The sequence below is a fragment of the Mustela nivalis genome (assembly GCF_964662115.1).
Source record: "Mustela nivalis genome assembly, chromosome: 3".
NCBI lineage: Eukaryota > Metazoa > Chordata > Mammalia > Carnivora > Mustelidae > Mustela > Mustela nivalis.
Window position 1 is genome coordinate 58,150,759 of NC_139022.1, and position 144,179 is coordinate 58,294,937.

The 144,179-nt window shown below is 36.4% G+C and overlaps 1 protein-coding gene, 1 long non-coding RNA gene and 1 pseudogene across 4 annotated transcripts; 2 read left to right on the top strand and 1 right to left on the bottom strand.

Moving 5' to 3' along the window:
• The first annotated feature begins 5,371 nt into the window (after positions 1-5,371).
• ST8SIA4 (ST8 alpha-N-acetyl-neuraminide alpha-2,8-sialyltransferase 4) lies at positions 5,372-105,745 on the top strand. Of its 2 annotated transcripts, none has more exons than XM_082723837.1 (5): positions 5,372-6,327; positions 12,724-12,855; positions 22,984-23,241; positions 50,599-50,892; positions 101,290-105,745. In XM_082723837.1, exons 1-5 carry the CDS (start codon positions 6,215-6,217, stop codon positions 101,570-101,572), a joined length of 1,080 nt encoding a protein of 359 aa, XP_082579963.1. In that variant the 5' UTR covers positions 5,372-6,214; the 3' UTR covers positions 101,573-105,745. The 2 variants fall into 2 exon arrangements, with proteins under 2 accessions (XP_082579963.1, XP_082579964.1); XM_082723838.1 differs by lacking the exon at positions 101,290-105,745 and adding an exon at positions 66,480-69,829.
• LOC309861182 lies at positions 24,714-28,404 on the top strand. Its single transcript, XR_014309807.1, has 2 exons — positions 24,714-25,553; positions 26,603-28,404. It is a non-coding gene; the product is annotated as an uncharacterized lncRNA (long non-coding RNA).
• Positions 105,746-110,906: 5,161 nt separating the features above from the next.
• On the bottom strand, positions 110,907-111,772 carry LOC309860923 (glutathione S-transferase P pseudogene; annotated as a pseudogene). Its single transcript has one exon. The product of its transcript is annotated as a glutathione S-transferase P pseudogene (transcript).
• Positions 111,773-144,179: the final 32,407 nt, after the last annotated feature.

Consider the following 144,179-nt stretch of genomic DNA (forward strand, 5'->3'; position numbering starts at 1 on the left):
CCCCCATAGTATGGGTGATCCCCATTCAATGAACTGAAGGCCTTAAGAAAAAAAAAACAGACTGAATTTCCCCAAGCAAGAGGGATGACTGCCTCCAGATGTTCTCAGACTTAAGCTACAGCATCAATTCTTCCCTCTTCTCAGGTCTCAAGCCTACCAGCCTCCTTCACAGTTCTGGGAATTATCAACGCCTACAATCACATGATCAATTCCCTAAAATAATCTCTTTCTTTCTGGGAAGACAGACTTGGTTCTGTTTCTCTGGAGACTATTGATTAATGAGCCAACATTCCCATTATTAAAATGTCATAGGCACTACTAGCAAGGAACAATTGGAATTTGAAATGAAAAAAAAAAACACATTTATATTTGCATTCGGAAAAATGAAATAGATATAAATACAACTAGATATGTGCAGAAATATGCCAAATTCTGAATCAAAAGAAATGAACCAAATGAGAACTAAATAAGAGTTAATCCATGTTCACGTATAGAAGACTCAATACTGTCAACATGCCAATTCTTTCTAACTTGCTCTCTAGATGTAACGCAATTCCAATCAAAATCCGAGCAAGTTATTTTGAGGATATTGCCAAAATGATTCTAAAATTTATATTGGGAAACAAAAGACTCGCAATAGTCAACACAATTGCAGGACACCAACAGAGGATTGACATTATGAGCCTTCAAGACTTACTATAAAGGTACAATAATCAAGAAAATGTGATAAGAAAGAACAGAAAAATAAATCAATGGAATAGATAAGTGCTCAGAAATAGGCACAAGTATATTCAACTGATCTTTGACAAAGAAGCAAAGGAAACAACGATGCAGAAAAGATAGCCTTTCAGCAAATCGTGCTGAAACAGATAGACATTCACATGCCAAAAAAAAACAAACGAAAGAAAGAGGGAAAGAAAAGAAAAGAAATTGGAGCTATATCCTACACTCCTCACAAAAATTAACTCAAAAGATAATGACACAACTATAAAATGAGAAACTTTAAAAGTCCCAGAAGATAACACATGAAAAAAATCTAGATGACCTTGAATTTGACAATGACGTTGTAGATACATTAAAAGAATGATCAATGTAGGAACTAAATGATAAACCAATCAAACTTAAATAAACTTAGTCAAATATTAATTGATAAACCAATAAAACTTAAATGAACTTAATCAAAATTTAAAATTTCTGCTTTATGAAAGACACTGTCAATGAGAAGACAAGCCATGAAGTAGAAGAAAATATTTGCAAAAAGAAATATGTGATAAATTGTCTAAAATACACAAAGAACTCTTAAATTCAGCAGTAACAACAATCCAATTTTAAAAAGGACAAAAGATCTGAACAGACATCTCGCCAAAGAAGATATACAGATGGCAAATAAGCATATGAAAAGATGTCCCACATCCCATGTCATCAGGAAAACACAAATTAAAACTACAATGAGATACCACTACACACCTATTAGAATGCCCCAAATCCAAAACACTTAAAACACCAAATGCTGATGAAGATGTGGAGCAATACAAATTCTCGTTCATTGCTGGTAGTTTGGGAAACAGTACAGCCACTTGGAAGACAATTTAGCCATAAAAACAAGTTCCTTATAGAGCTAACAACTGTCTTACCATCTAGCTTACCAGCAACTATGCTCCTTGGTATATACACAAACTGCGCACGGATGTTTATAGCAGAGCTACACATAACTGCTCAAACTTGGAAGCAACCAAGATGTCCTTCAGCAGGTACTCAAAGTGTGATATAACCAGACAATGGAATTTTACTTGATGTTAAAAAAAAAAAAAAAAAAAAGCTTTTAAGCTGTGAAAAAATATAGAGGAAACTTTAAAGCATATTGCTAAGTAAAAGAAGCCAATATGAAAGAGCTACATCCTGTGTAATTCCAACTCTATGACTTCTGGAAAAGGCAAAGCTATGGAGACAATAAAGATCAGTGATTGCCTGGCGCTGGGGGCATTGGGGGAGGCAGTCATGAATAGCCAGAACACAGAGGATTTTTAGGGCAGGGAAACCGTATGACACCATAATGGTGGACATAGGTCATTATACATCTGTCAAAGCTCATAGAATATACAATACCAAGCTTGAAGCCTAATGTGGACTATGAACTGTAGATGACAATGATATGTCAATGTAGTTTCATTGATTTTAACAAATATACAACTCTAGTGTGGGATGTTGATAGTGGGGGAGGCTGTGCATGTTTGGAGGAGAGGGTATAAGGAAAGTCTTTATACTTCTTGCTCAATATTGTTATAAACCTAAACTATTTGAAGAAATGACTGATTAAAAAAATGTCATGGGCCATTATAACTATGACACTGCAAGTGTCTACCCATTTCTTTCCAGCTAAAGTAGACGGCACAGCCAGCAATCAAAACATGATTTACATGAAGTTAAAGGATACAGTAACATCTTAAAACCAGCTGCCATTACTTGCATTATTTATTCATCAGGTGCTGTGTAATTGCATAATTGTGCTGAATAAAGAAAAATGGGTTCTCTCTATTGAAGAACTTCTAGCCCAAAGATAGAATGGAAATTTAGAAATAACTTTAATTTCTTAGGATCAACAAAAGGGGGCATTTTAATGGAAGGAGTTCAGTCCAAAAGACTCTTACATTAATAAGACTTCTTACTCAATATTTAGGTTTATTTTTTTAAGATTTTTATTTATTTATTTGACAGAGAGAGACACAGAGGGAGGGGGAACACAAGCAGGGGGAGTGGGAGAGGGAGGAGCACACTTTCCATCTATCAGGGAGCTCTATGTGGGGCTGGATCTCAGGACCCTGGGATCATGACCTGAGCTGAAGGCAGACGCTTAGCAATTGAGCCACCCAGGTGCCCCTAGGTTTATGGTTCTTAAACCTAGTTGCATATTGAGAAGAATCAGACTATCCTTTGTTTGGTCTAAGTGTTGGCCTATACGTTTCTGTTTTTGTTTTTTCTTTTTTAACCTGGCAAATTGTTATGGATGCATATTTCATGAATCTAATCATATTAAACAAATGACACTATATTACTCTCTAAACTCAAAATTGCTGAACTATGGGAAAGGGGAATCTCTTGAGTCTCACTAAACCATTATCAGTCATTCAGAAGTGTTCACCTCAATATAGAAGGTGTTATGCTTAATGAATACAGAAGTAGCAGCATTCTACAGCTGGAGAGTTCATTTTTCTTCTCTTTTATCAGTGTTTAAATTTAACTAACTAGTTAACTAGTTCTAGTTAACTAGTTCTGGCGTGCTTTGGTTTTGCTATTGGTGGGTTTGTTTTGGTCTGCTTGGGCCAGAGAAACAGTTCCCCCTAATTTAACTTGAAGTTACTACATGAATTAAAGTAAATACATGAATTAAACACATGAAGTAAAAACATGAATTAAACCCACTTTCCTCTTGAAGATTTTCTTGTTGCAACTTCCCCATTAGAGAAGACAATTTGACATTACAAAGCTATAGAATATTATGATCCCACTAAAAACTTATGTCCTACTCTTCTCTTTTCCCACTTTGTGTCCTAACAGTACTGAACTACTTCAGTTTCCCAAAGCATCAGCATTCTCTTCCTCTCTGGAGTGCACATAATCTTTCCTCTGATTCCTTTGCCTGGTTTACTTCTTAGGTTTGCATACCCCAGTTGATGTGTGCCTTCTCCCAGAAAGATCACTTTCCTTGTTCCCAACAACTTAAACATTCCATCTGCTTCTACCCTGTAGTGTACCCAGACAGGAGACACATACTTAAAATGCCAGTGTTAGTTCATGGTGCCACATTGCAAATTAATACTTATACAATCTGTCTTCCCCACCACCATCCCACAGTGAGTGAGCTTCCTCCCTAGTTAGATGCTGTATTTTATTCATCTCTGTGTTCTTAAGCCCTCACATATTGCCTAGACCATATTAACTGCTCAAAATATGTTGTATGAATTTAATTAAGTGATACATATTACTCCATCCCCACCAGTAAGTATTTTTTTTTAGAATCCAAAGTATCTTGTTTACTGTTTAAAAATCAAATGTTAACCTAAAGAATTTAATTAATTAACCTAAAGAATCCTAACCATGCATTGCCCACCCTTTTCCTGCCCCAATTCCCTTTTCACTTAAATAAGAAGCTGTTTTATTCTTGCAGTTTCTGCTAGTTGAGAAGTCAGTATGATAGAGATGCTAGCAGGATTTGCCCAGACATCAATAAACTCCAAAGGCTCCCGGAGGGCCACTTGTAGTGTCAATAAAGGCTCATAATTACTTGCTCCTTTGAGCATTTTAGACCCAACCCCCCAATTCACTAGGCTGCTCAGATGAAGCTTGAGAACTGAGAGGTTCTTAACTTCTTAAACCCTAGGCAAGGAAAGGCAAACATTAGCAGGGACCTCAGGATTTTAAGCAAAGGTGCTGGCTGTTATGGTTGCTATCTTAAGCCCTCAGGGGGCTCATAAATCAGAACTCCCCTTCTTGCCCAAGGAGTGGTGGTGGGCCTCATCATTTCCCAACTTGGGGAAGTATAAACCCCCAGGGCCCAAGAGTAGATGGCAGCTGGAGCCTCTGCACAACCTGAAGGAACAAGGAGTTCAATTGAAAGAAGCTGCTGGAAATATGGGAAAGGGGTAGAGAGGCGAGAAGGGGAAGATCTTGGTAGATGGGGGAAATTCCTGGCTTCCAGACCAGCTTTCACACCAGGGGTGCCTCCCTACCGATTACCACCAGCCAAACCAAGGCATAGGTACAACCAGAGCAGCAAGCTTCCCTCTCAGTGAGGGCAAGACCACAGAACAGTAAAGAAGTACTCAGCTCAGGGTTAACCAGGACTTGAAAGTACTCCTGCCACACAACACAATAGGAGTAAGAAAATCACTAGGAGGTGAAAACCCGAAGTTAAATGCACATCACTGAGACTTTTGAGGAAGAACTTGCCCTTCCTTCTTTCCTTTCTTATCTTCCTACCTCTTTTTTCCCCCCTTTCTTTCTCCCGAGTCTGGATGTACTTGTATTTCAAAAGGATGTCCTTCGTGGCTGCTTTTTCTCAGAATTCTGTTTCTCCGCAGTGAAGTTTAAGGAGCATTGGAGTTTCCTTGACTCCTGCGTGAGGAGTTTCCAAATGGCAATGAAAAAGAGTCACACAAATATCCACAAAGCGCCTGAAACCTCTGTCATCACTTGTTTCCTACTAGGTCCTGAATCTGGGTGGTCATCCACCACCCGCTCCGAGTGGGCGATCGGCTAATTGGTTCATGTGTGCATTTGTACTTTCCAGACTGAGCTGTGCACTGAATACAAAACGTCCTCCTCCTCCTTCCCTCTCCCTACCCCGATTCACTCTACTTGGGAGGGCGTGTGTATGCGCGTTCACGTGTGTATGTCCGAGTGTGTACGTTCAGCAGAGGCGCCAGGAAGAAGCTACCCCATCTGCACACACCCCCCACCTCCACTGTATACGAAAACGAAAACGAAGCATCTCTCCAGCAAGCTGCGTCTCTAATCTGTCCCCAGCTGAGGTGTCCTCGCCACGCTAAGGACAGACCATCTCCGCACTCGTCCGGAGAGCTGATGCTTTGGTTTCCCGGGAAGGCGACCTCAATTCCTTCTGGCGCGCTGCGTTCTCTCCGGGGTGTGCGAGTGCTGGTGCGTGCCTGCGCGCGAGTACACACTCGTGTGTGTGTGTGTGTGTGTGTGTGTGTGTACACGACTGCGAGCTTGTAAGCTTCCTCTCCCGGCACTGTGCAGTCAGCGCCGGCGACGTTACTCTCCAAGCAGCCGACAGCAACGCGAGGCAACCGCAGCCTCCGCCCCCTCAGTCTGGTGATTGGCTGGTTTTGCTCATCATTTCCCTGCTAGGAAAAGGGAAGGGCCAGTGACGCCCCCGAACCCAGCTGCAGAAGCGGCCGCCACCTCCAATGTACAAGGTGTCTCATCTGAGAAGAAACCTGAGCCCCAGGGAGGCGGCGCGGAGCGACCGGGGCAGGGCTGGCGGGAACCCGGAGGGAGAGCGCTGGGCAGCGCTCAAGGACCAGCGGGAGCTCGGACGCAGAGGACCCTTGCGACCAGTTCCTGAGATCCCGGCTCCACGTTCTTCTCGAATTTTACAGATTTTCCCCCGCGACTGTATCTCCCCAAAACGGAGCCTTTCTATGAAGAGAAGGTGAGGGAGCTGGGGCAACCAGGACTTTCCCGGGCACCCAAGATGCGCTCCATTAGGAAGAGGTGGACGATCTGCACGATAAGTCTGCTCCTGATCTTTTATAAGACAAAAGAAATAGCAAGAACTGAGGAGCACCAGGAGACGCAACTCATCGGGTAAATGCAAAGCTTCATTTCAGGATATAACAAAACAAAACAAAACAAAAAAGTCAAGCCATAAATGAAATGGGAATAGAGTCGGTAGAGTGAGGGTTGGGATAGTATGTGTGTTGGGATGCGCTTTTGTGTGTTTAGTCTCATGAATTAAATAACAAAGGCTGTTGGTCGAGGTGTGTGTGCTTCTCCAGGGCATGTTCCCAGTGTGAGTTCAACTTGCCCGGTGTGGGGGTAGTGACAGTTTTGCTGGCGCTGGGCTTCGCACGCCCAAGGAGAAGTCACTGCAGAAGTGTCAACAAAGAACGTGTGCCCTTGTCCTTTTAAGCCCTGGGCAGAACTCAGGAGAGATGTCTTCATTGCCCATGTGGTTGTCCTTCCTTCTTTCTCTGCCCTATCACTCTAAGGAGAGAGTAGAGAGCCGGCTTCCTGAAAGGCTGAAGTTAAAGCCCAGAAAGCAGAAATGTGTCTCCTCTGTTTCTTTCCTCTTCTTTGGCGTTGGGTAGATCTGTGTATCATTTGAATTAGAAACTCCAATACAAGCAAGGATTCTTCCCTATTTGCTCTTCTGTGGGTAAAACGCATGGGCGTCATGGTTACAGTTTTAGAAACCGGGTACTGTAGCTTCACACAGACTATATTTCTGCTATTTCTACAGTTTGTCTAAATGAGTTCAGAAGCTTCCCCCACCCAGTAAGTTCTCTAAATAATCGCACTTCCTTCCTCCCTTCCCCTGGCCTCTGTTGCTTTGAAGTTTACCCAGGAGGTGGCTGCAACTTTGTGTTGCTTACATAGCTTGGAAGCGTTTTCTGAGGATGTGAACCTGGTTGTCAACTCTGTTCAAAGTCCTGTTTCGGAAATCCTCCCTTATCCGGAGGCGTCCGCTATCGGAAACTCCACGCTGGCAGATGCCAGCCTGGTTTTTATGTTCCCTGACATTTATCAAAATGAAGATAGAGCCCTTGCCAGTGTGTGTGTGTGTGTGCGCGCGCGTGTGCATGTGCATGTAAGGACTGCTAAAACGTGCACGCGTGCACACATACACACACAAACTTCATGCACTCTATTTAATATTCCTGCTGCTCCCTAAGTAATGAGTATTTCAGTGAGCAAGACGGTGGCTTATACTTAAAGGATTTGCTGTTTTATAGAAAACTAAGATAGCAGAAGTACAGTCGAAAGGGACTGGGAGGGAATGAAAAAGCTAATAAAGAATGAGCTGGATGGTCGTTATGCAGCGACAAATCTACAAATGGTCTATTCCGGAAAAGGGGGGGGGCTAACTGTAGGAGGTCGTTTACACAGGGAGTGGGTGGCTTGAAAACGCAGCCGAGCCCAATTGTCAGCAAAGCAGGACTTTGGGCGGGGGCGTGGGCATCCACGGCCGACCTGTGCTTCCCAGGCAGACAAAGGGGTCTCCGGGAAGGTGATAAAGCAGCGCGTGGGGGAGAGGCGGAGGTTGGGCGTGGGGGGTCGCGGCTCTTTGTTCCCTTCCGGGCCGGTGGGCTCCGAACCGAACGCGAGCGTGAGCCCAGACAAAGCCGCCAAGCCTGGCCAGAACTCCGAGGGTTCGGGCCCTCGGCTCGCTGAGGAGCAGGAGTGGGCGGACCCGTGAGCGACAGGAGGCGCCCCGTGCAGTCCAGGAGCCCTCTCCGGGCCTCCCTAAACCGCCGCCAGGAAGGGGGCGCGCACCCCGGGTCCCTCCCAGGGGAACTCGGAACCGACCTGGGACGCTCCGCGTTTCCCGGGCAACATTCGTCCTGCGGCCCTTCCCTGGACGCCGCGGGCCGGCGAGGTGCCGCCGAGGAGCCGGCGGCGCAGCCACGCGCGCCGCGGTCCGGCTAGCCCGGCTGGGTTCCGCTCGCCCCCTCTCGGGGCTGCGCTGCGGTTGCTCCCCGGCTCCTCGGAGAAAGAAGGAGGCGGGCGCGTGAGTTAATCAAACAGGAAGCGAGGTCCGCACGCACCGCTGTCTCCGCTCCTCCGCGAGGGTGGGAGATCCAGTGCGGGGACAGGTTAGAGTCTCTTTAGAAGTCAGGTCCCCGCTTTAAAAAAAAAAAAAAAAAATCACTTCTACGTCTCAGTCGGCAGCCGGGCTCCTCCTCCTTAATTAAAACCCGCACGCAATTACGGTGGTGCGGGGGAAGGGCCGAGAGCCGCCCACGGGCGCCGCGCTCCGGGCGCCCCGCAGCTCCCCCCGGCCGCCGCGGCCCCGCGCCCGCCTCTGCCCTCCCTCGGCGGACTTGGCGCTGCTCGGAGACTGCGGACCCAGCTAAGTCCCCCTGAGCGCGCTCTCCGTTTTCCCTCCAGAGGAAACGTTCGCTTCGTGATTTCGTTTCAACTTCCAAATAGTGCTTCTGGTGGAGGAGTTGACTCATCCAACGACCCAGTGATCTCTTTGACTCTACTCTTGTCTACCCCAGGCCGTTTAGAGGGGCTGGTCCTGAGATGAGTAAGTGGAGATTGGGCCCCAGAGTCCCGGTCTAATATTTCAGAAGTCAGGTAACAGGCAGCCTCTGACCTTTGGGAGGCACTGCGTGACTTGAGAGTGGGCGGTAGGTTCAGTCCTTGTACCTTAGAACCCTCTCCCCGACCCCCCGCAAAAAAAAAAAAAAAAAAAAATCCTCATATTTAGTTTTCCTGCTACCATTTCCAATAGGCAGTTTCTTTATTCCCCATCCCCCCCCCCCCCGCCCTTAACTGGAGGTCTCATCGAGAGTCAGTGCAGCGTTGTTCTTATATACGATATTGAACAGTCATTCCACGCAGAGGAAATAGAACACAGGCACAACTTTCCTGCGCATCATCTACATTCTCATACCTGCAGAGAATAAAAAAAAATTTTTTTAAAAGATTTTATTTATTTAACAGAGAGAGGGAGAACAAACAGGGGGAGTAGCAGAGTCAGAGGTAGAAGCAGACTCCCCGCTGAGCGGAGAGCCTGATGTGGGACTGGATACCAAAATTCTGGGATCATGACCTGAGCCAAAGGCAGACACTTAAGTGACTGAGCCACCCAGGTGCCCTAAAAGCATGGTTTTTCTAAGGAATTGAGAATGGGTCAAGTAATTATTGGAAATGTATCTTTTCATGCAACCCTATCAATTGCCTGGTATGATTACTAGTTAATAAAGTTTTGACTCAAAAGGCATGGGGCTATAAAGTGGTTTACTCTTGACATATATATATATATATATATATATATATATATATATATGAGTTCACTGACTTTGTGCACTCTTTGTATATAATGGTGTTAACTGAAGGGTCCTACAAATAAAAACATGTGGGTGTGCCCATTTAATGAGATAATGTATCTGAGAGTGTGGCATAAACTTTTAATATCACACAACTATTTGTTTTAATTGCAAGTCTTTAAATCTTGACACATACTGTGCTCCTCTTTGATCACAAATGAGACTAATTTTCTTATCATCTAGAGATTTCCTTTTTAACTTAACTGTTCTTTTTCGCACTGAATAATTGTCCATATTAATTCTGAAACTTATAATACTGACAGTAGATATAAGCATTCATAGTTAGAATACTGCCATTGTCAGCAAAGTTAATTCCAGTTGATGCTAGTGTAGAGCACACCCTTACAAATCAGGAAACCCAGGATTTTCACTTTGTATGCTTGCTTCATTTGGAATTCTACTAGAAACTGTAGGCAGGAGGTTAAGGTAGTACATCTCATCTTTATTTTTAGTTGTTTGACACTTAGGGAATGAAAACACCAAATTGCCTGCCGTTGGTACTCAGGCTTAGTCTTCTTTTGAATGACTTTCATAATTTTATAATATGGAGGAAATTTAATCTAGTTCATGGGGAACACATTCATTCCAAAGCCAAGTTATGAAGAGTTTTTAGTGGGGCTGAATGCAGGGCTTTTGGGACCTAATCTCAAGAAACAAAAGTAATTATATTTGTTACATACTCCAGAATTAATAGAATAAGTTGTAGTAATGCCTGGCAACTCATATTTCAAAGAGAAAAATATTTGTAAAAACTAGTAACATAACTAATGATTAATTTCTGTCACTACTATCATTGTAAGTAGGTTTTCTTAGCTCAACATAAGCAGGAATGCTTTATAAGATATATTGCTTTATGCTTCCTTATTTCCCTGATGTGCTTTGTGATTTTCTGCTTAGAAGTGTATGTTGGATCTTCCTGTGTATAGCCCTGCGCAAGAAATGTTTTCAGTGCAGCTGTTTAGTAATTGTGTTTGATCTGGAATGAAAAACTAGTAGTGGGTGGCAACATCCTTCATGCCTTGCATTGAAGGAAAACCCTTTCTAAGTCAGAATACTACCAAGGTCACAAATGGAAACATCCCGTGAGACCCACTTAACTTTATACAAAGAAATTTGCTCCAGAGACTCAGATTGCACTAAGCCTAGCCTTCTTACATAGGAATTCCATCTACTTCAAGAAGTGGCATTAGTAGTTGCTGTTTTTGTTCAAAGTTCTTTCCAGGAATGAAACTGAATTTTGGTTTGTCATCAGTTCAATGAAAATGGTTCAAAGAGCAGAGTAATATGGTAGTATTTCATTAATACAAAACTGATTTAAACTTTTAAAGCACTCTTTTTGTAACTCTTGGAGGTTCTGAAAAGCCTCCATATAACTGAGTATATCACAGCAATTATTTTGCCATGCAAAATGTACTCTTAGCTGTATGTCAGTGAAACAATCTTCCACAGATATTTAAAAATGCCAGCCCATGTATATTTTTACTTCTATGAGAAGTTTATTGGAGTAAAAAATAATTGTTATAATTGTGACACTCTGTGGTTAGAAAAAGATGGTATTAACAATCCAGCTAACAAGATAAAGGTAGGAAAAAAATCTCTGCCCTAGAAATAGTGAGAGTTTGTACCCATATTCTTGAAGGCATCTCCGAAAGTGTGAAGGTTAGCTTCTGTATATATTCATGTTCTCATTCATATCTAGTTATTATCATTAAACACATAATATAAAAATTGACTTCTGGGCCACTGAGTAGTAAATTGCACCCTATGCTTCCTAGCATCTTAAATAACCTCTATAAGATGATTATTATTGACCATGCATAGGCATGCAAATGTATCCTTTTCATCAGTAGTATAGTTTAAAATACTGATTTTTATAGAGTTCTAAATTTCACAAGCATGTGATGCTTTGAGTGCTTCACATTGGAACTACATGTTTAAAAAAGAATGCAAACCAAAATACCAAACTATAAGCCTCTAATTACAGAATTCATCTAACAGCTGTTACACAGGCAATGTTTCCATTGATAGTAAGAGAGGATTGCCTACATAATAAACACAGTTTTAGATTTTGTGTCTGAGCAAATAGTCATATTACTTTTTAACTCTATTTTTGAGATTTTAAAAAAGAGGTAACATGTAAAGAAATAAATACAGATACTGGAAGGGCTGTACCATAAACAGGTAGTATTTTGTTTCTGTGAGTCTGGGTTTATGGCTATAATTACTAAGAAAATAGTCTATTGAACAATAAACTGGTTTCTCTATAACGGTCCTGATGATACAAATGCTATCATAGGTTATCTGTCACTGTCATCAACATGACCAGCACCACCATGCCACCTATATGCTTGCCTGACAGCATTGATTGAAAAGGATGGCACAGTTGATTTTGTGTATGTGATGTAATAGAAAAGACCATTAAAAATGACTACTGAATGAGTTTTCTTTCTCCTCATTACAGTGTCTGTTTCCCCACCACCAACTATCAGGAAAGTGTCTTCAGTGTTGAGATGATTTCAGACTCAGTGTAATTTTGGGAATTAGCACTTCTATAGTGCTTTATAAATTACTTTCCCATACAGACTCCCGCTGAATTCTCACAAAGTCATTGCATGGTAGATAATGTTATTGCAATTTTCAAGATAAAGCAAGGCCACTGTGGCCTAGAAAGAGAATATTATCCAAGGACATATAGGTTAGCAAGTGAAAGAATCACCAGCTTGCCCAGATCAGCTGATACTCCAAAGTCGTCTTTCTCTAAAACAAAATCTTTTTGTTGTAAAAATAAAATTGCAATCTTGGGAGTCACAATTATACAGATGCAAGAGAAGTGGCCAAACTTCCTGTCTCTATTGTCTAAGCACAACAGGGAGGAAGATAAAGTTAGAAGACAATTTTTTTTTCTTTAAACACCACAAAGGCTTTTCTTTATGTGAAAAGTGTGTTTATTTCAAAGAGAGTAAGTCTAAAAATGTCCTGATAAAGTCATAGTCTCTTACTTCTCATAATACCTTTCTTCAATCTCATACCTCTTCTAACCATGTAGAAAAAGTTGTCACCAGTAATTCAAATCAAATGATGTGTTATGCTACTTAGATAAAATGCTTCTTACTTTCACAGAGCTGGCATTTTTGTTTTGTTTCAGAGACGGTGAACTGTGTTTGAGTCGATCCCTTGTCAATAGTTCTGATAAAATCATTCGAAAGGCTGGCTCGTCAATCTTCCAGCACTCTGTAGAAGGTTGGAAAATCAATTCCTCTTTGGTCCTGGAAATAAGGTGAGTTTCTTTAATAAGCCATAATAAATTTCACATCATGCTCTCAAATACACTGGGCTTGGCAAACTTATATTGAATACTTGATTTATAGTTTAGGTATGAATACTTTAATAAAAGAGTGAACCAGCTCTACTTAATGTTGATCAATGAAGGAGATGAAACCATAAAACTGAAATCATTATGCAGTCAGAAATTTAAGGAAGAATATGTGATTTTTGAATATACTGTCTTTATTCTAATAGAATAAAATATTCAACAGAATACTAATATTTAATAGACTTTTTTATTCTATTCCTCCAGATGGACATATATTCTGAGAATTATCTTTAACTTCTTTATTAAGTCTTCAAGCCTATCTGTGTCTTTTCGCACTGGATGAAAGTAGAACCTGTTCAACTCCTATTTTGCTGACTATTCTAAATAAATTTTATTTACTTTATAAATGTGTATTTCCATGTGCGTTCCTGTAATAAAAGTCTCAATAATTATATCCTAAATTGGCAAAAGTCAGAAAAAAAATTTTCTTGAGTACTGCTTTATTCATTGTAAGATTTTGGCATTTTGCCTGAAACAAGCTCTTGAACTCAAACTCCATGCCTGCATGTATCTATTATATCTTACTTTCTTCTAGTACAATTCTACAACTAATAAAATTTAGGGTCAGACCTTCCTGAGCATGGAGGATGCAAGCACATCATGTTTTCCTATACCTACATTGCTATATTGGTTGATATGTTTAAATCAGAGCATTTCAGTAAATTAAACTCAAAAGAACTATCCTTTATATAAAAAATCATTGCAATTTCATATTGGCAAAAGGCTACTTATTCAATGAACAACCATTACTGCCCAGATTTTGTAAGTGGTTGCGAGGATAAACCGTTGATCTCTGTCTGTGTTTCTGTCTACTCATTTCTTGGATCATACTACATGTAATGTAGATAATGAGCAACTTGAAGGAAGAGGCTGCTAATACTCCTCTTCAGAGTATGCATTGCAGTTCCTAAAATGCTTTGTGGCAAAGACACTCAGTCCATGTGGAAATACACTTGAAAGACTGGAAATTTTTTAAAAAGATGGGTGCCAGGGAAATGCAGGAATTCGTTTGTTTTGAAGTTTTGGAATTGGCTGGAATGGGAAACAGAAATCAGACCATGGCAATGTCAAATAGTGTGTACTTGATTGCTTTTAGTTATGGGAAGTTTTGTGTATTTGTAGGCAGAGTACAAGAATGAGGAGATGAGTAGGGTCTAAAGACAGAGTTTATAAATTGGTGCCTTTTGGGTAGAATATGGTCAGTAAACAAAATTCATTTCAACTGGATAAATAAAAACCCTTAAAACCAGGATTAAAATTAAAATTAGGAGATGCCTTATAAAAGAAAACTTTCTCTATACTCTTAAGAAAGTGAAAAATTTGACAACTCTGGACCTGTATGCCTTCTGAGAACTAGTTGGCTGAGGTCAGCTCTACCCATGATCCCTGCAGCTTAACATTTTTCCACTTGGGGTTCCCTTCTTTCTTGACACATATTATCTTCTTCACTATCTCACTTCCCTAAATACAAAATTGAATTTAGAAACCCTAAAAGAGATAATTATGAGAGAAAAGCTACAGAATATGGAGTACATGAGGTCATAAATACAAGCTTGATTTAGTTTAGAATGGAATAAGATTCACATTTCTTGGTAGATATTGGAAAGAGAAAAATATAGGTGATTTAAAAGGGAAATTTTTGATCTATAAGGCTGTCTTAAAAGGAACTTTCAAACTGAAAGATTTGGCAAGAAGTGAGTAAGGCAGTATAGATCAGGTAAAGGAAAGTAATGGAAGAAAGTAAATTAAGAAATGTTAATAGTTTAATTAATATATCTAAATATTAGATAAGGTAAAGTCTAATAAGTAAACTCAAAAAGTAATTAGCAATAATTTAATTAATATATAAGGCCATGCCTTCCTAGTATCTATACGAAAATGAGGCTACAGAGGTACATTCTGCTATTTTTAATGTATTCAAGCTAAGGGTATTAAACATAAATTGAGCCAAGCAAATCATTCTTGCAGTTTTACAAATTAATGAAGATTGCATTCATATCTGTGAAGGTGATCTGTTTTCAATTATAACAGATGATAATATGTATGAAATGTTACTACTCTCTTCACATGATTCTTCTTAAGTGAGAAAGAAGTAAACAATAAAACATTGAGCAAACATTGAATAATACATACAAAATTGTCACTTCCTTACAAGGAAATAATAAATTTGTAAAACTGTTATTCTACATGAAAACAGTTCATAAAAATTAAAATTGCCTATAGCATTAGTGAGTTGTATTTATCAGCTTGACATCTGTTATAAAAAATTTAATAATGTGAAAATGTCCGATTGTTAGCTTAGCTCTTGTTTTTCATGCCAGAAATTTAGCATAAACTAAGTTGGATTATTATCTTTCTTTATTTCTTCCCCACATCTATAACATTTATGAAGAACCACATTATTTGGTCTCTGTGAGTGGATGTCAGCATATTTTACAAGTTTTTTAAAAATTCTACTTTGAAGTTTTGATTAAGATACTACAACTAATAATTTTTGATCTTACATGATTAAACCATGCTTAAAGATCTTGCTCATTTTAAAAATCTCATTAAACTTATAATGCTCTTGTGACATTCTTAATAAATTATTTATCTATTTGCATTAACGTGTGAAACAGTCACTGATGATAAGTTGTTTTTCCCTACATTTGTAGAAATGATTTTTTTCTTATTACTAATTTTTTCAGCCCTATATATACTCTGGTACTTTCGTAAACTCATCAAGAATTAATTCATGTATGTTCATCAAGCAACTGTACCTCTGGGGAGTTTTTTGAGAGAGGTGGTTTCACCTTCATTGTGCTTTGGAAATTCATCAATGATTTAGAAGAATTTATCCATTCCACAGCTAACTTCACAATTAAAATAATTACCTTGGTTAAGGACTTGATTTTACTGCTAGTAGTTTGTTCTTTGTTACAGTAAGCTAAGAAATGACATACCTGTGGCTTCTGGGTGGATCAGTCAGTTGAATATTTGCCTTTGATTCAGGTCATGATCCCAGGGTCCTGAGATCTAGCCCCCAGATCGGGCTCCCTGCTCAGCGGGAAGCCTTCTTCTCCCTCTTCTGCTCCCCCTGCTTGTGCTCCCTCTCTCTTTTTCTCTCTGCCAGATAAATAAATAAAATTAAAAAAAAAAGAAATAACATATTTAAGATGCATCAGATGTTTGTGAATAAATCTATAAACATTGTTCAAAGAGAGTATGTGGTCTTGTCCGCACTTGTGACTTCACCCTTTCTTCCCCATCTTTAGGTTGTTTATCTTTTTTTCCCCTTAAGAAACCTAAGGAATTAAAATACCAAATATGTTCCAAAATTCATTGTTTATTTGGAACACTGAAAAAAGTTAAATTAAATTAAAAAAAAAAAAAAACCCCAAATGTGGATGCATAGAGTTGTATGCGCTTAGCTTAGCTACTCATCAGCACACATCATAATTAGAGTATTTTCGAGTCAATGTCATCACCTGTCAAGGTTTTTTTTATAATATATATTTTTAAAGATTTTATTTATTTATTTGACAGAGAGAGATCACAAGTAGGCAGAGAGGCAGGCAGAGAGAGAGAGAGGAGGAAGCAGGCTCCCCGCTGAGCAGAGAGCCCGATGCGGGACTCGATCCCAGGACCCCGAGATCACGACCTGAGCCGAAGGCAGCGGCCCAACCCACTGAGCCACCCAGGCCCAGGCGCCCCACCTGTCAAGGTTTTTAAACAGATCAAACTTGCAGGTTAACTAAACATAATCGCTAATTTATACATGCTTACCTACCAAAAAGAACTTGCTGTTGCAGGCATGGATTTACTTTAAGGAAAGGTCCACATGCACTTCTTCTACTTACTTTGTTCAGTAAGTAGCCAGAGGAGAACATCTTGGGTCACGTAACTTGTTAGTGGCAGAGTCAAGCTTCAGAGCTAGGCCTAACTAGAACCAAAGCTCTTATCATGAAATAAATTTCCTGGAGGACTCTATATTAATCCTAAAAATGTAGCCTTAAGAAGTACACAGAGTGGAGAGTTTTTCTGCTCCAAAATAATAAAATATATTATTCATCCAGTACTACTGAATTCTGGGTCAAATAACCAAATGGCCTTCTGCAGAGTAAATTAAATTAAAAGAAATGCTTTTCTTCAAGCATTTTGAGAGCATTTTGCCTTTTCATTTGGCTGCGTAGGATTTTTCTTTGATACTAGAATATCTTTCTGTAACAGCTGGGACCCTAAGCTCAGAAGCCCTAACAAGCTACAGGTTATGTTCTTCCAGTGCTTTGAAGGATGTTGCCTTGCGAAAATAATCTTTGAGACAAAAAATTGTGTGTTCTCTCTGCTTTTTTGTAGGCGTAATGAAACGCTTGGCGCTTCTTAAACCTTTTTCAATTTCTTTTTAGTAAACCACGTTAGTAACAATTGAATTGATTCGGCGATTTTTGTCTAAAGTCCAAAGTGTGCAAAACCTTATTCCTAATATACGTATCATAACCCAGTTTGCTTCTCAACTTGTGATGCATCCCAGCTGTAAGATTTGTCTTAACAATGCTCGCTGATGGAGTCAACAGTGTCATTTAGATTAAATTTTAGTTGCCGCAGCACGTATGCTTGTTGTTGACAAGAAACCTACAGAGAAGAAAGAGTGGCACCTGGTGATAGGTTAGCTATATTTAACATTTCACAAGTGAAAACAATGTTTAGTAAATTAATTCTCTGGAACTCTGCAGCTGCTATTTCAAGTGATGTGTGATGTTGAAAGGGAAGTTCTAGTTGAAAATTCAGTTGAAAAGTTTCTGTATAGAATCTGTTCCTGTCAGTTGAACAGTCTCAACCAGCCTTTCAGTTTAAACCATCATTGCCTAACAAAAAATAATCTTTATGACTAAGATTTTTAGTCTCACTGAAAGTGAAACATATTTTCAGATTCTTTCAGTTATCTTTAACCTTAAAACATTTGCTGAATTTAGATTTTTGCTTATTAATAGGGTTTCAAAAGTTACTTTTTGCCCACAGAATGACAGTTAAAGACCAATAACAGATCCTTCTTTTCAGTCACACACAGAAAACACAACCCCTTGCTTTAAATATCTGGTAATGACTTCTTCCCTTATCAGGAAAACTAGTATTGAGACAGCCTGAATATTAAACTTTAGCTTTGGTTGATTCATGTTTCTTTAGAACCCAGAAATTAAACTGAATTTCCTTTCTATCTCTCATTTTGAAATAATTTTGTTTACTCTCTTCACTTATGTCAGTTATCTGAGCAAAAACATATATGTTCTTCTTGGTGATTCTGAAAATATTATTCAGTTCACTGAAAGTTTTTCATGCTTCCAATGACATTTAGTTAATTTTATTTAAGCACTAGTTTTCTTTTTTTCATATGCCTACAGTATGAATAACAACTAAACAAATCTACAGAACTTTTTATAGTCCATTACATCTATAATCTAAAAAATGCCTAGTGGTCCCTCAGTGGCTCAGTTCGTTAGGTGTCTGCCTTAGGCTCAGGTCTTGATGCCAGGGTTCCTAAGATCTAGTCTGAGTTGGGCTCTGTGCTCAGCAAGAAGTCTGCTTGTCCCTCTCCCTCTTCCTTTCCTCTTCCCTACGCTTGTGCATGTTTTCTATCTATCTCTCAATTTAATAACTAAAATTCTTTTTTTTAAAGATTATTTATTTATTTATTTGACAGACATCACAAGTAGGCAGAGAGAGAGAGGGGGAAGCTAATAAGCTAATAAGCAGGGAGCCCGATGCAGGGCTAGATCCCAGGACCCTGTGATCATGACCCGAGCCGAAGGCAGAGGCTTTAACCCACTGAGCCACCCAGGTGCCCCAATAACTAAAATTCTTTAAAAAATAAAATAAAAAATCACTACAGCTTGCTAGGGAGGGGAAAAAAAAAAAAAGACCCTAACCTTTCTTTACTGTTTCCAAAAAAATATTAAGCATTGAAGCCACAATATTGCTCACTCATTGTAATTATTTTCAGTTTTTCTTGAATCTTATACCAGGAATCTTAGCTCAAATAATATTCCATGCATAGATGTAAACCCTAACATGGAAACTGAAATTTAGTTCAGTATAAGAAAAAGAACATACTGGAAACATTCAAGGTTTCCTTTTACCCTTCTTTCAGTTTAAAAATGCAAATACTGCTCTAACAGAATAAACAATCATTGAGCCTATAAAAACAATATTGGAAGAACACATAGTATTATCTGCATTTAATAATTATGTCATTTATCTCAAGAGTTAGGCAATGTGGTATCTTTAGAAATTTTGCTCAACTTTTTTTCTTTTTAAAGATTTTATTTATTTTTTTGAGAGAGAATGATCCCAGGGAGGAACAGAGGGAGAGGGAGAAGCAGGCTCCCCCATTGAGTAGGGAACCCTACACAGGGCTCAATCCCTGACCTTGGTATCTTGACATGAGCCCAAGGCAGACACTTAGCGAACTGAGCCCCCCAGGTGTCCCTGAAATTTCGCTGAACTCTTGTTGTCCACATTTTACATTTTAGTATCAATTTTCTCTAAGAGTGAACACATTAAAGATGTTCTCTTATACTCAGGAATGTCGAAGACCTGTGTTTAAAATATTTTGCTGCTAAATTTCTTTAAGACAGCAAAGATGCTATTATTGGAAAGTCCCTTGTACCATCAGTTGACAAGCATAGAAGTGTTAACTTGTTTTGTGAATAAAGGGATTTTCCCTTTTGGATTTCCAAGTTAAAGAGTCTTCTTCCAAATCTGAATCTCTGGTCTATTCGCTTCACACTTGTAAACATTTCACTGCTTACAAGTTACAACTTCAAGTATCTAAAACGCACACTTTAAACTATGTTCAAAGGAAAATGATAATACCAGCTAGTTTGGTGATTTGACCACATCCGTGCGATTTTTATTTCAGAGCCAGCCTTGTCATTTCCACAGGAAATGAGATTATTTTTTGAAATACAGGTGTCAGGCATTGCTAACTTTTTTCCCCCAAACAAATGGTAGTTAATAAGTAGATACAGAAGTTTCTATGGATTGCTGTTCCTGGTGCTGCTTAACTTTTGTGAAGAACTAAATGTGCTTACCATAAGGCAAGACTTGTCAGTTTTCTGCTGTTCATACACCTGAAAGTTGTTGATTTCCCTGGCAATTGTTTTCATATGTAATCTGTACTTTGTTAAGATGAACCGTTATGGTGCCTGATAGTATTACTATTAATTTTTAAATTTCATCTGTAGGCATTTACACAAGCTTTCCTGTATAAATTCTACTTAACGAACCTGATATTCTGATTGAAGAAAAAATTTCAAAAAAATATTTTCTTTTCCAAAGAGTTAATGGATATATCCCTTATGTATCCCTTATGAGAGTTAATGGATGTATCTCTTATGTATCAAACCTGGCCAAAGTTTTCAGCCAACTGGTTTTCTAATAAAACTACAAATTAAACCGGGACCTATTTAAAGCAAACCAAAATAAACAAAAAAGAAATATTTGACTTATTTTCCATCTCTTCTTGCTAGCCATGTTTCTGGCTTGTACCTGGGACTGGGAGAATTGCCCTTTTGGTGGAATAATGTGAGTAGGTCATGTTGTCTCAGTACTAAAATTTATGAATGGATAGAGCTTAAATAGTAACAGCACTAAAGGAAACGATGTCTGTCGTATCTTAAATGTTTTATTAATGGTATTGTTTTTAGCACTCTGGAAATACAAGCTTACAATAAGAGCACTTCTGTAAATAATATCCAATCTCCAGTCTGGAGAGGGTTTTCCCAGATTGCTTCTAACTGGTATGTGTTTGGTCACTGGAGAATGAGGTGGTCTCGGACTTTTGTAGGCAGGCTCATAGCTTCTTTGGCTATATAATTCCCTCAAAAACTTAGTAGGCTCCTGGGCCATTTCTTTATACTTCATTCCTGGGATAAGTAACTGCACCCAAAGATTTCACCTAAATAGTTCTTCAGTCTCTGACTCTCCCTGTTCTAGCCTAACCCTTTTCTCCCTTCATTTTCCGCCCAACTTACTTGAATCTATAAACTTCGGTGGGAAGGCAATGACTCTTGCTCCTGGAATGACTCTGATCTATAGTTTTATTTCTTGCTAACTGGGATATTAAAAACATTTTGGAGGTCTCAGTTTCCACACTTTCACACAGTCTACACACAGTTTACATACAGGCCATTTATTGCCAGAGACATTCCTACCTTCTGAGCCTGCAACTTGGCTGTTTCATTCCTGACTTTGCTTTTTTAGTGCCTTGCTAGAAGGGGCAACTAACATGAAACAGCATACAAACACTTTTTAACCATGTCTCCAAGAGCAACAGGCTTATTAGATACAGGATTTGACTTCCAAATTACTTCAGACAACCATTTTATCAAGTGCTTTGCTATATAATGCCAAGGTCGCTAGCTTTCTAACTAGCTATATCTTTATTTTCATTTTCCACCATCTAACTTAGCATTTACCTACTTGTTTATTCAACATCTCACATCTGTTACTGGTTTCTTTTTATCATGTGTGGGATAGGCTAAGCTTCCGTAACAAAAGAGAGTGATATTTTAAAATACTATAGTTCAAACAAGTTGGAAGTTTATTTCTCTCTTGTATAGCCATGCACATGATCTACTCATATCCCATGTAAGAAAACTCACATGACCAAACCCAGATGCACTTGGGTATGTAAATGGAAATTTTCTAGTTGAAGATTCATGTGCCTCAGTAAAACTTAGAAGATACAAATACTAAAAGGAAGACTGGAAGGAAGAACACTAAGGAACAATTAGCTATCTCTGCCAGGCATAGTGTGGTGTTCTGTCTATCCATTTTTTTTCCTCTGGATTCTTGAGCTTCAAAGGAAACTTTCAGATCATATAGTTTTAACTCTTCTTCAAATAATTGTAATATACACATGATTTGGATTAATGTGTATAAACGTATTAGGAAATTTAATCCTTTTAATAGAATTAAGTGAGATATGATTCCAAACCACTTTGAGTTATTTCTGTTTACCTTAACTAGACAATATTAAACAAAACAAAATTATTATAGAGAATTAATTAAAGCTAGCAGAATATCTAGTTATGCAAAGCCAAATCATGGTATTTTCATTTTATTTAATAAACTAATTTTTCTTATTTTTTTTCTTCAAGTTTTTATTTAAATTTTTGTTAGTTAATTTATAGTATAATCCTGGTTTCAGGAGTATAATTTAGTGATTCATCACTTAGATAATACCCAGTGCTCATCACAATCAGTGCCGTCCTTAATACCCATCACCCATTTAGCCCATCTCCTGCCCACCTTCCTTCCAGAAACCCTCAGTTTGTTCTTTATAGTTAAGAGTCTCTCTCTTTTTCTTTTTTTCTCTTCCCATATGTTCATCTGTTTTGTTTCTTAAATTCCACATAGGAGTGAAATCGTATGCTATTTGTCTTTCTCTGATGGATTTTGCTTAGCATAATATACTCTAGCTCCACCCACGTTGCTGCAAATAGCAAGATTTCATTCTTTTTGATGGTTGAGTGTATATATCACATCTCTTTATCCATTCTTTATCCATTCATCAGCTGATGGACATTTGGGCTCTTTCCATAATTTCACTATTTCTAACAATGCTGCTATAAACTTTGGGGTGTATGCGACCCTATGAATCAGTATTTTTGTATCCTTTGGGTAAATACTTGGTCATGTGATTGTTGGGTTGTAAGATAGTTCTTTTTTTAATTTTTTGAGGAATTTCCATACTGTTTTCCACAGTGGCTATACCCAAATATATTTTCTGTATCTTTTTTCACTCTATAAATAGATGTATATACTATATACTATATTTATTTACCAATCGTTGAGAAACTCTATGCAAGTGATTTTTTAAGAACAAATTCAGTATCAGTAGAATCTATTTAATTGGTTGGTTTAGGTACCACCTTACAATTTAAGATTAGTAATGTTCAGTTTACATTTTCTCATATCTTATTTTGTACATGATAGTACCATCTCGTGGATATGTTGTCATTAATGGAAAACTTTGCTTGTATTTCAATATAGGAAGAACATTCTTCGTTTCCTAGATGCGGAAAGAGATGTCTCAGTGGTCAAGAGCAGTTTTAAACCTGGTGATGTCATACACTATGTGCTAGACAGGCGCAGGACATTAAATATTTCTCAGGATCTTCACAGCCTCCTACCTGAAGTCTCACCAATGAAAAATCGCAGATTTAAGACCTGTGCAGTTGTTGGAAATTCTGGCATTCTGCTAGATAGTGAATGTGGAAAGGAGATTGACAGTCACAACTTTGTAATAAGGTGAGCATTTTTCTGTTCCTAAGATTGTAGTTTCTTCCAAGATGTTTTACTGAGGTATAGAAAACTGACAGAAACATATAATTCTAGTATAATTCTAATATTAATGTTAAGGATTATTGAAAGTTCAAATACTTATTTATGATAAGTTTTTCTGTGTAGTATCCAAATTTACGTTTACCCTGGGATATAAAATTAAAATTACTGTATCACTGAAAAGAAATGAAATTATTGCATCTTATTATAGCAGTAAGATTCATAATAGCTTTTTTTTTTGCCAAATGATAATTATATTAGACTTAATACACAGGAAAATGACTTTTATTAATAGCTTTTCTTTATGTAATTAATTTAATATTAATTCATTCACTAATATAGTTAATGGTTATTTATTAGTTAATTAATAGTTAATTTTTATATTGGTGAATGGATTAATTCATTCAATCCACTTAATTGATATTTTTAATCCTTTTTACATACAATAAATTATATTTGAACATTTCTGTGTAATGATGTAATAGATATAAGTAATTTAACCCTTTTAATGACATTTATTAGATTCTAAGAATATGACAAGTTTATAAAGTTTTTAAAAAGTATATAAACAAGTTTACATTTGGTATCTTGCACCAAATTGCCTGCATTATTCTTTATATGTGGTATTTGTGTATGATAGTATATTTTGGTTTTTGCTTTTTCTCACATAACTAAATATACCTGTTTTTCATTGATGGTCAGCAGATGTTTGATGAGTCATGTGTTTGGTTAACTTTAGATGAACTGAAAGAAACAAAGCAATAGAAATGGGATTGTGATGACAACATAGATATTAGCTTTCCATTGCCAGTTCATGCAATCGAGACATATGTTTTGACTTGTTTTAGTTCTTCGGGAAAATTTGCTGAATGAATGAAGTATGTATGTTGAATATGAAATGTTTCAATCTGAAGATAGACAGGAAGGTATACCAATTTGCTCTGTTAATGGTCTGGAGTCTTGAGGTTATGCTGGAAGTCAGCCTATGAAAGTACAAATCTTGAATGAACTATTTTGAAATATAGTCTTTAAAATAAATGTAATTAATTATATAAGTATTAACCATAAATAGGCAATTTTTTCCATAAAACTATAATAGCCATGAAAAATTATTATAATAGAACACTACCAGGTGAATAACAATGAATATAGCTATGAACATTTTACTTTATTGTTTTACCTTTTCTCAGTTGGAAGCAGAATCAAAGATTGATTGTAGATCCAGCTGAGCCTTTATAAACCTGAACTCTTTTTTTTTTTAAAGATTTTATTTATTTATTTGACAGAGAGAAATCACAAGTAGATGGAGAGGCAGGCAGAGAGAGAGGAAGGGAAGCAGACTCCCTGCTGAGCAGAGAGCCCGATGCGGGACTCGATCCCAAGACCCTGAGATCATGACCTGAGCCGAAGGCAGTGGCTTAACCCACTGAGCCACCCAGGTGCCCCTATAAACCTGAACTCTTAAATTGATTGGACTGAGTTGTGGTTGGGGGAGAGGGTCTCTGTCAACATGTAGATGTACAAACAAAATTGTCTCTAAAAAGGAGGGAAATATTTAATTAGGGAATGACACTGGAAATGGAGGTAATGAGCTCCAAACATTGAAGACTGTGTGAAGATCGTTGTGAAGAAAAACTAAGGAAGGCTAGGATGCTTGGGTGGTTCAATGGGTTAAATGGCTGCTTTCAACTCAGGTCATGATCCCAGGGTCATAGGATGGAGTCCCACAGGCTCTCTGCTCAGCGGGGAATCTGCTTCTCCCTCTACCTGCTATTCGCCCCTGCTTGTGCTCTCTGTCTCTCTGACAAATTAAAAAATATAAAATTTTTTTAAAAAAAGGCTTCTAAAATTTCTGAAGAGACAAAATCAGAGGTCAGGAAAAATGAAGTAAAGATTTTACAGAAATAGAAATTAATTCCAATGTAAAGGAAAGAATTTTGAAGTTTAATACTGGATCTGCATGTGACTGACTCCTTGTTCTTATATCCCTCTAAGCTTTAACCCTGGGCTCTATATAGCTTAAACCTTGGTATCTATATATAACTTACTGGGTTTAGCCCCATTTCTGATTCTGAAATTAAGATTGTAGTCTTAATACTTCTGTCAGTTCACATAATTACCACTTCTTTCTTATAATAAGAACAATTAAGACCTAATATTTTAGCATCTTTGAAATACATATTACAGTATTATTCACTATAATCACTATGTTATACATTATATCTCCAGAACTTTGTTATCTATCTGTTACAAGTCACTTACTGGTATTTGAGCAAATGGTATTTGAACAAATTGGTATTGAGCAAATGGTGGACTGTTTTTAGGAATAGAACTTCAAGAAGTTATTTATACTTTTCTAAGCTATAATTATTTTTAAAATTTATTTAACAAGAACAAAATAATGACCAATCCCTTCAAAAATGAGGAGAACCGGGGGCGCCTGGGTGGCTCAGTGGGTTGGGCCGCTGCCTTCGGCTCAGGTCATGATCTCAGAGTCCTGGGATCGAGTCCCGCATCGGGCTCTCTGCTCAGCGGAGAGCCTGCTTCCCTCTCTCTCTCTGCCTGCCTCTCCATCTACTTGTGATTTCTCTCTGTCAAATAAATAAATAAAAAAAATAAAATCTTAAAAAAAAAATGAGGAGAACCATCTTAATGAAAAACATGAAAATTATCACGATAATTATTTTTATTTTCTTTTCCTCCTGCATCTTACTAGCTTCCAAAAATAGAAGTTGGAATATTTTAGATTAAAGTATGTATTAGGGAAATGTTTCTGATTTTAGGTTAGGATAAGGTTTCTGATTTTATGAGGAAAACATAGCAAGAGTCCGCTCATGATTAGAAATAAAATCTCTGCCGGAAAACAATCTTGGTTGTATCATAACTATTTAGGGAGTTCATTCATTTGAGTCTCCTAGACACAATAGTCCTCAATGACATATCATTATACCAACTTCAGTCCTTTCTGAAGCTCTTGTCTTTCTCACGAAGTTTTGTCTCATCATCTATGTGCTAAATACCTTTTCCTTCCCCACATATGTTTGACCATTCATTATTATACACATCTCTTTTACCCTAGAACACCGTGAAGGATTTTTCCTGTAAAACTCCATCAGAGCCTCAATCCTTGCAATAGTCTCCCACCCATATCAACCTGGTTGAAGTTGTTACAAATTTTAGTAACAATCTTTAGAATCTTTCAAGTTTCTCACCTTCTTAGAAATGTACTGTGTCTGTATCTGCATATCTATAGATACTTTTGGTAATTTGATTGCATGTATAGCTTGTGTTCTCAGGTTGTTTATTTGTTTTCCACTTCTCCTATTAGTAAGTTTGTTAAGAGAGGTACATCATGCCTGGACTGCACTGATTAGTCTAGTGACCCCTCAAGGATCAGGTTCATCTAGGTATTACATTCAACCTGACCTCTAACTTAATAAACCAAAGCATTACTTGTAGAGAAAATCTTCATTTCACATTAAACTTTAAGCCTCATCTTTAGTTTTTTCAAAAGGACTTTATATAAATAAAATATAATATAAATAGACTTTATAGAACTAAAATGCTGGGTTTTTTTGTATAATGATGTACAGTGCATTATTATATGTCAACAGTTACCTATTCTTCCAAGCAGTTGTAGTACTGTGGGAAGAGGGCATGGCATATATACATGGCATATTGTCCTGTGAATATGATTTTGGTGAATGCTATTTTTAATACCCCACATAAGTATTTTAAAATTATTCCATGAAAAGTGCCTATTTGTGTGTTTGCACATATAATGGTAGCTATTCATAAATACAAACACATACACACACACACACACACACACACACACACACACCATGCATTTTTCTCTCCTAAAAAATAGACTCCTTTAGTGGCAGTTTGTATCATGATTTAATCAATTAAATTAAATGTTGGCTTCAGTGGGACATTACACAAAATAAAAGCTCTGGTCAATATGATATTTTAAGTAAGAGAAAGATAGAAAATTAAGTTAAAGCCTAGTTTAGATTCTCTAATAACTGATAAAATACTGAATTTATTTGTAAAATCTATGTGTGTGTTTGCATTTTAAATATATATGTGTGTGTGTGTGCATTATATATGTGTGTGTATGCATTATATATATATATATTATTTTTTTTAATAACATTGAAATGTTCTTAAGTAACAGAGTCCACATTAAGCCATATACAATGTGTTTCTCTGACTTCACTCAGCAGAGTATCCTCAATCTCAATCCATGTTGTCACAAATGGCAGGAAGGGAAATATTATTTTAATATTATTCATTAGACCTACTTCTCTGGATATAGGCATTTTGAATTCTCTGAATCTGCCACCTGAAACTAGAGGAGACTATGACTTTCTTTTATGTGCTTCTGTATCCGTGGAGTTGGCACAGGCTGGGATCTATACAGAAAGAATGTTCTGTGGGATGTATAATTTTATCTCCAATATTCTCTTTTCCTGTCTGGGATAAGCTCTTCTTCTCTTCAAATAAAATCTGTATCTAGGGCATTTTTAAGAAAAGAGAAGTACAATTTTAGGCCTAATGATAGCTTTATTTTATTAATTAATAAAAAGAAGACATTCCAAATACTCAGTTGGCTACTGTTACACTTCTAACATTATTTTAATTTTGTGTATAGACCAAAGAAGGAAAAATATATGTGATTTTAAAATTGTGAAACATTCCTTTGTACTGGTATTTCTAGAACCAGGACATTGAGAGGCCTTCACAAATGATTCTCTCAAATTTTTCTCCCATCCAAGTGCCACATTAACTACAGTTCTACCCATTGAAATACATCTGTTTGGTATTATTCTTACTGTCATTACATTAAATTATTTTCTCAAAAGGACTAGTAACTTACTACATTAGTTCATTCATGCAACAAAACTTGATGGGTGCCAGGGGCGCCTGGGTAGCTCAGTCATTAGGCATCTGCCTTTGGCTCAGGTACTGATCACGGAGTGCTGTGATTGAGCCCTGCCATCGGGCTCCCTGCTCGGCGGGAAGCCTGCTTCTCCCTCTCCCACTGCCCCTGCTTGTGTTCCCTCTCTTGCTGTGTCTCCCTCTGTCAGATAAATAAATAAAATCTTAAAAGAAAAAAAAAAAAAACCCACAACTTTATGAGTGCCAACCATGGGCCAGTCATGAGTGGAATTCAATTACAGAATGATTATCTTCACTTTACATTCCTTCTTGCAGGAGGCCTGTCTCTGAATAATCACTGAAATGAGAAGTCTCTAAAGACACATGGTAAAATCTAAAATATTTCATTGGCCAGCATTGGTACTTCAAATTATGCAGAATGATAGAAAATATTTGAAAGAGAGTATGAGGTATGCTTCCTGTACTGAATGAGACTGTTCAAACTCAGAATTTTACATGAAGTCTTTGAAATATTCCAGAAGAACTCTAGATAGGTAACAAATCTTCGGATGTCACACACAGTACATTCTAAGAAGATACTGCAGGGCATTACAAGATATTAGTATAGTGCCATGAACTGTCTTGACAGCCTGACATACGCTAACCAGAACATACTGAACAGCTACATTACATACCTTACAGAATTAGCTAAGCCATATATAGACTCAATCACCTTACAAGATACAGAACAATATTCCAGTCACTCTAAAGAGCCTGTGACTTCTTCTATAGTTGCACTGTAGGATATCTGGGCCTACTTTTACACTTGACACACAATCTGTGGAATAGTTTGAATAGCACTTTCTCTGAGCCAGATTTCATTCCAGTCGCTCTTTTTAATATCCCATGAACAAGAAGAATATCACTAGACTCTTCATCACTACATTAAAAATTGGTAAGCATTAGAGAAATTATCCTATTGATATGAATGTATATATTTTGTATTTGGGAGGCTTGACATATGCTCACTGTTGGAGAGAGAAAATCAGTGCTACATAGGAAAAGCCTTACCCAGTATAGAGTTCAAGTCCAAGCAGAGTTCACAGTAATGTTATTCATTGAAGTTGGACTTCTTTCTGTGCTTTACTTCACTAATTTAGAAACTGAGATTATTGTATAAACTACATCTCTTCATCTAAACTTCATCCACAATTCTCCTACTCACAGAGTCCACAAGTGATAGAATTGCTCTACAAAATATCTGTCCTGTTTATTCCACATGGACATACCTAAAAGTATGCTGTAGAATTTCAAGAATTTAGAGTTTAGAAGACAATATATATCATTTCCATATCATCATAGACAAAGGAAAATAGGTTTAGAAAGCTACTTTTAAACAAAAACAATTTGTTTAAAAGTATCCTTTAAATCTTTTTTTAAACTTTGTATAGTTGTAAAATTATTATAACAGTGTATATCTTAACACCAAGCCGTGAAAATTGTTTTGGACTTTGGAAAACAATATTTAAAGTGCTTTTAAATTCTCCTGAAGTTATTTTTCAATTTTTTTCAGATAATTTACTCCCATGTGAATTTATGTTATAATACATTCTAATATTTGTGCGGTCTATGCTCAAGAATTTTATAAGTTTAGCAATAGTGATTTTTTTAATGACAAAAATATTCAGGTATTTCTTAATATTGATAATGAGAGATGATGGAGAACAAACCCTCATTCTATCTTCCGCAATCTTCTCAACTCCACTTTGGTGTGGGGAAATGATTGTGCGTACTTTCCTTTTTCCTTTTTCTGGGTTATCTGGTGATTGTAGGAAATGTCAGGCAACCCATCTTTACTTGTTTTTCATAGAAGAGAGGCTATGTCCACTCTGATAAAAGTAAACTTGGTCCGCCTCTGTACTACCTTTGACATTATGTGGAATCTTCTGAGGAAGAATTCATTAACAGTTGCAACTGGTAACTGTTATTTTTTAACCATCATCTGGGGCTCCTCACTGTGCTTAAAGAGAGGTACTAGGAATCACAAGTATGACTTAAGTGATAAAGAAATGGTTAACTAAGAACTATAAAACACATTTTCTGTTTGGGCTAGTTGGAATTCCAAATTTAATTTTGTTCATTAATTCTTTTCTTTGTACCTCCTTTTTCTCTGTGCTATCCTGTCCCCATCTTCCCTCTAGCCTACATCACCATCTTCTGTTTGCTTGGTTTCTCCTTTCTTGGTCATCATCCTTAGTTCCTGCCATGGTTGACCAGCTCCCTCCTAATTTCCTTTTTGGTTCATATATTTTTTTCTAAAAATACAAAACTAGCAATGAGAGATCAATTAAAATTATCTACCTACCTATGTTTGTATATATGTTTATATAAGTAAATCTGGCTACTCAAATTGTAATTCTGAACTGCCAGTGTTGGTATCACCTGGAAGCTTGTTAAAAATACAGAATCTTAGAACTTGTACCAGACCTGTTGAGTCAGAATGTGCATTTGATCACAGTGCTCAGGTGCTCGCTTCGGCAGCACATATACTAAAATTGGAATGATCACAGTGCTCATGTGATTTTTACATGTATTAAGTTTGGAGATGTATTGGACATCTCTGTATATGTGGACACTAAGCTCTAGGCAAGCTGGAAGTCCCAGTATGTTTATTTAACCTGTGTCTTCAGGATCTAGCACCAAAATTGATATGTTGAGGTCTATGCTATTTATTTACAGAGTGAACAAATTAATGTAGGGCTTAAGAAAAATGTGATTTGTGTGCATGTATTATTATATACTGAATTTCAAAAGTAATATGTAAGAGGAGTCATATATAAGTAAAGGTCATTTAAACCCTTACAACTAAAAAGAAAATACAAAAATATGAAGAGCAGTATGGTGAAATGCCCTAGATACTGAGAGTCAAAGAGCTGGGTTCCTGGTAGTTAATAGAAGCATAATATTGGATAAATACCTAAACATCATTTTTCCACTGTCCAGTGATGATGATAATATAGGCCTATTATTTAAAAATGTTTTTCTAAGTGTTAGTTGGAAAATATAGTAAAGAAATGCATAAACTATAAAGCTTAATATGTTACTAACGCACATATTGTTTAAGTGTCATAGTTGAAAATTAAATTTGTCACTACATTTCCTACACTTGATCTTAGCCAAAAGGCCGAGAAGCGATTGTCACTACATTTCCTAATAGCCATGGCCATTGACTAGAAAAATAAATTCTCACTGTCTGATATGAACAAGAAGTATACTTTCTCCAAATTTATCAAATATGTATAGAGTTGACACTGAATAGCATAAAGAAAATATGGAATGCAAAGAGACAGGAATTCTTCTCAGATAGGAGTATCTGTAAAATCTGAGTTTGTATTATTAGGAACAACTGTAGTAAAGACATACATTTCTTCAGGAAACTAAAGCAATAAGATAAAAATGTTTATTATTTTATGATCATCTAGCTTTCTAAAAGAAGGGATAATATGTTTTAAAAAAGAAAAAGATGGAGGAATTGACTTGACTGATACAGTGCATTTTATGACTCAATCAATTCTTGATTCTCCACCAATGGGTAATTTAGGGCAAACTTTAAATCATCCTCTTGACCTATGAATGCTAATTCGTATAGCAAAATAGACTCTTTCTGGGAAAGAAAAAAATATTTCTGCTTTTCAGTGTGTTCATAAAAATGGCCTTGATTGTTTCCTCTTCACTATCCCAGAGAATGTTTGTCCTTAACTTAAATGTTAACTATAAACAGTGAAGTTTCTAGTAGTGAGCCAGATCCAAGGCATTAGAAAGATTTTTAAAAGTTTGTTTTGATTAAAATACCCATTTACTACTTTAGGGATAGTTCCATTGCATATGCGATATTCACTCCATTTAATTTCTTCCATGTTTTTACTTAATATTTATTCATATTTTGAATTTATGAAATTTTATAGCTTATATAAAACTACCTTTGTGATTTCCATTGATATTAATCATAAAATCTTTTTTCTAAGGAAAAATCAGAATTCCCATTTTATTATAATTATTTATAATTTCTTATTATTTTTAAAATTTAACTTAAAGCCAAATATGGACTTCATTATGGATTGTGATCTGAAGTAAAGCTCTAACTTTTTTCCCCCAGTCATATAATTCCTTGGATGAGAAGTTTTTTTTTAAAAGTTTTATTTATTTATATGACAGAGAGAGAGATCACAAGTAGGCAGAGAGGCAGGCAAAGGAGGAGGGGGAAGCAGGCTCCCCTCTGAGCAGAGAGCCTGATGAGGGCTCAATCCCAGGACCCTGAGATCATGACCTGAGATAAAGACAGAGGCTTAATCCACTGAGCCACCCAGGTGCCACCAGATGAGAAGATTTTATCTAGAAGAGATATTTTTTTTTAATGGAAATAAGTGTTAACTATTTTAAATTTTAGAACATTGTCTTAAAATGCTTATCTCATTCTCTAAAAATTCATTATTTTAAAAAATTACAATTTCTCATCTAGCAAATCTAGCAAGGATTTTAAATTAAAACTCTTAATATTAAGTGCAAACTTGTGTTGATATTGGCTTTCCCGTGAAATGCTTTCAGTTGTGTAAATCGATGTAACTATCCCAAAAATCAGGTTGATAATGTCTACCAACCTTACAAGTAGTGTATTTCTTTATTCACTAACTCCAGTTCTAGGAATCTATCCAAATATGAACAGTTGCTTATGTTTCAAAGCATTTTATAAGCATGACAAATAAAAATAAGTAAATAATTGTACATCTGGATGATTTGTCATTCAACAAGTGGAAAAGAGGGATCTAAGGCAAAGAGACCAGTAAGCATAAAGGTAAATAATTTCCCTGGTCTTGGGATAGATAGAGTTTGGGATCAGTCTACTGTTAGGTTCATAATGAGAAACAGTATGGAAGGGGAAATGTCAAGGTATGTTGAAAATTACATGATGAAGAATCATTACGCCCTGTTAAGGATTTACAATGTATCCTATAGTCCAAGAAAGGCCCTTTGAGTTTGTTGGCTTGTTTATTCTTGTTGGGGTTTTAAAGGACCATGATAATATATAAATAAAAGGAAAAAAACAGGAAGAGCACTCAATAAGGAAGATACTAGATGAGGCAAAATGTGATGAAATCCATCTCATAGGACAGAGTAAGATGATAAACTAAGCTTAGATGCTATAACTCATATTAATGTATAATGTTGTGGGAATTATCATTTCCTGACATCAGTTGAGCATTACCAAATGGTCAAGTGATCAGTCCTTCCACAGATCTTTTTCTAAATAAGGCTTCAGTTTTGGGTTTAAAGTATTTGCTATTTTTCAACAAAGTCATCTGTAAATAGATATACGGGCAAAATATCTACCCCAAAATTAAATAGAAAGTTTTCAGTACCTATTATTTCAGTGATAAATAGCATAACTTTGATCTTTCTTATAATTTATTAACTAACTCCTTCGGTCTTTTATCCATCTACTTATGAGGAATTGGAGCTGCAAAAATGAAAAGCAAGTCTCTAAGTTTGAAATGATCGTGGTCTAGTGAAGGAGATAAAGTAATGACTAATAATAACATTGAAAATTGCTTTATTAGAGTTGTACAGAGAAGTAAGACTAGTAATGAGGTGGAGAGGAGACATAAACTGGATTCAAGATGATTTCCTGAGAGAAGCAGCACTTCAGTTGACTGAGAAAGTAAATATAGAATGGAGGGAAAAGTTAGTGAGACCAAATCCAAACTGTATCCATTATACACAAAGGGGCCAGAGCATAGAAGAAAGTAGCTTTTCCAGTCTGCAGGTGGTTTCAGCATTCTGGAATAGAAGGTTGTGTGGGCCAATGGAACCAGGTGAGGCTGGAGTACGAGACTGGGAGACAGGTAACACAGGGTGCATGGTGCCTTGCTAAGGAAATTGGGCTCATTTTGCTCACAGTCTGGTCTGTAAAGCAACTCTGTAGAGGAATGACATGACCCAACTTAAATTTCAGGAAGATTTCTAGGTGAAAGGTAAATTAAGAAGGGAATAAAGATGGTACGACTGGAAGCCCTCTTTAAAGGTGGAGATAATGAGGGGGCAGAGTAAGATAGAGACAGTGTAGGGATAGAGTAGAAGGCAAACTGAGAAAATAAAGAAATAATATGAATTGCGTAATAGCTGGAAAAGGCAAATGGTAGTAAACACGAATGTGCTCCATTTTAAAACCTGACATTTTTTGGATACCAGAAAAATAAATCTTAAAGAAACCTAACTGGTTCTCATTGGTCCTTTGAATTAGTTAAGCTTAGGTTAACAAACTCTATTTGTTCAAAGAACAGAGAGCTTGAATGACTTTCCTGAGTATACATACTAAGTTGGGAAAGGAAGCAACAGTAGAGCTTTTTCCACTCCTTCTCAAAGTTTAATATTTTATTTTTAAATAAAGATTGGAAACACATATTTTTCAATTAGAAATAATAGTTTGTGCTGTACTAGATCAAGAGGTTTTTAGGTGTATATTTACTCTGAAATAAGACCAGTGAGAGATTGTCTTTATTAGGGTACATTTCAAATTTTGATGACTTAGCATGTAAAGCAGAATAGGAATGCCATTATAGGGGTGCTGGGATGGCTCAGTTTATAAGGCAGCTGCCTTCAGCTCAGTTCATGATCCCAGGGTCCTGGGATCGAACCCTGCATTGGGCTCCCTCCTGGGCGGAGAGTCTGCTTTTCCCTCTTCCTCTACCTGCCTCTCTGCCTATTTGTGCTCTCTCTCTATCTCCCTGTCAAATAAATAATCTTGAAAAAAGAAAAGAATAGGAATGCCATTATAATGTCTGATATCCCACAATGGCATTAGCCATTCTTCAAAGTAGGTTAAAAAACAGATCAAACATATAAAACCACACACACACTTAATAGTAACTGTATGAGGTGATGCATATGTTAATAATCCTTGTTCTGGCAGGTATTTTGCAATATATACATACACCAAATCATCATGTTGTATACATTCAACCTACACAATATTATGTGTCAACTATATCTTAATAAAAGTGGACAAAAAAAAAGAAATAAAAAATAAACACTGACTTTATAGTGTTTAACAGTTTCTCCAGTTGTGACCTACGGACCATCTTGTGGAAAATTCTTTTCTTTTAATATTTGCTTGTTGGGGGACCCAGGTGGCTCAGTCAGTTAAGCATTCAACTCTTTTTTTTTTTTTTAAGATTTTATTTATTTATTTGACAGACAGAGATCACAGTAGGCAGAGAGGCAGGCAGAGAGAGAGGAGGAAGCAGGCTCCCTGCTGAGCAGACAGCCGGATGCAGGGCTCTATCCCAGGACCCTGAGATCATGACCTGAACCGAAGGCGGAGGCTTTAACCCACTGAGCCACCCAGGCATCCCTAAGCGTTCAACCCTTCACTTTGGCTCAAGTCATGATCTTGGGTCCTGGAATTGAGCCCTGCGTTGCTCAGCACACAGTCTGCTTGAGTTCTCTCTCCCTCTCCTGCTGCCCCTGCCCCGACTCTCTCCCTCTCTCTCAAATAAATAAAATCTTAAAAATAAAGTCTATTCACTGTGTGCCAAAAGTATGCCAGAATATTCTAAGTCCAGATAAGTGAGGGGGGGACTGAGATCTTTTGTTTCAAGGGAATTAACACTTTAATCAAGTGAGATAAATCTTTAAATCAGGTGGATCTGATTTCAAGTTCCAGCTTTTCCATTTAATATATATATATATATATATTCAACTTTAACTGATTTATTTACTTCTCCAAGACATGGTTTCTTCACATTTAATATGAAGAAAATAGTCCTCACCTTCTATTTTTTGTGGATATAGAAATAAAATGAGATGTGTGAAACCGACTAATATAAACCCAAGTACAAATTATTTATTCAATAAATGTAAACTTCTATTCCTTCTGATGGTTTAAGATTAATGTATTTGTAGTATATTCATGGTATGAAATTATATCTGTGACCTAGGTCACAGAAGATGTAAATATTTGCCGTTAAATGGTCATTGTTGCTAAGCAGTTACGTTTTCTCCCATGAAGTATAATTAAAATAATACTCATTTGAGAGTTCAGAAACCTGGATCCTCCTGCGGACATTGGCTCTAAATATAGCTGTGTGACTTTGAACAAGTAATATAAATCACTTTGGGTTTCAGGTTCTCAATATGCCAAATGAGGCAGTTGAACTATATGGTCTCATAAATTTCTTTCAGGCTCTGAAACTCTATGACTCTATTTTCTTATGATTCAGTAGACACCTTTGGAATAGGTCCTGTCAACTTGCAGAGTTGTTTCAATTTTTTTTCCTTCTGTTGCCATATTTTGTGAATAAATTTCCTTCTCATCAGTTCATTTTGTAGAAATAACATTTTCTACTTAATACTGCATCCTGTAGTCTGGCTTTTGTTTCCTTTGGTCCAGGAGTGTTGCTTTTCCTCCTGATGATTGCAAGCAAATGTTAAGCCTCAAAATCAGGAGAAGAGTATCACTTCTTAGCAAAAGAAAAACAAAACCAAGTTTTAATGATTCATATGGATTTTTGTAAATGTAATGATGTCAGGGCCTTGGGAAGTCATGGTACATAAAGAATAAATAAAGAAGAACCAGTAAATATGAGTATTATCAAAAGGGAGAGAGAAGCTGTTTTACATCGACATCATTTAGTATAGTTTTGGGGAAAGGACCCTGACGTTTTTCTAAGAGATTAAGACCTTCCACTTCCCAAATCTACTTTACTGGCATCCACCAGAGTTCTTGGAACCACAAAATCTTTTCGGTATATTGACTTATGCCATTACTGGAAATATTTTTTTATATATATATTTTTTAGAATATTAGCAGTCAGTATAGTACTAAATGTTAACAGTGATTACCTTTTAGAGGGAGACTTAAAAGTGTTTCATGTTTGTATTAGCTTAATTTCTGTTTTTGGTAGTGATTGTGTGTGTGTGTGTGTGTGTGTGTGTGTGTGTGTGTGTGTATCCATTTCCCCAAGCAATGGACATAAGAACTGTTTTTAAATTGGGAACAAAACCAGTTTTACTTTCAAAAAATTTTTAAAAATTTAAAGAAATGTTAAAAATCTGGAGTATAGATGGGAAAGTTAATATACTGGGAGTTTGAAGAGTTGAACTCATGTTCCAGCTGTAAGACTACCCGAGTGATTTTGGGCATGAAATGTGTGTGTGTGTGTGTATTTTTTAAACAATACATAAAACCTCAACTTACAGAGTTTTGTAGTCTGTAGTTTTGAGTGTTTTCTCATTAATGACAAGCATAGTATGTGTGTGTACATGTGTGTGTAAAAGAGAGAATATATGTTTTGGATAATCAGAATCATTTGAAACTTTGAGATTGTGCTATAAATTTTGGATTCATGTTGTTTTGTTTCATTTACCTCAGTTTTATTTGTACCTTCCTGTTTGTTTATTTATTTATTGAAGTACAGTTGACACATAACATTACATTAATTTCAAGTGTTCAGCATAGTGATTCAACAAGTTTATACATTATGCTATGCTCACCACGAGTGTGACGTTCTTTTGTATTTGCAGTATGTTAGATTCAAGGTTGGGTTTAAATCCCAGCTTGAAGATGTGTAAACTGAAGGTTTTTCCTCCTCATTTGTAAAACATGATTACATATAGCATTATTATATGAATGTTCTGTAAAATTTGAATAACTTATATATAAATGATATATGACAAAAGGCAATAACTGATAGCTCTTATATTTAATGAATTAAATAGATTATCAGATTGAACATGTCAAAAGCACGGTCATCTAATAAAAACTTGAGAATGATTTTTTTTTTAAAGATTTTATTTATTTATTTGACAGAGAGAGATCACAAGTAGGCAGAGAGGCAGGCAGAGAGAGAGGAGGAAGCAGGCTCCCTGCCGAGCAGAGAGCCCGATGCGGGACTCGATCCCAGGACCCTGAGATCATGACCTGAGCCAAAGGCAGTGGCCCAACCCACTGAGCCACCCAGGCGCCCCGAGAATGATTTTTTTTACTGTGACTCATCACTTGTTCAGGAACGAAGTTCAAACTTAGAGTCCCATAATTATTTTTTGAGTTCTAGTGTCATCTTTGGCATAAATGGGTGGCTCTTAAATATGATGATTTAAAAAAATCAAAACAGTTATTTGAAGTTTAAAAATATAAACAGTAGTTCCATTAATTTGTCACATTATTTCAACAAATATTATTTTATTCGACAAACAGTTGTCAAGCAGTCAGTAGACGCCAAATCCTGAGGGACTGCCGTAGATATTAGGGGAAATAAAGATACATTACATAGTCTGTTCTATTAGGAGTTTGCAGTCTGGTGGAGGAGATAGAGGGGTAAGAAAGTAGCACTGTTTCTGTAAACATAGAGCTAAGAACAAAGTGTTGCTGCCAGTGAGACAGAAGGAATTAATTATAAAAATGAATGGAACTGAGTTTTAAGATAGTTCTATGTGGAACAGGAACAATAATTCCCTTTCCAAGAATGTTGTATATTTATGGATATTCTTGTCATTATTCTTTTTGCACATCGTCTTATCAAAGTATTGTGTCAATGTGCTTTTTGTGCTTTTTAGTTTCAATGATCAGGATCATTAATAATAATCCTTAGCTTTTTAACATGAATATATGCATATCTTGGCCCTCACTTCAATTTTTCAAATTCCCCAGGTGTGACTTTCTATATGTAACTTGGAAGAGAACTATTAATATTGGTATGCTTAATTTGGAACCTTTTCTGTTTATGATATTTCTGATCTATTCTTTAGTTATCTGATGAAGATATTTCTAAGTCTTGGGCAATTTTAATGCATAATAGACTTTTAAGCTTGCCTCAGTATTTTACGTTAAAAAGCAGAACACTATTTGGTTAAGGGAGAACTGGGAGTTTCATTTTTACAAACCACAAACTGAAAGTTGTTATGTATTAATAAAGGAGGAGGAATCCTAACAATTGGAAGAACAATAAACACTGTAGTTTCTTGTTTCCACTAATCCCCATGTGCTAACTCTTCTGAGTAAATTCTGACTTAGAGGTGTTTTAAAAAATCAGAATGAAAAAAACACTATGACTTTAGAACTTCTCCAGTCTTCCTAACTTGTTTTGAACGACAATGGCTTTGCTTACAGGAAACATCAGTTACCTAAAATAGGTACATCAGTGGAACAGATCACCTTTCTTGTTTCAGGTTAAATAATTCCAACTTAAAATGCTGATTTTTATTTCAATATTGGTCTGTTTTAACTAGCATGATTTCTAACAGTTAATATTTTAACAGTTACAGTTGAAACCCAGTTTTCATCTTAACACATACTTATTAGTACCGCACCTTTTGTTTTCCTTAGCTCAGCTGTAAAACATACACTATATCATATTTCTACTGAGACATCTTTAACATGTGTAACACAACTAACATGTTAAAAATAAAGATTGAAGTGATTGTACGATATCAGGAGATTTGGTGCGGAGTTCACAAACTGACAGCCTGAGGGCCCAGTCTAGATTCTTTGGTGTGTATCATCACACCAAAAGAAGAGTCATTAAATGGTGAAATAGTCAAGCAAAATTGCCCATTTTTCAGAGTTGGGTTAACCTCTGACTTAGCACTGTGTGTGTTCAGGTTCTAGTTTAGAGCATCAGCAGTGTTCTTAAAAGACTGAGAGATCAAATACCCCATACACAGGTAACCAGTTCACATACACAGAATACAAAGAGTAACTCTCATTATTATTATGGTGGCTCTACTAATTTCATTAAAGGTGTGAACCCAATCAAGCACCTAAATATGATGATAGCTTTTCATGTCTGGTAGAAAAAAGATACGAGTAAATACTTTAGAACAATGCAGTGGTCTTGGAGAGGGAGGTCATTTCAGGCAGAGACATGATCATAAATAAAAGACATAGACAAGATATAGACTACATGGAGTGGTCTGTAGCCACTCAGATCTAATATAGGCAGTGGGCTTGCGGAAAGAAAATTATGAAAAGTAAGGGTAGGGACAAGTTATGAAAGCCCTGGACTGATATCACTAAATATTTTTTGATTAGTATGACAGTGTGATCAAATGTGCATTTTATATTGCATGGAGCACTGGGTGTGGTGCATAAACAATGAATTCTGTTACGCTGAAAAGAAATTAAAAAAAAAACTAATGATGTACTACGTGTTAGCTAATTGAATTTACATTAAACAATTTAACAATTTTTTTTAAAATTTTAAAAATGTGCATTTTAACAAGATGATAACATCTTTGAAGCAGAATAATATGGAGTCTGTGTTAAAGAACTGGTTAAAGCAGTGTTTTTCAATTCTATTTAATAAAGCTGCGTAGTAAGAAATAGAGCTTATATCATGTTACACTCCTACTACGGCTTCCATTGCTATTGCTGTTATACCACACACACACACACACACACACACACACACTTCAACAAATCTTCATAAAATTATGTGTCGGAAACACTGTTGTTTTCAATTATAATCCATTCTGTTCTTTCGCATTCTTTAAAAATTGCTGATCAGTGACCCTAAATACAATTCATGATCCACCTGTGGGTCTTTCTAGTAGTTTGAAAATAATTAACAAATTGTTGCAACAATAGTTGAAAGAGACATAGTTGTACATAAGCTAAGTTGAGAAAATATCAGTGGGAATAGAAAAAAATATATTCAGGAGAGATCTTCTGAAAGGAACTTTTTGAATCAGATGTGGAGGATAAAACAATTATGGAGATGAAGGTCTTTCAGCCAAGTCAGAATGTGACTTTCTACTAAAATAGAGTGTGAGGGGTGCGTGGGTGGCTCCGTCAGTAAGTGTCTGCCTTTGGCTCAGGTCATGATCCCAGGGTCTTGGGATGGAGCCCCGCATCAGGCTCCCTTCTCCGAGGGAAGCCTGCTGCTTCTCACATTCCCTGCCTGTGTTCCCTCTCTCTCTGTGTCTCTCTCTGTCAAACAAATAAATAGAATCTTTTAAAAAATAATTAAAATAAAATTAAAATAAATAAAGTATGAGAAAGTTCTACTTAGAATAAATATGATTTAATGAATGTGAAGGTGCCTTGTCCTATTCTGTTATATCAGGAAATAAAACATTCATTTTTATTCACTCATAATTTGACAATACTTCTGTATACTTGATTGGTACCAGAATGCCTAAATCCTCTGAGCATTATACCAACTGTCTTTCCAGGACCAAGTGTTGAATAAATCATATGTACTAATTAGAAATCATTTTCAATCTTTGGTTATACTTTCAAAAAAATGAAAGGAAAAAATACATTCATAATTTATAATGACAAATCAAAATATTTTTTTTATTTTCTTAAATGAGAAAATTAAATGTCAAAGCTCTGTTGCTGTGACAAATTTGATAGTGTAATCACTAAAAGTTCAAAAACTCAGATGTATTTACCAAGCTACTGAAATGACCATAATGTATATTGTTTATTAACACCATGAAGTGCAAAGAGAAAAAGTTAATGGTTTTTCTGCCATGGTTTTCAGGTGTGAATGGTGAAAATATCAGCCATAATATTTCATGAATCCTGTTTGTTTCTTTTTAATGCACAACATGTTTTTAAGGACATAATTTCATGCTGAATCAGTTCTTTCCTCTGTAAAACAATAGTAGAGTGGCCCAGTTCCCCTGATTATGACAAGAGTTCTCTTTATTTTTCTTTTTAAAGATTTTATTTATTTATTTGACAGAGATCACAAGTAGGCAGAGAGGCAAGCAGAGAGAGGAAGGGAAGCAGGCTCCCTGTTGAGCAGAGAGCCTGATGCAGGGCTTGATCCCAGGACTCTGGGATCATGACCTGAGCCAAAGGCAGAGGCTCTAACCCATTGAGCCACCCAGGCGCTCTATGAGCATATATACTCTTAAGAATTCTTACTTGGTTTGCAAACCCCTAGTCTTAGATATACCAGTCATGGTGTGTTTTGTTCTGTTTTGTTTTTTGTTGTTTTGTTTTTCACTCAAGACAATGAATAAGGAATTTCTCAACAACCGCCATAATTTTCTCTGTACACCCTCTTCAGAGAATTAAAAATGATTATTTTAAAATAATAATTTATATTAAATATATTTAAAAATAATTAAAATATTTAAAAATATTTTAAAATATTAAATATTTTTAAATATTTTAAATATTTTAATTATTTTTAAATATTTAAAAATGTTATTTTTAGATGGGTTGCTTAGTATTCATTCTATGTGCAATTTCAAGAAACATTTACAATAATTGAAGTAAATATTAGTCTCGCTACCCTATCTATATTCCATATTTATTTTTATGAAAAAGCAATCATATGCAAATTCTTCATTATGATAAAGGCTGACATTAGTAAATTATATTTAAATTCCTTTAAAATCTGTGTAGTATAATGACAGGTTTTTTAACAATGCTCAGTAAGTTTATGAACTTTTATAAGTGTATTATCAAGCCCCAGATAGAGAACAGCAGTCAAAACCCCTTCCAATGTATTGTTTAGTACAGACAACCATCATTGACCACCAGAGGCTGGGAGAGTTTTTCTTACTTGAGAAAAATATAGTTTTTAGTCATTGTCCTTCCAATATCTGTCCTTTCTCTTTACTTCTCCTATTGTTCCCTTTATTCCTTTTATTTTTTTATTCTTTCCTGAAGAAAGGTAATGACTTCTAAATATTCGTACTACTCAAAATGAGGTAGGCTCCAAGAGGAAGAATGACAGATGTCAAGGTTGAGAATTGATTAAAAATGGCAAAGTGAAAAGCTGCCTCTCCACCCTTCCTGATCTCCCAGACTCTTGTCTCTTCCTGTGCTAAAGTTAACTGTGGGAGTCTAGGCAGAGGCGTGTTGAGTCAAAATATTGTCCAGAACTAAAGTCTTGGAATAAGTTTGCATATTTGAGCCTTTTTAAAAGTGCTTTATATAAGAGGAGATATTTGTTTGTTGTTGTTGGTTTTTTTAAGATTTTTTATTATTATTATTATTTTTTGCTTATTTGAGACAGAGAGAGCATAAGTAGGGGGAGCAGTGGGAGAGGGAGAAGCAGACTCCCCGCTGAGCAGGGAACCAAAAGAGAGGCTCATCCCAGGACCCTGAAATCATGACCTGAGGTGAAGGCAGATGCTTAACCCAAGAAGCCACCCACGTGCCCCGAGATATTTGTATTTTATATGACATTTGAATTTGTTAAAATTACTGATAGCCTTCTAGTACTTTCTATATTACTTTGAGATCATTTCAGTATCCTCTCATTATTTTTAGGAACATTGAGGATATTTGTCCTTGCAGCCATAACACTTGTCCATAAGTAGTTTTTCATAATGAGAACACTTTCTATGAAATAAAGCTTCAGTAGAAAAAGAAAATGAATACCTGAATAGTTCGGTGTATTTATTTCAAAATTAAACTCAAAATTAAACTTTTCTTCTCATTCTCACCTAGGACAATTTCCCTATTTTAGGGAAAAAAATGTAGTCCGAGAATTTTACCATAGGGTCTCATTTTGAATTTTTGTCCTGTGCTTTTAAATGATACCATTTCTCTGCTGTCTTCTTTCCTTCCATTTCCCCCTCCTTCCTTCATTTCTTCCTCCCTCCCTCCCTTTCCTTCCTTAGCTTATGTACATCACATTTGAATTACCTCACCTTCCTTCAATAATCTTCTGGTAGGAAATCTCAGAACTAACCTCCCCCCCCTTCTCATTCCTTTTCATGTTTACTTGCTTAGGTGGTTTTTCAGAGGAGCACAGCTATTTATATATCCTTGCTGCCAAGGAGTCACCTCGGAATGCTGGGTCTGTCGTGTTCTCCCATCCAACCTCCACCTTTGGTGAAGAGTGTTTATGGTAGGGTGAGGAAGGATGTGACTTCCTCACTTCCCTTAGCCAGCCAGACCTTCTGACCAGACACGTCAATCAGTGAAATCACTGAGATGATAGACATAGCTGTATCACATTTAAATGCAACTGAACTTGAGACCAAGGTATCTGGCTCAATTTGTCTAGTTCTTCCTTTACATTCACATGAATTATTAGATGCACAATATGAAGAGCTTAAAACCTTTCTTTACTCCTTACAAGTTTTGTAAATGCATACAGCTTACCACAACTCAGTTTATTCATCAATGGAGAAGCATAATGATAGTGCCTGTCTCATAGGATTAGTTTGAGACCTGCATTTGATATTACATGCCAAGCAAATAGAACAATTTCTGGCACATAATGAGTACTCGGTAAAACTTAGCTATTATTTTTCTTACTGTCATAATGAAAGATCTTCACTACCTTATATAAGAATTGTGTCAAAGTCCTAATTGCAAAATTTTATTCTAGTTTTTCCTGAATATATGTGTCATATTCTCTTTCTTAAGTACACTTGGCCATGTCTATGAGTTATTCTGTTTTCATATTGCCTATGAAAATAGACTTGTATTGTCTAATGTTCAAAAGATTCTTCATCAGTCATTAAATCAACCATTCAAATCCCAATTAGTTTTGGTGGTGGTGGGGGAGGAAGATGGCTGAATTCCAGACAAAATGGTTTAAGTGTGCTATAAATAAACCTTTTTTTTTTAAAAAGATTTTATTTATTTATTTGACAGAGAGAGATCACAAGTAGGCAGAGAGGCAGGCAGAAAGAGAGAGGAGGAAACAGTCTCCCCGCTGAGCAGAGAGCCCGATGCGGGACTCCATCCCAGGACCCTGAGATCATGATCTGAGCCGAAGGCAGCGGCTCAACCCACTGAGCCACCCAGGAACCCAAATAAACCTTTTTTTAAACACCCCCCCACATACACTCTTGCTCTGTAAGTTTTTCCTTTCTGACACACTCTTTAATTTCCCTGCATCCATTCCTTTGTCTCTCACAATAGGTTGCAAAAGGAAAGGGCATTTAAAAAAAAATGATTACCATTAGCTAATAATTATTACCAACTCTAACCAAGCAATGCTGAGAGGAAACTCAGATATTGTTTTTTTTTTTTTTAATTTTCTCAGTTGCATTTCAGTCAGTGTTAATAGCCTGATTTATAGAAAAAGTTGCAACTCAAGAGAGTTTAACTTGTCTGAGGTGACACTGATTGGGATGTGAACAGCAGTGCCCACATAGCTACCATTTAAATGATGGCTGAGGGCAGAAACTAAATACCTTTTATTCTTAAAGTTTAAACTATAATTGAATACATAGTAGGTACATATGTAATATTTGATTTGATTTCAGCACAACATATCCATTCATTAGCATAGCTTCCCCATCCCTCACCCCAAAAAACTAAGTCATTAAATAATATCTGTGTAGTTATAGCAGCTTTGCTCGATAACTCCACTTTGGTTTTGGCAGAAATGTGGGAATGACATAGCCTAACACAATTCTCAGTATTCATCTTTGTCTTTTAGAATGAGTTTGAAATTTTTTTTTTATTCTGTGATTTCCCTAGAAATAATAGAGCACTGTTCTTCCCACCTTTGCCAGTTATGTAAACAAATCTGCGTTTGTGAAAAAATTTCTTGTTTTGTCACTTAGTTATTTTCATGACATAAGTGTCATTTGTATTTATTTCTGTCAAGCTGAGCGTTTCATTAATTGTTACTGATCAGCAAGCACAAAATGTGATATGTGTATGTGTGTTTCTGTATTTCTGTAGCCATTCACCACACTGCAGTGCAGATCTTCAACATATTTTATCTCTTATTCCTTGCACTTTGTTTACTACATAAAGGTATGCCATGTATGAATTAACTAATAATCCTATGCTTCATATTTCAAAACAGCACATCAATTTGGTATTTAATCCTTTTGTCAGCATTTTAAAAATCCTCTCCTTCAAGATATCTGAGGTGTAAGTATTATTTTTATGGTTTAGATACTTAAAACCCTTTGCTTAATAACTGCTCAGAGGATTTGGGGAACATCGTGGCCAAGTGGACTTGTGTCATGTGCTTAAATCCTGGGAATCTGCACTCTTTCTCCTACAGGAAGGTTGGGGTGAAGCATGAGCATACTGACATTTCCTCTGGTTCTGAACCAAATCACACGTGTAAGCAGTGTCAATGAAAACTCCTGTCCTAAAGTCATTCTTAAAGAGTTGTGCTTTTCTTTTATATGCACTGTGTCCTTGGACATGTTTCTTAACCACTCTGACCTTCGTTTCTCATGTCTGAAGTGGAGATAATACAACTCCTTACCTCAAAGCATTGCAAAAAATAATTGGTTTCAGGTCTATTTAGGGCCTACTACGCTCACTTGAGAAAGTCAGAAAAACTAATAGGCTGCATATTTTAGTTAGCTTCCCTTAGCCACCGGGAGAGGTTAACCACAAAACCTGGGGTGTGTGGGCAGAGGGCAGGTATCAGAGTCTTTGTTCTCTTGGCTCTTCAAGCTCAAAAGCAGGAAGAGAGCAGTTAAGAACCAAAAGCTTCTCCTGAGGGGAGAAAAGAGAAGAGGCTATCTCCCATTTCATGGTCTGTTGTTAAATGTGGTTCTCTTGGTAATGATGGTTTAGGCTTAAAGATTTCAGTGTTAATATAGAGAAATACACATACAGTGAGACCCGGCCAAAAGAGTAAAAAGGTGTTAATGAGGTGTTTGGAACTTGTTTAAACATTAAGTGGTGAAAAACAATAGAGAATGGTCTGTAATTTACTCATTATTGTTTTCTTCTCATTTAATCTGTGTTATATGTGTAAAGAAGTAATTAACAACCTCCTGTATCACAGTGCACACTGTGATATACTAAGGTCTTAGCTTAGTATCTCGGATGACTTAGTATGCTATAGCTAGCATAAGTGTATAACACACATCATGGGATGAATAAATGTATGGCTAAATGAATGAACATTATCTTACTGATATGACTAAATAATGGTCAAGATTATTTTTTGGCCAGATTCTATCATTGTAAAATAGCACAAATAGTAAAATAGTTGGAAAAAGAATTCTGAACATTTAGTATATAGTATTTGCACAATGAACTCTCAAGACCTATCTGCTGAGCTATTGGAAGGGGGACCTCCTAGTTGCTTGACTGTTGGGCTGATACTTAAGGGAAATGCAGAGAATGTTGACACACCTAAGAGACACACCTTCCTAGGGAATTCCTTAGGTGTTATACGCGAAATAAGCAGTTCTTTCCTTAAACCTAAATGAATTAAAATGAAAATTACTTTAAAACATTTTATATAGCCTTGAAAGAAATGAACGTTTCTATCTTCAATTCTGCGTAAAAGAAATGTTGAGAGGCGATCCCATCTGGTGTGTGATCACAGAAGAAATTTCAGAGGTCTAGAGTACATTCCTGCAGGTTTTTAATGATGGAAAATAAACACAAATAAATTTAAAATTGGACAGCTTAGAGTAAACAGGGGTTTGGCCTACATTCCTAATTCTGAATATATGTTTTCATATATGTCAAAAATAGTTGGACAGTACAAAAATTTAATGTGGCCAAATAAATAGAGGGTGAGTGTCTTAAATACTCTTATGTACTCTGTAGTTTTGACTTACAAAAATCCATCATTTAAAAATTGGCCACTTGTCAGTTTTATGGGATTAAGAATAACATGTGAAATAATATGTTAATTCATAAATGCTTACTACACATTCTGGATACTTTTGAGTATTATAATCCCTAAGAAGATTTTTAAAGAGAAAGAGGAAGAATGTTTGATTGCACATCTATTCATAATCTTGCTCAATCAGCAGTTTACTACTAGTAACGCTATGAAGTTCACAATAAGTCTACTGAATTGCTGGAGTGTGACACAGCTGGTTGGTTATTTTGGGTTTCTTAATGCTTGCCCTGATTATGTGGCATTCAGCTAATTATATGACTAAATATCTGACTCAACTACAGAGTAGTTAATTCACTGACCACATGTGGACACAATGTTAATCTTTCCTTCCACTGAAAAATTAGACATAATAATCCCAAGGAAAATGACTCCTAGAGCTAGCATACATTGTATTTTAGGATGTGTCCCTCTGTCATGCTATTTTCAGTACCTCTGTTTCCATTCCTCACAAAGCTTGATTGGGCTATGCTTAGGTCATAAAAACTCTTCAGTCAAGTTCATGTGAATCAATTACTCTTTGATCTCCTGGTGCTCTTTTAGTTAGCAATACAATCACTTAGCATTCTTTGCATCGTATATATTGGTTTGTCTCCCAGATCAATACTGTTCTCCAGAAATATTCTTATTCTCCTAGTTTACTTTTGCTTCCTAGTGGAAAGTACCTGTCTTTCAATATCCAATTTCACTGATGAGTCTCTTGTTAGTTCTTAAAAGACACGTGGCCAGACAGTTATGTTTTAGGAGCATGCTGAGTCAATCCTAAAAGTCAATCCTAAAATCCTGAAGTGTTAACCAACATGGGAGTAAAGGCATTTTTCAATAAGTGATAAGAAAAAGTAATGAAAATCGTAATCAAGTGACTTTTTTCCCCCCTGAAAAGATAATGCAGCAGAATGTTATTTTTGTTCTGCTCAACTAGGTTGGCTCTGATTATTCTTATAGTTCTAGAGAAAATGAAATATAGATGTAATTTTCTATCATAGAAATCCTCTGAAAAGAATTGCTGAGGAATTGTTTTAGTGGAAAGATAATATCATGTTAACTCTAACATTAACAAGTGTTGTCTATTTTTACCTGAGAAGTGTCTGTAATAGTGTCTGTAATAGTGATGTTCAAAATGCATTTTCCCCACAGTATCCAAATCCATCTCATATTTAACTTAGTTAGAATTTTAGATTATTTTTAAAGTTGGTATGGAATACCGTTTTGGACTTGAAAAATTAGCATGTCCTCGATCTTCCGTGAATTCCACAGTAAGATGTTCATTTTGGCTTCTGTTCACATGTAGCTATTTTCCAAGGCAGTCCCATTCATAATATTCTTACTCTGATGGGAATGAATAATACCTAGTCTCATATAATGTACAGATCATGGCTAGAACAAAAACTGTATCATATGATATGGGGGTATAATTAAATATATATAACTTAAAAATTGTTTCTAAATAATGTGATGTTATTTTTCTGTTGTTGTGTTTTTTCTCTGAGGACCTCGTCCTAAATAATGTAGACTTTGCTTAATTGTGTGAGGTGTTTGTTGTGGTGGCTAAATGCTGTCAGAGATCTAGAAAGTAATAAGATATATTAATTAAAAGAAATAAGGAAAGATACACAAGCCAGTATTTTTAATAGCAGAGCACGCACTTTACTCTTTAATTAAATCTAACTTGTTTGAGAGCTTAATTAAAGTGGCAAAGAGCACAAGGAAGAATATTGTGAGAAACTTTCATAATGCAGTCAGACCTGCAAAAATACAGAAAGGATAAATCAGTTTATTTCTCTTTTTCATTAAAGGCTGATACAAGGAGAGAAAAAGAAATCGTGTGCATGTATGCGTGTGTGTTTTCTTGAAGGGGTAGACTGAATAGATGTAAATGATTTTTTTCCAAATTAGCAAACTCTTGTTTGTTACAAATCTGACTTTTCACTTATTAACTAACTAAAACTTGCCTTGTTTTTAGCAAATTAAAAATATTTTAAGCTATCTTTTATGTTGAGAATCCAAAGATCTGTGTGGTAGAATCAAAGAAGCATCACAAATTGTTTGAAGACAAAATTCAAGGTGCTTGTCAGAGCTCCCTTTCAGTATAAGAATGAAATCAGGTCACAAGAATAAAATCGGGTGCAAGCACATTGTAAGGCCCTGGAGCTTCAGTGGAAAGAACAGGACATCAGATTCTGTCCCTCCTCCACAAAGCACAAGGCATATGTGGCATGTTAGCAAAGGAAAATAGGCATCAGAAGGATGTGCTCAAAAAGAACAGAAAGAGATACTTGGTCTTAAAGGCTTTTCTGAATTACTTAACATCTCCAAAAGCCATATTAAATGTGATAATTCCACTTTTCTAACTTTTCCTTTCCCATTGAGGGCAGTAGAGGGCAATTGCAAATATGTGGAAAATACTATAAGGAATTATACTTTCAGTTGACCTCAGGGTACAGAAAAGCCACCTTCAGTTGATTTGTTTATAAAGTTGTTAAGACTACTTAAGCTTGACAAGTCACGCAGATTGGAACGTCAAGTTCCAATTCTTAGGAATGGAATTCATATCATGTGGTTTTATGAAGATAACAGACAGCAAAGAGTATTCTCAGACAATAGGTTGAATTAATCTGACAATTTGAGCCTCATACTAGGGAAGCACATCATTGTTGAAGACCGTATTCCTGAATGTGTGGTAACTTTCTGAAATATAATTTTACCAGGCAGATTATCTTTTTTTTTTCCCCCCAACCTGGAGAAAAGAAAATGCTTGTTCCCCATTCTTCTTTTGATGCGCACCCCATTTTAGGAGTGACTGTTTCGTATTTATTTTTCATTTGTTCGTTAATTTTTTCCTCTTCAGGTGTAATCTAGCCCCCGTGGTGGAGTTTGCTGCAGATGTGGGAACTAAATCAGATTTTATTACCATGAACCCATCAGTTGTACAAAGAGCATTTGGAGGCTTTCGGAATGAGAGTGACAGAGAAAAATTTGTGCATAGACTTTCCATGCTGAATGACAGTGTCCTTTGGATCCCTGCTTTCATGGTCAAAGGAGGAGAGAAGCACGTGGAGTGGGTTAATGCATTAATCCTTAAGAATAAACTGAAAGTGCGAACTGCCTATCCATCCTTGAGACTTATTCATGCTGTCAGAGGGTAAGTGTCTGGAAAGAACCAGTCTGTCCTTGGCACAATGGAACACATAACTAAACCTTTTCCCTAGACAGGACGGAGCCTCGGTAAAATCTCCCAATGGATATATGCTTCCACTTTTTAAATAATGGCTACTTGATTCACCAACTTGAGTTTTATGTACCATATTATTTTACCACACTCTCTTTCTTAAAAAAGCAAATATTTGAACTCGGCACTTACTTATGTGTGGTCGTGAACAAACTACTGGTTTTTATGTTCTGCTGTGCTGAAGAAACCAGTAAGGATTCCTAGTACAGTTGATGAATTTCAGGTAAGAAAGCTACCAACAGAAATGCTAAATGGCGGCTGGGCACTACTGTGGAAGAATCAATGTTGGATGTATTTAAGGAGCCATTAAGTCCCATCTGTAGTTGAGACCTACCAGAGAAAGAGAAGGCTGGCTGAGATGACATGCCTTAATGCCCCTCCCACCACAAATCACAGATGCCATTTTTGTGAATTCAGTCAACATTTCCCTTTTATTAATACAATCTCAGATGTAAAATCTAAAAAATAGAATTTATTTGAAAGTACAAGTGATCAAAAGGCCAAATTCAGGCATGCATATGTATAAATGTGTAAAAATATGTAATACAAAAATAAGCAATAACCTGTCTTACTGAATATCTACTGTTAGATATTGGAGACAGAAAAATGAAGAAGGCCGGTCACTGCTTTATTACAGGAATGCATATAGGTTCTACAGTAGAAACAGTAGATCCATAAACAACTAGCTAGGACATAGACACATGGTAAGGGGGTATATTGTCAGGAGTGTAGAATTTGTTTTCATGTTAGAAAAGAACACTTCAAAGTCCAACATTTGAACTAGACTTGAAGAACAGAATAGCTATTCTTCAGGAATAAAAAGAGAAGGAGATGGAGATAGGAGCAGAGAGATGGACATGGCAACAGAGAAAACCAAACAGAAGGAAATATTGTTGCATTATTAGAGTGAACGGAGACAAGGAAATAATTAAGTACACAATAAACTTGTGAAATAATGGAGTCCATTGTGAAGCATTGGAATATAAAGTTGGAAAAATAACTTGTGATCTGGTTAGGAAAATAATCAGTTTTACTTTGCATAAGGCACAGTATTTTTGGTGAATTTGGGAGTCTAAATCTTGTAACAGCCAACTCGGCATTAGCGAGAAGAGGTGCTAGATGTATGAAGACCAATTAGACTTTTCTTGATTAATTTACTCATAAGGTGATAAAGATGTAGGACAGAATCAGTGGCCATGCGAAGGAAGGGCAAGTTCAAGGGACCAATTAAGTAGAATGACTGGAAGTTCTAAAAGAAAAAAGATTTCCAAATAGAGAGTTAAAAATAGTCTGCTTCATGTACTGTAACTGGGTCTGGGCTAAGGTGTTTTCAGTTTGTTTGGTTATTATGATACTTTCCTTCCAGAATTTACCATTTCCTTGGTTAAGAGTCAAGACAGCTTTTTGGATCGTGTTATTCTGCACACAATTAAATTGCATTCTTATAATTAGATCTTGGTTATTCAACGTGCATTCTTTTGATGTTTGACATGAAGCTTCAACAAAGTAAGATAAAATACATTCATTTGGAGGATAAGTAATTTTTTTTTAATTACAAAGTTTCCTGGTAATCTTACTCTGAAGGGAAAAAAAATGTGTTTTTAACAGGGTAACTTTATAAAAGCATCGTGCTAGGAACACATCTTATTTTTTGACATGTTAATGTAGAGTATCATTTGAGTGTGAGAAAATTTTAAAGATAACGCTCTTATTGTCTTATCTTATACACAGACACACTCTAACACACACATACACATACACCTGCACACTCCAGTGATGGGTTAGTAAGATTTAAAAAAAAATATTTTGAAGTAAGTACTCCTTGATTACTGGAAACTAATAAAATTTAAGATGGCTCTGATTTAGTACTATTTTTAATAAAGTATTTTTGAAAGCAGTTTTAGGTTCACAGCAAAATTGAAAGGGAGGGAGGAGGGAGGGAGACCTCCCATATCCCTGCCCCACACATGCAGAGCCCCGTCATCAGCATCTTGCGCCAGAGCTCTACACTGGTTACAGCCGATGAGCCTACGCTGACACAACATTATCATCTCAAGTCCACGGTTTATACTACAGTTCGCTCTTAGTTTGTACATTCTGTGGATTTTGACAGATGTATAATAACATATATCCACTGTTACAGCATCATACAGAGTCGTTTTGCTTTCCCGAAAATCCTCTGTGTTCAGCCTAATCGGCCATCCCTCCCCACTGCTCATGGCAAGAACTGTTCGTTTGTTTTTGCCTTCAAAGTACACATTTATTGCTGAGCAATTTTCCACTGAGCTGATATATCATAATAATGATACGTTTACTCATCTCATATATTTAGATTTTATGTAGTTTTCTGTTATAATGTCCACTGACTCTGTTCTTTTTTTAAAAAATTATGTTCAATTTGTTTGTTTTTTTATGGTCTCTCTTGTTTTTGCCTTTTCTCAACAGTCTTGTAGTAGGAATCATACAGTATGTAGCCTTTTCAGATTGGCTTCTTGCACTTAGCAGTAAGCACTTAAAATTCCTCCATGTCTTTCCATGGCCTGTTACTCATTCTTTTTTGTACTGAGTAATAGTCCATTGTCTGGATGTACCAGTCTGTGTATTCATTCACTTGTTGCTTCCGAATTTTGGCAAAGCTGTTATACACATCTGTGTGCAGCTTTTGGGGTGGACATGGTTTTTAATTCATCTTGGTAAATACCAAAGAGTATATTTGCTGGATTTATGATAGGAGTATGTTCAGTTTTATAAGAAATTGCCAAACTGCTTTCCAGAGTGGTTATGCCATTTTATATTCTCGGAAGTAAGGAATGAGAGCTCCCGTTCCTCCACACCCTCCCCAGGTGGTGCTTTTAGTGTTTTGGATTTTGGCCTTCCACTAGTTATGTAGTGCCATTTCATTGATGTTTTAGTTTGTACTTCTCTGGTGACGTATGATGCAGAGTATCTTTTAGTATGTGTATTTGCCATCTTTATCTCTTCTTCAGTGAGATGTGTGTTGAGGTGTTCAGCCCAGTTTTTAATCAGGTTGTTGGTTTTCTTGCTGCTGAGCTTTAAGAGAGTTTTTTAATACATATATGTTTTGGATAACACTCCTTTATTAGATATGTTTTTTGCAAATATTGTCTCCCAGTCTGTGGCTTGTCTTCTCATTCTCTTGACAGTGTCTTTGACAGAGTGTAAGATTTTATTTTTAATCAAGTCCAGCCTATCAATTATTTCTTTCATGGATTGTGTCTTTGGTGATATATCTAAAAAGTCCTCACCATACGCAAAGTTATCTAGATGATCTTCTATGTTCTTTTCTTTTCTTTTTTTTTTTTTAAGAATTTATTTATTTGAAAAGATAGAGATAGTGACAGAGAGCATGAGCAGGGGGGAGAGAGAGAAGCAGGCTCCCTACTGAGCAAGGAGCCCAATGCGGGACTCAGTCCCAGGACCTTGGGATCATGACCTGAGCTGAAGACAGACATTTAATGGACTGAGCCACCCAGGCGCCCTATCTACTAAGAGTTTAATAGATTTGCATTTCACATTTAGATCTATCATCTATTTTGAGTTAATCTCTATGACAGATATAAGATCTCTGTCTAGTTTCTTTTCTTTATATGTGGTTGTCTAGTTGTTCTAGCACCATCTGTTGAAAAGATTAGCTCTGGGGCACCTGTGAGGCGCACATCAGAGGACAGGAGCAAGGTTTCGGCACATGTGCAGGCTGGGTTCTCCTGGCAACCTCCAGCACAAGACAGCACCAGGAGAATCTTAAAAAAAAAAAAAAAAAAAAAGACTATTTTGCTCCATTGTATGCATTTGCTCCTTTCTCACACATTGGTTGACCATATGTGTGTCTATCTGTTTATCTATTTCTGGGCTCTTTAGCTGTTCTGTTGATCTGTTTGTCTATTCTCCACCAACACCATGCTGCCTTGATTATGCTAGCTTTAGAGTAAGTCTTAAAGTCAGGTAGTATCAATACTCTGCCTTTCTTTTTCTCCATCAGTATTTTGTTGACTATTCTGGTCTTTTGTTGTTAGGGTACAGAGTCGACCACCCCTCAATTAGACAGAGAACACCCTCGATAATGCAAGTCACAGAGTGAGGTTTATTTCCAGCTAGCTGGGGTCCAAGTATCTGCCAAGCGCAGCGGGTTTCAACAAGGACCCCAGCACTCAAAGCCAAGGGTTTATACAGCATTTTCAAGGCACTTCTTCATGGCTACATACATATCTTGCGCCCCACTTTGACAGTTTAAATTTGTTTAAACTTTTTGCCACCCCGGCATCACCCTGGAGCCATCCTGGGTTAAGTGAGAATTGGGTTTTGAAGAAATTTAACTTTATTTACATTTCCTTCTGCCTCAGCCTCCTTCAGTTTTATGGTGGGGAGGGCGACCTTAGGCCTTGAGGAACTGAGCCACTTGTCTCTGGAAATTGGGCAGTTGAAGAGATAGCCTTTTTGTTGTACATCACCAGGACATTTGCAAACCAAGGGAGACTCCTGTCTTGCAGGATTGTGATCTCTGCAAGTTAACTATTTGTTTTTCTTTAACATCTGGTCCCTGTGGCACCATCGCCTAACTGCCCTGGTGGTATATGATTAAGTTGTTTCCTAGGTTTTAGCTACTTTCTCTTATCTCAAGTTTACCCCGTGGGCTGGTTAGGGACGCTCAGTAAAATGGCTTCCCAGCCTTCAGGATGGCCATTCTTATGCTAACCCACTCTTATAGTGCAAGGTGCCAGCTTTTGCTTTGCCAAGATGGCTGTACTGATGTCAGGGCTAAACTCGAGGTGGATACAGCTTTGTTTTTCTTGGCTTCCACACCTGGAGCTGGTTTCCAGGACTTGTTCTAAGTCCCCTGGGGGAAGGGGAGCAGGGACAGTAAAATAGGTCCTTACATTGCCTCTCCATGTAAGCGTTGGAACTAGTAATTTTGTTCCCTAAATTGTATTTTCATGGACTATCAATGTCAAAACACAAAATAAGAGGTACATTCAATAAATTAGAATCCAGACAGAGTTTTACATGATCAAGAACTGTGAATTCATATACACTTTTTATAGACTTTCCTAAATATAGAAAGTGCAGAGCCTTTTAATAACTAGTTCATCTATACTCTCCTTTTGTTTTGCTTTATCCACTTTCCTTCCATACCCATTATAAACCACTTCACTAATTCCTAAGCATTTTATCCCAGAGTAACAAGGCCAAACAAACTTCTGGCCGCTGATGAAGTAAATGGTATAGATTCATTTGATTACTGTGCTTTAGGTTGTTTTTAACAAGACTTATTTTGGATCTCTAGGAGGAACTTAACCTTGCTACTCTAATGGTTATAGATCTACATTCTCCCCCTCAAGTGACAAGCGATTAAATTCTAAAAACTGTGACCCAGGATATACAGAGTAGCTCTAGAGTTGCCTTTCACATTAAAAATACATTGGAAATTTGTACACGTGGTATACGTGAAAATTCATTTCATTTATGGAATTAATAATGCGTGCAATGTAGCATTTCAACATAATGTTTGTGCTCTACAAGGCTACTGAAACTACTGAAATAAGGAAGTATGAATGCTGATGAACAAAGATCCACATGATATGAAAGCAAGAGCAAACTCCCCAAAGAGCTGTTGGTTAAGTATCTGTTTTACATCTCTCTGAAACATTGTGGTTAATACAATTCAGGAAAATAATTTAGAGAATTTCATAGCTTCTGTTGATTATTGGAGTTTGTTGTCTCTAATAAAAGGTTTGAACACCTAGTGCATGCAGTATAGTATGCATATCATCACCGTGTTAAAATGTGAAGGGCCCTCCAAGTACTGCAGTTACAGGTAGAAAGTTTAAGTGATTTGCAAGGCAAAAGGTTAACACAATGAGAATCATTGTGATAGTTTTCATATGGCCAAGCTTCATTATTTAAGTATTTTTCCTCTCTGAAAATTCTGACAGCTTAACTAACTTTAAACATCTATTTAATTGTGGGGTTTTTTTTTCAATGCCCTAAAAATACAACCATCAGTCGAAAAATTAAAAGAGATTTTTAGATTATGTTTTAATGAATGGCCATTCTTCCCAAGCCATATTAAATAAAATAAAAGGAAAAACTATAGCTAGATTCTAATTTTAAAACAATGTTGCAAAGTAATGAAAGGGTAATCTAATGGGGACAGACAAAAGATATATTTACAATTTTAAGAGACTACATGAATGTATTACAGTCGTTGGGGTTGCAAATTTTTCAGTGGTATTTCTTCAAAAGCTACACATGATTACATATTTTAATTATCATTTTGTAATTTTCCTTGTGAAAAAGGGAGCAATTTTCATGAAACTTTAAGAATGAAGACAGGAGTTTGAAACTTTAAAATGACTTGTTGAAACTTTAAAAATGTGACTACAAGATATTAAAAAATCAAAGTTCTTTTACATTTATAATAAAATTATCAACAGACAGCCTACAGTATCCTGAAACAAGCATTTTGCCCAATGACATCGTTTAAGATACAATTTTAAATGATAAGACCTATCAACAAATGCTTTTTAAGATTTTATTTATTTACTTACTTTAGAGAGAGAGAAGGTGAATGCATGTGGTGGGGAGAGAGAGCAGAGGCAGGAGAGAGAGAATCTCAGGCAGACTCCCTCCCTGTGAGCACAGAGCCAGATATGGTGCTCAGTCTCACAACGCATGACCTGAGCCAAAACTGAGTTTGATGCTTAACCAACTGAACCATCCAGGCCGTGAAGATAGATAGATAGATAGATTTTTGAAGATTTTATTTATTTATTTGATAGATAGCACAAGTAGGCAGAGCGGCCCACAGAGGGATAGGGAGAAGCAGGCTATCCACTGAGTCACCCAGACACCCCTCAAAATACATATTTTATAAAATATTTAGTCTCAGCAAAAAAATCCTATTTTTATGATTACTATAATTTGATTCATAATAGCCAAGTGTTGTTTTATTGACTGGGATGGTTATACTTTAGTTTCTTATTTTTTAACATGGTGAAAAAAAAAATCATCATGCAAAAAGTAGGTCCTTAGTTCCACTACCAAGTGTGATAGATAATTTCTTAAGAATTATCAAAGGAAAGAGATTAGATAGATAAATAAATATATTTTAAAATGATATGTTATCTGCCTTATATGCATAAACATGTTATATATAAATTGCCAATTCTTCATTAGAATTATATGTAGTGTTCTGCCTTTATTATTATTATTTTTTTATGTTGGTACTTCAGGAAGTTTGCTCTTTTAGTTCTTGTCTCTATTATCTTACATCTTAATTGTAATTCTTTTACCTTTATTCAGATACTTATTTAAGAGCATAATTAATTTAAACTTTAGTTTGCAGTCATTCTGGAAAATATATTCAAACATTTATAGTTGAATCCTCTACCCCCTGATGATGATTATGAAGCATTAAAATATTTAAGCCAAGGGGCGCCTGGGTGGCTCAGATAGTTAAGTGTGTGCCTTCAGCTCTGGTCATGGTGTCCTGGGATGGAGCCCTGCATCAGGCTCCCAGATCAGCTGGAAGCCTGCTTCTCCCTCTCCTACTCCTCATGCTTGTGTTCCTTCTCTTGCTGTGTCTCTCTCTGTCAAATAAATAAATAAAATCTTTAAAAAATATTCAAGCCAAAAATTAAATATTCAAGTCTTAATTATTTTATAAATGTATACCATCCATTAGTTTTATTACTTTTAATTCTACTGTAATAAAGATTATTTATCCTATTTTTTCATCACACTGTAGTTATTTGTTTTAATATCAATATTCATACAATAGGAACTGTACTCTCATTAAGTTGATAAACATTTTGTATGAATTGAGATAAACACAGATTAAGGGCTTGCTTTTTATTATTAAGATTAACAAGAGTACATAATGTTCTATATGTTGGGTATTCTAAAGTTATCCAACAATTCTGTAAACAACGTCTTCACCAGAATGATTTTCAAGAGAAAGATACATTTAGTTCATGTAGATTTTTAAAATTTTTTATGACTTTTACTTAGGAGTTTTGTTCTTATCTTTTAGTGAGGAATACATGTGCTACCCTTGTATTTTACAGATCTTCCAAATGTTTCTTATTTAAAGGATAATTTAACAACTACAAAAGAAATGTACAAGTGTGAGATAAAATGACTACATGACTGCCTTAAATTTACTTGGAATTAAGAATTTTCATTTTAAATGGTGTACCCTATGACCTATAGCAGTGTTTGTCAGATTGGAGTATTTTGCAAGTTCTGAGAAAATGCTCTTAATCTCTTTAAAACTTGGTCTACATTGATCCAAACTCAGAACACTGGCTTAGAGAATTTTTAAGAATTATTTAGGAGTTTGATATAAAAGGAAGGTCAAATAAAACTTCAGCTCTGTCCAGGGATAGACTGTTTATATCCTCAAATCTATATCCTTTAAAAAGTGGGTGTTGAATCATTTAATATTCTTTTCAGTGCTGAGTTTCACTGGTTTTATAATTTTAATTGTTCTTACTCAAGTGAATATTCAAAGCAACATGATACACATTTGTACTTAATTTTTACAGACCTTCTCAGAAATGTCTTCTCTTAACCTAAGTAAAAGGCTTCATTTAACTTTTGGTCATTTTGATAATTGAGGTAGCTTACGAAAATATTCCTGCTTCAAAGTCATTTCTCTTGGAATTTAAATATTCTTTATATTTTTTAAAACCATATTTAAGCTAATACTCCCTCATCTAAAAATTTCCTTTTGCTGGTAAAAGATACACGCACACACACAGACACACACACACACACACACACACACACACACATATGCAGACATAAATACGTACACCCACATAGATAGATAGATAAGATAAAGATATATATTTAACATATATAAATATATATATATATATATATATATTTTTTTTTTTTTTTTTTTGTTAGGGAGCCATTTAGCCTATTGAGTTTATTCTTTCTTTAAATTTCTAAAATTATTAAACTTTTAAAAAAGCAGAGATAGCTCTTTCTATAAATGCAAATTATTTAAAATCATTTCTGGAGTGGTATTTATATGTTGTATACGGAGAAAATGAACGTAATACATATATGCTATATATACACACAACATATAACATTAAATATTGTATCAATATTTTATATATACTTACAAAGTATGCAATACACAATATAATACACTATTTTAAATAAAAATATAACCTATGATTACTAATAGTATTTCATGCAAGTTGCTTTGCTAGACGTTTTGCCTCTTAAGCACAGTACCAGTAATACAGTGGCTTTGCTTATAATGACAATTCATGTTTATTCATGTTCCACTTGTCACTTGGGATTTCCAGAAATTGGTTTGGTTTTGCCATGCTTAATATACAGCAAGAGTTTCCCACTTTATATTTATTTGTTGGTACTTGTGCTATCTTGAATTTATGCTTAGTAATTTTATCTTGTGTTGGGAGGATAGGTATTCTTTTCCACTATTTCTGTGACTAAAAAACTTTTGAATTATTTCCTCTTATTCAGAATGTAAGGTGATATTCTAATTAATTTGCATTTTTCATGAACAGTATACGTCTTCATTTTGTCATAAATAAAAAACAAAATGGAAAAAAAAATGGAATATCTCTTAATATACCCTCCTAAGTTTCCCAGGGTTTTGCTGGATCAGTGAGGTTTTCTTTTGGCATGCTAAACTAGCATGGCTGTGAGTACTGCATTCACAATTTAATGATCAAGGTCATGATTTAAGGCTTGTGGATTTAAATGTTGGAAGGAATAATAAGCCTTGCAGAAATCAAATCAAGTGACATCTCTAGTTCACCTCTTATCGGTCTGATTGTCATTCTGTTCTAAATTTTTCATTAGGCAACTATTGCTTTCCATTTATTTATTTATTTATTTATTTATTTAAATTTTTATTTTAGAGAGATGACAGAGTGCTAGTGTAGGAAGGGCTAGAGGAGGAGGGGCAGAAGGGGACCGAGGGGGACCGGCAGACTCTGTGCTCACAGTGTGGATCCCAACTTGGGGGCTCATTCTCTGGACCCTGGGATCTTGACCTGCGCTGCAATCAAGAGTCAGATGCTAACCAACTGAGGAGGCCATGCACCCCAATGTATATGTTTCTATTTAAAGAGCACACATTAGTTGCTTTGTTAAATGTATGATTTGTTTGCATTAATTTTTATTCAGATATAGTTGATACTCAGTTACATCAGTTTCCACGTACAACGTTGTGATCCTATTTCTCTGTACATTATGTGATGCTCACCGCAAGTGTAGTTCCCACCTTTCACCGTATGACACTGTTACAGTATCACTGATTATATTCCCTATGCTGTGCCTTTTGTTCCCATGACTTACTCATTCCATAATGGGATGCCTGTATTTTCCACTTCCCTTCACCCATTTTGTCCATCTACCCATTCCCTTTCTGGCAGCCATTAGTTTGTTCTTTCTATTTATAGGTCTGATTCTACTTTTTGTTTGTTTGTTCATTTGTTTTTCATAGATGTTGCATATGAGTGAAATCATATGATATTTGTCTTTCCTAGTCTGACTTACTTCATAGCATAATACGCTCTAGGACCATCCATGTTGTTGGAAAGGGCACAATCCCATCCTTTTCATCTCTGCATAATATTCCATTGTATATATAACAATGTATGATTTTTAATATGGTTCTTAACAAATAAATAGATTGTTCTATCTTCACCCATCTTTCAGCATTAACTTGTTTTCTACACCGTTAATGCAATTTTTCGGATATTAGTTACTGCACTCATCTTTCAGATGTGAAAAGCTTTCAATTTTAAGTAAGTGTAAAGATAAAATGCTATATAAAATTAGGGTAATCCTCTGCAGGCTAAATTCATGTGAATGGCATGAGCTTGCAGAATTTGAATCAGACCAGGCTCCCAAAAGAGTCTCCAGTAAAAGTAGAGATTGAAATAGACCTTTGGTAGGAAATAGTTCATCACTATTATTCAAAGGGATTATTTTGTAATATTGGACCAAGTCAAAGTCACACAAGGAGAAGTAATTAAAAAAAAAAAAAACTTTGAATATCATGACATTCACTCCAAATGCTTTCTGAAAATGGCTTACTTGTTTTAAATTTAGTCTTATGCCAAAAACATTTCCAGATTGTTTCTATTTTGACCAATGAGAAACACAGCTGTAATACTCCTTTTAAAAAACATGCATCTTTCTTTCATGTTTTTGGGTAGCTAGACAACTGCATAATACGTATTTTAAACCTCATGATAGTTTCATGATGTAGTATTTCTTCCCTTGCTGGGGATGGTGATATTTACCCTTCTGGCACAGCAGTGTTTCCTGAAATCATAATCCAGTTACCCTTGTGTCACAGTATTATTTTCTAGCAGCTCCTATCATTTATATTTCATTGTGGATGTGAACATATGAATGGCTTATATCTGAGAACTCATTCGCAGGTATATGGCTGAAAAAGGAAGCTATTGGAAAAACAGCCGATAGGCTGCCCTTGGCCAACATACTTCCCAATACTTGGTTCTTTCTTATTGAGACTAAAAAGTTCTGCAAAGTATCTAAAATGGCCTTTGAGCAGTGGAGAAGCCTTCATGGCAATCAGTGAGAGTGACATACTCTAATTTTTTTTTCCCTTGGTATGCATTTTGTTCTTTTCTTCTTCTGGATCATTTCTATTCTTTCTTCAAGTCTCAGTTAAAGGTAAGTTCCAGTAGGCACAATTCCTCACTCTTGTCCCTTTCTCAGAGATTGACATGGGTGTCTTTTCTCTATTCTCTTTATAAAGGATCTTATGTCTCTAATAGAACAGTCATCAGAATGTATTATTACTGTTTATTTTGTTCTCTATGTTGTAAATCTTTTTTTTTAAAGATTTTATTTATTTATTTGACAGACAGAGATCACAAGTAGGCAGAGAGGCAGGCAGAGAGAGAGGAGGAAGCAGGCTCCCTGCTGAGCAGAGAGCCCGATGTGGGGCTCCATCCCAGGACCCTGAGATCATGACCTGAGCCGAAGGCAGCGGCTCAACCCACTGAGCCATCCAGGCGCCCCTATGTTGTAAATCTTGTAGGTGCAGAGACTGCTTTATCTATGTCTTCATGTAACTAGGAGAAAGGGTGAAAGACCTGTATTCCTAACGGTGAGGGTTGGGACACAGGTGCAGAGATGGGGAGAGAATGGAGTCATGAAAAAGGGCAAAATTGTACTGAAGAAAGACTTTGAAGTCTGATTCATGTTTGTTCTTTAGAGCAATCAGCAGGTCAGCAAGCTTGATGGAGGAAACTTTTTTTTTTTTTAAATCAGTCTGGATACCATTGGAATTCATATTTACCATTTAGCTTATGTGGGAACAGAGGAGAACCATACCAATAAGGAAGGCTTGAATCTCAATAGATACCTTATCTTCCCAGCATTTTATTAATTAATCAGCTGGTATATATCAAGAACCAACTTGTGCCTCATACCCCCATAATTGTAAATCAGTGCTTTTACTGAATTAATACCTGCCTAAGGTATGGTTAGAATGAAAATGTAAGACTAAATTCTGATTAAAAAGTAAATGAACCATAACAATGGAGTGAGACCCTTAGGAAAATCCAGAATGAACATCTATAAATTCATCCTGGCCACCTGAGAAAGTGCCTTAGTTTCATAATTTAGTAACTTAAAAACTTAGAGTTATTTCTTGATTATTATCTTGAGCATTATCTTCCTAAACTGTATATGTATATGATTTCTTAAAGTATTAATTTATTATACTGTTTCCTAGAAGAAAAATGTCCATTTTAAATACTTTAGCAAGGGAAATAAATTGATTGTCATCATTTTTTAAATTTCAAGACTGAAATTTAGTATTTGGAACACATGTTTATACTGCTATATTTAAGAGCTACAGTAAAAATTCATAAATTTATTTCATAGGTTTACTGCCTTTCTACTTTCAAGACCCAACCCTGTAATGAGTGTTAGAAAGTATATAAATAACCTTAGAAATTCCCTTGTTTCTCTGACCTTTCAGGAAAAAAAAAAAAAAAAAAAAAGAGGAACACTGATTAATATGCAAACTGTATATTAAATTAATTTGCATAAAGCTATTCTAATTTAAGTTCAGGTGACTGGGAATTTATTACATTCAGGGATTTTTATATACACTAAAACAATTGTGAATTTAAAATAAAAAGCAAATACATTGTAATAAAATTTTAAACAGTGAGCATGACTAGATCCTGAGTTCTCCAAGGAAGGTTATTGAATCAACTACTCCATAAAGCTTTTTAAAAAAAATTGTAGTTTCTTATTTCCATAGAATAACTTAGATGTGGTTTAGCTTGAATCTATATAATTGATCACAGTCAACTGAAACTAATTCCTAATATGGTTGATCAGATGATCCCAGTCTCAGGCTATAATTTTCAAATTATGGCTTAGATATTTGAAATGCCAAGATACTAGTAATATATGAGAAGAGAATAAGGCAAAAGACTTGGGACTTGGGTACTAGAATTTTCATGTAGGAACAAGTTATTGACAGAGTTTAACACATATTTCAAAGGCCCGTGTGACAGCATACCATGATCCCTTTCGGCAGGAGATCAAGGTGGGAGGGTCATCTCTCCTTTTTCTTTCTTCTCAACACTCTTACCACCACCAAAGGATTTAAAAATCTGGGTGAGTGAGTAAACATACTCAGAATATCAGAATAAGGGCTTTGACTATAAAATATTTTTAAAGACCTTTTAACAATTCCTTTTAGTTATGGGTTATATAAAAACCAAGAATTGGAAAGCATGTTGGAGCAGGCTAGAAACTCTTTTCTACAGGTTTCAGTTGGAGCCATAGGCCTAGGAATGACTTCTCACAAGTAAGACATTTACATTTTCACAATCCATAGAAGAAATAAGTCAAGGAAAACATTCAGGGAGACAAGAGAAAGAACAAAATGATCAAACCCTAGTAAATACCAGTATTTGGTGGGTGGGGGGAAGCCACACTGCACAGGTCATTCAAATAATTCTACCAGTTTGCCCTCACCAGTATGCACCCCAAAGAGCCAAGGGCTGTTCTCTGTGCCCGACTAATATGCTGAATGATGTTCTTGTTATGCATTAATAAATGAATGTGCTCTCCCTCAATACAGGGCTTGTGGTTCAATATGGTTTTCTGAAGGCTATATTTAAGCACAATGGATCTGTTGACATATGTGGGAAATAGTGTTCAGTGGTTTATTTTAAGAACCAATCAAATCACATCATGTAAGTTCTAAACCCTTACACTTCTTTTCAGTGTTCATGGTTACAGTCACTTCCGCCAAGTGGGGGGTGCTGGTGCTGGCACTCCAGGGGCCTAAATGAAAGTAAAATCCCGAAGTATTTTCTCAGTTCTTAAAAAAATAAAATAATAATAATTTCTATTGTATCTTAAGAACTTTGGCCTTCTGGTTGTTGTATACCTGAAACAAATAAAGTACTGTATATTAACTATACTGAAACTAAAATTAAAAATTTATTTAAAAAACAAAAGTCAGGGCACCTGGGTGGCTGGCGCAGTCATTAAGCGTCTGCCTTCAGCTCAGGTCATGATCCCAGGGCCCTAGGAGCAAGCCCCGCATGGGGCTCCCTGCTTAGCAGGAAACTTTTAATGGGCTCCCTGCTTCTCCTTCCCCCATTACCTCTATCACTGTCTCTCTGTCTCTCTCTGTCAAATAAATAAATAAAATCTTTTTTAAAAAGTAAGCAACAACAACAACAACAAACTTTAGCCTACCGATACACCATTGCTACTCCTTGCCAATAACTTAGGGCTCCACCAAGATCGTAGAATTTTTATATGTGCTGTGAAGGCTTTCTCATTCCTTAAACGACCTCACTTCTATATAGTTAGAACAGATTTTAGTTTCAATAAGAAATAACCCCTTAAACATCAACTACTCAGGAAAGAGAGGATAAAGTAACTTAGACAAACTGTAAGGTATATGTAACTGAAGCTAATTTTTACCTAATGCCAAATAATTCTTACCTAATGCCAAATCCCTAATGCCAAATCTTACCTAATGCCAAATTTCCCACATAAGTCAATGGGAATGTCAATGGGAATAAAGGGAGTCATCATAAAGACCCAATGAACCAACCTGGGAAATTTGGGGAGTACGAAGTGGAAACAATCTGGGTGCAGAAGTAAGTCCTGCTGATTTCTGTCCTCCCGTTGCTCCTTGCTCTGCATCTTTATCCTGCTGCATCATGAAGTTAGGCATTGACGTTAAGGTCAGCACCAAAAAACTGCACAGTCACTGCTCTGTTAGAGGGTGAATGCCTGCTGCCTTCTCGTTTTCACGTGAGTTTCTACCAAACCTCATTACCTCAGCAGTCAGATTACTTAGCTGCATTTCCCGATTAAGTTTTTCTGGGCAGAATATCAGTCACATGCTTTGTATGAAGAACTCAGTTACAGTCACCTGATTCTGTCCTGCCTCCCCTTTTGTCCTCCAGACCATCATCCACTGTGAGCACGTTGGTTGTCAAACGGAAGCTGTTGCAGAGAGAGAATGGACTGGCAGATGCTATTTTATCATTAGTTTCTTACCAAAGAATAAACTGGTTTTGTTTCAGGCAGTATACATTTTCATTGTCAACACCAAATTGTTGTCATAATAAAAGTATGGTTCATGTTATTTGTCCCATTCTGTCGTCCCTCCTTTTGAAGCCCACTCTTGAAGGGAATATTGCCCTTTGATGTCACCCTAGGGATAGTAGAGAATCCATTTGTCCTTCTGCAAAAAATAAAGTCATAAAGTGATTATATGATAAAGGAATTAGGAATTCTTTGGTACTTGGAGTATATGGAACCCATTAAATAAGTTACATAGATTGCGTTTCCTTGGCCTTTATTACATTTCAGAGAAATTTGCCAAAATTAATTAAGCTGTAGTACCAAATAACTGAGTTCAGATTTAGAGCTTCCTTGTTTCAGATATCCAGTAATATTTGTACAAGTTAAAAACTTGGACAAAATTAAATAGCTAGAACAATTATGTGACATGTGCATATTCTTCACATAATCTAAAATGCAAGGGATTCTATATTACACTGTTAGTATTTTGATATTTTGGTTTAATAGCAACTCCTTTATATCTTTTCATCTCCTCTAGTGGATCTGACTTAAAATTATTACCTGTAGCCGAAGTTATGATTTTGCATTTTATTCCATTGATCTTTTCCTCTCAATAGATCTGTGAACTTTCTGCAGAAATTATTTTATAGCCACATATAAAATTTTCACAGTGTGACAAGCTGATCTTATATTAAAATATATATTTTTTCAGCAGTGCTTGAGAAAATTGAACAGCTGTATAAATGTTAGACAGTATCATTTTAAAACAACAAAAGCTAAAGAAACAATGTTGTGGTGGGTTGTGGCCATCTTCCTAAAACTCTTGTGCTTCTTAATAGTCATCATTAAAAAAAAAAAAAAAAAACTAGAAGGACTAGATACTTTGTAGAATCCGTATGTGTTGTAGTCAGGTTGCCATTAATAAAAGTCAGTACTAGGAAGAATCAGTGTGCTAAACACATTTTGTAGATTCTTCAGCTGGCAAATATTTTCTGTTTCTTTTCTCTCTAGACCAGATGCCTACAACAAAATTGCTGTCAGTTTCAAAACTAGTAAGCTGATTATTTTACAGAAAATAATTAACACAGAATATGTTTCCTACAAATATTGTAGTAATACACATGGCGCTCCTATTATAATAAAAAATGAAATACAAATTTTTTATTAAAAAAAGTTTTTATTGGAGCAGCCAAGTACTTTAAATCACATAATTCCACATTTGGCAAAAATGAATTAATGTGTTTCTGCACATTCACTCCTTCAGCAACATTGACAGAGTGCATCCTGTCCCAGAGGCTGGGCTAGGTCTGGGGTTGTGAAGAAGACTGTGATGGGGGCGTCCTTAAGTGATGGGCTTATGAAATCCAGAGGTTTGTGTATGGAAGGACAAAGTGATTGGGGAATGTTAGCCCAAGGAATTGGCAAATGCTTAAAATACATGTGGTGGGGTATGTGAGTGAGGTCAGTCTACACTTGTGTATCTCATGTGTAGAGATACACAAAAGAGTTTCCAAGAAGGATTAAAAGTCAGCTGAGAGTATAAACCCAGAATTCACAGCACTGCCTATTTATAAGTTTTCTCGGAGTTACCTACCGCTAAATAGTCCTTTTTTGAAGGACCTAATCGTAATGACTCCAATACCTGTGGCTTGATCTAAAAAAAAAAAAAAAAGAAAGAAAAGAAAAGAAAAAAAAAGTTAATTGGAGTCCCAGTTTACAAAAAGCTTCAGGGTCCAACCAGTGTTCCTACATACTAAAATTTATTCTAGAAAAGGATGGAAGGTGATAAAAGGAACACTTATACAGCTACTGAAATGAGTAACCTGTTTAGAAATAATTCAAAGTGACAGAACAAAATGACGTTCAAATAGATGTATAAATCTCTCTTCTTTCTCCACCATGATATATGGCGGATTTGGCGTTTCCCTTCTTCCATTTTTCTCATTTAACTTGGTGTTCACAGGAATTAAGTCCTTGAATTTCTCACTGTGTCTGAGACACTGAATATGACGATGAGGAGGCACACTGTGACAGCAACTAGATCAGGTGAAGGGCAGAGACTTACTGGAGAACTGAACAAAAAGAAGCAATTAGGAAAGAAAAAGGTGACAGGAAGGAAAATCTATCTCCATTTTGTTTTATTTTTTTTGATCTGGGTAATAGACAAACTTTGGAGATTGGTTTTCTTCTGTCCTTAAGTAACCAAGCACAAGAATGTTACAGGAGCAAATGAGGCTGATCCATCGCCAAGAGACCTAAAGACAGATAAGCCTGTTCAGTAGGATAGTGCTCTGACTGGTCAGGGGCTGATGGAAGTATGAGGTTTCCTCTGTAGCAGTCGGAGTGTTAGGAAATAACTTTGCATTGCCCAAGCATTATGACTCATGATGAAATGAACTGCTTGGGGAATTTGACGTCTCTCCTCAATGTTCTGGACCTTTTAACACCTAGGTTTGATTGGGGACTTTCTAACCAAGCTGATTTGATGATGATATTACAGAACATTTTCATAACTTGTGCTTTATTCCATTACGGTAACACATTGAAACATGTTTTGTAGTTTCTTTGAAAATCCCCTACCTTTTACCCTAGAGGAAACTCTATATTGGCCATGTATTTATATGTGTTCATCAGTTATAGCTTCTGCTTTGAATTTCTTTATAAATAGCACTACAATCCTCCCTAAAATAAGTTGAAAATACTTGAAAATGTTGCAAAAAAGGTATGAGGACATTCATAACTGCTTAGAAAAACTAAAACCCATTTGAAAATCATTGAAAATTCTCATTTCGTGCGTCAGACAATTTTTCTGTGTCTCACTAATAAAACCATAATAACATAAAAGTAAAGGATCAGGAATATTTAAAGGCAGATTTTAGGTATAGATAAAATATGTAAATGATGTTATCATAAAAATATGTAAATGTATTCCATTGTGTGTGTGTGTGTGGTATATACACCCATTCCTAGTCCATGGACAGGGAGGCAGGTGGGGGATGGGCTAAATAGGCAATGGAGATTAAGGAAGAGTGCTTGTGATGAGCACCAGGTATTGCATGGAAGTGTGGAATCATTCAATTGTATGCCTGAAGCTAATATAACACTGCATGTTAACTAGCTGGAATTTAAATAAAAGCTTGGAGGGAAAAAAAGTATATAAATATATTATCCTTAGCTAATTAATATGTATTGATTGCAGTGATCCTTTGGTATAAGCTCGTTAAACTTCTCCTTTTACAGAACAAGTATTAAGGCCCCGAGTCCCATCTAAGGAGATACCCAGTGGCAGAGCCAAATTCACTGATTCTAGAACAGCTCACTTTCCACCAATATCTCCATAGAAAAGTATCACTTTATATTATTATGACAGATTTTGTCATTTTATAATTCCTTTTTGATGTATTATTTTCAATTTAATAATACATATTAATTTATATAGCCTTGTATGCTTTGCCAAAGTTACATTCAGAAATTGAATGCATTCCTATTTATATAACTTATCAAAGATCTTGAGTTGTTTCTGGTTTGTGCTTCCTGACCAGAGATAAAAAAGATTATTTTTCACAAACAAGAAGAGGAAACACCTAAATAAACTACCTATCTAGCTAAGGATTTATATCCCAACTTCAGACACAAGTTTTAAGTAATTCTAAAATAGAATTCCATTTTTTTTTCCAACTCAGATAAAGATAACATGAATTCTATAGCTGAGCTCCGAGCGTTTCATTATATTTAAGTTCACTTATCTACTCAGGCTTTCAGCTGACATCTGCAGAGCAAAATCAAGATCTCTTCTAGAAAATTGATTGATGGTGTGCCATATTATTTGTGAAGCTCATGCCATCTAAATTTGAATTATTTTAATTTAAATAAAATTTGAAACACATTAGAACTTTAAAATATGTATTTGGCTAGAGAACAAGTAAAATTTGTACCAAAACTAAGTATCAATTCTTGCACATTTTAAGTAGCTGAAAGTTTAGAGGAATAAATAGCCATCTGTTTTTAGAGAAAGCTTTGTCAAAATGGATTAAATAAATTTTCTGGGAAGTTTAGTGTGGACAACACAGTGTTAGGATCCAAATGTTGCTGTTTCACAATTTGCTGAAATTACCTAGTGATAATCTTTTCTATTGTGCATATTTATTATCCTATACAAAGCAAATATGTGTAAGGATATACCTGAGAAAAGTGCCAGAAAATATTTTCTTTTTTTTTTTTTAAGATTTTATTTATTTATTTGACAGAGAGAGAGATCACAAGTAGGCAGAGAGGCAGGCAGAGAGGGGAAGCAGGCTCCCTGCTGAGCAGAGAGCCCAATGCGGGGCTCAATCCCAGGACCCTGAGATCATGACCTGAGCCAAAGGCAAAGGCTTAACCCACTGAGCCACCCAGGCGCCCCCAGAAAATATTTTCTAAGTAACTACAATGCTGATGATTTATATTTGAGTCTCTGGACTCAGATCTTTATGGTAAGTCTTTATTTTTAATTTGGATTAAACAAACCTCCTTTTTCTAAATACATAATCAGTGACTTGTAGTACTTTGACTTTTAATTCAGTGTTTAATTTACCATTCTTTTTCTCTGGTGCTCTCTGTTACTGACTCCCTCAGTTACTTATGTTTGGACTGGAATGAGTAAAGTATAACTTAGATTTACTTCTGGCCAAAACAGACTTTTATAAAATGTGTTTTTTATTGTATTTATTTGGCCCTTATTTATTTGTTGGCAGTATGTGTAATATAGCATTGGTTTTTTAAAATCCCTAATTTCTTTCACTTCTCTTGTAGAAACACCCTATTGCTATTTCTGTTCCTCTTCCTGATTGTAGAATAGGGGAGCAAACAGATGACTAACAATTTGATGACTAACACAATAAATTCTGACTTCCAGCCTACTGACCTGTGTTTAACAACACATATTTAAAAATAAAATTTGTTGCCAACATTTAATAGCAATCAGCTTTCAAATAAAAATTTCATTCTTTTGTTGTTGTTGATTCTTTAAAAAATAGGAAGACCTGACATCTTTATTCGTGGTAACTCCGAGCCACAGCTCAGTTGTTCTGTATTCAGTAGTCTAGGCATGTTATCCAGTTCTTCAGAAACAACATAACCCGGGGTCCCGTCCGTTCTTACAGCCTGATTCACTCATCCTCGTTCTGCTTTTTCTAGCTCTTAACCATTAGTTTCATTATTCTACCTTTTGGGAGGAGAATAAGGTAGAAACATAGATGGTAATTGATTCAGACCGTCTTATAAGTGGAGAAGACTTTGCATGTCTTCTAATAAGAAATCTCATTAAAAATAATGACATTAAGCATATTTGGTCAGGTTAAGTGAACTCCTAAGACTCTAAGCCGTTTGGCCTCAAGCATACATCCTTCAACACCAAAAAGGTCTGTGCTTTTCACTAGTTTAAGAAATTGATTGTGGAGTAGTTGTAGAAAATTACACAGTGTTCTGCCAGTAGAGATTCTTTTCAAGCTGTGTGGCTAGTAACTGTTTAAGAATCAGCTCTCTGGGAAAACAAACAAACCTGGATTATACCATTTGCTGATTTCCATAATCTAAATACTGCCACCAGGTCCACTTTCAAGCTATGATGAGATGTCAACCACCTTATAAAATCCAAGGTTGAACACAGGCGAATAAGTAAAAGCCAGTTCTAGCCCACCAGACTAAATGTGTGACTCAGGAATTCTTATGTATCTTACAGAGAAATTCAAGCCATTACCATATATGCTTATTCAATAAGATCTTTTCTATCACCCTGGCAACTCTATCAGAAATATCTCGTTTGTTAGAATATTTTCTTTTGATTGTATCTGTTATCACAGTTTAGATTGGCTAATGAAAATGCACTGACATCAGTGACCTATAAAAGCAAAATCAATAACTTTTATATAATTCATATTTTTCATTTACTATACTAATCAAAATAAGCATATATTATGGATGTTTTATATAATAATCCCTAAAGTGGAGTCTCTGAATGTTATTGACTACAGAAAAATTACTCAAATTCTTTGCTCTGTTATTGAGTTTGGCCTGGCTAAAAGCTTTTGAATAGCTTTTGGATTATATGATGTCTGTCAGAAATGAGTATTTACTTTAAATCTATTATTATTGACCTACACATTCATCATTTATTCTAAAATATAAGAGCTCCTAATCTCAATAATAGTTATGATATGGCAAAATTCTTATATTCTGATTTCTCTATTCTGAATGCTTAAAACTTTTTTCTTCAAGAGAAATAAATTTTTCCATTTTATTCCAGAAAGTTGTAGTTTGCTATTGATTCTTAGTAGGTAAGAAATGTGCTTATTTACATAATTGGAAAATATTGATTTCCTAACTATTTAACAAAAAAGTCAAATGATGTTAGGAAAAATGATAGTAACTTATCTGAGAAAATAAAATTATATTAAGTTTCCTTTAGTAATAACTAAAGATATAGGAAGAAAAATAATTTTTGTAAAAGTTTTATAAAGAAAACAAATAAATTTCAATACTTGATAATGCATGATTAAAATATTATATATAGACATGTTTGTATATATATGCATATGTGTGTGTGTGTTCCACTAATGCACATCCAATTCAGTATATAATGCCAGTATTCTAATGCAGGATTTGAGCGAATTACCATTATAGAGTAAGATTCATTTCTAAATAGAAAAAAAGATACATGTGTGCAAAGTAGCAGTTCAGATTTTTAGAAAAAATATTCATCTCACTTGTCATATGTTCCTGTAACTCTCAGGGATCTATTTCAAACATGTTTTAAGTTAAAAAATGGAAATATTATTATTTCTTCCTCATTCCATTAAAAAAAGTATCTCAGCACCACAGAGAGTTAGAACCTTTACAATGCTTGAGATCATATATTGTTTATATTACTCCATTTTCTATCAGTTTAAATCTTATAATTGAAGAGAATGATTTTGTCAAGAAAACAGATTTTATAGAGCTGTTTTGGCAAACAAAATAAAATAGTAGATGTTTCCTCTTAAATCTCTTAAATACTTTCCCATAGTTGAATATGGTTCTGCTGCAACCGTGACATCTGAAATATTTCACCCCTCTTGCAAGATGATTTGCCCAGAGCCACAGAATTATTAAATGTTACAGATGGTGAATCTGTGCCATTTGTTTCCATTAATTTTCTTCTGCAGTTGAAAGAAGCAATAAGGAAACAGGCAAATGTAACGTTTAATTTGGGGGAAGTGAGGAGAGATAAGATTTGGGAATAAACATTAAAATACTTGTGAGAGATTGCTGTTATTCACAGGACCCGGGACCCCTACTTACTTTATCTATTGACTGAGAAAAGTCTTGCAAAATGGAAGAACGTGTGTGTGTGTGTGTGTGTGTGTGTGTATGTTGCACTGGGAGAATCACTTGGAACAGTTGTTGAATTCTGTCCTCTATTATTTACAGTTTTTCACCCATAACATACAGTAAATTATCTGTTTTACTCAATGGTTTGGAGAAGGTTAGGACTTTGAGTTTGGGTTGAGTGTATGAAAAATAACATAAGAGAAAAGTAAAATTATCTGTGTCCTAGTACTCTAAAACTATCCTCAAGTCAGAATGTAGGAGTAGAAACGGATGCATAAGACTAAGATAGATATATTGGCTAATTATTTCATGTGTTTTCCCCTAATTTAAAGAGAAAGCGTGGTAGGGAAAATAAAGCTGCAGGAATCTGTCTAGCCAGCTCACTAGGGACTATCTATCTACCTAGCTAGCTATCATCTGTCATTTGTCTTTTTCTTTCTTTCTTTGTAAACCAATTCAACACTGACTCTCCAAGGCACCTCTTAAGATGACTCAGATTTTACAAGTGGAAAGTAGAGCTAATAATCGGAACAGTTTCATATTTCCCTCAGCTATATGATGTGTGTGTGTGTGTGTGTGTGTGTGTGTGTGTGTGTGTGTGTGTGTTTGGCCCTAATGAGAAAATTCCCTAGACTTCTTTAGAGCACCTGTGAGTAAAGTCAATAGTGATAATAACTGGCATGGGAGTATTTTTACCTGGAATTGGAGAGTAAGTCTCCAAAGTATTTCATTTAAATGTTAGCACAGAGTGGTTTTCTCTGATGGTTTTGTTTTTTCTTTTCTAAGCATCAGCATTATGTCTGCCCAATCCAGGTAAAAATAGAATCTGGAGATGATAAAACACTTTTCTAGAGTTTTTTCCTTCTAAATATGAGTAGTTCAAATTGATCAGCTACATTAGTTTTTATTTCTAAACATTATCCATCCCCTTCAAATATATGGAATGATAACTTTGATCTGACAAGTGGAAGCCGACATGGGGTTGAACATTTGCCATGAAAAACTAGAAGTTGTTTAATCCCAGGTGACATTCAATAAGGAGTACCATATATTTAACTGAAAAAAGCATGTTAACCTTCTTTATTACATTTTATAACGTTTCTACTTCTCAGTGTTTTTTTTTTTAATTAGTTAATGTAACATAACTAATAACTAACCTCAGAATAATACTCATTGAAGTTATAAAAAGGAGTACTGGACCTTCAGTGACATTTTTCCTTTTATTAATTTAAAGATTCGAAATTGATGTAATGCCAACTTAAAACAGCATGACCAAATTAGTAGCAGTACTGAGATTCACTGCAACATAATTTTTAGGGCACATTCTCCGGTGGGAGATAATTTCCCAGCTCCACAGCTTACCAACACTGTGACTTTGGGCCAATTCTTTGTTTTCATGGTGCTTTAGGTTTCTAAAGGTTTCTACATTTTCTGTAAAATGGGGCTATTAAGAGTAAAGCATATAGAACAGTGCCTGGCACATTTGCAAATGCTTAACAAGGCTTAGCACTTAATAATTAATTAATGTGTCACTGAAAAATAGGTTCAATAAATTGCCCTTTGGGTAATTACGAAAAGCTCATTTCTTTCTCCAGGTATTCCCCTCTGTAGGGATTCCCTCACCTCTACCTTTCTGCTGGTTTATTTAAATTAATAGTAATTGTGCCTAATAAAATATATTGAAATAAATTAAAACTTTGGCCAGAAAAACCAATAGCAGACCCAGTAATTACATCTTCTGCCTTACCCCAGTATCACAAATTACTCTACCCGAGATGTTCGGTTTATCTTCCTCCTTACTGCTTTCTCGCAGTTCGGTTTGGAGTCAACTGATGTTTATCCTTCCATTCTGGTGAATATTAATAATGGATGAGTATGTCTAATGAATCCCCAAAAGAGTAAATACCTCCATTCCAAACCTAGCAGATTTATCAGCTCTCCATCAGCTGTTGGTAAATCTCTGTTGTCTTTTACTATGTTATTTCTTAAAGACTAATTGGCAGACATAGTATCCGTAACTACTTTTTCCATCTTAAACCTCATTTTAAACTTTTCACAAGGGGCAAGTATAATTCTGATGACAAATTTAGTATGAATGAATATGAAACTTATTTCAACTACCAGTAATGTCAATACTACAGAAAGCAAATTATCCAGTGTTTCCTTTCTATAACTCAGTATCTGTTCCAATTTCAAGTGGCTACATTTGTTGGGATGGAAAAAAAAAAAGGGATTTAAGAAAACTAATGTTTTCTTCATGTATTTTCCTATACATTTTCCCACATAATTTGGTTATGTTTGAAAAAATATAGTAATTATCTTTCAACATAGCACACCATGCTTGGCTATCAGGGTATTTAACATTTCCAGGAACAACTAACTCCCCACATGGTCATCTGTTGTTTTCTGATACCAACAACCAGTTCTCCAATTCCCCGGACATCAACTGGTTGTTCAACAGCTATGTTCCATTTTGACTCATTCTGCCTGGAGTTAGCTTTAGATCCCACAAATTAAGGGGCTCAGGCCCATATGCCTGCCCCCACTTCAGACACAATTCCAGGGCCCCAGCCGTCTCCATTTTTCACCGCTGGCTGTTAATTGAGGATTCCTACCACCTCTTCCTCAGCTTTGATAATAGAACGCACACGACTCAGGAAGGTGCTTTACTTACTATCACTGGTTTATCCTAAGGGATATAACTGAGGATATGCCAAATAAATAAAGGGATACGTATGGCAAGATAACGATTGAGGTAGGAGAGAGGGGAAAGGGGCATGGCTAGGGGTTTTCCAGCTTCATGGTGTGTACATCAACCAGGAAGCTCTCTGACTTTCCTTGTTCAAGAGTTTCTATAACCCAATCTTCAGTCCTCCCCGCCTCTCAGAGGTGCCCACCCTGTAATAATTGGCTTTTTATCCACCAGCCTCAGTGGCCCCACAGAAACTCACTACATGAGTATGAACTCAGGTGTAAGGGAAAGGGATCCTTTATGAAAGACACTCCCATCACTCAGGAGACTCCAAGGGTTTTAGGAGCTCTGTGCAAGGGACTGGAGACAAAGACTAAATATATTTCTTATTATACCACATAACTAAGAGAGAAATGTCACTTTGTTGAGTTAACGAAATGACCGGTTGCAAAAAAAAAGCTGAACCTTCGGGTCTTTTTAGAATTTGGATTGAGAACATTGTGTACAAATTGAAAAGACCAAATTAGTGTCATGTCTGGTATGTAGAAGTGCTACAGTTATAAATTCAAGAATATAAATTGGAAGACTTCTTCCTATTTCTCTGTTTTATGGCTTTGAAAAAAAAATTGATCCAAAGAGGATGAGTCAGTTTCATTAAGAGTGACAAATGGAGATGAGAACAAAATAAAAAAGACCCCAAAATATTTTTTGAGCATTCAGAAATTCAAAACCATCAAACTAAAATAAGTGACACAATAATGTCTTGCAGCGACTGTGTCCCCATTAGATACCATTACAGGCATTGTCACAAATAAGGACTTTTTTTTAAATGTGAGACAGAGAACCATGAATTTACTGTATTTAATACCCAAGTGAAATTTTAAGAAGTGCTAAGTCCTAAGCTGCTCGACTCTGTTGCCATTCTGCACAAACTAACAATTGCTCCTTCGTCACTATAGGATTTCATGCTTTGTTTTGTTTTGTTCTAAGATTTTATTTATTTATTTGACAGAGACACAGCAAGGGAGAGAACACAGCAGAGGGAGTGGGAGAGGGAGAAGCAGGCTCCCTGCGGAACAGGAAGCCCGATGTGAGGAAGGGGCTCGATCCCAGGACCCTAGGGTCATGACCTGAGCTGAAGGCAGACGCTTAACAACTGAGCCACCCAGGCATCCCAGGATTTCATATTTTATTTCCCTTTATTATTCTTTGATTTTTTATTTTTCTAATCCTATTAAAAATAGACCTCAGTAGTATATACTCAGATACATTAAATATGTATATATATATTTAGCTGGTGTTTTATAGGCATCTCCTTTATTATTATTAGTGCTCACATGGTTAATATGATTTCCTAAACTCCGGTTTTCTCTATTTCTTTCATTTATTCATTCAATTTAAAGAATGAATTGAATTCATTCATTCACTGAATGAATTGAATTGAACATATGAATTGAATTGAACATATGCTATATGCCAAGTACTTTGCTAGGTCCGGGGTGCAAATTTGGATTAAATAGACACAATTCTCTCCTTCACTTGATGTTTTTGTCGGTACCAGAAAATTGCAGTATGGTGTAACAATTGTACTGATGGAGGGAAAGCAACATTGTGTTGGGGGGGTGGGAGAGGGTAACTTCTAGAAGTGACAATGGAAATTGATTAAAGGAAAAAGACCTGCTGGAGAAATTGATGTTTTAGTTCATGCCAGGAATAGGGAGGAAATGTCTCAGGTAGAGAAAATGGCATATGCCTTTTTGCAGTCTTTTCATTGGATAATATTGGGTGACATGTAACACTCACTCTGTGCCAATCATTGTTACAAGTGATTTTCACTAGGTAAACAGCGCTATGGGTTAGTTCCATTATTACTTCCATTTTCCATATGAAGAAACCAGGGAAGTAACGAGTTAAGTAATGTGCTCAAGTCTACACAATTGGTAAAAAGCGAAGCCAGATTCAAAGTCAAGGAACTTGATTCCATACTGTGTACTCGCCCTTTCAATTCCATATTGCACTTGACAATGGACATATTTTAAAGTAAAAATTTAATTTATTATATTAGACATTCTTTTTGGAGTCCAGTAAAACTAGACTTACAGTAGTTGAAATAGTATAAATCACCATAAAGCCTGTGTCATTTATCATGAATCAAAATTCCATGACAGATTAGGAATTCACTTCATTCTGACAAAGATTTATTGTCTTCCTCTACATGCAAATCTGCTAGGACCCAGGGACATAAAGATCAGTTAGTTTAATCTCTGCCCTCCAGGGGCTCTCAAATTTGCCTACAAGATGATATGTTAGCCAATAAAGAGTATATAAAACCTAAGACAAACACAACTGAGCAGACATCTGAATGATAGGAGAGCACAGAGTTTACCTTATTCACCTTTAGATTCATGGGTTAGATTTCCCTGATGGAAGGTGGTTGAGTAGTAGGGTCAGTGAAACTTGTTGGACCCATGGAGGGGAGGATGAACAAAATCATTAGAGTCGAAAAATAGAGAACTAAGTAAATACAGTGAGAGGATTATCTGCAGAGCTGACTGTGTTAAGATTCTAGAAAGTCTTGAATGACACAGAAAGGATCTTGATTCTTTTGACAGTGGATAATCAGAGGCTTGTGAGCAAGAAGTGACAAGATCAGAGCTGTACTTACTTAAAAATTAAGTGTTGTATTGGGTAACTAGAAACTGTAAGAATATTTTAGACGCTAATTAGTTCAGCTGTGTACAAATTAATGATGATGTAAAGCCAGCTGAGAAAAGCAAGAAGAGAAGGAAACAAAGATGTGAGAGTCAGCCGGGGTATATTGAATTTTTCGGGTGCCGCAGTGCATGTTAGCGCACTAACCTACATTAACTGAGAGTCACACTTGGAAAATAAGAACAATTTCTTTCACTTTATTGATGAGAATAGCAAATCTTTCTTCTTATTATTACAGTTGCTATGGTCCAAAGCTTGTTTGGAAATGAGACATCCGTGGTACTGAAATATCTTCAATAAGGAAACATCTGTGGCACTGAAATATCCTCAATATTTTTTAAGAATTGGGAAGGCTTCCCTCAGGCATCTGTCCCAGATATACAGTACCACACTTTAGGCATAACTGCAAAACCTCTGGTCCCCAACAGAGCCCCAAAAGTAAAAACTAGTCGCCCTAGAGTTAAGGGGGAAAGGAAAAAAAAGATAAAATCTGCAGCATGGACTGATTCATATCAAAGCTCTCTTTAAGTATAAATGAACACAACACATTTAATTTACCCAATATGAAAGCTTTGTTACTGATATTCAGTATCTGCTTAGAAAAAGATAGTGTTTAAATGAAAACAGACTCTGTTCAGAACTCATAGATAAATTCTAAGTCTTTGCCAGAATCAGTATTTTAAACAAAGTTATGGTTGCAGATTCTGAGACACAAATATTTTTCCCTTGCACCCATAGATTCCTATCATGTCTCAGGTTCTTTGTTACTTATGCATCCCTCACTGCAAGGGAAAAAAAAAATGTATAAAAGTTAAATCAAGAGTCAGAGGAGAATTTTAAAAAGTAAAATGATTTGTTTGGGGCACCCTCAGAGATGACCGGAACTCAGTCATCGTGGAGCGCTTGATCTAGTTAAGAACTGGATCCCCACTGCAGTGGAAGCTTAAGTGGTAAAGCAGAAACCCTGGAGGACGGAGGACACGTAAATGTGGTGCAGCAGGATGGAGATGAGCAGAGAGGCTGGAGATCTGTGTGTGTCTGCGTGGGGGAAGTGAAATAACTCCACTCACCGAACATTTATCTTCTCATTTAATCCTCAGAAAGAGTCCATTTGATAAACCTCTTCAGAGATGAGAATGGTAGAGTCTCAGGAACTTGATTCGAAATCCAGATAGGAAGTTGTAGAATTGTGAAGTACTTCATCTCCTAAGATACAACCCTCGTTATCTTTATAGCCCCATTTTGAAATTTTTCCACATCTGGCCCTGCCAGGGCATAATCCACATCCCCTTACTTGGCTTATGAACAGCTCACTGAGTGTTCAGTTGTAGGGTGGAGATTGTCACCTTCTCCAGGGTGGTGAGCGGTGTCTGTCCTGTTCTGTACTTGTTCCTCAGCAATCTACCTGGTGAAGAGTAGACCTCAAAACCCAGTGGTTGCTGGAGGACTGGACCATTAAGTGAACAAAAGAGAGAAATCTTTCCAAAATTAATTTATATAGACAAATATAATTTCATACTGTAAATAATGATCCAGTGGTAAAACACACCTCCTTCAGTTTCTTTTTCTTTTTTTTTTTTTTTTTTGTTTAAGATTTTATTTATTTGTCAGAGATAAAAAGGGAGAGAGAGAGCAAGAACAAACAGGAATAGTCGCAGGCAGAGGGAGAAGCAAGCTCCCTACTGAGCAAGGAGCCAGATAATGAGGGATTCGATCCCTGCACCTTGGGATCATGACCTGAGCCAAAGGCAGACTCTTAACCGATTGAGCCACCCAGGTGCCCCCAAACTTCAGTTTCAACTCATGTTATGGTCAATGGACACTTAAAGCAAGCCCTATATATTATTCACTGCAGGATTTATTTTGAGAGTAAATGGATCTAAATTTTAGATCCTGTGAAAACTAGAAACTATGGAGCTAAATTTTAAGGACTAATGTGTTAGCAATTTGTTATTAAAACACTGTACTTAAAGTTAACCTAAGTAACATAATAAAGTAACAATTTAAGGAAACATAATAAAAAATACTTAGATTTGAAGTCCTATTTAATTATGGCCATATAAATAGATGTGACTATCTCTTAATTCTCTGTAGAACTCATTTGTCTAAAAAAAATATCATCTACCTTTTTTGATATTAATTTTGCTTGCATTTGCATGCATACACTTTTTGCATGTCTGTACAAACACATGCACACATACACAGACAGATATAATGCAGCCATCAAAAAAGATATTTTTGTTTAAGTAACAAAATTATTATATCATTATTGAATACAATACAATATATACATTATTGATAACAATAATGATATGGCATGTTATTCTGGACAAAATATCTTTAACTCTTTGCCTAAACTCATGAGCAGTATTGCAATATTTTATCATCCAGAGATATTACAAGACATAAAATAGGTTTCCTGAGTTTGAAAAGGTACCTGAATTCAGAAAAATAAAACCTTTGTTTTACATAGATATTTGCTGCATATGCACAGTTTTCAACTTAGAAATGTAAAAGTTTAGGTCCTTACTGGCTGTTGTTTTTGTAGATTTTATCAGTTATTTGAGGATTTTTGCAATAAATACATGTTGATCCATTCCTCTGTGTCAGATTGAGTGTTAGTTGGTAGAGGTACATTGGTGAATACCACCCTGATGGACAGTTTGCAGTATAGGAGGAGAAACACTAAATAATTGGACAAATTATTTGTATTAGAATTGGGTAATTAGTACAGAGGAAAACGGGTAAAGAATAGGGACGACCTCCCTGAGCAAATGATAATAAGCTAATACTCTCTTATTGTTTATATTCAATAATAAATAGGGCAGTGATATGTGCCAGGCATTCATTGCAGCACTCTGTAAATGTTAACTTATGTAATCTCCGTAACAGTCCTATAAGGTAAATATTATCGCATTTAACTGATGATGAAGTGAGACACAACCCATTTAAATAACTTGTATGAGCTCACCCAGGAAGTGGTAACCCTGGGCTTGACCCCCACCTGACTCCAGTGTGCCTGTAACTACTGCATCGTGATGCATCTTGTTAAACTCTAATGCCTTTCACTTGCTTGTCCCTTGGAAAGGTCTTCTTATACAACATTTTAATAATTTCTTTTAAAGAGCTAAACTCCTGACTAAACTGCACAAGATAAGGGGCTTTATCTTTAACAAAGATAAAGATAAAGCCTTATCTTTATTGTTCCACATTCCTGGTCAAAGATTCCAAAAATGTCACTATTGCACTTTTAATAGTACAGCATACATAATAAATAGATGACTTTTATCTCTTTATTTTGTTTAATTTGCATTTTAGAAAAATCAGTTTTACTTGGAGGAGAACATGTTGCCAGATAGACTCTGGTACCTCTGAAGGATAGTTCAAGCCTTTTAAAGGTGAAGGACACAAGTAATTTATTATGTCCCCCCCTTTTTTTTTTTTTTTTAAGATTTTATTTATTTCACAGAGAGAAATTACAAGTACACTGAGAGGCAGGCAGAGAGAGAGAGAGAAGGAAGCAGGCTCCCTGCTGAGCAGAGAGCCCGATGAGGGACTCGATCCCAGGACCCTGAGATCATGACCTGAGCCGAAGGCAGCGGCTTAACCACTGAGCCACCCAGGCGCCCTATGTCCCCTTTTTGTAAACAACTTTTGACTTTCCTTTCCCTGTTCTAGATCTATCACTGTCAGTATCCTTTGTTTTCCAGCCTTTCCTTTATTACTCTAAAGTCGAATTAAGGCAAAGAAAAAAACTGCAAGGAAATGAAAAGAGTAAAACATTTTGGGTAATAGTTGGAAAGAGTCAGGGAAAATGGATATAAGAGATACATATGTTTGAAAAAGGATTAAGGCTAAATTTTGAATCCATGAGAGGAAAATAGAACAAGAAGGAGAAGGCATAATTGCTTTGAAGAGAGAAAGACAGTGCTGGGAAAGAGTTCTTGGTCACAAAGCTCTGAGGGCCTCCCCCGGTTTTCTGCTCACTGGGATCCCGTTGGTAATTATCCCACAAAGATGGAGCACGGCAGGGCTGTGGCGCACATCCGCTGATATTTCTATGTACAGGATAGTCATAGTTCATGAAGAAACTCTGTGACATGGGAATAGTCCTGCACCTACAAATCCTTATTTTCACATCAGCCGTTGGAGGATCACTGTCTGAGCTCAAATAGTGTCTGCATCAGAATTCATTGGCGTTTCATGGTAGGCGGCTTGACAGGGCTTTGTCCTTTTTCTGAATGTAGTAATTAAGCAAATGAAAATTCTTCTCAGTCTCAGACTTGCTAAGACATTTCACACGAATCTGGGTCTTTGAAAAAGCTGAACTCCTCCTTTGTTCAATTAGGGAGGATTGTTAACTGAAAGGCCTTTCCCTTTTTTGACTTGGATCAACACCTGTGGAATAAGGACTTCCCACGCCCCATGCAAACTGCTGATCTCCTGTATTAGAAGTTGAGAGCTTTCTCTCTAGGTTTTTGATGGGCACACTGCAGATTTAATACTGAAACATGGCCTTAGATGTCTCCAGAGTCTTGCAAGTCAGAAAATCTACAGCACAGTCTAGGTTTTGGACTTGAGAGGAATCTATTTGCAAAGATGTGCTTAGACATCTTAAGCTCAACCTATATTCCCATCTAACACATTTTTTTTTTTTTTATTCTGTTACAAGCTGCTTTCAGAGAGGTTTTCAAAGAGGTCCTACTTTTTGAGATCTCAGGGAGTGAAAAGTAAAGCCTCAAGTTTACAGAAGGAGTAACAGAGGGTTGCTTTCTTGGGGAGCACTGGGTGAATGCCCCAAACTCTGGTTGCGTAGCACAGACAAGAGACTCTGAGGGCGCCTGGGTGGCTCCATTGATTAAGCCTCTGCCCTTGGCTCAGGTCATGATCCCAGGGTCCTGGATTCGAGTCCTGCTTCCTCATCTCTCCTCCAGCCTGTCTCTCTGCCTACTTGTGATCTCTCTTTGTCAAAAAAATAAATAAATTCTTAAAAAAAAAAAAAAAGAGACTCTGAATAGCTGAGGGGACTAGTCCTCAAGTCAGGACATATTAATTTATCACCCATCAGTTCATTAGGGTTGCGCAGTGGTTGGTTGATGCAGGCCCCAGTCAGTAGTGAACTCACAAAGGGTTAACTCACTACCGGAAGGAAGCAAGGGCTCATACCAGACAGGTAATTCACATTCCCAGGAATGGGAGTGGGCTCATGTTCCCTTGTTACAGTCACAGCTTTGCTCTGATTGGTGAGATGTCCCAGAACTATAAGTTAAGGTGTTTGATTTTTATGTCAGTTTCTAGATCTGTAAATCCATAGATAAATGGATGTAAATAGAGATTCAGTTTGAGACTCGAACCACTTACCTGGTGTTTATAATCGTGATGCCTGGCGCTGATCCTGCCCGTGGCATCAGGGGAAAGTGCTACGACGGGACACAGGAAATCTGGGATCTTAAAAGGCGCTTCACACTGTTCTCCTAGAGTCACGGAGACTGTCACCGCGAATGTCACTGCTATTTAGGGAGCAACCAGAGTGACAAAGGTACATCCTGGACTTGTTAGAGTGGCTTGTAGCCACACGTGTGTGCAGCTTGTCTTTGAAGCCAGGGAGGGTCTGATGAAATACAGGGCCCACCCGCTGTGAGGAAACTCTCTGGCATCCCAGCTGCCATTCAGAATGTGAAATTCAGAATATGACCTGTCAAGAGGAGCCACTGCAGCACATTGTGGCAATGCAGCTGTCCCTGAAATACATAAATCTCCAGAGAAAAACATTCAAACTGGTTCCCAGGGGGAGCACATACAAATGCACAGCTCCAGTCGCATTGAATGTGACTTTTTCAACAGGATCATCGCTGCTGAATAAGCAGATGAGTGGAAATGACCCCAGTACCTCTTCTTCTCTTTGATTGCTAAGTATTTTCTGGAGGCAGACTGGTTCAGTGTTTCTCTTGGTCTGTGTTTGAGAGGGGCAGGGAGTATTTGCAAGTCATACACATTTGAATTATGCACTGTTGACCTCCTCTTTTGTCAACGAGGATAAAAATTGTTACAGATCCCCCAAGATATTTCAATGAAATGTTTGCAAAAGACACAGTTCCATAGCCCAGATTTTAAAGAATTATTTTGTATTTATTCCTTGATACTGAACTTATCCTATTCAACATTTTTATAAATTTATACCATTAACACCAAAATTTATAATAAAATTGAAAAACTTCCAGCTTGTTCCATTAATGTCCAGAGAAGCTCAGTGAGTGATCTTAGTGATTATATCAGCGTTTTCCTAATAAGGGATTCATATACATGGTTCCCCAGGTGTGTCCAAATAGATGGAAGTAAATCAATTTCAAAGCAGATTTCTTTTCTTGTAATTTTGTATTAAAAGTGTCTGAAAAGTAGGAAACAGGGTCAAGTAACAAATTCATGATTGATTGAATTTGGTACATTCTTGATAAAACTGGCTGAAATAAATGTAAAATTGCCTCATCTTAGGCCAAGTTTTATTAGGAATTGTACAGTTCTGCATTTTCAACCAACAGACTTCTAAAAGCAAATGAAAATGTGAGAAATATTCGATTCAACTAAATATACAGTCATAAAAGTCTTGCTATCTCAAACTATTTTTTGTTTTAAAGCAATATTGTCAACTCCATATTCCGATATTTAGGTAATTATAACATACCTATGGTATGTTTATGTAAATATATCTCTAATTTGCTATGAAAATGTATATATATTTAAGCTATATATACTTAGCTATATATACTTATCATATATCATTATTTACAGGTGTATTTCTACATAGTTTATCATATATAATTATACATGTATATATAATATGTAACATATAACCATATGTATTATATGGCCATACTTAGTATATTATGTATACAGATTCACTTTTTCAAAGTATATTTATTTTAAGTAATCTCTACACCCAGTGTGGGACTCAAACTCATTATCCCAAGATCAAAGGTCACATGGTTTTCCACCTGAGCCAGTCAGGTATCCAAAGATTCACTTTTTTAATTGGAATGAAATATCCTATTTCCTAATCATAACCTATAATAATTCATTTCACGTGTTTATTTCAGAAACTCTTGATTCCAGTAATTCCATCAGTTTATTTAATAAGTATGTTCATGCTTACTATGTAAAATTGTTGAGTAGCTTAATGTTTCTAGTTTGTATGTATAGAAATTCAGAACTTGTCTGCTGCAGAGTACCTAAAAGTCATCACTGAACCATGTGGTAACCTTGAGACTTTCTCACATGTCATTTCTCCATTGCACTGTGACAGATATTTTTTCCCCCAAACACCTATCATATTCCCCAGATGGCTTAGACATCATCCCTGGCAGATTACGAATAATGTTTTAGGTTGAACAGATGTAAGCAATTTGTGATTTTTCCCCTTTCTGAACCAGCTTTGTTTTGATGAATCAACTGGAAATTGAAACTTATGTAGAACTTCTGTTTGAAAAAGAGCAATGTTTTCCCACAGTGGAATATGCAGTTAGCTCTTAAGTATGGACAAGAGACAGGGAACAGGGAAACTGGCCAAAATGTGTGACGATAAAAACTGGAAGATCATCACGTAGCCTTGCCGTGCACTTCGCATTTCTTTCATCTAGTGAACCACATACAGAAAATAGTTTCAGGTCATTCCAGATCAACCCATTTTTCCACCAACTTTTGAAATGACAGTAAAAGTATCAGGTTGCCTGTGATTCTCTCTGGTCAGAAAACTCTTCTGAGAACTAGTTTGAGAAATGTAGAAGTGCTGATTAAATGTTAAGAGAGAGGAAATAAAGTACTCTTCTGGCAAGGATTTGTTTACTCTGCCAAATTATATTTTACATCAATTATACAGATTACAATTATATTTTGACCTCCGAATAGTCTTCTTAAAATGAAACTTACTGGCAATTCAGTTTTAGGGAAAACAATCTACAAGATATAAATTAAATAATGCTTTTTGTTTAAATAAAAAAGATGATAAACTATCTACCTCAGACAGGTCCACATTTAGAGCTAGAGGATGCACCTCTATTTATATACAGATATTTCATTTGTAAACAATATGAATTATTTTCCTTACCTTAACCAGCTGCCAGACCTAAAAGACCACCTAACCTCTAGTGTTCAGTCACTATGCTGCACATTCAGAGCCTATCTCTGACCCAGTAACTCTTGCTGTGGGAAAAACAGTCACAGTATTTTGGGTTTTCTTTAAATTAAAGTCTATGAGACCAAACTAATTGGCAATTGGTTTGGATGAGCTAACTCTGAATTCTTAAATGCTTAAGAATTTGGACACTTAAAAAATATATATATATATTGGAAACTCCATATGCTTCAGACAGAATATGATAACCAAAATGTGCACTATTAAAGACATCCATCAGTGTACTACTTATTTCTGTGCTTATTACTGCATTTCAACATCATTGACTTGGAAAGTTTAATGTTAATATAGAATATTTTTAGGTAGAATTCATAGACCATTCTCAAAGCTTTTCAGACCTTTCCCCCTTTTGAAAACCGGAAATCTTATGCCCTTTAATTATATTTGGAATTTCAAAATCAGTAGTGTGACTTAAACCCAATCAAAACAATTATAATATTTATTATGCTGCTTCTGCTTCCACCCCACTCCAGAAATCCACCTGTTTCCCCTTCTTTAGTGAATAATCTCTGACTTTAATAAGCTGGTTAAGGATCTTCTCTTGTCTCTCTCATGTAGGCAGCCATTTCAAGGAACTCTTTAGGTATATTTTCTTAATTAAGGAACTTTACAGGATGGCCTACGTTGGCTCCTTTTTTTCTCTTAGATTCTATAATTTAATGTACTTTGGATTTATAGCTCAGTTCCTAAGCTCCTGAGTTTGCTTTTATACACAATTGATAAGCCAAAGACGAAAAGGCTTATTTTCATGCCAGTACAAAATGAAGGACCCTCTAGACAGCTCTTAGAGAATGCCCATGAATTTTAATGATTTGCAGCTTTTTGGTGGTGCATTTCATTTAGCCTCTTTATTTGAAAGTATGAACATTGAGATAGCAGCTGAGATATTTGAGAGGTGTTTTATTAGCTAAGCAAGACCATTAGAGATTCAGTGTGAACTTCCGTAATATTTTAAACTTAATCACTTTTATTCCAAAATTTAAATGTAATTTACTTTCCAGTAGTGTACACTCCTTTTCTGAACCTGTACATTCTACAGATTTCATCCCTTGTTTTCTATATTCTATCATGTTTTGTGCATCAAGGAAGTTTATAAATGAAATTTGAGTCAGCATCCAAAACAATATTACGTGAATGTACTAACACAACGAGAAACAGATGGTCAAGAATACTGTACACATGCTTTGTAAACCAACTCCCGCAGATTGCCTGTCTTCAATATTTTTTCCCCCCCAGTAGAATCAATCATCAGATAAGTGATTTTGGATTCTTTATTATGGAAATACTCCTCTTGAACAACAACAAAAACAAAAAGCCATTTCAATTACATTTCCATTTTAAAGAAAGTTATGGTTCACCCTCTTGATAAGTTTATTGTTATGAAGTCTGAGCTAATTATCTGTATCAACTTACATTCTCATTCAAAGAGTCGGGAAAAAAGTTTTGTGACTCTCATTCCTGAATTTCTATTATATTGGTATAACTAAAAGAAAACAAATCATGTGAAATAAATGGTTGTCTTCAGCAATGCCTCTAAACCTATGTGAATTTCATGATTGCTATATTCAGTTGAACTGCATAGTTCACATTCTAAGTGGAAACCTTATGATCATTTATCCCTGCTTTTTAAAATTTATCAAGTTAAAAAATAACTATTGTGGGGTTTTTTGTTTGTTTGCTTTGTTTTGTTTTGCTAGATGACTTGGCCCTACTTGCAGAATGCAGGCAATAATCCATCAGGTTCTTTATTTTTTTTTTTTAAAGATTTTATTTATTTATTTATCTATTTATTTGACAGGCAGAGATCACAAGTAGGCAGAGAGGCAGGCAGAGAGAGAGAGAGGGAAGCAGGCTCCCCGCTGAGCAGAGAGCCCGATGTGGGGCTGACCTGAGCCGCCGAAGGTAGTGGCTTAACCCACTGAGCCACCCAGGCGCCCCATCAAATTCTTGAAAGAAAAACAAGAGCTAAGCTAAATTCAAATGCACTAGTTAAGTGAATGTTCTTTTTTAAAAAAAACTTAAATTCTGTTAATTAACATACAATATATTACTGGTTTCAGAGGTCGAAGTTAGTGATTCATCAGTGCTCATTACAACACATACCCTCCCCAACATCCATCACGCAGTTACCCCATCCCCCACTCCCCTCCCCTCCAGCAGCCCTCAGTTTGTTTCCTAAGATCAGGAGACTCTTACGGTTTATCATCTTCTCTGGTTTCATCTTGTTTCATTTTTACCTTTTTCTCCCTATCATCCTCTGCCTTGTTTCTTAAATTCCACATATCAGTGAGATCATGATGTTTGTCTTTCTCTGATTGGCTTATTTGGCTTAGCATAGTACCCTCTAGTTCCATTAAGGTCGTTGCAAATTGAGTGAATGATCTATAGGCGTGTACATAGATAATGTGACTGACCTTCCTAATATGATTCCATCAGCATGATATATTAAACTGATCTTGTGTGTAAAATTTATAATCTTATTATGTTCTTTGTATGAACTGTTATTTTTATCAGATCATTCAATTCCTCCAGTATTCCAGAAGGTAAGATGTTTTGCCTCAAATTTACAGATCAGGAAACTGAAACACAGATAAACAGATATCAGGGGTGGGGGAATTCTCACTAAACTGAAACTTGGCAGAATTCTTGCTAAGAACTAGACTCAACAAGCATGGATGCAGAAGGCCAAAGTAGATGCCTAGTTGAGAAAAGAGCTCCGAGGAATCGAACTAAATTTAGTTGAGGAGAGAATCTTCTACATGAGAGTATGATTGCTACATGGTTAGTAACTTCGAGGAACTTGCTGACTGTTTTCCAAAAGGTCTATTCCACTTCACTCTCATGCACAGGTACCAGCAATATCTGAGTGTCCAATTCCATAATATCCTCAGTAACACTTATTACTTGTCTTTTTTATTATAACCATTCCAGGTGGTGTGAAAAAGTATCTCATTGTGGTTTTAGACTGACTTTTCCCGGATAGCCAATGATACTGACCATCTTTTCATATGATATTGGCAATTCGTTTGTCTTCTTTGGAAAAATATCTATGCCTTTGCTCATAAAATTGATTTTTTTATATTTTTATCATTGTGTTGTAGTTTTATATGTATTTGGATGCAAGGTGCTTACCACATATACAGTTTACAGATACTCCCATTCTGTTTTTTCACTTTTTAATGGCATCTTTTGAAACACAAAATTTTTAATTTTGATTGTCCTTTTTAATTTTTCTTTTGTTGCTATCTAGTAAAAACGTCTCTGAAGTCATGGTACTTTACTCCTGTATTTCCTTCTAAGAGATTTAGAGTTTTAACTCTTGAGTTAAGGTCCATGATCCATTTTGAGTTCTTTTTTCCAGATGGTATGATACAGGGGTGCAACTTCATTCTTTCAATACTGCATTTTAATTGAATATTGTGACAAACATCATAATAGGGGCACATCTCAGTCAAGGTACAGTTTGTTACATGATGGTCTGATTTTGTAGTACTGTTTTCACTCTTATACTTATCTATCACAAAGAATAGCGTATTACCTAGTATATTTGCCTTTACAGATGTATTTCACTGTTTTATTTCCTCAAAAGAATAAGAACATTGTTTTTTGGGTTTTGGTTTTTAATTCTGCTAATGGGCTTCCATTTGACAACTATTTTATAAATGTGATTTAAAATTAAATCAGTCTACCTAAAAATACATTGAAAGGATTGGTATTAAGTGATGCTGAAAGAGAGGAAAAGAAGGAAAGTTACCATTGATTGCATCAAATTGGGGTTTCATCAACTATAGATTGACGTCTGCAGGGAAGAGACCCAAGTGTTCATTGATATTTGACATAATGAAAATATTATGTACTACCTCATAGTCCTTCAAAGTTTCAGGGATAAAAATATAAAATTTCCTGTAATTAATCTTGGGGGCAGAATTATAGCAGTAGTATTTCTAGTGACAAGTTGCTTTGGAATAAAATTCAAATCCCAAAACCTACATCAGTGGCATTGCCCTGGCAATATTCCTTCAGGAGGGCTTTTCCCTTAGCTGGAAGCCCCTTTATCAACTTATATGCTCACAGAAAGCCATTAATTGAGTGATAAATTTATACCAAGGACAAGGAAATTGTCTAAATGGGCATTCCCTTCAGTATTGCATACTTTATGGCAGGAATGAATATAAAAAATAATGATCTAAATTTGACTGACTTCCCCAAATGCTATTCTTCTGATACTTGCTGGGAAGACTATAAAGAACTACTTTGAACTTGCATTTAGCTATCTTGTTGCTGTTCCTTCACTGATCTTTGAGAAGTCTGATCTTTGGCCTATGTTCAGTTTGGCTATGTTTTGCTAGCAAGCATTTTACATTATTGAATGGATTATAGATCACATCTGTTGGTCCTTACTCCTCTTGAAATAGATTTTAGCACAATTCCTATTTGGAAGGTTAATGTAACCTGACTTATTGATGGAAACTGGGCATACTCATTTGTAAATTGTCCACATCAAGCTAAAATAAGGTCATCAGACCATTAGAAGAGTTGTTTACATTTTATCATAGTAAAAGGACTTTTATCAGGAAGTTATCTTTATGTTATCTGGGAATGTGGAAATATAATCTCTAAGTACCTTCTTGGAATAATGTTTATGAAAAGAAAACATTTGCATGGATAAAATACTGCTATCATTTTCTTCTTTCAATATCTAACCCATTTTGGTAAGCTTCAGGATTACCTTCCCCCAATTGCTTTCAATTATTTATTTCTTTTCTTGTAGGACTCCACATTTTCTGATAAATGGTTTGTTTCCTTTTAATCTTGGTAGGAAAAATGCAAAGTTTCCGTAATTTTTGACCTTCAGAAAGCAATCTGATCTCATAGTGGGAATCATACACAAGGCAATATTAGCATGAACCTTATTTAATTCTATCATCATGTTTCAAAAGACCATCCCCCTTCTGTTTCCAGTATTTCACCTTTCAGACATCATCACTTCCTCATTCTGGCAGTTCAGGTCATAAATCTTGGTTGTCTTTCAGAGTTCAATTGGGTTAAAAAAGAAGGTCATTAAAACCTGTGTGGCTTTACATCTACTTACTTTTTTTTTTTTTTTTCCACAGCCCCCATGCTCCAGTTCAAGTTTTTAAGTATAATCTTTGAGCGGTCCCCAAAGACACAATCTTTAATATATTCTTTTTAAGATTTTATTTTTAAGTGATTCCTACGCCCAATGGTAGGGCTCAAACTCACAGGCCTGAGATGAAGAGTTGCATGCTTTGCCAACTGAGCCAGCCAGGCACCCGATCTTCAATAGATACAATATAGAATTCATCTATAATAATTTTTTCAATTCCCTTTCACCAAAATCTAACCAACATGTAATACATTTTTGGAATGTTCCATTTAAATTCCATTCAGATTTATTTCATGGCAAATAAAGTCCTTCAAAGGAAGCCCTCTGTTTTTAATTTTTCTCTCCATCTGAGCAAGATCCCATTTTCTTTTACCTTATTCTCTTCCACCAGTTTTATCTTTGAAATTATGGTGGATAATTTTATAATTTTTGAATAGTCAAAAATCAATTTATTATGAATTTGTAAGTAGAGAAAAATTTTCTGACCTCTAGCTACAAGTATTATAGGAAATTGGATATGATGTTAAAATGTTGGCAGGGATGATTTTATCCAACATCTCTATAACATTACTGAAAGGGATATGCTGCCTGTGATGTCAGATCATACGTTATAAAAATGGGGGTAGTTAATTACTACAAGCAAAACATAAGACGCCAGCTGCCAATGGAGGAACTCTCATGTCTCTCAGTCTGAATTCAGATTACTTGTGACCTTTTAAAAATGAGAGTTACTAAAAATCTCTTTTTATCATTGAGTCAACTAAAGCTGAATAAGTTTAAGTGGTTTGCCCAAGATCATATATTTAGTTTAAGGCAAAGCAAAGTCAAAACTCCAGCTTTTCCAGTGCTTATCCTATTAAATACTGTCACTCAGAGAATGCCAAACGATGAGTATATTCCCTTTTATTAACACTAAAAATCTCTAAAACTGCAGCAGGAGTAAATTAAATATGCACTCATTAACTATCTGCTGTGTATCCAACACTGTGCTTAAATATCTTATTTGAGAGATAAAAATAAAAGACTCATTCATCTCTTTCTGTTTTCATTGTATGATAATGTTAAACTTCTCTATTATAAGAAGCAAATTATACCCCATCTTCTCTTTTTACAAATGAGGTGTATATAAATAATTACCTGGAAATTTTTCTAAGGCAAGTTTCTTTAATGTTGAATTTTCTTGTGCAAACCTTATGGGGCTACAGGTCAGAAAGAATATTTTCTGTGTGTTCTACAGCTGGTGATATACTGGAGAGAGCTGGTGCCGGCTGCCAAGAGTGGGTGGTACCATCTGGTCCCTCTTCACTGTTTACTGATATCAGGTCCATAGCTTGAACTCAGGCCTGATGGGAGTATTTACATTACAGAAGTTTGCAAAGGCTACAAATCAGCAATCCCTTCTATCCTACTAGTTAATATCTGTTGTTAAACAGTTACCAACACACCAGTGGACAGCACATTGGCTGAGCCAACTCAGACAAAGCATTTACCTCTTGAACTTTTCACTAGATCTACTGTGAAATAGACAAAAAGAAGGCTGAAATTCAGAGTTAAGGTCAGAGTCTGACTCCTGTAGTAGACATAACACAAGCAGAATATAGAGATTTGGGGGCCTAACTTAGTATTCCTGTTCCCTTCTCCATGCCATGAGAACTCTATGACTCTGATGAACAGGTTTTGAAGGTCAGTATAACCATATAGAGCTCTACATGCAAAGGATACCTAGAAAAAATACTGACATATTGACCCCTTGAGGTCACAAATTCCTGCTTTCATTTTAATAATGCTTCCAAATACTTTAAGAAACTGATTCATATCTGCATGGAAATCCCCACCCTTTGATACAGTGTCTCTGCCTTTGACATTTGCAATGTGGTTAAGCAAGTTATATATTGAAACTACAAAATCATCTGACTTGGAGTACTTTTGAGAGTGTTCACGGGGAAAGTGGGTCAGCTCTTATTTACCTTTGAAAGAAACAAAAAGCCAGAAAAGCTCCATGTGTAAAACACACAGACTGTCGATCATCAAAACACCATACAGAACTTTTTTTTCTTTTCCCCATATGAACCCTATGTTGAAAATGTACCAAGGAAATTACTATTCCAAGCTGAATTCTCTTGAGAAGCTAAACAATCCTGTTCCTTTTCAGTTAAAATTGAAGTCATCATAGTCAGCTAGGTGTGGGCTTAAAATCTGGTCCTGTTGCCTGCAATCTCCATGACCTTAAACTGGCTGTTTAACCTGCCCAAGACTCAGTGTCTTCATCTGTGAACTAGCATCCATCCATTCACGGGTTTGTGATGAGGGTTAAATGAAATAGACAGCATAGTTAGAGCTCTTGACACGGTCTCTAGTCCTTTATAAACACTCAATAAATTAGTATTACCATTGCTACCTTGTATGATATCGCTTAAGTGTTTATTCCTGGATTCACTCCTGGCTTGCCAGAAAGCATGAAATATGCCTCTCTCACCCCCTTGTTTCCTCATATGAAAGGGAGATCTAAGATCCATCGCTTTTTCCTTTAATGGGATACTATAAGAGTTAATTCATGGTGGACTGTTATTCTCTGTGAGTATAGTGCTCGAAGTTTTTGTTTGTTTGTTTGTTTGTTTGTTTGTTTTTAAATCATCACCAGACCTACTGTTACAGAAAGACAAATCTATTTCATAATCTTAGTAAGAGGTATCATAATCTTAGTAAGAGGTAGTAAAACAGTTCTATTTATTTTTAATTTTTTTCCCATATAATCACATTTAATTGTTGTCTTTGGATATTTTCATTTATCGTTTTTTTTTTTTTTCATTTAAATTCAGTTAGCCAACATACCATAGTACATCATTAATTACTAAAAGAGTTTTTTAAAAAAATTAAGTTTTCTGCACTTTAAAAAGTCAATTCATGAGAGGGAGCATAGCTCAGACTGGGGATACAATGGAAGGATTGTGTGAACAGTTGAAAATGAAGCAGTAGAGATACTTCATTTCAATATGCCCAGGGATGACTGCCTTAAGTTTTATATTATACAGCCTATGCCCTGTCCTTTTTCTAAGAACGAGCCAACATATTAACAAATATGAAAACTTGTGTATAATATTCAGGTATTATTTAAAAAGTTGTTTTGCAGCATGGAGTATAGAATTGGGAAGATTAACCCATCTTCGGCAAAGATGAATTATAGAAAGCTAATTCTTTTATAGTAACTCAAACTTCTATAGCTATTTCAGACCCAGAAGCCATATTATTTATCCTTAACAAAATCTTCCTGCAGGACAAGCACAAAGCTCAGTTGTGGAGAGGTAAATAGGAGAGAAGAAATAGTATGCACAAGCACCCTATGCTCTGTACTTCATATCACATTCCAGAGAAATGAATTGCTGGGTTCATAAATAGAAACTTTGCATATAATATAATACTAAAACTGGCACAGTGGGATTCCACATTCTAGAATATTTTATATTATATTTTATATTCTTCTAGAAGTTTTCATGTTTGATTTTTAGAGGAAAAAAATACTACTTCTAAATTTGTAGACTCCTTTGTTTAAATATAAATGCAAATTAATGTTCCTTGTTTGCCAAAATGTTGAGTGTGAACTGTCATAAGTATATCAAATGCTGAATGCTGTTGAAAGTAAGTTTTTTTTCTTTTATTTTGAAAATGTTGGTTGCTTGAAATAATATGTTTTGGCTTCTCAGGTGGTTATTACCTAATTTTATATATTTTTAAAAGATTTTATTTATTTATTTGACAGACAGAGATCACAAGTAGGCAGAGAGAGAGAGGGAAAGCAACCTCCCTACCAAGCAGAGGCTCGATCCCAGGATCCCCTGAGCTGAAGGCAGAGGCTTTAACCCACTGAACCACCCAGGTGCCCCATTACCTAATTTTGAGGCAAAATCTAATCTAGTGTGGGGTTTAATATCAAAACTACTATATTAAGTACTTTCTTTGCTTTCAGTATATTAAAACCTGAAAAAAGTTGTAGAGAACAGAATGAGGAGAAGGTAGGAGAGAAGAATCAAGAGCATTTCACCCAGTTTCTAGCAGTGTGCAGTTTCATGGAGAAAGATGATTTGAAACAGCCATAGCATCTTACGGATAGAGGAAACCCCAAGGCCATACAATCAGGTGTTTTTGTTTCTCAACTAAGGAAACATGCCCATTGAGGTTAAATGACATGACCACAATTCTCCAGGCAATATGTAGTTATACAAAGCACCCAAAGAGAAGTGGGATGTGTGAGTGGGACTGAGGAATGGGTTTTGGGATATGCTAAAACTCAGTTAATATTACTAACCAGGTGTCAAGCTTGTACAATGACCTTCACACTTACTATATCTTTTGCATTATCATAACAACCTTAGAGGTTAAATATTAGTAACTGAGGTCCAAGGAAGTGAAGTAGCTTTCCCAAAGACTCAAGTATTATTATCATAGATTCACACTCACATCTTGTGACACGGATTTGGTAGGCAAACATGGCAAAATATTGAGTTAGTTTGAAGTAAGAAATGGGATGGATATGTTGGACGAAAGGGAGGTAAGACGCCTTGCTTGGCAAGAACAGAGCTTCTGTGCTGGGAAGTAGTGAGGCCAATGGAGGCTATTGCATCTATAAAAAGTTAGAAATGTCAGGGCACCTGGGTGGCTCAGTGGGTTAAAGCCTCTGCCTTCGGCTCAGGTCATGATCCCAGGGTCCTGGGATTGAGCCCCACATAGGGCTCTCTGCTCATCAGGGAGTCTGCTTCCTCCTCTCTCTCTCTCTCTGCCTGCCTCTCTGCCTACTTGTGATCTCTGTCAAATGGATAAATTAAAAAAAAAAAAAATCTTAAAAAAAAAAAAAGAAATGTTCAATTTACACTTAAAATCCAGTGTGAGTTTGTTTCACCCAACAAGACAGAGTATTATTCCAACACTGTAGCAGAAAGGAGGGGAGGAAGGGAATTGATAGTATCTGAAATAAAACTTAGCCTCGCTGGTGAAAAACATTCTGTGTATGAATGATCATAATATATATTAAGATCCAGAACAGCCAGGGAAACAAGAGGATGCAGCACATTATAACAGTAATTATCACTGTGTAGTTGGATTATAAGGAATGTTTTTCTTCCTCGTTCATTTCTTTTTTCTTCAAATTTTCTACAGGGAGCCCATATTGATTTTATGATGAAAAAAAAATCAATCTATAAAAAGAAATACATACATGGAAACTAGATTATTTGCTGAATTGAAAACATTGCCAATTTTAAACTACAACGGAAATGAATTTGAGATAAAATTTAGAAAAGCTTATACTGAATTAGAATATAAATAGTTCATTATTTTATATATGCATTACTTTCAGTTCTTTTTCTTTTTCCTAATTAGGGTTAAAAACTTAAGTTAGCATTCTATTTTTGATTAACTCTTCACAAGAAATTTGTGGTTTTTAAATGTCAGCTTGTACATAACTAGATACTTCCAGATACGGATTTTAAAATTGTTCCCTGGATTTTGGCTTGTAAAGTTGGCAGATATTCTCTGACTGTGCTAATAGAATTTAAAAAGAATATCCATTTTTGTGCTTTTCACATATGGAACGTGTTCCAGGGCAACTACTGAATATCAGTAATTTATGTTAGCCTATACAATTTCAAGCCCAACATTAGATTTATAATGAGCACATAGGAAATTCTTACTGACTATATTCGGATCAGTTCTTGTTTCTTTTTAACTTCACAGAATGTTATTAGCTGGGGCCTTAATTCTTAACCTGCTTTCAAGTTTTGTTTCAATTTATCTGTTACATGTTGATACCATTTATTAAGAGCTGTTTGATAAATGGCATTTATTGTGTGCTTTTTCTCCGAAAATGTCCTGGAAATGGGTAGTTTATTATTTCTTTGAGATTATTGAAATTGTTACAAGTCAAACATCAGAGAGTGTTAGGAGTTCTAAAGCAACATTTTTTCGCACCCGTCTTTGAACTGCATAGATTAAAATAACACGTCTCTAAAGCCTCTAGACGTAGAGGCTAAAGCCATTATTTTCAAATAGGAGGCTTTGCGATTTGAGTTTAGTTTTCAAAACACCGTATTTATTAATATCAATTAATTAATGTTGTGGGTATAGCTTCCCTATTCCCAAAGCCACAAATTTATTTCCTCTATAAAATCTTCTCTGAAATTGCATCACATACTTGAGAATTGTCCCAAGAATCATATTTTTCTCTTGCTTTCTTCTGGATGTGCTGACGTCTCCTGCTCTGCTTTTAGACGTCAGGTACTTGAGGGTAAGAAGATTTTCTGCTTGTGGTGTCACATGTGGTGTCCCAGATCAAAAAATGTTGAGTGGCTGTATATCTCTGACACTATTTTAAAACATTTAAAACATTAAGGCTAATAATTTTGCCTTTGGCATTTTTTTCTAATATTATAACTGCTGCTTTGCATTACATATAAAAGTTCCTTCGGTATTTTGTTTATGATTATCCATGGTTGATTGGCTATCCAGAAAATCTCTCCAGAAAATGGAAAGTGTGTATTTATAATGTGTTCTTGAAGTCACATATAATATGACCTTGGAGTCCCCTACAAATAATATGCAGTATATTATTGCCTGATGATTTTTTTCCCCCTCACATTAGAAATAAGATAATTTAGCATGACCTTTGTATTGCTGGACTATTCCTAATCATTGACATTCCCCAATAGAAATAATTATTTTTTGAGTTTGAACTTACCTCAGCCTCTTTAAAAATTTATAAATATGTGCATTTTTAAAAAAAAAAAAACTAACCAACTTTATCAACTGACATTTGTAATCACATATAGATCACATTCACAAAATTTTCCAATGATCATCATTTTGTGTTAGAGCATCTGCTTTCTCAAAGCTGAGAGGGCTCTCGGCTATATCACAGTCTCTTCAAAACCTTCAAACTGTAGTGTAAGCTCCTGGCACAGAACCAGTATCCGTGGTTTCTTCACGATGCTTACAATGTAAGTGCGATGGTTTTTGTTCATTAGCTAACTTTGTGCTGTGGAAAAATTCTTAAATAATAATCTGTGAAAACTCCTTATAAATCTCCTCTACTGAAAATAGGCTTCCTTAACACACTTCTGGTAACAAAAGATCTACCGTGCCTTTCATATTGCTCAAAACATTCAGCACGTGGCCTTCACCCAGCTAGAAAATTAAAAAATGTGAAAGGTCAGGGGCACCTGGGTGGTTCAGTGGGTTAAGCCTCTGCCTTCAGCTCAGGTCATGACCCCAGGGTCCTGGGATCGAGCCCCACATCGGGCTTTCTGCTCAGCGGGGCGCCTGCTTCCCCCACTTCTCTCTGCCTGCCTCTCTGCCTACTTGTGATCTCTCTCTCTGTCAAATAAATAAACAAAATCTTAAAAAAAAAAAAGGTGAAAGTTCAATCCCAGTTCAAAAGAGGGGGTGGGAAAGAGGAGTGATAGTTCATAAGTGTATTTTCCCTATTTGGATGTAGGGATGTCTCAGAGTCCAGTATTTGTTGGTCAAATTTCAGTAGATTGGGTGTATTTGGTGTCCTCAGAAAGCTTCATAAATTATTTTTAAAAAAAGACAAAGAGTATTATATAAAATCTAAGGCAAATATGTAAATACAACAATGACTAGAATCTAGTAGAATCTTCCACCTTAGGTTTGAATGGCAGGCAGGGTATATATATATCCCCAGGTAAGAGACAAGAGTTAAAACAAATATTTAAAAAAAAATACATATTAGCTTTATTCTATTTGTAATTGGGCAACTTTAAAAGTTAAAGAAAATCTACACCCTTCCTCTTTTAGCTGTTTCCACATAAGGTAATGAGTATGCCATGAAGTATTGGAAACCCCCTTCCTCACCCGGGGTGATGATTAACTTGTGAATTTGCATGCTTTTCAGGTGAACAAAGTTTGGCAACAATGATGGATCTGAACATTTTGGAGTATTTTATTGCCTTTGAAAATGAATAGTATAAAATATTTATTAAATTTCTTTTATCTATGTAATAAAATGTTAAACTAAGTGGTGAATTGTTTATTTATATGTTATTTGTTTTATGCTGTTTTTCTGTGGGTTAAGGCAGTATTTTTAATTTTTTAAAATGGAATTTGGACAATTTAAATTAAATAAGTCAGTATAAGGCAAGTGAAGTATTTGTTTAGATTTTTAATTGAAATATCAGAGATTTTGAAAAACTTATGGGCAAAGTTTCAAATTCTCTTTTTCTAGGAGAATTACCTAATCTCTTCCCAATTACTGTGTCCTTCACAGTGATATTTAACACTTTCTGAGAAGATTCTGTTCTGCATATTATTATAAATGTTTGCTCTGAATTCATTTTGAATATGATATTCTACAGTAATATTTACACACTTTCTCACTTTATACGACCTCAAAAATAAGCAAGGAGATAAAGAATAAGGAAAAATAAAATCCATATATTAAATTTTCTAAGTGCTTGAGAAATATGTTATTGCTGTAGCAGTCTTTCGAATGTTACTCATAATGATACTTTTCAAATTTAATTTTACTTCCATACCACATCCTATATACTTTGCCATAGGGTATGTTGTATGTTTCTCTAAATTCTTTTCTGTGTGTGTTTTTTTCTTTTTCAGTTACTGGCTGACAAACAAAGTTCCCATCAAAAGACCCAGCACAGGTCTCCTCATGTATACACTTGCCACAAGATTCTGTGATGAAATTCACCTGTATGGATTCTGGCCATTCCCTAAGGATTTGAATGGAAAAGCCGTCAAATATCATTACTATGATGACTTAAAATATAGGTACTTTTCCAACGCCAGTCCTCACAGAATGCCATTAGAATTCAAAACATTGAATGTGCTGCATAATAGAGGAGCTCTGAAACTAACAACAGGAAAGTGTATAAAGCAATAAAGCACATTTGAAAACATACAAACTGAATACGCACTTCTTTTCTGAAGATGCTTCCTAAGATTTGAAAATGGGATCCAAAATCAGACTGAGTTTCAGCATCCACCAAGAATCTAGATACAAGGTGATAGAGGACATTTATGAGAAATCTGCTACCAGCTGATGAAATACCTGCAAAGTGCTCTAAAAAAACACATATTTTGACTTCAAGGGTCCTAGTAAGTGCCACTTCCACTAAGAACACAGTTTGAATGTATAATCAGTAGTGTTTACAAGATCCAACAATGCACTTGTCATTAGTTAATGAGGCAAATGTGTTCATCACTGTTGGGCTGCCATGGCAACGCCAAGCACATTAAAAGAGTCGCCCAGGAATACAACTCAGCCCTGGGGATTAAACCATCCTTGTCAGCAGAAATCGAGATGGAAATAGTTTGAGCAGTGAAATCCGTAAGATGAAACAACTCAAGTAAATGCCTTCAGTCAGGACTCTGAGTCTGATCATGAACTTTATGTTTTTGTTTTTGTTGTTTTTGTTTTTGTCTTCTGGAGTCTCTTTTGGTTTGGGTATAGGGTGTTTAGAAATCTTTTCTGAGATAAATATGAATGAGATAAATAACCTTCAAGGAATCATTTTTAAAGTTCTGATATTTTTAAAGAGCAATCACATGATGACTTTGTAAAAGAGTTTTATTTTGCACAACTCTAGACCTCCAGATTTTTTTCCAGGGGTGTAGAAGGTACCAGCTAAACTGTACCACTCAGTCATCTTGAGCCATTCTAAAGGAAAGATGTTCTGTGTCATCTGAGATGGTAAAATTAGCAGAAAGAAAACAAGCACTTTTGGTACCAAAGATTGTGCTGATGTTTCTACACAACAAACCATTCTCCTTTCATGAAAATATTGTATTAATATATTATTATGCTACTAATATGGAAGTTGTCTTTAGAGATATTAAAGCTTTCAAACTCAAACTTTATCTTTATTTGAAGGAAGATTTCCATAGCTTTTACATTTCGTAATAATTGTGTGGAAGCATTTTGCCCTTTAGAATAAGTATTAGACTGAGAGGGCTGAAATGAGACTTCCAGTTCTTTGATATTCCCTTTATTCTTCAAATGGAAAGATTGGCATTCTCTTTACGTCACTGTTAAATTTTCTTAGTGCAGAAACAACATGATTAGTAGAATGTTGTCTTCATAACAGATGATTAATTTTAAGAGGTTTAATAATGAATCTGTGTGTCAGTATTTGCACTTCAAGTGAATTAAATTGGCCAATATTTTCCTGTGGTTAAATTTATTCACATTATCACATTAATGTGTTTTCAAAGAAGCACATGAGATTATTAAGAAAGTGATTCAAAAAGTTTTAACATGTGATAGAATTGACCAATAGGCCAGTTTTCTGTTAACTTATACTATACTGGTAGGTAATCCTAATGGCAAACTGTTTAGAAAGCAGGAGTACTATGTTCCCACTTCTACTCTTAGCCTGAAACACTTACATGACTTACTGTTTCTTTCGGAAAGCAGTCTGAGGAAAGAAGAAATAGCGTGGGGAATATGTATGTTTTGTTTCTTAGGAAAGGCAGTCTGAAAAAAGAAAAAAGAAAGAGCATGGAGATTTTCCATATATATATATACACATATATATATTTATAGATATATAAATATATATATATACACATACATGTTCTCATAGAAAAGGATGTTCACAGTAGGACAGTTCTTAATATATTAATAATATGTGGTATAATTTTTAAAAATATGAGAACCTTGGGTTTCAGAATACTATTTTTTAGAATTCATGTGTCTCTAAGAAAACAAAATAGAATGCATAAAGGAGATGCAGAGCTAAAAATGGACAGAACATGATGCACTTTTGTCATTAACCTCTTATCTATTGGAAATCTTAAAGAACGAGGCACAAATTCAGAATGTAAAGATGAAAAGTCTGATCCACGTAACAAATCCAAAGTAGATGATTTATAGAACCTTAATTTTTACTACTTATGGGTAAGCTTTTTGAGTAGGCTTTAATTTGAATTCAATAAAAAATTTGAAGTTACAAGTAAATTCTAATAGTCAAATCCACCTCAGAACTCATTCAAAGTATGTCTTCAAAAGCAGCAGCAAGGAACCTTGCCATGTTTACTGCATTATCAACAAATGTGTTTAAACAATTTTAAGGCCACAGCAAAAGCATCCCAGCCACTCACTGTTTAGTGCATTAATGTTTATCTCATAGATGCATTGAGTAGTGCCTTTTTAGCTTCGCATGGCTTTGTTGCCCTATACTTTGTGTTCTCTAAATTAATTGCCCAGTTCTAAAAATGTTCAGCATATAAAAAAGGGCTTCAGTATCAACTGAGACTACTTTTGTTCATCTCAGGGAACTTTCAATACTCAAGAATGAATTCAATTAAAGGCATTTAGTGCTCAAAGAAAACAAACTGTACAGGACCATTCCATTCCCTATTGTATGGCTTTCCATCTGCCCCACCACCTTCACAAGCTACTGTGGCCTTCTTACAAGGATGAGGCAAGGAGATCGCTGAAGGCTAAAAGCAAGAAGAAGAATTCCATTTAACCAATATGAGGCCACAAGGGATCATGATAATATCAAATAATAAATACATACTTGAAACATCTGAATATTTTTCCTTTTGAGACTACCATATGTTCACAGCTTTAATTTTTTGTTTCTTTTTCACAATTTCCCCCTGTACCTGGCAATGCTCAGGCAGCTGATTGTGAAATATTCTTGTCCTTTAGAGAACGTGGTTGTTACTGTGCTGTTGACATGAATAGGCCATGGAAATATTTTCATCATTATTACCCAGCCTGTTCTATATTCAATATTAGGTTGCTGGAATTAAAAAAAAAAAAAAAAGAATCAGTAACAGATTTGGGGGGCAAATCTAGTGATTCAGCCCACAGGACTGATGAAATTACTGTGGAAGTTTTTCTGTCTGAAGGAAGGTGCTGGGCATTCAAATGTCTTTATGTATTGTATATCATATGAAATGTTTATCAACTGCTAATGGAAATTTCTACATATATGCTTACATAAGCAATTTACTTAAGTGATGCTGGGGGTAGTGTACATACCAACTAGTTACTAAGCTTCTACACAGGAAAAGGGTGAACAAAGTAATTTATTTCTAATTGAGCCAGTTAGTCATTACTGCACACAATGTGGTATTTGGTTCATAAGAGTTGTTTTCATGTGCTTATTGTTGGGAGTATCTATAATTGTGGAAGAGGTATAGGAAAAGTCATGTATAGTTAGTTGTTACCTCTACGAGTTTGGAAGTTTTCCCATTAGACCTTATCAGTATACCAATGTTTTTAAAAATTGAGTGAAAGAGGGTTATTGTTCCTATTTGATGACAGAAAATCCAAATAAAGCCCACCTAGACATAGATATTTTATTATATATGTGCTATAGTTATATCTATATAGTACAAATAGACATGTGTGATGCATATATACAATGTTATATATGTGTGTCTGTGTTACCCACACAGAGTCTGTAATATACACACACTAGATTTGTGTTATGCTAACATCTTCAGAGGCTGTGCTGTTAAGCAGTCTGGAGATTAGACTACTTTAGAATAAAGAAGTTCTTTTGAGACTTCAGTTATTAACCTGCTTTAAGAGGGATCTACTTTATAACTGAATTCTATTGTTCATACTTAGAGTTTCAATAAGGGTCTAATATGGCCAAGTCTTAAAAAAAAAAAAAAAAAAAAAAAGAAAAAGAAAAAGAAAAGAAAAAAGAAAAAAAAAGAAAGAAAAAAGAAAAATTTAAAAAAGTTTTCAAGCTGGCAATGTATTTAAATTGCAGTTTTCAGTGGCTCCCAGGCCCTGTGTCTCCCATTTAAGTAGCACCTTTTAATAAATGTTTCTTTGTGTAGGCAAAAGCACAAGTGTTTCAAATGTATATAGCAGGAAAAAAAAAAGAGTTTACAGAGATAGCACTGCTGCACAGGATAATTGCTACTGAGTATTTCTTATATCATTTGTGGAATTGAAAGGTGAGATTTATTCTGTCAAGTTCATTCTGTTCAACACTGTTTCCTATTGTTTATGTATAGCAATTGGGTGTTATTGTTTTATCATTTGTAAAGTTGTAAAATAAATTAAATCTCCTTTTTTTTTTCCTAATTTTATCTCATCTCTTATATCCAAGCCCCCCAGTTCCACTTCGTACAATAAGAGGATAGTTTTAAACAAAATGTAGCTAGTGCTTTTGTCTTCCCTGCCCCTCTGCTAGCCAGTGACAATCTGGCAAACCATTTATTTTTACAGCGTCTGCACAGAAACATGAAAAATATTAAAAGCTCCATAAACATCAGGAAATCTTTAAGGTACCTGGGTGGCTCAGGGGTTAGGCCTCTGCCTTCATTCAGCTCAGGTCATGATCTCAGGGTCCTGGGATCGAGCCCTGCATTGGGTGCTCTGCTCTTTGAGGAGCCTGCTTCCCTCTCTCTCTCTGCCTGCTCTCTGCCTACTTGTGATCTTTCTGGCAGATAAAATTAAAAAAAAAATCAGGAAATCTTTAACAATTTTTGTTAAATTCGGTACATTCTGTTTCTGGTTCAGGGAATAGAGTGTTAACACCAGTTACATTTGTATCCAATTTATCCTACTGTCAGCGGGTCAGTCTGGTTTCATGGAGAGGTCCGTGGCTCCTCACATACCGCACGTTCTTGTGGCTGCCCTTGACTTGTGATTTCAGCTGCTGTTATGTCCACTTACTACTGTTTGCAGTTCACATTCCAGGAGGTGATTTCTGAAAACCTGCATATTTCAGTCTTCTTCCATGACTTTATGTTACTGTCAAATCTACATTTTCAGACTCTGCACTGTTTTCTCCAGAAACTAATATGTTTTCATGAGGTCACTTTTAGTGTTCTGCAATTTTTGAGTATTTGCTAGATACCAATTAATAATGTTTAATGACAATAGATCTTGTATTTACATAATTACCTTTTATTTTCAAGAATCCATATACAATGGGTAATCCCTCTTGATTCTTGGGATAAAATCAGAACTCAGCATGAACCTATGCAATGGATATAGCACTACCTCAGTTTTTCAGAGGAGATTGAGAGGTTATGTGACTTGCTAAGGGTAACACGGTTCAGAAGTTAAAAGAACCATTATTGAATCCAGCCAGTGTGACTTCGGTGCCCACCTTCTCGTCACATTTTGATGCCGTGTCTTTTTAACTGATGAGAGGTTCCCTGCGAAACTAAGTTTACAAACAGTATTATTTAATGAGCACAATGCTAAGTGAAACAAGTCAGAGAGACAAATACCATATGATCACACATACATGGAATTTAAGAAGCAAAACAGATGAACATATGAGAAATGGAATAAAGGAGAGAGGGAAACAAACCTTAAGAAACTGAATGATAGAGGGGTGCCTGGGTGGCTCAGTGGGTTAAAGCCTCTGCCTTCAGCTTGGGTCATGGTCCCATGGTCCTGGGATTGAGCCCCACCCACATCGGGCTCTCTGCTCCGCAGAGAGCCTGCTTCCTCCTCTCTCTCTGCCTGCCTCTCTGCCTACTTGTGATCTCTGTCTGTCAAATAAATAAATAAAATCTTAAAAAAAAAAGAAAGAAAGAAACTGAATGATAGAGAACAAACTGAGGATTACCCCAGGGGAGTAGGTGGGGGATGGGCTAGATGGGTGGGGGCTATTCAGGAGGGCACTTGTGTGGAACACTGGGTATTGTATCTTACTGATGAATCCCTGAATTCTAGTCCTAAAACCAATATTACACTATATGTTAACTAACTAGAATTCAATTAAAAACTTGAAAAAAATTTATTTAATGAGCAAAGTTCAAAAGTATAGGCAGGTATTTAGGAGGGGTATATAACTTGGGACTTCGGGACCATCTAATAAGCTATCCCTGTCTTCAAACAGAACAAACGTCTCTAATGACAAGATCTGTGCCTTCTAGTTCAGTAGCTCTCTCCCAGTTCTGCTGTATAAACCCTACCAATTCTCACTCCAACTTCTTTCCTCATTTTTTTCATGCATGTTTTCATTACTCTTATGTTAGAATCTGACTATGTATCACAAAATCTATTATTACATTACAGTTATTTAAAACTCTTAATTGTGAGATTCCTAAACAAACATGATTGAATTTGGGTGTTTCATTCATCTCTTTTAGCAACTACTTAACTATCTTAAGGTTGAAGTTCATACATTTTATGTGTTTTTAGAACATTTTTCACTAGTTTCTTTCTCTTTATGAGAATGGGAATAACCTAATATCCAAATTAACAGAACATCTTAATGATCTCCCCTATAAACTAGTTTCATCACGCATGAACCCATGAAAGAAAAAAAAAATCTTGGATATAAGAATAGAATTATTGTTTGATAATATATCAAACTAAGATATATCTTAGTCACTTAGTTCCTTAATTTCTGGAATCTCTATAAATGAACTATGTGAAATAAGTAAATGCTAATATGAATCTATTTTTTCTTTTTCTTTTTTTAAAAATTTTTTCCTTCCAGACTGCTGATTTCTGACTCAATCACCAAAGTGAAATTTCTCAAGTAAACACAAGAGAATATTAGTCTGAGATATGTTCCACAAAAATATGCTCACTGAATGAGAATTCTGTATATTTCTTCCTTGGATATTCCGAAAATACACCAACATATAAAAACATCTGAGAAATCTTAACAATAAAGAAATTTCTTTTAGAGGCAGGGTGGGAGGTTGAGGGGGTAGGGAAGGGAAAAATGAAACAAGATGGGGTTGGAAGGGAGACAAACCATAAGACTCTTAATCTCACGAAACAAACTGAGGGATGCTGCGGGGTCGGGGGAGAAAGAGGGTGGTTAGGTGAGGGACACTGGGGAGGGCATGTGCTATGGTGAGTGCTGTGAAATGTGTAAGACTGATGATTCACAGACCTGTACCCCTCGGGCAAATAATACATTATCTGTTAATAAAAATAATTTTTAAAAAGACATAGGTAATTTTGTATGTAACTACTATGAAGTGTGAAATTATGTTCCTCACAACACACTTTGAATAATACTTCAGAATGTAACAAACGATGCAGAGAATAGAACATGTAAAAGCTTCAGGTAGAAATAAATACTTCATTTATTCAGTGTTTTTTTCCCCATAGACCAAAATATTATCTTAATAACATTTTCAAATATGAAAAATATTTTAAACTGATATATTTATTTACTCTCTAAACTTTCTGTATTAATTTTTATAATAACAATTATTCTTTTTTCTGAAATATTAATCAGACCATGGCTACATGTTAAAAAGCAGTCCCAAACATAACTTTATTGCTCATTCTGGGCAATGCAAACAAATCAGTTTGCTATAAGGCATTAATAGCACAGGAAGAAAAAAAAATGCTATGAGGTGCTACTTTGCATTTTCTAGAACAACTGCGCGTACTACAATAAGCTCTCTCCCAACTGTGTGTCCAGACCAGCTTCCTCACCTCTAGCCTCCTAACACCACACAGATGGGCCGTATATGAGCACATCTGCCAGGACTGTCAAAATGTAAACACACTCAGCTCGTAGCAGATGTTTTCCAAGAAAGATCACTACCCTGGAGTTGTTCTGCTATAGATTCCATGTGAGTTGATCTCCATGATTAGGCGTAAGGTCATTGTGTTCAAATAGATCATCTGTTTTTCAGATCTAGAACAATAACGGGGTAGATCCAAGCCCAGCTGTTTGGTAGTTAACATGTACATATATGGAGAAATGTTTCTGAAGGCTCTGTTAATAAGCCAAATTTTTATTTGGCTTTATTTTACTTTATGTCTTTATTTGTCTTTATTTTGGTCTTTATTATTTATTTAGATTTTATTTAGTCCTTATTTTAGGTCTTTATTTTACCTTATGTCTTTATTTGCTGAGCTCTTCAAAGGTAAAGCATAGACTTAGTGAAAGAAAAATAAGTATAGTCAGTATTTCTGTGGTCATTGTAATCTTGTGGGTTGTTGTAGTAATTGTCTCTATTCATAGTTCTTTTTTTTTTTTTTTAAGATTTTATTTATTTATTTGACAGAGAGAGATCACAAGTAGGCAGAGAGGTAGGCAGAGAGAGAGAGAGGAGGAAGCAGGCTCCCTGCCGAGCAGAGAGCCCGATGCGGGACTCGATCCCGGGACGCGAGATCATGACCTGAGCCGAAGGCAGCGGCTTAACCCACTGAGCCACCCAGGTGCCCCTCTATTCATAGTTCTTAGTCCTACTTTTTAACAATATACTAGAGGGGTGCCTGGGTGGCTCAGTGGGTTAAAGCCTCTGCCTTTGGCTCAGGTCACGATCCTGGGGTCCTGGGATCGAGCCCCGCATTGGGCTCTCTGCTCAGTGGGGAGCTTGCTTCCCTTTCTCTCTCTCTGCCTGCCTCTGCCTACTAGTGATCTCTGTCTGTCAAATAAATAAATAAAATCTTTAAAAACAAAAACAAAAACCAAACAACAACAATATACTAGACATTCACTTATAGGGTAATTTTATTTAATTTTGTTAACGCTGGTGGTATGTTTTTCCTATGCGAGTTTATATATATATATATATATATATATGCATTTGCAAATCCTGATGGTATGTAAAATCAAAAATACTTTATAAACTACTTTTCTAAAGTAATACTACTTACAAGGCATTCTACTAAACATGAGGTTTACCTGGAAGAGACATATAAGAGAATAAGAAATCATATCCTTTGGTAACAAGTGTTCTATTTCTGAAGTGCCCAGAGAGTTCAGAGAGCACAAAGGGGCAAGGCAAAGGACACAGGCTACTTTGAGCATGGTTTATAGTCAGGCAGTAAAATCAAGACAAGCAATAGTCCACTAACAAAGAACTAAAGAACAGAAACCAGCTGCCCTTCTCAGTGTGTGTGTGTGTGTGTGTGTGTGTGTGTGTTAGTAACTGTTACCCTAAAAAACTGCTTATGGAAATTAGGTAATTTCCACTCCCACTCCTGACCAGTATAGTATCATTGTTGAATTACAAGTTTAAACAAACTGAAATCTACCCTAAACCAAACACCTACCAAGGCCAGGTAAGTGCAGACTTACTGAAATTACCCATTGTATAAGACCCTCCACTTCCAAATATCTGTGTTAATATTAACTTTGTTTCCAGCTTGATGGAATCTACCATAAAAAAAAAAAAAAGTCCTTTACTTGCCTCCAAGTAATGACTTTGAACAGTGACTTATTTCTTTCACTTTGACAAATCCTTCCAAATTATCATGACTTTAAAGTTTGATTTGGGGATGGTTTCAGAATTTGAAAATCCACCTGCCCAAATTTTCCAAAATATAGAATGTGAGCCTTCTAATATTCTCATTCAGTGACCATACCCTCCCTTTCCTCTGTGGGCTTGTGCTTTCCTGTCCTTATTTAAAATGTATTTCTGAGGATTTTTCTTCAGTCTTCTCCTTCTTCTTTATTTCCGTGCTTGGGAACTTTATTGGTCCTGGAGAAAGGAAGATGTGCAGGGCCCCACCTCCTGCAGAGAATGACAATGCTCTCACTGCTTCCTGGTGTGGTTGATAGGGATCTTCACATGCTAGGGGGAGGCCAGGAAGGACTTGCGCTCCTGCACAGGACTGAGGCACGCCACATAGGCAGAGAGCAGGGGGAAGGAGTCCAGGCAGTGGGGTTCTAGGACCTGGTGAATCAGCAGCAAGTTCAGCAATGTGTAGTCCAAGAAGGAGATCCAGTTGCCTACGATGAAGACCTGTCCCTGCCTGGTCCTAGGACAGCAGGAACTCAAAAGGCTTCAGGTACCCCAGTCGTGCCTTCATAAACCCCTCCTTGCCTGCCGTGGGGTTGGCATAGATGAAGACGAGGTATTTGCAACAGAGATCCTCCATGGAGCCATTCACCACGTCCACCAAGGCGGCCTCCCTCTGGTCCTTCCCACTAAGCCCAAGAGAGTAGCCCAGGTATTGCAGGATGGCCTTGGACTTGTACAGGGTTAAGGTCTCCATCTTGGAATTCAGAAAAATTCCCTGGTAGACAGGAGGGCTTGAGTGAGCCCTACAGGCAGGTCTTGTTGGTCACCACCTCTTCTTCCAGTTCTGGCCCTGGTCAGCCAGCAGGATGCTTATGGCCTTACATCGCTCTCCAACAGGTGAGGAGACAATGCTGTAAGGTGCCATGGTTGCAGCGCTTCCAGCCTTGGCATTGGAGGTGGTGGTGGCAGAGCTCTCTTCAGTTTTCTTCTCTCTCTACACCTCTAGAGATCGTACCCACTCTGATGTTTGTAAACTTGGCAGATGTACAGGTATACGGGAATAATAAATTTAAGGAATCTATTCAGAGACAAAATATGCATATTCATGTCATATTCATAGTATAGGTTCCCTTTAATAAACAGCTCAAGGGGGTTTTATTGCAAATAGTGTATTGGGCAAATGCTCCCAGGGAGTAGAAGTAAGGAACCAGGTGCCATAAACTGAATGTCTGTGTCCCTCCAAAATTCACATGTTGAAACCTAATCCTCAAATGGTGGTATTTGGAAGTGGGGACTTTAGGAGGTGATTAGGTCATGAGGGTGGAGCCATCATGAATGGGATGAATGTCCTCACAGAAGAAGAAACCAAGAATGCTCCCTGACCTTCTATACCACGTGAAGACATGGCAAGAAGATGGCTATCTTTGAACCAGGAACCAGGTCCTCAGCAGACACCAAATCTGCTGAAGCTTGATTCTTGGACATCTCACTTTCCAGAACTGTGAGAAATGACAGTTTGTTGTTCATTAGCCCCCTTGTCAATTATATTTTGTTATTGCAGATTGAAGGGACTAACACATAGGAGGAGTGTAACAGGAAAGAAGAGAAAGCCTATATAAAAATATGTTTTCAAATTGACGATTTCTGTGGAGACTGAGTGCTCAGTCCCACCTGGACTATCTGAAGAAATTTATCATAAGGATCTCCAGATTCAAGGACTATAGAAGAAGCAATTACCCATCATACCCAACCCTCCATTGAGAGTTTCTCCATGAGTGATAAACTTCTTCAATTTGTGGATTGTACATGTGAATTCTTAGCTAGCTCGCAGAGGTGACCTAAAGCATGTGCCAGAAAAACTCTCAAGTAGTATGTGAAAGCAATGCATGCTTGATACTAGGCACAGTCTACACAATATTTTTGCTAAATCAATGACTAGAATGAGTCATGAAGTGGAGAAGAAATGAGGTAGTGCACAAGGTATTTAATATAGTCCTCCTAGCATACCACTTGCATAGGCTGGTATCTTCCATTAATTCCAGTCCATAACCAACTCTCTAAATTGTCAGATGGCTATAAGCGATTAATTTGGCACCTATAGTCCAAGCATCTGTAAATTATTCCAAGTCATAATTGATATTCATCATCTTCTTTCTCAGAGTTCCCTCTCTTCAGCTAGTGTGGGTTTCTTGTATGAGAGGTGACCTGAATCTGGGCACATAGCTGACTTCTCCTGGATTGCTACAATTTTCCATTCAGATTTATGTCTGGGCACTAAAGCAACAAGAGATACCCAGTGAATCTGCTGGATCCCAGACACAGTTTCCTCTTTCCTCATCATATAGCACCAACTCTGTCCCTTTGTCATGATCTGTGTCAGTTACTCCTTCCAGTATGATAACTCCTTTCTTTGTCTATTAGCTCATTGCTAACCTTCAAGTTTAGTGGGAACTTTATTGAGTCCACTGGAAAAAAACATTCCCACATTAGAAATCAAGACTTAGTATCTAATGGAATTTGAATGTGAATACCAGAAACAAAAATTTCTAAAATAAATTGACAGAAGTATGAGAAAAAGAGCCAATGGTACTTTTATCACTTGATTACAGGACTGGCATTCTAGATATTTGGGACACGGTGCCATATACCGGCCATTAGTTCAAAGGAGATCACACATCTTAAAAGACAGTATACCAGAACTGCTTGGTGTCCTGGCTCTGAGTTGTCATTTTATTGAGCAGTTAAGAGGTAATCCTATTACCATATTAGGTTAACACTTTGTGGTGATAGGGTGCAGAGTGAAACAAGTCGATTCCACAGTAACGATAATTTATGCACTGCCTCACGTTGTTTGCCATAAAATTGTCTTGTTAGTCTAAGGAAACCTTGATGATCCCATTCTAATGAATTAGGGATTTTTTAAGACCCTGGATAATATAAGGTTGGCGAAGTACTGAATGTAGGAAAGCAAATCTATGTTGAGAATTATGTTGATTCTGGTAAGTTTAAATTGCTGTCTGCTCTAGAACTGAAAGGGTCTAATTCGAAAGGGTCCAAAAATTCCACCTTGAATCATTTCAACAGGCCACCAAATTGTTCAACTTGAGGTAGTACCATATTTAGGGTCCACACTGGTTGTTGCTGTTGACAGGTTATACATTTAACAATGGCGATAGCTTATCAATCTTCGTGGGAAGGAACCCACACTGTTGGGCCCATGCATAGTTCCATCTCAGCCATCATGGATAATAACTTGCTCATGGGCCCATCATGCAAACACCGCACTGGCTGAGAAGTGGACTGATGCTCATCAGCAGGATGGCCCATCTTGTCCACCTAGTCACACAGGCTTTTTGTCTCTGTCAACTATTAATATGAGACAAACAATAATCTACAAATTTTATCCCAAATCCATCTGAATGTAAGACTCCAGACTTCCTCTGTTTTCCTATGTTCCAATCTTTGCCTGTCTAGCTCCCTATTCAATGAGTCAAATCATGTGTCACTTTGATTCAGAATAAATGACCAAGCATACTACTCCCAACTCTACTCCCTGGGAGGGCATCCTCTTATCACTGTCCTGTAGGACCACACTTGGATTGTGCTGAAGTACAGTTGGATACTTTATTTTCAGAATTAACTAAAGCTGAATTATCTGAGACTTAGACATGAATTTTCCCTCTGGCACTTAGTCCTAAGGAACCTCCTTAGAGGCCATAGATGTGAGCTGGGGATAAACAATGGTTCAGCAGAAGTAATTGATATGGAATTGCGCATCACCTATTTGTATAACTTACATGTGTACCATAGTACACACTAGGGTATTAACTTAGGCCCTATCCTGGATCATTCAGGGCATTCAGATAGTATACCGGAAATAGAGGGGAAATAGGAATTTTAAGGACAATAGGATCGAATGACTATTGTTAAACACCATAAATGATGCTCTAGAAAAATATAATAAATAGCGACTACTAATTAACAGGCGATTGAAAAGATAGAGAAAGGGACTCTGGGAGTTCACAGAGATACATTCTTATTCTGAGGAGGGGAAAAAAAGAAAAAGAAAAAGAAAGAAAAAGAAAAAGAAAAAGAAAAAGGAAAAGCTGAGGACTAGGTCCAAAACTTAATCATCTAAATAGCCCAGCTCCAAAGAAGGTAAAATGCTCAACCAAGGAAACTTGTTTTATCAAAATCAGGGCCATGTTTGGGGAAACAAAAATCAGGGACACATAGATTGCCACCTCCCCAAATATTGAATCTGTAGCTTTTAAAGTGTTCAATAGCAACATAAGGCTACATAATGACTATTGACTTGGACAGCATGGTTCAAAATCATCCTACTTCAATAGGTTGTTGGGGGAATTTTCACAATGATCAGGTTATATCTACAGAGAAAAGACCTCAGGGCTACAGATAAAAAGGCCTGATTTAACCCTGACTCTCTCACTTATTTGCTCTGAAATCTCTAATTTTCAAATTATCTGTTAACTGGAGAAACTAATAATACCCTCATGGAGTCTGACACTTAGATATGCTAAGATGTGATAATTGGTGGAAATAATTTAAATGGTGAGGGTTTGTAATACACTATATGCTGAAGGTACTTGCTATTGGAAATATAGTAAAAAAACTATTTTCTTATAACGAATTATACAAACTTTCACATATATATTAATGTGTGTTTATGACAAAACAGAATCTAGAACCCCTGATTTTCCATGATAATTTTACCATGTGTTTATGTCATTAAATAATATATAGTTTTTATACAAGGCTTAAACTTAATAAAATAGACTCATACTTTATGTATCACCTTCCACTGGATTTTTCTCTTAGTATATGTAGAGCTGGTACTGATCTTGATGCATATAGCACTCTGATTCATTTTCACTACTATTTAGTATTCTGTTGCATGAATGTAAATTTTATAATTCTGACTGTTGGAATATTCAGATGAAAGAATGATTTTCAGACAGCATCCTTCCTCCAGCTTTCCAGATGCAAAGCTGAAGCTTCTCTGCATGTGTCAAGATGTACTCTATGTGCATACCTGTCTGTCTCAACTCAAAAGTTCTGTTAATTACAGGTTGCTCCTCCAGGTAAACATTTTCCTTACAACAAACATTTAATTCCATTTCACTTCAGAGGAAACAGGGTATTTCAAAAAGAAGATGCACTCAGGGTGACTAGGACCCTGACTGTATTAAATGATAGCTATTATAGATCTCAGAGCAGTTTTCTATTACTCTTGGCTTATCAACTCTTCAGGAACCTGAATTTTCTTGTTTCTTGAATCGCATTTGTTGACACTTAAATTTTATGAACCAAACGATATGTTCTAGCCATACTAATTTTTTTTTTTTTTTTAAGCACCATCATTTCTCCATTTCCTCTGGCCAATCCTTTTAGCTAGAACACCTTTCCAGACCCCTACTACATATTAGCTGGTTAGCATCTGTTGATCATTTGGGTCTCAGCTCAAACATCAGTTTGTATTTCCCATATCAAAGCACTGTCCAAACTCTATTACTATTACTTATTTAATTTTCTTTCTATTTTGTAAAACAAAATAGCTTGGAGACAGAGATTATTTTGTATCAGTTCCGTTAGAACTAGAGTGCCTCTCATAGTAGCTGACACCTAATAGGTCAGTGATTCCTGTAGTTAGATGAATTATTTAACTACTATATTTAGTTGATTCCAACTAAATATTTTAATATTCCACATATTTTAATATTCTAACAAGTCTAAAGGCAGAGTGCTGCTTAATATCTGTCTTATTTATAGATTATTTGGAAGATTTGCTTTGTTTTGTTTTAATTTCAGCTAAAATAATAGAGAGTCTTACAATTAAGGAGGTATTTGATTCTACAAAAAGATGGTAATGAATGATAAAAATTCTTGGAATTTTAAATTATCTTCTCAATGTAGTGTTGACATTTAATAAATGATATTTGTACTAGTGGTGTGCAAATGACTTAATTATTAGCCATCAATTAGTATTGACCAGATCCTTTCTGACGAATTTGTATTTTCAAGATAAGTTACTTAACGATTTCCTTCATGCTGCATTAGCTTGTTCTTATTCCACAAATTGCTACAACCCCAAATTTTCATTAGCAGGATCTCAAAATATCTTGGTAATAGCATAATATATTAATATCACCAGGTTGTCCACAATGAACATCTTTCATTGAGAAAGAAACATAAGTTAGCTCTAGCTAGGCAGAGAACTTAACCCTAAAAATGTAAAATATTAATATATAATATTAATATATTATATAATCAAATTAATTATAACCATATATAATCATATATAACCATATTATATATAATCATATATAACCATATTATATATAATCATATATAACCATATATAATCAAAAACTGAAACACAACTATGTAGTAAAATATTTGAAAGAAAGTAAAATAAGTAACTAAGATGGATTTATACTTTTTTAAAAAATCAATTATCAAATTCTTAAAACAAAACAAAACAAAACTGTGTCCCCATCAGGCTGGCTATCTTCCTATTGAGTAATCTAACATTGGCCAAAATCCTCAGGCCACAAACACCTGTCCTTTGCATCTGAAAGGACAGAAGATGCTTCACCATGTATTTAAATCTAAACCCCTTTATTTGCAATTATGAGTAAAAACAACAACAATAACAAAACAAAACAAAAACTTACAAGCCACCTGCAAGGACACAGAATGCCTATCTTTTCTTCTGAAGGGGAGGTGTTGTGGACTCCCTTTGAGACACAAAACCACGTGTCCACATTAACCTCGGGGCTGACCCAGGACACAGGCACCCCTGGCAATGTCTTGTTCTCATATCCAGACCTCCAGAGCTCAGTGGGCAGGAAGGGCTGATCTTCCTGTTCTGAGGTGTTGCGGCCAACCATGGGCTCCCTTCTGTTGGTCTCCAGACTTTCCTGAACACTCAGACACCAGGGGTTGAGCCTTAACTCTAGCTCTGAGAGGAGATTCTGGACTCAGGGGCATTGACTCCCACTCTCGTCTTTCCTCTTCTCTTGCAATCCGGACACCTCACTGAGGAGCTTGTGTCTTGGGATTTTCAGGATGATCATTAGTATGAGGAATACATCTTGGCTTTCTGGTCCAGTTTAACCTGATCCATGCACTTTTAATTCCAGTGCCCTATATAAAATATCCATACTCTTAGAGGTTGGACAATAGGGGCAATAATGTGACAAAAAAAATAAAATAAAATCCTCATTTCTGACTCAGAGAGAAAGTGGAAGTCATGGGGATCAGCCTCATTTTGAACTCTTAACATTCAAATGAATTTTGATGCTAAAATAAAATTTATGTATCCATGCCATGTAAATTCCCACCCCTTCCTGGTTCATTCAGACAGAAAGCTGTTTCTAACAGTGGCCCCTACATGGTCTGCAGCACTGGACCACTCCTACTACCACTGCCCTCCTTCATGTCAGTCCAGCCACAGTGGCTTCCTTGCTACTTTTCTGCCATAGCATTTATGTTTCTGCCTCAGACCCTTTGTGCTGCTGAACTCTCTTCCTAGTGTCCCCTCTACCCGTAAATACCTCCATGGCTCACTTCCTCTTCATCTTCTGTTCTCTTCCCAAAAGTCAAACTCTTAGTGGGCCTTTTCTTAACTACATTATATTAAATATATACCTATCTCCCTTTCCTGCTCTATTTTCTATACCCAACACTCATCACTATCTGATACCTATTATGTTACTTACTTTGTACTGTCTACTTCCCTTTCGTAGAATATTAGCTTTGGGAAGGCAGAAAGTCTGGCTTCTATTATCCACTTCTCTATTCTCAGCATTTAAAACTGCCTGACACTTAACAGATGCTTAAAAAAATAGTTTTTGAGGGGAAGCAACATTTTAGAAATATTTGAAGATTTAGAGTTACCAAGATATTCAGGTCTATAATTTTGATTGCTGAACAAGAGACTGAAGTGGGAAAACATCTTACATCTAATTCAACAAACCCATTACTGTGATGAAAATTTATAACTTTACATATAGGAATGCAGTGTAACATTGGATACTTTTAAAAAAATCTAAAGCTGCAAATTTTAAACTGTTGAGCTCACCCTTCACACTTTCCTAAATTTCTCCTAAATTTCCTAAATTTCTCTTATTTAATTTAATTTAATAATTAAATAAATTAAATCTATTAATTTAATTAATAAATTAATTCTCATACCATAATAAATTAATTCAAGTTACCATTTATTCACTTGTTTCCTCTGTTAATATACAGTTGTAAAGTGCCTCCTCTCAGTCAAATGTTTCCAACAACTTCGTGGTACACTACTAAATTTGGCTTATCATAGGACTTTATCAAACAAAACAACAAGAAACAGTAGATAAGAGTCTTTCTCAGTTACAAAACTTTGCTATACAAATAAAAGAAAATAAAGTTTGTTTGCCTTAGCAGTACCTACTTTTTCTTCATTCTTAATATCAGATGTGCACTTCTAAGTGTATCTAAGACATAAGAGCCTTCTAAATTTTTTTTTTTTTTTTAAATAGGCCTTCTAGGGGCATCTGAGTGGCTCAGTTGGTTAAGCACCTGACTTTGGCTCAGGTCATGATCCTGGGATAGAGCCCCACATTAGGCTTTCTGCTCAGCAGGGAATCTCCCTCTACCTCTGCCTGTCCCCCCACTCATCTTCTCTCTATCTCACTGTCTTTCAAATAAATAAAATCTTCAAAGAATTTAAAAAGAATAAAAATAAGTAAACAAATAAATAGGCCTACTACTACAGGGAAGAACATAGGTATGCTTCTTAGATTGGGGAACAGTGTGCACTTCACACCAATTTATAGATGTATAAAAACCTGTGCCCACACTAATGGTTTTAGTGTGGTTATGTTTCTTTTCTAATTTTAATTTTGTTATTGATTTCTTATCCCGGATTTTAAGTTTCACTGGAAAAGATCTTCATATGTTTTCAACTAATATCAGATCCAGTTATGAACATAATTTTCATGGCCCAGTTGAATTTAAGTTGGAGTGTATCTTAGGGAAAACTAAAGAGGATGAAATGAAATCTTCTTTCTTTTTTTTTCACTCCCCCTACCCCCAAGAAACTTCTTTCTTAACACAATGGTTAGTTTTAGGAAGGTTCTAGTAGGGTTTGAGGGAGGCTCTGCCAATTTCAGGTGAGTGGAGAAGAGTTTAAACTTAAGCAGGGGCGCCTGGGTGGCTCAGTTGGTTGAGTGACTGCCTTGGACTCAGGTCATGATCCCGGACTTCCAGGATTGAGTCCCGCATCGGGCTCCCAGCTCCTTGGGGAGTCTGCTTCTCCCTCTGACCTTCTCCTCTCTCATGCTCTCTCTCACTCATTCTCTCTCAAATAAATAAATAAAATCTTAAAAAAAAAAATTCTTAAACTTAAGCACGGTGACTGAGTGCCTCAGTCAGTTGAGCATTTGACTCTTGGTTTCAGCTAGGGTCATGATCTCAGGGTCCTGTGACCCAGCCCCATGTGGAGCTCTGCTCTCAGCAGGGAGATTGCTGGAGAGTCCCTCTCCATCTGCCCCTTCCCCTGTATGTGATCTCTCTCCCTGCTTCTCTCAAATAAATAAATAAGTAAATATTTTTAAAAAGTGAAAAATAAAAGTAAATTTCATCAAGTTTGTTTAGCCATCCCTGGCTGGATGCTAAGGAATTCATTAAAAAAAGAAGGTAGGGGCAGGGTAGGAGTAGATTTTACTACACTAGACAAATCTCAGACAATCATATCTATATAGAAGATAAATTTGTTTCGCCAATTTACAAAACTCCTTAAACTGTTAAGCAGCATACAACTTCATTGAGACTTTTATTCAGGAGTAATAGATTTAAAGCTACTTAACCAAATCAGTTCTTCAAGCTCGCTTTGCCATTTGCACATGGAATTCATTCATAGTAAGGTAATTGTACAGTAATTACATAAAATATAAAACCTTCCATTTAGATAGATAGATATATGGAATTTTAATTACTACCAGCTAGATTGAAATGCTGCTCCAGTTCAGGGAGTTAAGAAATCAGTGGGATGCTATTTATGTTCTCCAGAACATAGGATACAATCGTGTTTTTCTATTATCTATTGCTCTGAGAAGGCAATTAGTTCCAGGAGCTATGCAGTTTATGGAAAAAAAAAAAAATTAGAATGCCCCCACCTATCCCTAATTAAGATTAAGAGAATTCTTTGTCATGTTGAGTGTATTTAGGCATAAAACTACAATCATTTTGACATTAAATTCTCATTACTGTATTTCTCCAGAGTGATTTTTTTAACAGATAGTCGAAATGCTGACTGATATCACTCTTCCTCTAAATGCCATTCTTTTGCCTACCTTTTCTTATTACCTCTACTTTCATTTCTCCCAACACCAATCGGCAACCTCTTCTCTGTGATGAACTTTGAAATTCATGCAAGGGAAGTGAAAACAAAAACAAACACAACATTATTTCCCCAACGGTTTATGAAAGACCAAAAACTAAGGACCCCCGCCCCCCCCCCAAAAAAAAAGACGGGGGTAAAACCATTCTCAGGCTGCCGGGTTAAGGAGTCAGGAGACCGCCAGGGCCCCCGGGACCAGGCACTGCTGCGCAGTGGCAAGGAGGCAGGGCAGTTCCCCCCACAGCGCGAACCTGTGAAAAGAACCCGCTGCGATTGACCCGCCCAGCCTCTGATCTGCAGTTCAGGTGCGCCTGGGAGCCTCTAACTGCCGCAGAAGGCCTCTGGAGCGACCAAGGGCAGCTCCCTAGCAGTGTCCTAAGAACTCGCTCCTTTCTGCTGGACACAGTGGCTCCTGAACTTTTCCGCCCTTTGCTCTCGGGAAAAGCTGACCCGCACAACCCCAGACCACGGAGCCTAAAAGGAGGCATGCTAGCTCCATTGTCTCTTTTCAAAGTCTCTTCCAAGGGAAGTCAGTCCACAATGTCATTGTAGCTCCCTCTGGGACTGTAGTGCAAGGTCAGCCCCGCGAACGAGTCCTGCTCTGGAGACAGGAGAAAAAGATAAGAATATTTGACTTCCAACCTCCTGGTGATTTTCATTAAAAGATAAATCTACCTCAATCTATTTTGAGCCTGGGTTTTTATAACACAATAATAAAAGGGGCAGTGTGAAAAAGACTTTATTTCATCTACCACATTTTTCCTACGGCTCGTTCTCAGCCTATAAATGCATTTAGCAAGTCTAAAGGCAATGGGGAGTGTGTAGCATGTGGTAGCTTTGCAGCCAGGTGAAATATTGCTCAGTCAAGTTTGAAAAATTCAAGATCCTACTCTCCTGGAGAGTGTCTTTGTTCATTTCCGAGAGGACAGCGAAAGTCAACTTATTCTCCATCTAAGTCTTTTCATGTGAAGTGACAACATGATCAAGAGCAACTTTGTGTGGAAACACACTAAGCAGCAGAATGTCACCTATCATTTCACAACTACATTTCAGTGTACCTGAGAAGCTGAGAGATCCTGAGTAAGTGATTCAGTAAGGAGAACCTGCCTTCCTGAGGCGGAGTGTCTCTGAGCACACAGTTCAGTGATGCTCTAGGGATAGATGAGTTCTTGAAGGAGGTCTTTCAGCTGTATTGAGTCAGGTCAGAAGGGATATAATCATTTGAGCAGAATGTGATTCTGATGGGATAATCAATGGGCCACAAGGATAAGAGAATATTATAAAAATCTATATGCCAACAAATTGGACAATCTGGAAGAAGAGGATATATTCTTACATAGGAACTAGCAAAACTGAAATGGGAAAAAATAGAAAATTTGAAAAGACTGATAACCAACAAAGAGACTGAATCAGTAATAAAAAATCTCCCAGCACAGTCTAGGACTGAATGGCTTCACAGGCGAATTCTACCAAAGAATTAAAAGAAGAATACCAAAGAATTTAAAGAAGAGCTAATACTTATTCTTCTCAAGTTATTCTAAAAAGTAGAAAAGGAGAGAAAACATCAAATTCATTTTAAGAGGCCAGCATTACCCTGATACCAAAATTGGATGACTCCACCAAAAAAAAGAGACCTATAGGCCGATATCCCCAATGAACATGGATGCAAAAATTCTCAATAAAATACTACTAAACTGAATCCAACTATATATTAAAAGAATCATTCACCACAATCAAGTGGGATTTGTTCCTGGATTATAAGGGTTGTTCAATATTTGCAAATCGATCAATGTGAAACACCATGTTAATAAAAGAAAAGAACCATATGATCATTTCAATAGATTCAGAAAAATTATTTCATAAACTATAACATCCACTTATGATAAAAACCATCAGCAAAGTGGGTTTAGAGGGAACATACCTTAATATAATGAGCGCCGTATATGGAAGGCCCATAGCTTATATCATCTTGGGGAATGGGGAAAAACAGAACTTTTCCTCTGTGGTTGGAAAGAAGACAGTGATATCCACTCTCACCACTGTTATTTAACATGGTATTGGAAGTCCTAGCCACAGTAATCAGATGATAAAGTAATAAAAAGCATCAAAATCAGCAAGGAAGAAGTTAAACTTTTACTATTTGCAGACATGATACTCTGAATAGAAAACCCATAAGATTACACCAAAAACTGCTATAACTGATAAATGAATTCACACTATACTAAATCAATGAAGAGAAATCTGTTGCATTTCTATACACCAATAATAAAGCAGCAGCAAGAGAAATTAAGGAATCAATTCCATTTATAACTGCACCAGAAATAATAAGATACCTAAGAATAAGCCTAACCAAAGAGGTGGAACAGCTACACTCTGAACTACAAAACACTAAAAAAGAAATTGAAGACGAGACAAAGAAATGGAAAGATATTCTATGCTCATGGATTGGAAGAACAAATATTCATAAAAATATCGATATTACCCAAAGCTATCTATACATTTAACGCACTCTGTATCAAAATACCATGAGCATTTTTCACAGAGCCAGAACAAACTTTCCTAAAATTTGTATGGAAACCACAAAAGAACTTGAATAGCCAAAGCAACCTTGAAAAATAAAAGAAAAGCTGGAGGCATCACAATTCCAGACTTCAGGTTATATTACAAGATTGTAGTGATCAGAACACTATGGTACTGGCACAAAAAAAAAGGACACATCGATCAATAGGACAGACTACAAAACCCAGAAATGGACCCACAATTATATGGTCAACTCATCTTTGACAAAGCAGGAAAGAATATCCAGCAGGAAAAAGATACTCTCTTCAGAAAATGTTGCTGGGAAAACTAGGCAGCAACATGGAAAGGATGAAACTAGACCACTTTCTTACAACATACACAAAAATAATTCAAAATGATTAAAGACATAAATGTGAAACCTGACATCATAATAATCCCAGACATGAACACAGGAAGTAACCTCTTTGACATTGCTATGCAACTTCTTTCTAGATATGGTCTGCTGGGGCAAAAATAAACTTTTGGGACTTCACCAAAATCAAAAGCTTCTGTTCAGTGAAGGAAGCAATCAATAAAACTAAAAAGCAAGCTACCGAATAGGAGAGGATTTGTGCAAATGACATATTGGATAAAGGGTTAGCATCCAACATATATAAAGAACTTATAAAACTCAACACCCCAAATACGAATAATCCAATTAAAATTGAACAGAAGACACATATAAACATTTTTCCAAAAAAGACATATAGATGGTCAATAGAGACATGAAAAGAGGCTCAATATCTCTCATCATCAGGGGAATACAAATCAAAACTACAATGAGACATCACTTCACACCTGTCAGAACAGCTTAAACCAACAATGTGAGGAACAACATGTGTTGATGAGGTTATGGACCAAGGAGAAACTTCTTACACTGTGGGTGGGAATGCAAATGGGTGCAGCCACTATGGAAAACAGTATGGAGGTTTCTCAAAAAGCTAAAAATAGAACTATCCTATGATCTAGCCCTTGTGTCACTAGGTATCTACCCAAAGAATACAAAAACACTAATTCAAAGGGATACATGCAGTCTGATAGACATAGTGGTATGATAATACAAGAGCCAAAATATGGAAATAGCCCAAATGTCCATTGACTGATGAGTGAATACAGAAGTTGTGATATATAATATAATATAATATAAATACACACACACACACATATAGATATATGAATGAATATTAGTAGCCATAAAAAGAATCGAATCTTGTCATTTGCAGCAACATAGATAGAGTCATGTTTCAACAACGTAGATGCAACAACAAAGACGGATTATGCTAATTGAAATAAGTCAGTCAGAGAAAGACAAATAACACATAATTTCACTCATATGTGGAATTTCAGAAACAAAACAAACAAGCAAAGGGAAGGAAAGAAAAAGAGCAGGAGACAAACAAGAAACAGACTCCTAACTACGGGGAACAAACTGATGGTTACTAGAGGGGAGGTGGGTGGGAGAAGGAGTAAAAATGTGATGTTGTTATGAGCACCAGGTATTTTGGGGAAACGTTGAATCATTATATTGTACGCCTGAAACCAATATTATACTGCATGTTAAATAACTGAAATGAACTAAAAACTTAAAAAAATTAGTTTGCAGAAATCTACCTCTCCATGGAGAAGACCCTTGAGATGAGAAGATGCTATTCATTTTTATCCAAATCTTAATCCATTTTAGATTTGCTGAATATCAGCCACATGTGGGATGCACCAAATGCAGGCAAGCTCCAGTCCTTGGCTCTCGTCCCTCCATTACTCTCCCCTCCACAGGCACTTCCTCTACCCACACTGCTACATAGCATCTTTCAGCTGAGCTTTCAGCCCAGACTTGTCTCCTGCCTCTGGATTCAGACAGACAGCTGCTTATTGGTGAGTTTAATGTACTTAAAGCTAAACATTTTCCCCCATTTCTATCCATTTTCCTCTTCGGATGTTTTCGATGTGAACAAATGGTATCGTCATCCACCCAGCTACTAAAGCCAAAATGTTGTCATCTGTTTTCTTCCGGTCCCTACAGATAATCAAATGTCGTTGCTTATAATGCTGAATACCTCTTGAATCTGGAGAGTTCTCTCCAATTCCTTTGCCACTGTAACAGTCTGAGATACTACAATACCACTAAAAGGTGCTTTGTGCTGGTCTCCCTGTCTTTACTACTCCATTTGCACACAGATGATTCAGAGACAGAGCCAGTTATATCCGCCCCTTGTTTGTGATGCCATCAACCTTCTGACAAATTCAAGACTCCTTAACTTCCTTTTGCAAAGCTCGGTTCTCTAACCCCAGGTTGACTTTCCCATGTCCCTCGGAAATCCATGCATCGGTCTCTAAGATTTATTCCTCAACCGAGCCAAATTGATTCTCATTTCCTTGTACTGTTTATTCTCTTTCTACACATCAACCCCCATCCCTTAAATTTGATATACCCTTGTTTATCATTTAAAACTTAGTTTGAATATCATTCTCACTTTCCATCTATTTTATTTTTAAGATGTTATTTATTTGTCAGAGAGAGAGAAATCACAAGCAGGGGGAGCAGCAGGCAGAGAGAGAAGCAGACTTCCCACTGAATAGGAAGCCAGACTTGGGGCTTGATCCCAGTATCCTGGGGTTATGACCTGAGCCAAAGTCTGATGCTTAACTGACTGAGCCATCCAGGCACTGCTCACTTTCCATATTCTATAATACATTATAAACCTGTAGGGCTTTTGTTTTGTTTTGTTTTTGAGCTAATGATAAGTAACTAGCACAATTCCCTCTTTTTCTCTGTGAAAACTATGTCCAAATAAAACTTTTAAATCATCCCTAAGTTTTTTGGTTTTTATTTATTTATTTATTTATTTCACAGAGAGAGAGAGAGAGAGATCACAAGCAGGCAGAGAGGCAGGCAGAGAGAAGGGGAAGCAGGCTCACTGCTGAGCAGAGAGCCCGATGTGGGGCTCGATCCCAGGATCCTGAGATCATGACCTGAGCCGAAGGCAGAGGCTTAACCCACTGAGCCACCCAGGTGCCCCATCCCTAAGTTATTTTTGAAAATAATAGGGAAAACATAATTTCTTCCATTTATGGAAAGCTTACTCTGTGCTAGGTATACTGCCAAATGCTACACAAAAACAACTTTATTTAGTCATTAGCTTTCTTTAGTGTTAATATCATCTCATTTATTCACGAGGACTCGTAGGCTACACTGCTGACAGTGAAACTGAAACTCAAAGATGGGAAATCTGACTTCTGAGCTTACACTAGCTCTTGAGTTAGCATTGCTTCCTCAAACAGGCCTTATTACAAAAGAGCCCAAAGGAAAGGACAGTAGCTGGGGCTGCAAAAGTCAGATGTCACTCAGAGAGACAAAGGATTGTAGGAGGTTGGGAGTCAGCAAAAAATCAGAGATAATGATGAAGAGGGAGCCCTGCTAACTAGGTAACCAGGAACTCAGACTGGGTCCTGAGGCAGCCCTGGCTTCCAATTCCAACCTTTAGATGCCTTGGGACTGAAACTGCTATGCTGGTACAGATTCCTTTTGTCATGGGAGTTGAGCAATTTGAGGGACATAGTTTATGTGGCTAGAGCCAGATTTTCCACAGACACCAGTGAGTCTACTCACCCTAACCTCCATCTTGATACTTTCAATTGGGAAATGGCCTTCCTTGAGCCGCCTCTCCCACAAAATAAAATAAAGTATGAAAAACATAAAGGCATTGATAACACCTGGCCAAGCCAAAATTACTGATGACTCTAGGCAAACATATCTCCCTGCACTGACCAATTTAGATATATTGATGCTAGATATATATGGTCCAGACATGTAGTTCACTCCACTCAGAATGACCACTAACGACAAACTGACAACGTAAGCATACCAAATGCTTTGAGCATACTGGCTTCCCCTGCCCCACCCCTCACAGTATGTGGTCTTGAGGCAGGGACTGTTTGGTCATCAAGGATATGCTGAACTTCCTAGACAGATTCACCGTTCCAGATGTACCAGCTACTTGGGGCTAATACATACTGCCCACTTGAGCCCGGTTCCTAGATTGACACCATCTGCTCTGTCCCAGCTGTCCATGGGCAATGAGTTCAGGAGGAGGAGCTGAGGTCGGTTAGAATATCTAGGAGGCAATAGTGTACCTTCATATTTTCCCCAAGTGCAACAGTTGTGGTTTTTATTGAACATTTGAGCCACTGACTCCTCTAGCTTCTATTAATCTCAGGAAAGCTATGCTTATTACCTCACAAATATAAACATTTATTTACGTAATCACTTCTGAACTCAGTCTGTGAATTCCTATACTGTTAAACACATCATCTATTCTGAACTTTATCTAATATTTAAAGGGTGTATAAAAATTGGCTGCACCTCCTGGTCTTTTACAAAGACATTTCTCTGAAAGCAAATGTTTTTATCTTCCAAAACTCAAATACTGTGGGCAGCTACATTAAGTTTTCAATAACCAGGTTCATAAATTCTTATACCTAGTGAAGATTATTAATAATGTTTAAGATTAAAATAGAATATATTTATAGTTTGTTAATAATTACTAAGATTTGTTGAAACAGTATATTTTATGCTGGAAACAGGTATTTATTTGTTAAATCTGGCATGACAGCACTCTATGCCTAGGTCTTCATGTTTTGTCAGGTATAAAATAGACAAAAACATGTTAAGTAAATGAATGAAGCAACAGTTCTAATCTCAAGGAGTTTCTGTATCAGGTAGGAATATGAAAGAATGGAAATACAATATAAGTGCCATAGTAGTGACACTAATATGTTAGAGAAAAGACAACACTAAAGGAATGATTGCAGATAAGAATGAATTTTAAGTCACAAAACCTGATTTCAAAGCCCTGCTCTGTTACCAACTTATTAGATGACTTTGGGCATTTTTTTTCTCTGAGCCTTAGATTTCACACACGGGACATGGGTATAATCAAATCCCATGGCTTGCCCTCACATTGCTACTGTAACAACTAAAATAAGATTCGAGGGCTAGAAGGAGTCATGGAAGAGTGTGAAGAAAAACTGGGCTGTAAGGCGAGATTTTAAGAACAGGTACAATTTCAGACACATGTAGAAAAAGGAAATGACTCTTGATTCTAGTTGTAGTGAAGAAATCAGTGGAGAAGAAAAGTGCTTACGTGGAGGAAGTAGGTGCTCTTTTTGCTGTGGGGAAAGACAATCGCACCTTTGAATAAATCAACAGTGAGGATTTGAGTGTGTTGCATATGGGGGTAAGTCAAGGATAAAGTGTCCTGTTTCTAGTTTGTGAATCAAGATGGAGAGTAATCCAATTCACTGACGCAAAGAAAATGAGAAAAGGATCAAATTAGGAGAGTGCTAAATCAAGAGTTCTGTGCATGATAAGTTGAATTGCTATAGCTTTCTGACATTAACGTGGAGCTATTAAGGAATCTGTTGAGTATATGGAATGTATTGATCTGGAACTAAAGGTTTTAGAGAGGCGACTGGTATTCAGGAGAATATAGAAGCAAAGGCACCAAGGAAGGGGATAGCCTACAAGCACTGCATGATCAGAAAGGTCTGGATGCCAGAAATATTACATAGGATGCATATGTGGCGTTTACAGATGGGGAGCTGACCTTGGAACTAGAACCATAAGAGAGGTCTGCTGCTGAAGAAATGGGTTAACATTTTTTCAACGTGTTTGTAATATTTGAAGCCCTGGGAGTATATGAGAAGTACGAGGGAGAAAGCATACATAGAAAGAGAATGGAAACTTGGCAGAGGGCCTCATTTATGGAGCAGGAGGGAGAAGAGGAGCTGAAACAGGAAATGAAGAAGGCATGAGTCAGTGGGAGAAAACACCAAGTACAACTTCACAGGAATTGAAGGAAGTTGGAAGAAAGGGCCTGTGAACAGTATAAGAGACAAGGAGAATAGACAGGCCCCACGAGACTGGCAATTTTACCATGGTAGCAATGGAGGCTACTGTTGCTTTGTGGGGAATCCATAAAATCTATAGATATTTCTTAAGATATTCACCAATTATTTTCTGAAGAATCCAAAAGCTTTCTAAAAATCAATATTTCTTTGTTTCTGGATTCAACAGGAGAAGATCAGGAAAACAAAAATATCTTTTTATTTTTGCCACTACAACGCATACATGTAAATATGTCCTCCATCTATATGATGTCAGTAGTGGATGTTAACCATTCTCTGAATTGCATCATGATTAGTATCTCTGTTTCCAGCTGAATATTCTAAGCTTAAAGGGACATCAAGTAACTTGTCATATTTGTTTCAGTAAATCAGAGAAAAAAAGGGTCTATCATTTTACATGACTAGCCCTTGGAATGTTTTCCAATTTGCTTAAAAGAAGTTTCATTTTCAGAGCATTTTTTTCATAATTTATTTTTAAACAAATTATAGCGAAGAAAAACCGATTTTTTAAGTATAACCACATGTAAAAAGCTGCTTCCAACAGTTATTAAAAGCATTCTTCTCTCCCTTAAATCAATGCTGACTTAAGATTCAGAGACAAAGTTCCCTTTTCGTATTCTGGTACTGCGTAACTCAGAAAAAACACTTTCTCATTCAGCTTTCTTATATGAGTATTATATTTACAACCATATATATATATACACACATATATAAAGATGTATATATATGTAAGATTTTTTTTAAAATAAATGCATATATGTGTAAATAGGTATACATGCTTATATAAATGCATTTTTACATATGTGTGTAAATATATTTATATATATATATATAATTATATACAAGTAGAATTTTTTAAAAAATGTTGTAGAGAAAAGCCTGTACTTCATTACCAATTTCTTCATTCCTATGCTTATCTCTGAATGAATAGTTGCGTAATTAAAAAAAAAAAAAAAAGCAGATTTCCTTCTACCCTGGGAATTTTTGCAGTATTTTAGAAGAGCAAAGCTCAGCTTCAAAAGAATTATTTTTGCATGTAGAGAATGTTTCAAACATCAAGCGTGTCCATCCTCATATGCATTTGTAAGGAACTACAGCAGTGCTCCTTTATCTGTGGTTTCTCTTTCTGCAGTCTCTCTGGCCCTGGGTCAACCACAGTGTGAAAGCAGATCATCCAAAGGTCAATAGTGGCCTCATGCTACGTCACAATAACTGCGTCATTCACCTCACTTCACCTTATCACGCATAGTCTCATAGTCTCACGTCATCACAAGAAGACGGAGTACAGTACGATATTTTTTGTAAGGGAAGCGGTTCACCTAACTTTTATTCCAGAATATTGTTATAATTGGTTTATTACTAGCCATTGCTGTTAATCTGTTACTGTGCCTAGTTTATAAATTAAACTTTATCATTGGTATGTATACATAGGAAAAAAACAGTATATAGAAAGTTCAGTACTATCAGGCATCCACTGGGGATCTTGGAACATAAACCCCACAAATAAGGGGGGAATACTATATCAAATCTTCAGGCTTTCTTGCCCTTTGGCTTCTACCTTAGCCCGCATAGTCACTCTGTGTGCCTCAGGGAATATACAGAAGTGATTCTACCAGATGAGTTATTTGAAGTGAGAGCCTGTTCACGGCTACGAGAAGCCAAGCATTTGAATCCTGGCTCTTGCAGTGATAGTCCCTTTGTTAAAAAAAAAACAAAAAAAAAAAACAAAAAAAAAAACACTTTGCCAATTTTGAGATTAATCAAAAAAAAATGTTTGTTGTAAAAAAAAGCAGTGTATTTTTTTCTTTTTTCAAACTTTTATTTAAATTCTAGTTAGTGAACATAGTGTAGTATTGATTTCAAGTGTAGAATTTAGTGATTCCTCACTTACATACAGCACCCAGTGTTCAACACAAGTGCCCTCCTTTATACCCAACATTCATTTAGCCCTTCTGCCTCCCACATACCCTCCAACAGTCCTCCAACAGTTTGTTCTCTATGGTTAAGAGTCTCTTATGGGGGGTTCTTGGGGGCTCAGTCGTTAAGGGCTTGCCTTTGGCTCAGGTCATGATCCCAGGGTCCTAGGATTGAGCCCCACAGTGGGCTCTCTGCTCAGCGGGGAGCCTGCTTCTCCCTCTCCCACTCCCCCTGCTTGTGTTCCCTCTCACTCTGTGTCTCTCTCTGTCAAATAAATAAATAGAATCTTTAAAAAAACCAAAAAGAGTCTTTTATGGTTTACTTCTCTCTCTCTCTTTTTTCCCCTTCCCCTGTTCATCTGTTTTGTTTCTTAAGTTCTACATATGAGTGAAATCCTATGGTCTTTGTCTTTCTCTGACTGACTTATTTTGCTTAATGTAACACATGCTAGCTCCATCCACGTCATTGTAAATGGAAAGACTTCATTCTTTTGACAGTTGAGTAATGTTCTATTATATGTATATTCTATTCTATATTTGTTATTATATAGAATATATTTATTCTATATAATAGAATAATATATATTATATAATGTATATAACAGAATAATAGACTATATTTTATATAGAATATAATTATATATTATATTACATATTATATATTATATATTATATATTATATATTATATATTATATATTATATATTATATATTCACACACACATACACACCACCTCTTCTTTATTCATTCATCAGTTGAAGGACATTTGGGCTCTTTCTATAATTTGGTTATTGTTGATAGTGCTGCCATAAACCTTGGGGTGCATGTATCCCTTTAAATCAGTATTTTTGTATGACCCATGAGATCATGAGCTGAGCCAAAAACCAAGAATTGAAGGTTTAAGGGAGGCTTAACCATTGAACCACCCAGGCGCCCTGACAGGTAAATTTTATGATGAATTTTCTTGGATCACTTTCATAGTACAGCCCTGTTGCATCTTCTAGTCACCTAATTTCTCTGAAACTCTGTAATTTTTGGTCATACATCCCTCTTGGAATAGTATGGAATTTTTGGAATTCCATACTATTGGAAAAATCTTGGAATTTTTTCCCCATCTTGCTTTCCTTTGGAAACGACTGCCATCCTAATCCCTCATCTCACCACCACACCATTCCCTAAAATTTGATTAGCAGTGCCCTGTATATAATTCTCAGAAACTTCCCTCATCAGGTCTTTTGTCTAAGAGACAGGCCATAACATTAGAAAAAAAAAAAAACAAAAAACTTTTTATATGTTCCATCTTTGGGAGGTAGAATATTCTATTCTTGATAGAATTGTTGAAGAGAAGAGCATATTATGTCAAGGCCATTAAAAAAAAATTTCTCTCTCGGAGTCAGTGGATGTTTTTATACCAGCTTCCAATTTTTTCTCCATGTACTTTGTACTCTTTAACCTGCATCAGATATAAAGTATAAGAGAAATAAGGAGAAACTGTATTTCACACAAATGTCAATAAATGTAAAAGTATCATCCCCACCCCCCCACCCCCCGAGGTGGTCTTAGCGTAAACGGATCCTAAAACGCTCAGGATACTTGTAAATGATGAAGCCATACGCGGCAATAGAGAGAAGGTACAAGTGTTAGACCTTATTTTAGGAGCAAGCACATTCTCCATGGTTTGACACTCAGAATCCTTCCTGGCAGCCAGACACGGAGTGAGAAGCAGATGAAGATGGCCCTTGGTTGCAATGCCCTTTGACTGCAATGCCTGGGTGAAAATGGACTTGCCAAACCACTGCAGGGGACTCATTTAATTCCACCCTGATCAGATTTTACAGGTCTGTGATTCAGATTATTCCACGTTGTCAGTTGCAAGACTTCATCAGGACTGAATTTGTTCTGCTTGGAATCCTTAGTTAGTATTCAGGGAAGACCTCTGTGATTAGCCAAATCAAACCTTTCAGCAGCAGCCGCAGCCACGCTCCGACCAAATCTCGGCAGCTGACTTTTCTAACAAAACATTATCCTCTCTTTAATCCAGGGCTAAAACACAGGATTTTATTTTTCACATTCAGGAAAGAACCGGCCGGTGAGCTACAAGCAGTACCTGCGGCAGCAGAGAGCCACACCTTCCTCTCCCTAGGTGAGGCAGGAGCCTCTCGGCCAAAGCCTCTCCTTGAAAATCCTCCAGGTTCTCTCAACCCAGCTCTGCACTCAGAGTCACATCAGTGAAGCTTTTAGAATCCTTTCTGTCAAGGGGAACTGCTGAACCACACAGCTCGAATTTGTGTGAAATATCCCAATAGGAGCACACCGGGGAAGCCTCTGCCTGACCAAAGGCATTTCTACCCCACTTAGCAGCCAGAGTCTGCTCTAGGTTAATTGCTCTGCTTATTGCAGAAAGCTCATCTCCCAGAGCCTCTTGGAGCCCTAGCTTCTCCCCACAGTGTAAAGCATTGGGCACATTTCCCTAGGTCTAGACAGAGCTCCGAAGTACCATCTTGAAGTTGCTTCAACAACCTTCCCCACCACCCCACCTTTTTTTAAGCTCATTGACTGGCATCTCTCCTAGCTTAAGCTTGCATACAAGTAGAAAATTCTGATTTCTTGTTTCATGCATGGGTAGCTGTTTATTGTTATCATTTGCTGGTCCGCTAAGCTCTTCGATGACTTTAGAAGGCAAGTTGAGCACCGCCAGTTCACAGCTGAGTACCCTGGCTGGCACGGAGCCGCGCAAGCTTATTTGGAAGTCTGGTGTTTGTTCATGCTCTTACTTCTGCTTCAAAAAAACGGCAATTAATCAAGACATCTGACAAGTCCTCCGGGATTGCTTTATGACATCTAACTGCCCAGAACCACCTGTGCCCCTGCCACCCCAAAGGGAGCACCGTTCACTAATATTGCGGGAGATGGGTCATGATGAAGATCCTTGAGGTGATGCCACTCCTAACCATTGTTTCTTCTTAAACAGTCATACGCTGTGCCTGATTCTTTTTGTGACAAATAGCCATCCGTTAACTAGATATTTAAGGTGAAGTCCTTGACCATTAGGAACAGTAACAATGATAATAATTAATAAATGCTATTTATTCATTTTTCTTCTTTAATCTTTATAATAACTGTGACAGATACAACTATTCTCGTTTTACTAATGAGAAAGTGAAGCACAGGGAGTTAAAATACGGCTAGGAAGAGTATAATATTATGGGTAGAATTTTTTCCTTGCTATTATTTCTACCTTTATCTCCCATACAAAGCAATATGTTCATCATCATAGGATGTGATTTAAGAAAAAGAAACTTCCAGTCTCTGGCTCTCCCCACAAACTGCAGTTTAGTATTGTTAGCATGTGAGGAAAAACATCATGTTAGAAACTGCACCTTTGAAGGAGAGACACCGAATGAGGGAAGAGTAGGATACCTTGCCTTCCAGATGAGAGAAAATTCCTGCTGGGTTAGATGTCTTTGTATGTGTGGTAGAACAAGATATAACAGGAAAAAAAAAAAAAATGATGAAAGAGGTCCTGAAAGGAGCATCTTGCTTTCTGTGAGCAGCCTCGGGAAATGTTAATCATTAACAATCTGTGCTCTACTTGGAACCCTGGATAGCCTACAGGAGATTCCCACATGATGGGTGCCAGGGAAAGAGGGCTCTGGAAGTTAAGTGTGAAATGGGTAAGATGAATGGATTTTCGTGACCAAGATGAGTATTCGATGCTCATTGTGTAGAGAACTAGTGATGATGATCTGGAGGGAAAGTCAGTTTTAACCTGGCAACATTGAGTTTGTGGTGACAGCTGGGCATGGAGCACGAGACATCTGGAAAGCAAATCAGAAGCAGTACAAAGAAGTAGGGGAGATCTGAAGTAGGGGCTGACTTAAGAGTTAAGTGTCAAGATGTGACTTTCCAAAGGCATTTAATATAAGCAGCTGCTATGTTCCCCACTCATTTTTATATTCCCAATTCCTTAAACAATCCTTGGTGTATTACTTATTGGACTCACTGGACCAATGTATAAAAAGAATAGATAAAGAGGGAAAGAAACCAGATAAAAGGAGAGGAAAAACCAAGAGCATAACCTGCCAAAAAAAAGGAAAGGATTGAAATCTCCTTGAATATCAGGATAATCTTTAAATCGAGGGTACAGATTATTCTAGAGGTTTTAAACCTGGCTCTATATTCACACCACTTGGGGAGATTTAAAAGGATAATAAAAGAATGGCTGGTCAGACCACTTAAATCCAAATCTCTTACAGCGGGGTACAGATAGCAGGATTTTTAAAATGCTGCTCCCCTTCTGATTTTAAGGTTCAGCCATAATCGAGAATCACTGGATTCGATGATCTGCATGCTCTCTTAAGTCACGGATTCTAACTTACTGAAAAATTTTAAGTGCTTGCTGTATTAAAAAAAATAGCTATTTTTGCTTTGATTTTCCCCAAACCTTCTCAGTCTACCGCTTGCTTCAAAGCATCATTATCCTTCCAGAACCCAAAGTCATTTCTGACCTTTGTTTCTCCCTCATCCCCTGCATCCCACCAGATCACATCCCACTGATGCTTTCTCTCACTTTATTCTTCCCTTTACATTTTCTATGCCACGGCTGTGGGTTGCCTCTACACTTTCTCTTGCTATGGTGTTACTGTAGTGTATGATCTCTTTAACTTGAATTTCTTGTCTCTGCCATCTATTACTTTCTTTGCCACCAAACTTACCTTCTGAAACACCCGTCAGACTGTGACACTCTCTGGCCAAGAAACCTTTATGCATTTCTATTGCTTAGAAGGTAGAGTTGAAACTCTTTAGGCTTGCATCCACAGTTCTACATGAACTCAACCTCAACCTCCCTTTCCAGTCTCTACCCTCGTGTATGCTCATTCTCTCCCCGTGTTCTAATCTCCAGAATCATCTGTGCGCAGGCTTCCTCATACCCATTAACTAACTTTGTTATGTCTTTGTGTTTCCTTCACCTACCCAAATCTGAATTTTTCAAAAAGCATTAGCACAAAACCCATTTCAGGAATCCTTTTCCTTCCTGAGTCAGAATTAATTCTTCCTTTTGCTCTTCTCTCCTGTCACGTAGTATCTATATTCCAGCACTTAATACATTATGTCTTACTTTATGGTTAATTGCTTTCAACTTCTTTCTCCCACACTACATTGTGATCCCTCCGAGGCCAGCTGTCAAGGTTTAGCATCTTCATACCCCACATTTTATCTAGCAACGTGCTTTATAAAGAGTAAGTACTTAATATAGGCTTATTGCTCTGGCTTGAACTAAGTTGACTGGAACTATGCTAAAAGTATTTTTACATAAAAGTTTAAAAAATTAAATAAGTATGTCCTGGGAACCTAGTAAACACTTTCCCACAAGAGGCATGCAATGAACTTTAATATAACTAAGATGATTCAGTTTCTATTTTAAGTATTTATTATTGTTTTAATGGTTTTGAGAAGGTCTAATAAACAATTCCATCAGTTTTTTTTTTTTATTTGACCCTATTTATCTGTCAAACCAGAAGCAATTAAAAAATAATCCTGAGAGAAAGGGTAGTCCATCTCACAAAATTGCCTTTGTTCTTCCGGGATTTAAGGTAAATTGTGTTTGTGAAGTAATCAGTTTGGGTTTATCCCATCTCTTTGTTAGCTAATGGATTTCTCTTTGTATTTAATAATTAAGGTAGGGACTATTTCTGAATAACTGTGGGCTTAATTTTTTTTTTTTATGACAGCTCTTAAAGTCTTTTTTTTTTTCCCCCTTTTTATAAAACGAAAGTCAAAATTGTTCTCATTGTGTTGCTTAGGTTGTTCCATGCATTAAGAAAACATTCTACCCGAAAAAAAATAGTAAATGACTTTCCTAGACACATGCCTTCTGCTTAACTAATGACCCATTTAGAGGAACCCTGATCAGTTATTGCTTCCCTAGGCATATATGTGATATAATGCATGGATGGAAGCTATAGTTACAGAATTCATTTTTATTTTTCCAGTGATTTACAGGAAACTACTTTTCTAACTTGTCTGCAAAATACCTTATTGATGAGGTTCTCTAAAGCCAAATTATAATCTATATTAAGGAAAAAAAATCAAATAAAGTCTGTTATTTTTCTCTGTGTATTAGAGTTTCTTATTTGGTTTTCCGGTTTCTCCATTATTTTATCTAAGGACACCTATGCTGTTTGAATACCATAACTAAAAAGTAGCTTGAAGTTACTACCTGTGAATTAGTATGTACATTTTGGGGGGAATCAAACATTCAAACATAACCTGCCATGTTAGAACACAGATATATAGAGATATATATCTATATCTCTATATATTTAATGAGAATCATATCAAATCATACAGGGTTTTTGTTAGTGGTGGTAGGAGAGAGGATTCTTGAAATGTAATAATGTTTTGGAGGGGAGGGCATTATTTTTCAGTAGCTAAATGATGCAAAACAAAGCAGAAAATATTGAAAGGCCGTATAAATAATTACACTTGCCCATAGACCTATTCTTGTAAAATTCTACATTTTTATATTAAAGAAAATAATATAGCATCCATCATTTGTGTGGTTTTTTGGTGTGTGTTTTGTTTTGTTGTTGTTGTTTTTGTTTTTTTGTTTTTTGGAAGGGGAAGGAGTTATTTGTTGTATACTTGTCCACTAAGGTGCTAAGAAATTACAAAATAAAAGTTGTATCAAGGCCATTTCTCCCAATTTGTTCAAAGTTGACTGATATATCTGTTTTCCCTGTGTGCTCACCTATTTCTGAACAACTTTATTAACAGCCTCTCTATACCATCAAGGAGCCCTTTTCATGTTCATCCTAACATAAAACAACACTCTTTCACAATTATATTCCCTGACTTTAATTTTCTTCCTACCTTATCATTAGCTGATCCTGTATTTTTAAAAAATTCTTTGCTTATTATTTCTTCCCCACGAGGAGGTAAGTTACATGGGAGGAGGACTTTTATCAGTCATGTTCACCATTCATGTTCGCCACCTAGCACAGTGCTTGCTGCAGCACAGGTGCTCTTTGAGTCCATGTGGAGGTGAATGAACACTATGGACTATTTTTAAGACCAGAAAAAACAGCCACAACTTCACCTAGCTTGGTAGATGTATAAAGTTTCAACCCCCCAAAAGAAAATTGCAGTAGTCAAAGAAAACATTAACAAATAAGGACATTTTAATATTAGAGATGGTAACGCTTCTGCATAATTATTTAATTCAAAAGCATTACTTGGTGTCTATTCTGGTCATCTTCTGTGCTAGATTCTGAACATACAAAGGTGAAGAAAATATCTCCTCCAGAAAATCCTATTCTAATGAAGAAATGAGATCAGTAAATAATTCCAGCCCTGTGATTAAAGAAGAATAAAACAAAACCAAGAGAACTATAAGGTATGGTGGGAGAGCGGGAGGTGTGTTGCGAGGAGTCATCAAGGAACCGTAACCGAGTGGGGGAAGCAGAGCAAGAACTTGAAGTGTAGTTTCCTTTTCTCCTTCTGATGAGAGATCTTTGAGATCTTCCAGATCTCTTTCTCCCATCCAAGTACTAACCAGGCCCGACCCTGCTTAGCTTCCGAGATCAGATGAGATCGGGCTCGTTCAGGGTGGTATGGCCGTAGACTTCCAGATCGCTTTCTGATGAGAGAAATAAAAAATAAACTGGAAAAAAAAGTATAACAATGTTGCAAGTTAATGAAAGAAATCAAGGAAGCTGGAAGTGAGTCTTGTCTCTTACTGAAGAGTTCATCCAGAGATTTAAAACCTTAACTTAAAACTAATGAGTCCATCCAAAGAGAAACATGGTAATCCTGACAGATAGCACAGTATTAAGTATATTTCAATGTGACTACCACGCAGTCAGTGAAAGTTTTGAAAATTGTGATCAGCTGAAACGGATTCTGTTAATCAATAGAATTATTGCTAATATATAATGACCAAGGGTTCAAACTGCCATCTAATAAATAACTGGCTGGGTTTTCAAAAACTTGAATCCCATATACCTTTCTGTATTTGGTCCAGACTGTGACCATGGCTGTCATTACAGGCAAATGGGTGGCCAGACATTTCAGATATTTTATTTTTTCCATTTCTCTACTATGTAACTTAGAAAAACAGTAAGACCTATGAATACTATTCACTATGCAAGGGAAAGAGGAAAGCAGTCCTCTCCTTTATGAAATGATTCTCCACAACAACCAGAACTCATTTAATTCCCATTATCATATAGTAGGATACTGTTTTTGTACCATCTTTGCTCTAGTACAGCATCTTGGCTAAACAATACATATTTAATTTTAAAACATTTAAAAGAACAGAAATATGTCTTAGATTTCTTTGCTCTTTATGATGAAAATAACTAGTCTCTCTGAAATTTTCACTATTCAGACAATTGTTGGTGTCCAATAGACCATATACATTTTAATAATAAGGAATAGAAGATTAATTTCCAGGATCTGGTGGTCACTATTTTGCAATAGCAATGGGAAGTCATTCAAGGTCTTTAATCAGAATAGTGAAGTTAAGAATAAATTCAAGAGAGCCAAACCCCAGGAGGATGAGCCAAGTTAGAGCATCTAGAAATCTACCTGATAGTGACAGTGGTTTGAACTAGGGTATGGGTAGTAGGAATTAAGAGGCATAATGTATGTGAAAAATAAATTAGAGACTGATTCAACAGGAATCTGAAGTTGATTAAGCAGGGTAAAGAGAGAAGGCAGCCTGAGAAAGAAAATACCCTCAGTATTTCTTTTCTGGTAAGTTCTTCATAGGAAAGTTAGAAGAAAACTGATTTGGCACAGGAACAATTATTTAAATTTTGAAATTATTGGACACTAGGGTGTCTAAGAGTCGTTCAAGTGGGAGTATTTGGCAGGTAGCTCTATATAAAGATCTAAGAGCTCAGGATAAGGATCCGTGTTAAAGATACAAATTAGGAAATCAATACATATGATGTTGCATGAAGCCTTGAGAAATAATGAGGGATCCAAATAATATAGAAAGCATCTAACTGGAGGAGAGAAGATCACTTGCAATAAAAAACTTCAAGGAACGTTCTCATACAAGTGTAAAAACAGAAAGAATTGTCAAAGGTTATTGAGGAGTGGAAGGCAGGGAAAAAATTCTAGAGGAAGGAATATTTTTAAAAGTTGGGGAAGGGGGCGCCTGGGTAGCTCAGTGTGTTAAGGCCTCTGCCTTGGCTCTGGTCATGATCTCAGGGTCCTGGGATCGAGCCCTGCATCGGGCTCTCTGCTCAACCGGGAGCCTGCTTCCTCCCCCCTCTCTCTGCCTGCCTCTCTGTCTACTTGTGATCTCTCTCTCTCTGTCAAATAAATAAATAAAATCTTAAAAAAAAATAAAAGTTGGGGAAGAAGCAACCATGGTCTGGCAGCATCTGTGGGGACCTGTGGTAGAAATAAAGGCAAATTAGGGAAGGTTTAAGAACAGTGAGAGTCCCATCTCCTCTGTGAAATTTGATGGTAAGTGGAAAGAGAGAAGATTGCCAAGGGATCAGAAGAGTTGGCACACCATTTATTCTTTTGGATTAGAAAACTAGGACATCCCACCTGGCAGTAGAAATGAAAAAGCTAAAGAGCAAGTGTGGGGTGGTAATATTCTTGTGATAATGTTCCTTGCTTCACATTCTAAGTCTGGGTAATGTTACATTATGTGACCTTTGGGACATTCATCAGACATGGTAGCCTTTTAATACAGCCTCTTTGAATATTGTGTCAGACCTGTTTGATTTTATGATTTCTGGCATTTCCCCAAACCAATTTGATCAAGGAGCATGTTTTCTTACACAATACCTGCTAATTGCCTAAAGAAATAGAATTTCTTAGAAACTTTGTATTGAGATAGGGTTCCTGAGGGGAAAAAAGTATATACAGATGATAATTTATACTGATATTCATCTATTACTAATGTAGTGGAATTCCTTTAGCAGCATTAAATAGCTTAGTTGGGACTGATCCAGGATTAAGGTTTTCCATGTAGTATTATAGAGAAAATAGGGTAAAATAATTGAAAATGATGGGAAACTACAGGTTGAATATAACTATAGAAATATAATACTACTAATAATTATAATAGAAGACCTCTGAAGATCTGGGTCCAGATGTTCTGCAGTAGAACGAGCTAGTCAGAGGAGAAAGATAAAAGATCAGATCAAATATCATATCTAACAATGACTACTGGGTGAGAAAGATAGAAAGAGAAAAGATTGTATGAAGTCATGCAGTAGTTGAATTTACAGTTTCAGAGATGAAGTTGAAGTGAGAAGATCTTTGGCCTTAGAAAATGTGTGACTAGTGTGGAAGGGAGATGAATATCTCTGAGGATGAGATTAAGGGTTTGTAAAGCTAGAATATTGATTGGCTCTGCCATATGGCTACCGAAGTTACCTACTATAATGTTAGAAATGGAAGAAGGAAGATGGAGATCCAGGTTCTAGAGGCTTCAAGAATTGTGGTTGCTGGTGGCAAGGCAAGGTAATGTATATGTAGAAGACTGTAAAATGTAATAGCACAAGCTAGACATGAACTGGAAGCTCTTTAATTTAAAAATAGCTCTTCTGAGAGTCAAATTACCAAACTCGCAGATGCAGATGTAGGAGATCCTAGCCTCCATCTTCCAACAAAAATCAACAATTAGCTATCTACGAATAAAATCAGCTATGGGAGAGCTTTGGAGTCCACTCAAAAAATTTTAGAAGTGCAATGGAACAAAACCTGAGAATAACTACATAAGAAGAGAAGGGTGACAGCTTCATCTTGCAGCATCATCTTATTCCCCAAGCTGGCGTTGCTCTGCCAAGAGGGTACTTCCTAGATAGAATGAGTTCTCTTTGCAAAGAAAGAAGGAACGGGTGAGCTACCATCTTCTCCAGCCTTTGGGGGCACCATACCAAGGTCCCACTTTCATTTCACTGCACCCAGACCAGTTAAGCTGAGACCTATAAAAACAGCTAGAAAAAAGAAAGATAATCAGGGACTATCAATAGCGGCTATGTGGTGGGAGAGGGTGAGGTTCACAGTGACTTGTTCTATGGATAAACTCAGAAACTTTTGTCACCAAAAAAGGAACCAAAGGCCAGCATCACTGCTGAAGACACCCCGAAGATTTCATCAATGTTTGCACCACTTGCTGACACCAGTCTCTAACTTCCCCTTATTTGTTCCCACTGGAGCCCAGGAACCACACCGGAAGCTAGCTCAGACCTCTGTGCCTGCAAGAATGCAAGAAGACAATGTAGAACCCTGTGGTCCCCCATGCCCCCCCCCAAAACTTGCCAAAGTGCACTCCCCTGTGCATTTATATGCAGCCACAGGAGAACACTATGTTAACAACACTCACAAAAATTGACTCAGAAGAGATTAAAGATTTAACATAAAATCTCAAATCGTAATACTCTTGGAAGAAAACATAGGGGGAAAGCTCCCTGACATTGGTCTTTGCAGCAATCTTTTGAGATATGATACTAAAAGCACAAGCAACAAAAGCAAAAATTAATATGTGGGACCACATCAAATTAAAAAGTTTCTGCACAGCAAAAGAAAATATCAACAATTGAAAGGCAACCTAGAGAATGGGAAAAAATGTTTGCAAATCATATATCTGATAAAAAGTTAATATCAAACATGTATAAAGAATTCATATAACTCAACAGAAAAAAAATAGAGAGAGAACAGCCCATCCAATTAAATAATGAAGAGAGGAACAGAGCAGACATCATTCTAACGGAAAGATACAAATGATAACAGATACATGAAATGGTGCTTCATATCATTAATCAGGGAAATGCAAATCAAAACGACAATGAGATTATCACCTCATACCTACTAAAATGGTTACCATAAAAAAAGACAAGAGAAAAGTGTTGGTGAGGATTTTAAGAAAAGACAACACTTGTGCACTGGTGGTAGGAACGTGCATTGATGCAGTCACTATAGAAAACAGAATGGAATTTCCTCAAGAAACTAAAAACAGAACTATCACATGATCCAGCAATCCTACTTCTGCATATATATCTGAAAAAAAAATGACGACAGGATCTCAAAGAGATATCTGCATTCTTTTGTTCACCAATGCATTATTCACAACAGGCAAGACATGGAAACAACTAAAAAGTTTCCACCAAGAAACAAATGGATACAAAAGATGTGAGATACACACACGTGTGCACACACACAACCCCCCTACACATACGTACAATGGAATATTATTCAGCCATGAAAAAGAAGGAAATCCTGCCACTTGTGAAAACATGTATGAAACTTGAGGGCATTATGCTAAGTGAAATAAGTCAGACAAAAATAGGTAAATGTTGTATGATTTCACTTCTTTGTAGAATCTAAAAAGAGTTGAACTCATGGAAACATAGAGTAGAGTGGTGGTTACTAGCAGCTGGTGGTTAGGGAAATGAGATCTTGGTCAAAGAGTACAAATTTCCAGTTATAAGATAAATAAGGTCTGAAGATGTAATGTACAATACAGTGATCATAGTTACAAATACTACATTACATATTGGAAAGTCAGTAAAGAA

Coding starts and splice junctions, on each gene's coding strand:
- ST8SIA4 (XM_082723837.1), top strand. CDS start 6,215: ATGCGCTCCATTAGGAAGAGGTGGACGATCTGCACGATAAGTCTGCTC. Junction 12,856..22,983: donor TCTTTGGTCCTGGAAATAAG/GTGAGTTTCTTT, acceptor ATTTCAATATAG/GAAGAACATTCTTCGTTTCC. Junction 50,893..101,289: donor CTTATTCATGCTGTCAGAGG/GTAAGTGTCTGG, acceptor TTTCTTTTTCAG/TTACTGGCTGACAAACAAAG.